The following is a 113175-nucleotide window of genomic DNA, read 5'->3' as shown; positions in this document are numbered from 1 at the left end:
GAAATTCTAGAAGTGAAAAAAAATTGACATACTGAAGAATGTGCCAGAGTCTTCTAAGAGCAGAACTGATCAAGCAGAAGAAAGAATAGTGAGTTTCAAGACAGGCTATTTGAAAATATATGGTCAGAGAAGACAAAAGAAAAAATAATAAGAAGCAATGAAGCATGCCTACAGGATCTAGAAAATAGCCACAGACAGACAAATCTAAGAGTTAGTGGCCCTAAAAAGGAGATGGAGAAAGAGGTAAGGATAGAAATTTTAATCAAAGGGATAATAAAAGAGAACTTCCCAAACAGAGAGAAAGATATCAATATTCAGATACAAGAAGGTGATAGAACACCAAAAAGATTTTACCTAAAAAGACGGCCTTGAGCCATTTAATAATCAAACTCCCGAAGGTCAAGGATAAAGAAAAAATCCTAAAAGCAGCAAGAGAAGAGAAAAAAATAACAGACAAGGAGTCTCCAATACCTCTGTCAGCAGACTTTTCAGTGGAAACCTTAAAGGCCAAGAGTGTGTGGCATGACGTATTTAAAATGCTGAAGGAAAAAATGCTTTTACCCTAGAATAGTATATACAGAGAAAATATCCTTCAAACATGAAGGAGAAATAGTTACCCAGACAAACAAGAACTGAGGAATTTCATAAATGCCAGATATGTCCTACAAGAAATGCTAAAGGGAGTACTTGAATCAGAAAGAAAAGGACATTACTGAGCAATAAATAATCACCTGAAGGTACAAAACTTACTGGTAATAGTAAATACATAGAAAGACACAAAATATTGTAACACCATAACAGTGGCGTGTAAACCACTCTTAACTCTAATTAGACAGACTAAATGATGACCCAATCAAAACTACTAACTACAACAACTTTTCAAGACATAGTCTGTACAATAAGATATACATAGACACAACAAAGAAATAAAAAGCAGGAGGATTAAGTTAAAGCACTGAGTTTTTATTAGTTTTCTTTTTGTTTGTTAGTGCAAACAGTGTTAAGTTGTTATCAGCTTAAAATAGTGAGTTATGAGATAGTATTTACAAGCCTCATGGTAACCTCAAAACAAAATCATACAAAGGATACACAGAAAACAAAAAAGTAAGAAACTAAACCATATCACCAAAGAAAACCTTTGCTAAAAGGAAGACAGGAAGGAAAAAAAGAAGGAAGAGCAGCCCACAAAAAATAGGAAAACCAGCAACAAAATGGCAGAAGTAAGTCCTTACTTATCAATAATAACACAGAATATAAATGGGCTAAATTCTCCAATCAAAAGACAAAGAGTGGTGGAATGGATTAAAAAAAAAAAAGACCCATCGATCTGTTGCCTACAATTAACACACTTCACCTATAAAGACACATGTAGACTGCAAATAAAGGGATGGAAGAAGATATTCCATGCCAGTGGAAACTAAAAAAGAGAAGGAGGGCTATACTGAGACAAAATCTGTAAGAAGAAACAAAGAAGGCAAAAATATAATGATAAAGGCGTCAATTTGGCAAGAGGATATAACAATTGTGAAAATATGTGTACCCATCACTGGAGTACCAAGATATATAAAGCAAATATTATTAAAGCTAAAGAGAGAGGTAGACTACAGTATAATAATCACTAGAGACTTCAACACCACACATTCTGCACTGGATATCTTCCAGACAAAAAATCAACAAGGAAACATTGGACTTCATCTGCACTATAGAACAAATAAACCTAACAGATATTTACAGAACAATTCATCCAATGGCTACAGAGTACACATTCTTTTCTTCAGCACATGGTTCATTCTCAAAGATAGACCATATGTTAGGTCACAAAACAAGTCTGAAAACATTCAAAACCATTGAAATACCATCAAGCATCTTCTCTGATCACAGTGGAATAATACTAGAAATCAAAAACAAGAGGAACTTTGGAAACTACAGAAATCCATAGAATATGCTCCTAAATGAACAGTGGGTCAATAAAGAATATGCCCCTAAATGAACAGTGGGTCAATGAAGAAATTCTGAAAGAAACTGAAAATTTTCTCAAAACAGATGATAATGGAAACACAATATACCAAAACCTATGGGATACAGTAAGAGTGGGATTCACAGGGAACTTTACAGCTATAAGTGCTTACATCAAATAAGAAGAAAAACATAAACAACATAATGATGCATCTTAAGGAACTAGAAAAGCAAGAGCAAACCAAACCCTAAATTAGTAGAAGAAAAAAATAATAAAGGTTAGAGCACAAATAAAGAAATTAAAATGAAGAAAACAATAAAAAAGATCAAGGAAAAAGGGTTTTTTTTTTTTTGAAAACAAAAAAGGTCAACAAAATTGACAAACCTTTACCCAGAGTAAGAAAAAAGAGAGAAGAACTAAATAAATAAAATCAGAATAAAAAAGGAGACATTGCAAAATGATACTGCAGAAATTCAAAGGATCATTAGTGGCTACTGTGAGCAACTATATGCCAATAAATTAGAAAATCTAGACGACAGCTCCCTCTCCCTCTCCCTCTCCCTCTTCCTCTCCCTCTCCCCACGGTCTCCCTCTCCCTCTCTTTCCACCGTCTCCCTCTGATGCCGAGCCGAAGCTGGACGGTACTGCTGCCATCTCGGCTCACTGCAACCTCCCTGCCTGATTCTCCTGCCTCAGCCTGCTGAGTGCCTGCGATTGCAGGCGCGTGCCGCCACGCCTGACTGGTTTTCGTATTTTTTTGGTGGAGATGGGGTTTCGCTGTGTCAGCGGGGCTGGTCTCCAGCTCCTAACCGCGAGTGATCTGCCAGCCTCGGCCTCCCGAGGAGCCGGGATTGCAGACAGAGTCTCGTTAACTCAGTGCTCAATGGCGCCCAGGCTGGAGTGCAGTGGCGTGATCTCGGCTGGCTACAACCACCTCCCAGCCGCCTGCCTTGGCCTCCCAAAGTGCCCTGATTGCAGCCTCTGCCCGGCCGCCACCCCGTCTGGGATGTGAGGAGCCCCTCTGCCTGGCTGCCCAGTCTGGAAAGTGAGGAGCGTCTCTGCCCGGCCACCATCCCAACTAGGAAGTGAGGAGCGCCTCTTCCTGGCCGCCATCACATCCTGGAAGTGAGGAACGTCTCTGCCCGGCCGCCCATCGTCTGAGATGTGGGGAGCACCTCTGCCCTGCCGCCCCGTCCGGGATGTGAGGAGCGTCTCTGCCCGGCCGCCCCGTCTGAGAAGTGAGGAGACCCTCTGCCTGGCAACCGCCCCATCTGAGAAGTGTGCAGCCACCCCGTCTGGGAAGTGAGGAGCCCCTCCGCCCGGCAGCCACCCCGTCTGGGAAGTGAGGAGTGTCTCCGCCAGGCAGCCACCTCGTCCGGGAGGGAGGTGGGGGGTCAGCCCCCCGCCCGGCCAGCCGCCCCGTCCGGAAGGGAGGTGGGGGGGTCAGCCCGCCACCCGGCCAGCCGCCCCGTCCGGGAGGGAGGTGGGGGGGTTAGCCCCCCGCCTGGCCAGCCGCCCAGTCCGGGAGGTGAGGGGCGCCTCTGCCTGGCCGCCCCTACTGGGAAGTGAGGAGCCCCTCTGCCTGGCCAGCTGCCCCGTCCGGGAGGGAGGTGGGGGGGTCAGCCCCCCCGCCCGGCCAGCTGCCCCGTCCGGGAGGGAGGTGGGGGGGTCAGCCCCCCGCCCGGCCAGCCGCCCCGTCCGGAAGGGAGGTGGAGGGTCAGCCCCCCACCCGGCCAGCCGCCCCGTCCGGGAGGGAGGTGGGGGGGTTAGCCCCCCACCTGGCCAGCCGCCCGGTCCGGGAGGTGAGGGGCGCATCTGCCCAGCCGCCCCTACTGGGAAGTGAGGAGCCCCTCTGCCCGGCCAGCCGCCCCGTCCGGGAGGGAGGTGGGGGGTCAGCCCCCCGCCCAGCCAGCCGCCCTGTCCGGGAGGTGAGGGGCGCCTCTGCCCGGCCGCCGCTACTGGGAAGTGAGGAGCCCCTCTGCCCGGCCACCACCCCGTCTGGGAGGTGTACCCAGCAGCTCATTGAGAACGGGCCATGATGACAATGGCGGTTTTGTGGAATAGAAAGGGGGGAAAGGTGGGGAAAAGATTGAGAAATCGGATGGTTGCCGTGTCTGTGTAGAAGGAGGTGGACATGGGAGACTTTTCATTTTGTTCTGTACTAAGAAAAATTCTTCTGCCTTGGGATCCTGTTGATCTGTGACCTTACCCCCAACCCTGTGCTCTCTGAAACATGTGCTGTATCCACTCAGGGTTGAATGGATTAAGGGCGGTGCAAGATGTGCTTTGTTAAACAGATGCTTGAAGGCAGCATGCTCGTTAAGAGTCATCACCACTCCCTAATCTCAAGTACCCAGGGACACAAACACTGCGGAAGGCCGCAGGGCCCTCTGCCTAGGAAAACCAGAGACCTTTGTTCACTTGTTTGTCTGCTGACCTTCCCTCCACTATTGTCCTATGACCCTGCCAAATCCCCCTCTGCAAGAAACACCCAAGAATGATCAATAAAAAAATAAATTAAAAAATAAATAAATAAAATAAAAAAAATAGACGACAATAGAGAACCCATAAATAAGGCCACACACCTACAACTATCTGATCTTCAACAAACCTGACAAAAACAAGCAGTGGGGAAAGGATTCCCTATTCAATAAATGGTGCTGGGATAACTTGCAAGCCATTTGCAGAAAACTGAAACTAGAATCCTTCCTCATACCATATACAAAAATTAACTCAAGATGGTTTAAAGACTTAAATGTAAAACCCAAAACTATAAAAACCCTGGAAGACAACCTAGGCAATACAATTCTGGACATAGGAACGGACAAATATTTCATGATGAAGACACCAAAAGCAGTTGCAACAATAGCAAAAATGGACAAATGCAATCCAATTAAACTAATGAGCTTCTACATAGCAAAGGAAACTATTAACAGAGTGAACAGACATGAGAAAATGTTTGCAAACTATGCATCTGAAAAGGCCTAGCATCTATAAGAAACTTAAACAAATTTTCAAGAAAAAAACAAACAGCCACATCAAAAAGTAAGCAAAGGGCATAAACAGACACTTCTCAAAAGAAGACATACATGTGGCTAACAATCATATGGAAAAAAGCTCAACATCACTGATCATTAGAGAAACACGAATCAAAACCACAATGAGATACCATTTCACACCAGTTAGAATGGCTACTATTAAAAAGTGCAAAAACAACAGATGCCAGCAAGATTGTGGAAAAACAGGGAACGCTTTTATACACTATTGGTGAGAGTGTAAATTAGTTCAACCACTATGGAAGACACTGTGGCGATTCCTCAAAGACCTAAAACACAAATACCATTTGACCCAGCAATCCCATTACTTGGTATATACCCAAAGGAATACAAATTTTTCTATTAGAAAGACACATGGATACATATGTCCATTGCAGCACTATTTACAATAGCACAGACATGGAATCAAACTAAATGCCCATCAATGATAGACTGAATAAAGAAAACATGGTGCATATACACCATGGAATAGTATGCAACCATTAAAACAATGAGATTATGTTTTTTACAGGAACAGAGAAGCTGGAAGCTATTATCATTAGCAAACTAACACAGAAACAGAAAACCAAACACTACCTGTCCTCACTTATGAATGAGAGCTAAATGATGAGAACATATGGAAGCATAGAGGCAAATGACACACACTGTGGCTGGTCAGAGGTGGACTGCGGAAGAGAGAGAGAATCATGAAAAATAACTAATGGGTAATAGGCTTAATACCAGGGTGACAAAATAATCTGTACAACAAACCGCCATGACACAAATGTACCTATGTAGCAAACCTGAACGTGTACTCTTGAGCTTAAAAGTTAAATTAACAGAAAGAAAACCTAGAAGAAATGGACAAATTCCTAGACACATACAAGCTACCAAGACTGAAGCATGAAGAAGTTCAAAATCAAGGCCAAGCCTGGTGGCTCATGCCTGTAATCCCAGCACTTTTGAAGGCCTAGGCAGGCGGATTACCTGAGATCAGGAGTTGGAGAGCAGCCTGGCCAACATAGTGAAACCCCATCTCTACTAAAAAAACAAAAATTGGACTGGTGTGGTGGTGGACACCTGTAATTCCAGCTACATGAGAAGCTGAGGTGGGAGAATTGCTTGAGCCCAGGAGGCAGAGATTACAGGGAGCCGAGACCATGCCACTGTACTCCAGCCTGAACAACAGAACAAGACTCTGTCTCAAAAAAAAAAAAAGAAGAAAAGAAAAGAAATTCAAAACCTGAACAGGCCAACAAAAAGTAACAAGATCAAAGCCATGACTAAAAGCCTCTTAGTAAAGAAAGGCTCAGGACCTGATGGCTTCATCTCTGAATTCTACAAAACAGTTAAAAAAGAACTAATACCAGTCCTACTCAAATTCTTCCAAAAAATGGAAGAGGACAGAATACTTCAAAATTCATTCTACATGGCCAGTATTGCCCTGATACCAAAACCAGACAAAGACACATCAAAAAATGACAACTATAGGCCAATGACTCTGATGAATATGGATGCACACATTCTCAACAAAATACTAAGAAACTGAACTCAATAACACACTTAAAAGATCATCATGACCAAGTGGGATTTATCCCTGAGATGCAAGGATGGTTCAACATGTGCAAAGCAATCAGTGTGATACAGTATACCAACTGAATGAAGAACAAAAACCGTATGATCATTTCAATTGATGCTGAAAAAGCATTTAATAAAACTCAACATTTCTTCATGACAAAACACTCAAAACACTGGGGATAAAAGGAACATACCTCAACATAACAAAAGCCATATATGACAGAGCCACACCTAGTATCATACTGAAGAGAAAAACTGAAAGCCTTTCCGCTAAGGTCTGGAGCATGACACAGATGCTCGCTTTCACCACTGTTATTCCACAAAGTACTGGAAGGCCTACCTAGAACAATCAGACAAGAGAAAGAAATAAAGGGCATCCGAATTGGAAAGGAATAAGTCAAATTATCCTTGTTTGCAGATGATATGATCTTATACTAGGAAAACCCTAAAGACCCCACAAAAAATATTAGAACTGATAACAAATGCAGGAAAGTTGCAGGATACAAAATCAGCAAAACAAAATCAGTAGTATTTCTATATGCCAACAGTGAACAATCTGAAAAAGACATTTAAAAAGAAACCCCATTTACAGTAGCCATGAATAAAATTAAATGCTAGGAATTAACCAAAGAAGTGAAACATCTTTATAATGAAAAGTGCAAAACACTGTTAAAAGAAATTGAAGAGGACATTTTTATATCTAAAAAATGGAAAGATATTCCATGTTCATGGATTGGAAGAATCAATATTGTTAAAACATTCATACTACCCAAAGCAATCTACAGATTCAATGCAATCCCTATCAAAATCGCAATGACATTCTTCACAGATTGAAAAAAAAATCCTACAATTTATATAGAACCACGAAAGACCCAGAATAACCAAAGCTATCCTAAGCCAAAAGAACAAAAGTGAAGGAATCACATTACCTGATTTCAAATTATGCTGCAGAGCTATAGCAACAAAAACAGATTGGTAATGAGACAGAAACAGACACATAGACCGATGGAAAAGAATAAAAAACCCAGAAACAAACATATTCACCTATGGTGAACTGATTTTTAACACAGGTGCCAACAACAAACACTGGGGAAAGAACAGTCTCTTCAGTAAAAGGTGCTGGGAAAACTGGATACCCATATGCAGAATAATGAAACTAGACCTCTCTCTCTCACCATATACAAAAATCAAATCAAAATGAATTAAAGACTTAAATCTCAGACCTCAAACTATGATACTATTAATACTACAAGAAAATCTTGGGAAAATCTCCAGAGCATTGGTCTGAGCAAAAATTTCTTGAATAATGCCCGATAAGCACAAGCAACCATAGTAAAAGTGGACAAATGGGATCACATCAAGTTAAAAAGCTTCTACACTGCAAGGGAAATGATAAACAAAGTGAAGAGACAACCCACAGAATGGGACAAAATATTTGCAAACTACCCATCTCACAAGGGTATAATAACCAGATTATACAAGGAGCTCAAACAACTCCATAGGAAAAAAATCTAAGAATCCTATTGAAAAAGGGCAAAAGATTTGAATAGATATTTCTCAAAAGAAGACATACAAATGGCAAACAGATATATGAAAAGGTGCTCAACATCACTATCATCAGAAATGTGAAAATCAAACTACAATGAGATATCATCTCAACCCAACTAAAATGGCTTCTAACCCAGAGACAGGCAATAAGAAATGCTGGCGAGGATGTGGAGAAAAGGGACCCCCATACGCTGTTGGTGGGAATGTGAATTAGTAGAACCATATGGAGAACAGTTTGGAGGCTCCTCAATAAACTAAAAATTAGAGCTTCATCATACAATCCAACCATCCCACTTCTGGGTATATACCCAAAAGAAAGAAAATCAGTGTATCCAAGAGATATCTGCACCCTCCTTTTTGTTGCAGCGCTGTTCACAACGGCCAAGACTTGGAAACAACATAAGTGTCCATCAACAGATGAATGGATAAAGAAAACATGGTACATATACACAATGGAGTACTAATCAGCCATAAAAAAGAATGGGATCTTGCCATTTGCAACAACATGAATGGAACTGGAGATCATTATGTTACATGAAATAAGTCAGGCACAGAAAGACAAATCTCACATGTTGTCACTCATTAGTGGGATCTAAAAAATGAAAGCAGTTGAACTCATGGAGATAGAGAGTAGAAGAGTGGTTACCAGAGGCTGAGGGAGGAAGGGCAGCAGGCAGTGGGGAGATAGGTGGGAGGCAGGGGTTAAAGGGTACAAAGAAAAGTGAGAAATAATGAATAAGACTTAGTATTTGATAGCACGACAGGGTAACTATAGTCAATAATAATTTAATTGTACATTTAAAAATAAGTAAAAGAGTATAAATGGATTGTTTGTAACACAGGGATAAATGCTTGAGGGAATGGGTACCCCGTGATGCGATTATTACAGATTGCATGCCTGTACCAAAACATCTCACTTATCCCATAAATATATACACCTACTGTGTACCCTCAAAAATTAAACAGAGGAACTTTACTAAAACAAACAAACCCAATGTCTGTATTTTGAGTCTTTTGGGACTGCCTTCCCCACCAATGTACGTCACAGTTGAACACGGGTGACTTCTGCGGTCTTCAAAAGTCGTTTTCCCAATTCTGTGAAGAAAGTCATTGGTAGCTTGATGGGGATGGCATTGAATCTATAAATTACCTTGGGCAGTATGGCCATTTTCACGATATTGATTCTTCCTACCCATGAGCATGGAATGCTCTTCCATTTGTTTATATCCTCTTTTATTTCATTGAGCAGTGGTTTGTAGTTCTCCTTGAAGAGGTCCTTCACAGCGCTTGTAAGTTGGATTCCTAGGTATTTTATTCTCTTTGAAGCAATTGTGAATGGGAGTTCACTCAGGATTTGGCTCTCTGTTTGTCTGTTATTGGTGTATAAGAATGCTTGTGATTTTTGTACATTGATTTTGTATCCTGAGACTTTGCTGAATTTGCTTATCAGCTTAAGGAGATTTTGGGCTGAGACAACGGGGTTTTCTAGATATACAATCATGTCATCTGCAAACAGGGACAATTTGACTTCCTCTTTTCCTAACTGAATACCCTTTATTTCCTTCTCCTGCCTAACTGCCCTGGCCAGAACTTCCAACACTATGTTGAGTAGGAGTGGTGAGAGAGGGCATCCCTGTCTTGTGCCCGTTTTCAAAGGGAATGCTTCCAGTTTTTGCCCATTCAGTATGATATTGGCTGTGGGTTTGTCATAGATAGCTCTTATTATTTTGAGATACGTCCCATCAATACCTAATTTATTGAGAGTTTTTAGCATGAAGCATTGTTGAATTTTGTCAAAGGCCCTTTCTGCATCTATTGAGATAATCATGTGGTTTTTGTCTTTGGTTCTGTTTATATGCTGGATTACATTTATTGATTTGCATATATTGAACCAGCCTTGCATCCCAGGGATGAAGCCCACTTGATCATGGTGGATAAGTTTTTTGATGTGCTGCTGGATTCAGTTTGCCAGTATTTTACTGAGGATTTTTGCATCAATGTTCATCAAGGATATGGGTCTAAAATTCTCTTTTTTGGTTGTGTCTCTGCCCGGCTTTGGTATCAGAATGATGCTGGCCTCATAAAATGAGTTAGGGAGGATTCCCTCTTTTTCTATTGATTGGCAGAGTTTCAGAAGGAATGGTACCAGTTCCTCCTTGTACCTCTGGTAGAATTCGGCTGTGAATCCATCTGGTCCTGGACTCTTTTTGGTTGGTAAGCTATTGATTATTGCCACAATTTCAGAGCCTGTTATTGGTCTATTCGGAGATTCAACTTCTTCCTGGTTTAGTCTTGGGAGAGTGTATGTGTTGAGGAATTTATCCATTTCTTCTAGATTTTCTAGTTTATTTGCGTAGAGGTGTTTGTAGTATTCTCTGATGGTAGTTTGTATTTCTGTGGGATCGGTGGTGATATCCCCTTTATCATTTTTTATTGCGTCTATTTGATTCTTCTTTTTTTTCTTTATTAGTCTTGCTAGCGGTCTATCAATTTTGTTGATCCTTTCAAAAAACCAGCTCTGGATTCATTAATTTTTTGAAGGGTTTTTTGTGTCTCTATTTCCTTCAGTTCTGCTCTGATTTTAGTTATTTCTTGCCTTCTGCTAGCTTTGGAATGTGTTTGCTCTTGCTTTTCCAGTTCTTTTAATTGTGATGTTAGGGTGTCAATTTTGGATCTTTCCTGCTTTCTCTTTAAAGTTCATAGGGAACCAAAAAAGAGCCCGCATTGCCAAGTCAATCCTAAGCCAAAAGAACAAAGCTGGAGGCATCACACTACCTGACTTCAAACTATACTACAAGGCTACAGTAACCAAAACAGCATGGTACTGGTACCAAAACAGAGATATAGATCAATGGAACAGAACAGAGCCCTCAGAAATAACGCCGCATATCTACAACTATCTGATCTTTGACAAACCTGAGAAAAACAAGCAATGGGGAAAGGATTCCCTATTTAATAAATGGTGCTGGGAAAACTGGCTAGCCATATGTAGAAAGCTGAAACTGGATCCCTTCCTTACACCATATACAAAAATTAATTCAAGATGGATTAAAGACTTAAACGTTAGACCTAAAACCATAAAAACCCTAGAAGAAAACCTAGGCATTACCATTCAGGACATAGGCATGGGCAAGGACTTCATGTCTAAAACACCAAAAGCAATGGCAACAAAAGACAAAATTGACAAATGGAATCTAATTAAACTCAAGAGCTTCTGCACAGCAAAAGAAACTACCATCAGAGTGAACAGGCAACCTACAAAATGGGAGAAAATTTTCTCAACCTACTCATCTGACAAAGGGCTAATATCCAGAATCTACAAAGAACTCAAACAAATTTACAAGAAAAAAACAAACAACCCCATCAAAAAGTGGGCGAAGGACATGAACAGACACTTCTCAAAAGAAGACATTTATGCAGCCAAAAAACACATGAAAAAATACTCATCATCACTGGCCTTCAGAGAAATGCAAATCAAAACCACAATGAGATACCATCTCACACCAGTTAGAATGGCAATCATTAAAAAGTCAGGAAACAACAGGTGCTGGAGAGGATGTGGAGAAATAGGAACACTTTTACACTGTTGGTGGGACTGGAAACTAGTTCAACCATTGTGGAAGTCAGTGTGGCGATTCCTCAGGGATCTAGAACTAGAAATACCATTTGACCCAGCCATCCCATTACTGGGTATATACCCAAAGGACTATAAATCATGCTGTTATAAAGACACATGCACACGTATGTTTATTGCGGCATTATTCACAATAGCAAAGACTTGGAACCAACCTGAATGTCCAACAATGATAGACTGGATTAAGAAAATGTGGCACATATACACCATGGAATACTATGCAGCCATAAAAAACGATGAGTTCATGTCCTTTGTAGAGACATGGATGAAATTGGAAATCATCATTCTCAGTAAACTATCGCAAGAACAAAAAACCAAACACCGCATATTCTCACTCATAGGTGGGAACTGAACAATGAGAACACATGGACACAGGAAGGGGAACATCACACTCCGGGGACTGTTGTGGGGTGGGGGGAGGGGGGAGGGATAGCATTGGGAGATATACCTAATGCTAGATGATGAGTTAGTGGGTGCAGCACACCAGCATGGCACATGTATACATATGTAACTAACCTGCACAATGTGCACATGTACCCTAAAACTTAAAGTATAATAAAAAATAAAATTAAATTTAAAAAAAAAGTCGTTTTCCCTGCAATCTGCTACAGTGAACTCTCCTTATTCTCCTACCACTTCTGTCTGCCCACTCCCTTCGCAGTGTTTCCCAATATTTCTCAGGTCAAAGAAAATAATTATGCTGGTGCAGCTCAATGGAGTGAACTGTTGGGGACTGGGGCTCTGGGCAGGCTGTGCGCAGTTGATGGGGTGGCTGAAGGGATCCATAGCTGCTGGATTGGGCCACTCCACCTTAGCTGCTGCCTTGAAGGATCTTCCCTTCTGGCTCCACACATGCTCCCTAGGTGACCTCCCTCTGTCACTTGGTTTCCACCACAGAAGCCCTACCTGTCACTCTGAATCTCTTCTCCCATCTAGGGCTCCCACAATTGCCCCCTTACCAGTGGGTACAGACTCACTGTTGGACATCTGCCCCGGAATGTTTCAAGAAGCCTCCAATGCATCCTGCCCAAACAGTGAATTCGTTGTCCTGCCCCTACTTGGCCCTTTATGCCTTCGCAGTCAGGGGCACCATCATCCACATGGTCACTCTGGAGACAAATCTGAGTGTTGCCTTCAATATTCAGGTGGCCCCCATTCCCTGCAGCCAATCAACTTCCAATTCTTATTGCTTTTCTCTGCTGGATGCTTCTCCGGGCCACCCTCCTCTTCATCCCTAACTGACCAAGCCCAAGCTTAGGCCTCATTTTTCTCAGTTTCCCTCTTCTACTGCAGCCTCTCCCATCCATGCTGCTCAGAGGCAGCCGCTGAGACCCTGTAAACATTACCTCACATGTCATTTTATCTCATGGCTCCCTGTTCAACTACAGGACAAATCCCATATTCCTTGTGTTGCCCTGCAGGACCCTCCAGCCTTCTATGTGGCTCTTCGGGTTTTTCATCTCAAATCTCTGCTCCAGAACTCCAAGCTCTTTGCAATTCCCTACACATACTTGGTAAGTTTTTGCCTGTTTCTTTTCTCAGGCAGCCACTACATTGCTGGAATGCCTTTCCCTCCCACAGGCCCTTGCCTATGGCCCATTTTTATTAATTCCTTAACAGACAGGTCAGCCTTGGTCTCCTCCTGGGAACCTTCTGGAACTGCCTTTCCTCTTCATTATGGCTTCCATCCTACCTTGTGTGTCATGGAAAGGGCAATTCTACCCTAGTGCCAATATTGGGTTTCTGTGTCTCGCCCATAGACAATAGGTAGGCGGTGTGTGTGATACCCTTTGGGGTTCCCAACGTCAGCCAACACCAGGTATGACACAGATGAGGTGCTCAGTGAGCCCCAGCGGGGTGGATGATCTGATGATGTGCTGGGCTTTCAAAGAGGAGCACACTCAAATAGGAAGTGGGAGATGACCTGAGTGTTCCTGGCAGGGTGTCAGAGGGGGTCAGGGCTCACGGTGCTTGGGAGTTCCTGGTTGTACTAGTTAATGCTTAATCCCATGCCTCCATCCATCCTTATTTCAACTGCAGGCAGCTGTGGTGATGGTAAAGCATGAACCAGCAGAGGAATACCTCCATGAACTAAACACACCCACAAGACATAACACCAGGTTAAAGCCCCTGCTGCCACCTGCTGGCAAGGTACCCTTGGCTCCTATCCTGGCAGGAGAGTAACTTTTACTCCCCCTACACAACAGACTGAGCCACACCTCTGTGCCTCTGCACATGCTGTTCCTTCTCACTGCATGCCTTTCCCTTCACCTTCTCGACCAACTTGCAGATATATCTGATTCGTTTTTCCCATGCTTACTTAAATTCCAACTCCTTTAGGATGACGGCCCTGAAACCCTCCTCCACTGGCACCACGACAGAACCCATGACACACTTAAACACAACACCTAGAGCACTTGATGACTGTCAAGGCTCTGTGTATCTGGGTGCTTCAGGATGGGGTGATGGCAGAGGGAGATGAGTGGCTGTGTCCGACTCACTTCTGAGTTGTCAGAGTCAATGAGTGCAAGACTGGCCTAGTCCACTTATTCATTCAACATGTGAATGAATGAATGATGCATGAGAAGAGGTTTAACCATGGGACACTTTTAGTCCAGGGCAGGCAAACGAATTGTTGGTGGACTGGAGTCATCAAGGAGGAGGTGTTTCGGCAGTGTTTCAGGAACACGAGGATGCTGAGCAGTGGAGCAAGGAGGAAGAAGTCATTCTCAGGGCAGTGGCCACCATGAGCAAATGCTCACACAGATGAGAGGCAGGCTCAGGTGTTTTGGAGAAAGGTGTGGTGTGGTGTGGTGTGGTGTGGTTTGGGGCAGCTGGAGGGTGGTTTGTGTGCTGGGGTTGAGAGTTCTGTGGCGGGAGAGGCAGAGTGGAACCAGATGTCTCAGGCTGCCCCGCCATCCTTGTGCTCAAGCCGGGGCCCTGGGATCAGTGCTCTGTCCTTTCCCATCTGGGACAGTGTGGGACCTTGTGGGACCTCTGCTCTTTCTTCATGAATGTGGAAACTCAGAATTGAAGGGCTACCTGTTTAGGCAGATGGCTCCACTGAAGCAATAAGGATTGCTAAAGGCCGAGAGAGAGCAAGGAAGCCCAAGAGAACACAGGAGAGTATAAGAGCTATAGAATGCATGAGAGCCCATGAGCATGAGTGCCCAGTTAGTGGCCAAGGGTTTACTTTGCAGAAGGACTGTTTTCGAGCAGGCTATGACTTGATTTAGTTAGGGATGGGTCCTTTGGGCACTTGATTCACTGGAGACAGTTCCAGGTCTCCAACCCTTTGGGGGATTCGATGTGCCTCCCAAGGTTGAAGCCATGTGTCTTTTCACGTCAGCCTATCCTTGTTCGCTAGCTCTCGCTTATCCCTAGGGAAACTGGAGTGAACAGCTGGAGAGACCCGAGCAGTGCTCAGGCCTGTCTGACTCCAGAGCCCATCCTCTCTCCTCTTCCCCAGGCCCCCTCACCTGCACAGCTCTAATGATGTCCTCCATGACCACATCGTACTGAACCAGGAAGTCAGCCATGATGCCTGAGCCAACTGGTCTTGCAATGTCGGGCAGTAGGTGGTGTGGTGTGGGGCTGCTGAGGGGTGGTTTGTGTGCTGGGGTTGAGAGTCCTGTAGCAGGAGATGCACGATGGGACCAGATGTCTCAGGCTGCCCTCTCGATCCTGATGGATGGGGGCAAATCAGCCTCACCTGTATGAGTGGGGACGATTGGGACGGGGTGGTACAGAGGGCTCACAAGACAGAAGAACCACAGAAAGGGCAGCACAAGGGGTGCTATCTGGGGAGGGTGAGAAGTCTAACCCCTCCCCAAACTTCCAGTGACTCCTGCCTACAACACCCTTCCAACTGCCCCACACTCCTCTCCCAGTCCCACAGCCAGCTCCTCTCTGCATCCTCCACTGAGCCCAGCCGGACAGACCCAGCTTGGCCCTCAGCTCCCAGGCCCTAGCAGTGTGACCCTCACTGGCAACCTCACCCTACCTCATTGCCCATGCAACCTGGGGCCCAGTCTTTGGAGGCGTGGCATGTCTGGAGGTACACCAGCAGCCTGCGTCTCCTCCCAGAGAGGCAGTGCAGTCAGTGTGTGTCCAGGACACGGACAGACACACAGACAAGGTCTAGGTCTCCTCCCATCCCCCCACTGCTGTGGGAAACAGCAGCCTAGCAAGGTTGCCCTCTGGATCAGATTTCATATTTCTTCTTCCCTCTCTGCCTTCTGACTCTGGGCATCACGTGTGTGAACAAGCCTTTTAGAGTCTCATGAAATCACAGATGACTCTCTAGTCCCGGATGTTTGCTGAGCTGGCCACAAGATCAACTCCTCTGGAATCCAAGACAAATGTCCATTTAGAAATGTCACTCTGCCTCCTTTTTTTCCAGAAAATAGACACTTGGGAATTCTGCTCCCCCTCCTTCCTGCCACAGCTGTCAGGAAGCTCAGGGGCACACTGAGCCCCATACTCTCTGAGGCGCCTGCTCACATACATTCCCTTGGCTTCCTTCCTCTCAGAGCTCTTTGTTCTGTTTTCTTCCCCACAGGATTGGTTCTACCCTCTGTTTTAACCTTTAAGGAGAATGGGGGAGGGACCTGCCATTTATAGCTTAGGGCTGAAGAGTGCAGGCTGCAGGGACTCAGATGGCCTGTGGGCCCAGGTCCCCGCTGCTGCTGTGTGTCCCTGGACAAGAGACTCATTCTCTCTAAGCCTCTGGCTCCTCATCTACAGCACAGGCATGACCACAGCTCCTACTTCATAGGCAGTGCTTGTGGGAAATAAATGAGGCCATTCATGTACAGTGTTTGGAGCCATACCTGCAACTCAGTGAGTGCCACCTAATGCTAACGAGTAGAATGATCGTGCAATCTTCTCTGCACCACGTAGTTGGGAGGGAGGAATTCTCTCAAAGTCTCACAGTGGTCCTGAGCTGTAGATGGCATCTCGTCCATTTTACAGATGGGAAAAGTGAAGTTGAGCAATGGAGTGACTGGCTTTGATCGTCCCACATTAGGGGAGTGTCAGCACTGGGATTTGGATCCAGTCTGTGTGTCTGTCTGTGTCTGTTACATCCACTGTCCACCCCAGTGCCTCTCTGGGTCAACAGAGTCGAATGAGTTGGGACCTCCAATGCTAAACAGCTTTGGACGGGCTGCCACATGAGCCAGGGATTTCTCTGCACCTGTCCTCTCATCTCTCGGATGAGGTGAGCAGGCCAGCTCCGTGGTTATCCAACCTGGCTGTACGTCAACGTCACCTGAGACTGGTTGACGACACAGCTTCCTGGGCCCCACCCCCATGCTACTGAACCAGACCCTGAAGGCTGGGCTCCAGGAATCTGCATTTCTAGGAGCCCATGTTGTGATTCTGATGTAGCCAGTCTGGCCTTCCAAAACCTCTACGTGAGATTTGAAGCAAGCCTGTGAGGCAGGATGCTCCTCTTCCCTCCAGGGTGTGAGACGGTGTCCTCCAAAGAGCCTGCACTTGCTGTGCGCTCACTGACCTGCCATTCTCAGTGGGGATCCAGGGAAAAGCACGATTTGGCCAGTGTGGCTTCTACAACCTCAGCAAAATAAACAAGGAAAGTTTCACACAAAAATTCCTCATTCACACTTGTTTTCTCATTCATTCATGCATTTACTTTCACCCACTCTCCTTCGCTCACATTTATTCATTCCTTTTTACACTCACATTCACTCTCTGTGTCAGGCAAAATGCTGTCCCAAAACACATGGCAAACTCCGTGGGCAAACTGATGGTAAACTCATGAGGACATAATTTACAAAGGTAGGTGGCATTAGAGGACCCACAAGGGATGGGCAGAGACGGAGGAACTGAATCTGCCAAAAGCCATTACCACCTCAAGCCCTGAAGGGTCAAGGTGCAAGGGCAGTTAAAAGAAAGTGACAAGAGTCACAGCCACGGAAGAAGAGCGGCCCATGGGAACTGATGGCCCGAGTTAGGGGAGCCTCGCGACAGCTAAAGCACAACCCAGCAGATAGGGAGGCATAGGGATAAATACCTCTCTCACTGTGACCTCCGCGCATCGGGTGCCATTGTCTCTCACTTGCAGGACAAGGAGCCCAGATGATACAATCAGCAAGGTTCTGTCTCCTGAAGCACAGAGTGGGACAGGCATAGATGGGGAGTGGATTTAGAAGGGCAAGTGGGGAGTAATGAAGAGAGCCCCCACCATTAGCCCCTGAACTGCCCTTGCTCCTGCTTGGGTCTGGCCCAGCCACCTGTCCCACCTCAAGATCTTCATCGTGGACACACGCTACATGGTAACTGAGTGCAAGAGCACATCCAGCCGCACAGAATACTACCTCATGAATATCCCATCACGCCCCACTCTATCTACCTATGCCAGCATGGTGGGAGCAAACTCAACCTCAGAGGCCACATTGGAGGCGACTCTTGCCTCTCAGCTTGCGGCCAGCAGGTAGGGAGGGCCACACACACAGATGGGTTGGCTGGGCTGTCCCAGGTGGGCTAGGGGTGTAGGGGTGGCCACTGCCTGGGTCCTGAGGTGGAAGACAGATTCTGTCACTCTTGCTGTTCCACCCATCAGCCACTCAGTCTTGCCCCAGCCACCAAATGACTCCCAATGCCACCTGCTCTGCAGGTCTGAGAGCTTGGCCCCGGCACCCAAGCCCTACCCAAAGCCAGCTGCTTCATGACAGTGACCCCCTTGACTCTGCCTGACTGGTCCCCTCATCTTTCTCACGACTCCATGCCTTTGCTGGTGCACCTCCCCCACCTAGACGGCCCTCCTCTGTCCCCTCTGTCAGCAGGTGACCATCACTGGTCACACAGACAGCTGCCCTGAGACACCCACCCTTGAACCACTCTTCTCCCCTCCTCACCCCAACATAGGTGTCACACTGGCAGCCCTGTCCCCACCCATGACTGTGTCCTTCTTGCCCTCCCCACTCCCTTCCAAGGCCCAACACTGGCTCCATGGTGTGGTCCAGGAAGCCCTCTTCATCTTCTCCTCCCTCCCAGGCAGGTTGCTGTGCCCTGGGCTTCAGTTCTCCCAGTTCTGGCCCATGTGTGGCTTTCCTGGCCCGAGTCTCTTCTCCCCAGCCCAGGACAGTGACCTGCACATTCTGGGTGCTGGCTGAATAAAGGGATCCATTTCCACAGCATTTACCCCTGCATCTGGGCTTCTTAGCACAGGTATTGTTCCTGCTGGCAGGACTGGTTGGGGGTGGGACAAGTGGGAAAATTAGTGCAGGAAGGACAGTTGTTGTCACAATTGTCTTTTATTGGACACCTATGCACAATCATGGTGCCATCTGCTTCCACATATGTGGCTCATTTCACCTTCACCACGAGTCTATGGGGTGGGCATTCCTGCCACTGGTTTATGGATGAGGAAGCAGAGAGTGGCCCCAGGGCAGGCAGCTAGGATGAGACAGAGCCAGGACTGAAAGCTGGCCTACCCGCCTGCCCTCAGCTCCCCCATTGGAGAGGTGGGGGTGCCCCAGGCAAGTCGCTGCCCTGATGGATGGCTGCATCCTCGTGGCTCCCTTTCTGTTATCTCTGGACTGACAGCCTCCCCTCAAGGTAGACTCTGACCTGTGACTCCCTCATGGCCCACTTCTCAGAGCAGAGTCAGAGGCTGCTAGAGGCGTGACCCTGGCCCATGGCAGCCCCTGCAGCCAGGGCCATCTTGGTTGGAGCCAGCCTGGCCTTGCCAACACAGCTTGGAGCCCAGCTAGACACGTGGCTGTCTCCACAGGGCATGCCTCCCTGCACACAAACCTGTGTGTGCATGCATACAGCCGGCGCCACCTTCACGTTCATCACAGAGCACCAGGCCCAGTTTACAAAGCACCTCCCCGTGGAGGTAGCTCTCACTTGCGCAGCACCCACCGTGTACCAGGCCATGGTCTGGGTGCTCCCCACCCACTGTCTAAAGTGCGGCCCCCAGAGAGCAGGCCGGGTGAGGCAATGCTCTTTGGATATGAGGCCAGAGAGGGGCAGGGACGTGTCCGAGGGCACAAGGGACCATGTAAGGGAGCTGGGAGAGTTTAAGCTACCGCTCCTTCCTCCCAGTCAAGGGCTCCTTCCACCAGAGCACGCTGACTGCTGACTCATGTCCATAATGAAACGTATGTATGAAACGCCTATAGCCGCATATAGAAATGTGTGCCTGGACCTATGCACCTGTGCAGATGTTCCTAACACATGCCATCAGCGGTTAACAACACGCCTATACACAGAGGAGGAAATCACTAGCTCCTCTGGGCTCCCACAGCCCTTTATGGTTCCCCTCGGTGCTGCCAGTGTTTCCCTCACTGGATTGGCCGTCTTGAGAACAGGAACACCCCAGCACCCAGCACAGGGTGCTCACTAAATGGAACCCTGCAGTCACTATACATGGCAGTTGAAGGAACAAATAAATGTCTGACAGATTGGGATGCTGTGTGGAGCCTGTGACAAGCCCCATCTGGAGAATCAAAGCGCGAGCTTCTAGCATTTTGGAGCAAAAGCCATGCTCTCTTCATCAAATAAAAGTGGCACCTGGCACCTGATGATTAATTCAACAAGGTTGAACTACTGGCTCCTGGTAGAGTATGAGCACTTAACCACGGGACCCCAAGTGACCATGCACCTGAGCTGCTCACCCTAGGCCCATGTCATCTTATCCACCAAACCATAAAGTCAGGCAGGCAATGACAATGCTTCATCACCAAAGGGCAGTGGTCACAGGAGATCAGACCGGAGCAGGTCCTGCAGGCACAAGTGAGTTACGGGAGGCTCACCCTCCCCATAACACCTTCTCCTGCCACATTGCTTGCCCTCCCTCAGCTCACACTGAGGGCCTTGTACGGAGTTCCCAACAACCAGCTTCCCAAAGAAGGAAAAAAGCCCAGGAGCATGGTTTGCAAATGACACACATGGTAAGCAGGAACTAGCTGGAGGCTGAGCTAAGGTGCAACAGCCGCACTCAGGTGTGACCCTGACGGGAAGTAAAAAAAGGAAATCCTCTTCAGAGTCAAAACTCAACAGCCATGCATGTGGTTGGTCTCTGTCCAGAAAGCGACCTGGCCAGGAGCACTGATCAATACAGATTGCGTCTGCCAGATAGAGACTGGGAAGGAATGAGATTGGAGAATTGATAGCAATAATGACCACATAATAAAATACTTAAGAGTACTCATTATGTGCAAGGCACAGTTCTAATTGCTTTGCCTGCATATATATGAGGAGCAAGTGGACAGATCTCTCAGGATGGGTTGTGTGGGGATATCTGTGTCCCATGTGAGTGCTCACCAAAAGGTGCATGATTACCCAGCCCGTGGAAGTCTGTCAACCTCTTCTCCAGACACCCAGTGCTTGTTCAATGAGCCAATGAACAAAATTATCATAGTAGAAGGGATGGATGTTATGCACCAGTTCAACATTGATTTACCTTCACATTTAACTTTTTACTTAAATATTTTATTCATTATTAACCCTGTATTGAATGAAAAGAGTAAGGTTTATTTTTTATGTATAAAGCACAAATATACATAGTTATTAAATAGATATCTACAGTATATCTGTGTAAATAAAACTACATGGGGAAGGACAATTAGGATAAAAATGTCTAAAAAGGCTTCTTAGAGGGTGATAATAAAAAAAAAAATGGGTGGAGCAGCTGCTAAAGGGGCTCTGGCCACCACTAGCCAAGGGGAAGATACATGATACAATCTATAATTATTTGGAATTTACTTAATAACATACTGAAGAAAAAACTGAAAATTGTGGGAGTTCATTCGTCACAGTAACGGCCTCCAGGCTGATAAAGATGGCAAAAACATGAACAAGGGTCTGTCCTCATTTCCCCTGCCACTCCTTCCCCCTGCTCCGAACACTCCCCTGCTTGCCTGGGACCAGACCTGCTCTCTCCTTCCCTGTCCCACCTGCCTTCAGTCTGACACTTGAGGAGCGGGGAGTGAGGAGTGAGGAAGAACCAACCCCTTCTCCTGTCAAATTCTAGGCTTTGTGGGAAGGGAAGAAGAGGTGGGTGCTCTGCAAGCCCAGTGTCCTGTGGAAGGAAGGCAAGAGGAAAGAAGAGTTCTGCATTACTATGGGTCACACTTAACTCTATCAAACACTTGGAACTCATTTTTGTTAGCATCACAGTCCCTGAGTTCCTCACCACCTCATCATCGCCCACCCCTTCCATTTTCAGATGGACATCACCAGAGAATCTGAGGGGGCCCTAGACACAGTACCCACTGAGAGTCCTTCCTAGGAGGCCAAAGCTGCCTGTGATTTTGTCTACCTGTCCTGGGTACTACCCAGGCCCTGAGGAGACCATATCCTAATCTTCAATGGAAGAGCCTCTGTTTCTAGTGAAGATCACTTCAGCAGGTCTCAATTCACAGCCACAGGTAAGGAGCTGTCTTGCTGCACATGGAGCTGTGTTTCTCTTTTTAAAATTCTGTTCCCTAAGCAATAAACATCCTTCCTTTATTGCTTATAGATTCTACAGGAGAGGAGAGGTGGCCATTACCGGGGCCTCATTGTCCACAAGATCGTCCCAGTGATTAGAAGCCCAGTAATGTTGGGATTGGAGATGGTGAGGGCTTCGTGGGGAGAAAGGTGGTCCAGGGCAGTACCCCCACAAAACAGGGAGGTGGATCTCTTAATAGCCTGAGGGCCCTGTCCCTTAGTGAGCAGTGTAGCTGAGAGGACACCACATGTGGGTACTTTGGCACCTGGCTCATAATGCTCCCCTCTCTCCCACCTCCTGCCACCATCTGGGTGATTTCACTGTCCACATGGATAACCCAACGAATACCCTGGCCTCCCAGACCACTGACTCCACATCCGCAGGAAGCATCTCTACCCTTCGACTACCCATTCCTTGAACCTCCCCATCACCCAGAGCTCTCTGTGCTGTGACTTCCTAAATACAATCATCCCACTGTCTGACTAGTCCCCCAGATCACACTTCTTATTCTCTCAATACCCCTTTCCAGATACCTGGAATGCTGCCAGACATATAGCAGGCACTCCTAATGAGGACTTCACTGAGACTTCTGCACTGTCAGATGCACATCACTCACACAGATATCCATCCACAGACTCCTGCACTGTCCCCAAATCTATCACACACTCTCCTCATCCCTCCTCCCCAAGCCTGCCTGGGTCCCATGGTCCATTTCTTCCACCACTCTGTGTACAACTACTACATGTCAGGTACCATGGACACAGTGGTGAAGGTACAGACTCATCCAGTCACTGCCCTGGTCCTGTGTTCTTATTCCAGATCCAAACAGCAGAACCCAAACCTTGGAATAAACCAACACTCATCTTCATGGTTCCTATACCAAGATTACTGAGCACCTTGCTATGTTCCCCCAAAAATCATGGGCTCCATCCTCTACTGGGGCCTCCCTACTGCTCAACATCCTCTCACAGTCCCCCTGAGTCCTATCCGAGTAGTCCCTTCTCCCAGGCCTTCCCACAACCCAACTCCTCTCACCTCCTCCAGGACTGGGCTGCAAAAGTCAACATTCAACTTCTCCCTCTCCGTTGACTCCTCCCTACTCAAGTCTCTCTCTCCTTCCCCAAGAAAATGCTCCCTTGTTCCTGTATCTCCATTTAGCTCTGTACCCCTCTCTCTCCTCATTCAAATTTCTCAAAAAGGGATTCTATATTTGATGTCCAGTCTCCTCTACTTACACTTTCTGCTCTAGACTTGCCGACCTCAAGCCTCTCCTTCAAAGTGTGTCCTCTGTAACTACAATCTCTTGAACTCCACCCCACTAAAATCCCACCACCCTGAAGGCTAGACGTGATGCCCAATCTATCCCAGAAAGGTGTGTTAATCTCGCTCCTGGGAATCCAACAATTAAGACGTGAGGCCCAATCTATCCCAGAAAGGTGTATTAATCTCGCTCCTGGGAATCCAACAATTAGACGTGAGGCCCAATCTATCCCAGAAAGGTGTATTAATCTCGCTCCTGGGAATCCAACAATTAGACGTGAGGCCCAATCTATCCCAGAAAGGTGTGTTAATCTCGCTCCTGGGAATCCAACAATATCACCTCAAACTAAACACAGACTGAGGTGGAAACTTTCCCAACTCACTGATTTTTAAATGTGATACCAAAATGTGACAGCCCGCCAAAAAAAGCAATAAACTCAGAAATGGCAAATAGATTTAATGCAGAGTGTCAACTTCAATTGATTGATAGTGGCTGCCTAGAGTGCTGTGTTGAGTAGGTTTCTGAGGATGCACCCTGGCTTGAAGAGAAAGACTGGCAGGATTAACAATATCTGAAAACACAAGTAAGAGAAAATAAAAGGGTCAATTGACATCCAGCAAACAGAAAGGAATAAAATGCCAAAAGCAGTGTCTTGGCACACTCTCCACATCATTCTCCAACTTGGGCCTTCCTAGAATCATCCAGCTCCTCATCCCAGCCCCATAAGCCCCAGATGTCCCCACTGAAACCAAGGCAGATACCTAAAATCTCACTTGTAGGAGAAACCACAGGCACCAGAGCTGCCACTGGTGCTGGCACCAGCTCCACCAAGGCCAGCAAAGAGCCCAAATGTGAGAGTGGCGGTCAGGCTGGCACCAGCACTGAAGCCACCACTGGTGCTGGCACTGGCACTGGCACTGTTATTGGTACTGGTACTGGCACCAGTGCTGGCACTGCCACTCTCTTGGGCTTTGGCTTTAGCTTCTGCTCCCGCCTGGATCCGGGCTTTGGCCCAGGGTCCGATATCAGCTTCGTCCCAGTTGCAGGGCCCGGCAGCATTCTCCGAGCCGAGCCCAATGCCCATTCGAGCTCTAATCTCGGCCCTAGCCTTGGCTTCAGCCGCAGCCTCAGCTGCAGCCTTCAAATCCGCTTCCATCGCCTCTCGGTACTGAGCTGCCCATTCCTTGGGATCCTTCTTTTGTACCTGAAACAAAAATAACCATCAGAAGGAGCATAGAGGGATTAAGCCATAGTAATAATACAGTATTACTATGTAAATAACCATCAGAAGGAGCATAAGAGGATTAAGCATCTACTCTTTATGCTAGGCACTATGCTACATGCTTAGTATAAAAAGATAATAGTAATAATACAGTATTACCAGTAATTATGCACCTAATATTCCATCCCTGCTCTGACACTTACTAGCTCCATGACTTTGGACATGTCACCTACCAACCTTTCTGGGCCTCGGTTTTCTCATCTGTAACAGGGCAATGACATATCAGGTTGTAAGGCTTAAATGATTCAGATAAAGTGCCTGTTACAGTGTTTTGACAATTAACAGAAGCACCAAAACATTCAGATTTGAACTGCAGGCTGCTCTGCACACAGCCTGCCCCAGCCAGGGGCACCCCATGCTCTTGACTTGCCAAGCTCAAGCAGCTCTCCAATTACCTTGCAGGCAAACTTGAGGACTTTCATCTTGCTGGTCTCATAGTAAGAGCGCAGGCCCCAGAAGAACTCATATTCAGGAGGATTGCTATTGGGGACTCTGGCATAGTCCAGGTACCTTGGAAAGAGAGGTTCAAAGCCTTTATTTCTAAGACCATTCATGGCCTACCCATGCATAGACTGGACAGGCTCCAGATGGCAACATTATCCACTAATTACTACAGTCTTTCTTCCAATATTGAGCCCTGTCCCACTCGTCTTGCCCAGAAGCCACATAGAGGTGTTGGGGGACATTTGTTCATAGGGAAGCCACAAGTTTGACGCCCTCATCACAATGACCCCAGATTCCTGTTGGGTGTGTTGTAAACAGAGGAGCCATTCTTTGGGCCCCCTGCTCTGAGCACACCCCACCGCAAGTATCTTGGCCTCAGCCTGGCCAAGCCCAGAAAGGTCCACCACAGAAAATGACCAGAAAGACTACAGAGGAAGAACAGCCAATAGCAGCATGCTTCACATATGCTGAATTCCTGACCCTTTGTGTGTGTTTCTGTGTGCACATGCATGTGACTGTGTGAGTGTTCGCATGTCCTCCAAGGACCAAGGATAGGTGAGCCTTGGCCAGAAATTCAAGATGACTGGGCTCCAGGCCCATACCAGCTGTGGGCCATGCTCAGATCTCCCTTCTCGGAGCCCCAGGTCCCTCAACTGTAAAACGGGGATGGGATGACAGCTGCAGGGTAGTTATGAAAATGAAATGAGATGTACAAGTCAACTCCCCAGCATGGTACCTGGTTGCCTGAAGCTACCATTCTATGTCATTTCTTTATGGAAATTAATTTCTATGAAGCTCTAGTTAGCAGAATAAAAAGAACTAAGGCTTTGGAGCCAAGTTCTAAACATAACTCTTCTACTTGCTACCTGTGTAAGCCTGACCAAATGACTTCACCTCTCTAAACCTCAGTTTCTGCATACGTACAATGATGGTAATGATAATCCCTCCCTTGCAGAACTGGTCTCAAGACAAATGTTGAGGTATATGTAACAGATCAGGAAACATGTGCTGCTCCTGTTTCCCATCACCGCCCAAGGAATAATCCCACCTGCATACATGCAAATATGCAAATACATACACACATAGACACATGCATCCATGCACCACGGCTTTATCACTCAGTTCTGAAATAGGCCAAATGCATGGAACACATGAACATCAGACAGAGATACTTACTTCTGCTTCACAAACTCATCAGTGATGAGCTTCTTCACGTCCCCAAAGAGTGAATGATGTATCCTGAGAGAAGAAAAAGAAAAATAAATAAACAAATAAATTCACTCAAGGCTATGGCACTTCCCAGATGTGGGCAGAGGCATTTCCAAGATGGAAAAGAGGTTTCCAGCACAAGAGGGAAGCTCCATAGAAGCCCAAGAGACACTGAGAGAGGGAGCAGAGAGTTCAGGACCATTCGCCCATCATCCACCCAGGTCAGAACCCTGGGCCCTCTACCCAGTCCAGCACCCCACCCGCTCCACCAGACCACCAGACTGAGGCAATCCTAGGACCGTCCTCTCTTGCCAAAGGACAACACGGACAGCAAGCGCTGAGAGAGCCCAATCATACCCAGGGCGCAGCCCCAACTTGCGCAGCACCTCCCAGATGACAGCTGCGAGGGGAGGCAAGAGGAGACAGGGACAGAAATTGAACACATGGAATCTAGACCACAGCCACCCATTCAGCTGCAAGCCCAGCCACTCACCCTCACTGGACCGATTTCCATTCATGAAGATGATGCTAAGAAGCACCATGAGCAGACCCAGCTTGGGTGAGTCCTTAGTCCTAGAGAAATAACAGGACAGAGAGGTTTATGTTCAGCAGCCATCTGCAACAGACACACCAGCCAACTCACTAGGCTAGCCTCTCCCTGATTCCTCAGATACAGAATTCTACCCAGTCTCTGCTTCCAGCTCTATGCCACCCTTGGCAAGGCACTTAGACTTGCAAGCCTCAGTCTACTCTTCAGTAAAATAGAAAAATCATATTTTCCCTTCCCTGGGTTTCCAAGAAGATGGAAGAATGGCTGCCAACCTGGTACAACACAAGCACTCAGTCAATGTGAGTCCCTTCTTTCTGTCCCAGAACCTTCAGCCCCACTGACACTCCTGCGCTTCATGCATCCTGATCCACCCACACCAGGAAGCCCTCCTTGAGAACCACTCTGCCAAAGCCAGGCCAGGCACCCAGTAGGAAGAGGCAAGCAACGACAGGCCTGCTTTCCTGGGAAGCTTCTACAGAGACAGCAAACCTGACAGCAGGAATGTCCCACTCCAGGCTCCTACACCCTTCAGTCAATCATAATCAGGTGCCACTACTGTAAGCAGGGCTCCAACTATGCATAGGAACTGGGACGGGGCTTTTGAGACCCTGTCTTTCCTGACTCTCTAAGAGGATGGGGGAAGTAGGACAAAGAAGGGGTAGCAGCACATGGCCAAAGCAGAAGCCCCCCACACCTCAGCCCTTTCCCAGCTTACGTTCCCAGTATGCCTGCATCAGTGGGCTCTAAGGTGCTGAGAAGAATGTACAAGTGGTCATTCTTATCAATTTCCTTCAATTGAATCCCAAATACCTGTGGATGGGGAGAACAGCTTGTGAGATGACAAAATTCAGCTTCCGGGGCATGCTGCAGCTCCCTATGTACCTAGGAGTTTTGCATGTGTGAGAAATCAGTGAGATAATGTGCACAAAGTACATAGCTAAGTGCCTGGCACCCGGTAAACACGCTGCAAATGTACTATTGTCATCATCATCTTTGTGGTGAGTGGGACTCTAGGGAGACAGAGAATGGGGAATGAAAGGGAGAGCTGAAATCTCAAATACATGGCAGGAACTGCCATGGACGGACAGAAGCCAGGACTAAGTTGGGTGTCTTGGGTCCTAGCTGCACTTTTACCATTGACTTGCTGTGTGACCCATCGCTAATCTACACCCCTCCATAGGCCACTGTCTGCCCCTCAGCATAGCGATGGAGCTGGATTAGCAGGTCTCTTTGGTTCCCGAGAAGGGACTTGTACATTTTTGTTCAATTCAAGGCTTCCCCACTGTGCCCATCCCCCAGGGCTGCCCCTTCACCTTCTCCAAGGAATAGCCTGCTCGTTCAATGATTTCGGGGTACACATCAGTGTATTCTTTGATGATGTCCTTCAGCATGTCTGCAAGGGGAGAGTGTTGTGAGCACCTGACTGAAGAGATGCCAGGTGGCCCTGATGCCCAAGCTATAGACTCTACCAACCACACCAAGGGTGGCATAACCCGGTTCTGTGCTTATCAACAGAGATGCTAGCACTGCCAAATTAGAACTTTGGGAGGACAGAGATATAAGCATAAGAGCAGGGGATATCCCCAGCACAATGGTGTAAGGGCAATGGAGGGCAGAGCTCAGGGCAGAGGGAGGATTGGTAGGACTTTACCCGAGCGCTTGATGGGAATCTTCGTCTGGTCTTTAGCCAAAAGGTACTTCACCAAATCATTTGCCTGGCAGAGTAGAAAAAGATGGAAAGACCAAAACAAGTTTGCAGAAAACTTGAGACGATGGCAAAGAAAAGGGCAGCCAAGGCAGTAGAAAAGGCAGAATAAAAACAACAGAGTTCTTACCCTCCCTTGCAAAAGGGCCACATCCCGAGGTGGTGGTGCTTCAGGCTCTTGGGATGACTGGAGCTTGGCAGCTCTACGGCGAGCCTTGCCCCTACGGGCTTTAGGTGATCTCAGGGAGAGCAAGGCTCTCCGGGCCCAAGCAGCCAACCGAGTCCTTGATGCCCTGCGGGCCCAAAAGGCTATGGGACCCCTTGAAGCCCTGCGGGCCATTGAGGCCATTAGGGCCTTTGAGACCCTTCGGCCACCTGTGGTTCCAGAAGCCTGACTCTGATCACTGCTGCCATCCTCTTCCCCATCCAGATGCTTCACCTGCATCAACAGAGAGGAAGCTCAATGTCACCAGATGAAGCAAGTGGTCCTTTTCCTCTCCCTATCTCTTCCAGGAAGCACCCGCTAACCCCACCCCTGTAGTAACAGCCTGACTCAATAGATGTTGGCCATGCTGAACCCTGGCTTTGTTTCTCACTGACTTCCAAGCAGGTGTTTCATCTGCCTAGCAGGCCAGGAGCAAACCAAGGGTGGGTGGAGGCTGAGTCTTCTTCTCTTTCTGTGCCCACTACTGGCTCTGCTTGAACCATCCTAGACAAGCTGCTTCACCTCTCTGGAACTCAGCTTCCTTCTCCATAAAATTGGGGCTATGAGAATTACTTTCAAGATTTAATGAGATAACCTGCATAAATGTGCTTAGCTCAAGGCCTAATACAGGGCAGCTACTATGTAAACATAAACTGCATTACATTCAGATTGCACCTCCCCATCAGTCTGCAAGCTCTCTGAAGACAGGAATTACATCACATTACTCTCAGTGCCCCCCACAGCCCTGATGAGCACAGGGATCTTTCTAAATGTTTGTAGAACAAATGAACCAACTGAGAGAGGAGTAGAAAACCAAGGGTGGTGACTGCAGAGGTCTTACCTTTCGGGCTTTCTTGGCTTTGACCTTGGGCCGAGTATCCTGATTCTCCTGAGACTGGGCAGCTGCACTCTCAGGCTCAGGTTCATCTGCTGGGGCCTGAGAGGGTGCAGCCTCAGTCTCCTGGGCCTTTGTATTGACCTTCGTATCAGCCACATGGCTGACCTTTTTGGTCTCAGTGGCAGGCATTGTCACAGCCTGCGGGTCAGCATTCTGTTTCTTGGTGTCAGCTGCTAGACTCTTGTTTTCAGCTGCCAGAACCTGGGTATCAGTCAGCTGAGTAGTAGATGAGGCCTGGGTGGCAGGTGCCTCCTGAGCCTCTGGGGTCTTTGAGACCTCTGTGGCCTTTGAGACCCCAGAGGCTTTTGAGACCTTCACATCCTCTGAGACCTCCAGTGCCTTTGAGGCCTTCGGTGTCTCTGGGACCTCCACATTCTGGGTCACTGTCAACAGAGTCTGCATCATCGAGCTACTGTCCTTTTCTGAAGCTTCAGCCTGCAAGAGGAAGCAGGGAAGTTCATAGACCTTCTCCCCACCCCCAACTAAGCAAATGGCTCCAAAATTCCGAGGCCACACTTCTCTGACCTGTACTGACTCCTACCTGCGGTGTGCTCTGACCACCTAAGCCCAACAAGGCCTCCCTTTCCTCTGAGCAAGAACTGATGGCAGAAGAGGGGCCCGCCCACCTTCTCTCCCTCCCTCCACTGGGCAGGGGGACACCCAGGCAGGAAAGTAGGTGGAGAAGGACAAGGATGGGAGGGGAAGAGCCAAGGGACTTGGGGGCAGCAACAAGGGCTGGAGAGGAAAAGCAGCTGGGGAAAGAACAGAAAAAGGCCTTACCTGGAAGCGAGTTAGACCTGCACCACTCTCGCTTGTGTCAGACATGTCTCAATTTGGCCTGGCAAGAGCTGAGCCTGAAGGGGAGAAGGCCTGGGTCAAGTTGAAGCCCACTGAACGTCCTCTCCCCTGTTGTGCCTGGAGGCTGATCCTCACCTTCCGTAGGTCCCCAATTCCAACCCCCTCCACCACCCCCAACGACTCCGTTCTCAGATACAGGAATTCAAAGCTTCTAAGTCTCAATTCTCTGCAGCCGCACCCTCCCCTTCTCCAGGAAGATGTGCCAGCGCGGCAGCTCTGAGGACCCCGCCCCTTTTCCCAGTGCACCCCCCACCCAGCCGCAGGTCGATAGAGCGCATGCGCGTCGGCTGCAGGGCCGCTCTCAGCCCCGCCCGCTTTCCCAGCACGAGCCCTTTCTTTGATGTCCACCGTGCACATGCGCATTCAGCAGCTGGCTCTTCTCAGTGCTGGCCCTTCTCAACACGCCCCTTTCTAGCGAAACATAGTGCGCATGCGCAATGGTCGTGGTCTCAGTCTGGCACTCTGCCCCGACACACGCCCCTCTCCAGGTCCGCAGTACCATTCGGTCCCGCCCCCTGCCCAACAAGCCTTCCTCCAAAATTGTCGCAGTGTCTGGTGGACCCGGCCCCTCCCCTACTCACGCCCTACAGAGTCCAGTGTCTCTTGGCCCCGCCCTTCTTCCTAACACGCCCCCCTCCAAACAGGCGCATCTTGGTTCCGCCCCTTCCCTATTACACCCCCTCCTCAAATAAATACTGAGCTAGTGATTCCATCTTGGGCCCGGCCAAACCGGGTCCAGTCCCCTCCCTTCCCAGCCGGATGGATCCGGTACGATCCGGTCCTTAAGGCAGGTTTTCTCCAGATCCCAGAGGGTGGGGCCGACCCCTAGCGGGGCTCTCATCCAAAAGCCGACCCGGCTGCTCACCTCGTCCTCCTACAAATCCCGAGTGCGTCCACTCACTCCAAGCCCCTCCGAAACTCGGAGACTGCCCTCCCCTCTCTAGGCCGGAAGTGGTCCCGCCCCTTTCCGCCTCCCCAGGGGGCCTCCGTCCCAGCCTGTCTGCCCCTCCCCCGCTCCCTGCTCCTCATTCCTTATGCCCCCCTCCGTATTCCCTTAGCCTGGCTCCCTACTCCCTATTCCTACCTCACATTTCCTATTTACTCCAGAATTCCTTCTTCCCATTTCTTACATCCTCCTCCGTGTTACGTTTGCACACCCTGCCCCTCAGTATTCCTTAATCCCTCTCTGCATCCCCGATTCTCTTCTCTGGATCTTCACTCCCCCTCAGTGTTCCCCTCCCTCCTTGTATTCCTCGTCCCCCTCCCAACATTCCTGGTTCCCCGTTTTTATCCCCTCCTCCCTCCGCTAGTCTCTGCTCCCAGTCTGTACAGCCTACTACTTTCTCAGTCGTCCTCATTGCCTACACCCCACTCCAGGTCACCTCTGCTTCAGCTGCAGTGGTGCAGTAAGAATTGCTCATCTGCCTGGCTATGGGTTCGAGGGGTCTGGAACCACTGTCTGACCTCCATAAAACCCCAATATCAACGCCCCTCACCTTGTCCTCCAGCGAGTTCGGGATGCGTCTGCCTTCTCTAAGTCCCTCTCGAAGTCTCAGCCTCCTGGACTAGAGCTGCAGACAGCCCAACCCAGCCCAGCCCCTTTCCGCAGCCCCCTGCCACCCCCCCTCGCCTTCCTCGGGGGTGGGGCAATGGGGCCCCGCTCAGGGCTGTCTGACGCCAAAGCCCATGTTTATGCCACTGTACCAGGCTCAGTCTGAAGCTCTTCCAACCCAAACCGCCCCCTGAAAGCAAGTCGTTCATTGAATTTATTTTTATATCTTCATTTTTTCTTATTACAAAGGTAATATGTTGTTCTTTTGTTGTTGTTGTTGTAAAAATTCAAACAATGCAGTAATATATAACACACCAATGAAAGGCCACTCATCTCCCAGAAATAACCACTATTAACATTTTGCTATCCAGATTTTTTTTCTATTCGTATACTAATTATTCAGGTTCTCTCTCCGACAAATGGTACACTATACATACCTTCTGTTCTGCGACGTGTTTTTTTCCAGTTATATATAAAACATCTTTCCGTTAGTGCACATTTTTCTAAACAGCTGCATGATCTTTTCTTGCATAGATGTCCCATAATTTATTGAACCAGTCCGGTACACATGTACATTTAGATTGCTTGGTGCACTTTTTTTTGTTATTTATGGTATTTTTTGCTAGCTCAAATGCTACAAAAAAGTCTTCCATTTTGATGCAAAATTTGTCAACTTACTCCTAAAAAGTAAATGGAATAACATTCCCGCCAGCAATGTCTCTCCTGTACATGTCACATATTACAAATATTTTTCATGTTATTTATGATAATTTTTGCCAAACAAAAATGTTTAATTATTATGTAGTCAAATATATCCATTTTTCCTTCATGACAACTGGATTCTGCTGCTTGCTTAAAGATGCTTTTCACACTCCTATAACAAACCCCGTTTTTTTTTCAAGCACTTTTGTGGCTTTATTATTTACATTTAGATGTTTGATCATTTCAAAATTTATTTTCTATACGGATTCAGCTTGATTACTCTTCAAAATCATAGTCTCTTACCCCTACATCATGTGCAAACTAATCCATCTTTTCCCTCTCTGCTTTGAAATGGCACCTCTATCACATAATAAATTCACATAAGCAATTGGATCTATTCAAGAGAGCAAAATAAGATGTAAAATAATACGAAATAGACAAATCATCATTAATTACTGAATATATAAATGCAGACCTGGAAAACCCAAGAGCATCAACTAAAAAGTTATTAGAAACCATAATAAAATTCAGCACAACTGTTAGTTGCAGAAATAATATTCAGTGCCTTTCCACATATAAATGTAATTCAAATGGACACAAGTCTTCTGCTTTATGTGGTCACCTTTTACTATGTAAATAACATATAATGAATCCCTGTGTTCCATGGATAATTCAAGATAGACAAACACACAAATTTCTTGCATATTCAAGGCAGGCTTCTGTTTTCCTGTCTTTTCTCTTTCTCTGAATTATTGCTTTCTCCAAGTGTGTGATATCAGTTCACCAGGTTCTTGCCTCCTAGATTTTCTCCCTTATCCACACTAGACATAGCCCCTCCTTTTCTTCTACTTCTGGCATCTCAAATTCCCCACCCCTTCCAAATCATGGCAAGTTGGCAAGTTTTGAATGCCAAGATGAGGACTTTGGTGTTGATCCTGAGAGCACCCAGGAGTTACTAAAGAATTCTAGGCAAGGATACAGCATAGATTTGTGTTTTAGAAAGAACACCTAGCTGCTATATGGAGTATGGATTAGGTGTTGTCTTGGAAACAGGGAGAGTACTTATGACTTTTGTAGTCATCTAGGTAAGCAATGATTGTGCTTTGGCCTAGAGTGGTGGCAGATAGTGAGAAGTGATTGAATCGAGGAGATAGTAAAGAAGTAAAAAGTAACTGGACTTGAGTAACTGGATTGTGAAGAGAAGGGCAAGGAGGAGGGGAGTGTCAAAGGGAACTCTTGGCGATCTGATTTGAGAGATTGTTTGAATGGTAACCCCTTTCACTGAGATCAGGAATACTGAAGGAAGAGCGGGTTTGAGGAGCAGGTTAGACGAGAACTGAACATTGCTTTTGGGGCACCTGTGGCATGTCCAGGTAGAAATGTACCACAGGCAGTTGAATATACATATCTGAAGCTCAGAGAAGTGGTCTAGGCTGAGGTTATAGATCTAGGAGTCATCAGTACATAAATAGTTCTTGAATTCATGAGAAAGGGTAACACCACCCCGGTGAATGCGTAGTGCTAGAAGAGACATGGGCCCACGGAAGAGCCCTGCAGTCCAACAGCATCTTTGGTATAGGTGGAGGAAAAGAAACTCATGAAAGAGGCTGATAAGGAGTGACCAAAGAGGCAGAGAGAAAAACAGGAGAGGGCCGGGCATGGTGGCTCACACCTGTAATCCCAGCACTTTGGGAGGCCGAGGTGGGCAGATCACCTGAGGTCAGGAGTTCAGGACCAGCCTGGTCAACACGGTGAAACCCCATCTCTACTAAAAATACAAAAATTTAGCTGGGTGTGGTGGACCACACCTGTAGTCTCAGCTACTCGGGAAGCTGAGGCAGGAGAATCGCTTGAACCTGGGAGATAGAGGTTACAGTGAGCCAAGATTGTGCCACTGCACTCCAGCCTGGGTGATAGAGTGAGACACCATCAAAACAAACAAACAAACAAACAAACAAAAACAGGAGAAAGGAGTGTCACAAAAGTAAGGGAAGAGATTGTTTCAAAAGGAGGGAGGAGTCAAGGTCAATAGTGATGAATGGTGCCAAGAATCAAGAAAAGTAAGACCTGAAAAAATGTCTGGGGATTTTGACGATCAAGTGGTGGTCTCTGGTGACCTTGGAAGGAATAGTTTCAGTGCACGTTTGTGGCATAGCTTGCTAATTGCTTACCCTGGTATTCATCCTCCTCTTCTTCCTTAGTAATAAGTCACCTGATTTTTAGCTAGATACATAGCCTCCCAGAATAAAGGCCATGAGGACTAGGGTAACACTCTAAGGATACTGGATTAGTAAACTAAAAAGAACCTGGATCCGTAACAATTTCATGAAGCCAATGTGAACTGCCTACCTCTGGATTTCTTTTAGGTGAGGCAAATAGATGTATGTCTTATTTAAGCTATTGTTATTTCAGAGTCTATTCCATGCAGCAGTTTCCTGATTGCAGTGAGTTGAGATATGAATAGCAGGTGAGGTATACATGACAATGGGTATGGAATGCTTTCCCAAGAAACGCCTGAGCTTGATTTCAAGGCTCTCCCAAAATCCAGCCCTGACTGCTTTTCCAGCCCTTTTCCTGCTGTTTTTCTGAGAGTACTAGATATAGTTGCCTATATTCCACCTAAACAGAACACTTCACTATTACCAGATATGCCCTGCCTTCTCTTGCCTAGGAGCCTTTGTTATGCAATTTTGTCCCCATGGGGAACACCCTCTGCTACAACTACCCTTCTGGTATATCTATGCTCGGTTACAACCTCCAACATTTTAAGTTTCACAATGTTTTAGGTCCCAGTTGTGGTCTTTGGGATCCTGGGGTAATTTAAAGGAATACAGAGTCAGAACATTAGGAGATATTGGATTCAGGAAGTCAGAAAAAATCTCAGTCCAAATCCATCAGAGAGGCATTCCCAAAGATTGTCAAACCCAAACTTCCCCAGACCCCTCTCAATTCCACCACCTTCATAACATAATACCATTAACACCCTTATCTTATGACCTGGGGATCAGAGGATAGGAGGCAGCCTTATCGGGGGAGAAAAGACAAATTAGTTCATAATCTTTACTCTTTGACCAGAGAGATTTCCTCCCACCTTCTCCTTGTGAACTCTTGGAATCTTGATCTTCAGCATTCACCCATAAACTCTGAAGAACCTAGGTCACTGGGTCTCAGGCCCATTTCTAGCACCCATAAATCAGTAGAGAAACATCTGAGACCATATAGATCCTACATATCAACTAAGAGGAAAGATGAAAAGCTGTTATCATCAGGCAGCTCTGTTCTGAAGATAAGGAAAGGCAGGCTAAGGATTGCTTAGTGCAGAATGTCGAGACGTAACTGTCTAGTCCCACAGGCATCCAAGACTCCAGACTCCTGAAGCTCAAATGGAAAGCCCAGAATATCCCCACCACCAATCCTATCCTAGCACATTTACTTTCTCCCAAACTATACAGAATCCGTATCTCTGAATTTTGGAAAATTTGGGAGAGGGTAGCAAAGATTTCCTTTTAAGGCTGCCTGTCACTTCTTTAGTCATTTAAACCATGCAGCTCAGCATAGAAATCAACTTTAAATTGGACATCAGACTTTCTTGTTCTTCAGATTTCCATAACCATTCCCACCATTGGGAAAGGCCTAATAATTGTTCCTTCTCCTAGGCCCCATACCCCACCCCTGTTGGACCCTTTCTGTCCCCCAACATGCTGGCAACTTCTCTCCTTTCCATTTCCAGGCTTCTATATCCTCTCTCTCTCTCTCTCTCTCTCTCTCTCTCTCTCTTCCCCCCACTTCCCCCAGGGTCTCACTCCGTCACTCTGGTTGAAGTGCAGTGGTGTGATCCCAGCTCACTGCAACCTCCACCTCCTGGGCTCAAGCGATCCTCCCACCTCAGCCTCCAGAAGTAGCTGGGACTACAGGCACATGCCACCACGCCCTACTAATTTTGGGGGTTTTGTTTGTTTGTATTTTTGGTAGAGATGGGGTTTCACCATGTTGCCCAGGCTGGTCCAAAATTCTTGGACTCAAGCTATTCACCCGCCTCAGCCTCCCAAATTGTTGGGATTACAGGCATGAGCCACCGTACCTGGCCTATGTCTTCTTTCTTGAGCCGCTGGTGAAATCTCATTTTTTCCCCTTTTATATGTAGGGCAATTTAGTTAACTTTGTTTCACTCTAAGCCCTAAGGGTTACCTTTCCACAGCAAAAATGACATTTTGTCAAACAAAAGACAAATTTCCCATAGATGAGGAAACCTGCTACCCACTTTTGGACTAACCCTCATTCTCCCCTGTTCTCTGTATATTGAGTCCTTCCTCAGCACAAGCTTGTGAGCTATGATTAGGCCATTCAACAGAAAATGAGCACCAACTATGTATTAGACACCTCTCCAGAGGTGGCCCTTGCTCTTAAGGGGTTTATTTTTATACTGTGTGAACATTAGCCTCATTTCACAGATGGCAATATTAAAAGTGAGAGGGGTAACTTGCCCAAGGCAAGGCGACCAATGAGTGGCACAGAGAGGACTTGAACCCGAGTCAGTGGAATATCAAATACCAAAGACTTAACCACTACACTATACTTTGTCCGATGATTTAAGTCCCAGAATATCCTTTCCAACAGTCTTCACAGACATATGCTAGGCACATTACAGTATGTTTTTCATCTATGGAGGCACGTCTAACTGGATATCCATATGCCCATTTAGATATTGTCATAAGCGTCATAGGAAATATAATTATTTCATTGTTTTGAGATCAACATGCAGTTTTTAACATTTGATTTTTATGAATTTCATGCTTGTACATGACAACAAATGAAATAGTACAGAAGATCATATGATAAAAATGAATAGTCCCCTGCCTCAACCCTCCCCATCTCCATCCCACCCCCTCAAAGCCAACTTTTAACAGTTTTTAGTTTTAGCTCTACTGTTGGTTCCCTTTACAACTCTAGATAATATGTATGTAATGTTTCTTTTTTTAAAAAAATTAGACAATATCCTATTGACTCCCAGAGATGGCAGTAAGGATTTTATGTACTGTGCCTCACTTTTCCCTCTACCCCCCTGCAATGGTTAACACTGATGTTCCTTTTTTGTTTTTGGTTAATTTTATAACTTGAAAAAAATATACTCAGACCTCTATTTTGTATTCCATCCATTTTGACAGATAATTTGACTCCCCATTTTTTAAGACAAGGATATTATGGCTACAACCCTCCCCCTGCCCATTCAATGTCCCACATTGTCAGTTTTATCTTTCCTTTTACATTGCCCTGGTTATTAACATTTACATTCTGTTCTGCAGCCACAATCAGATCTTCCCTGCTTTGTCTCCCCAGGTTGACTCTATGACCTGAAACCCAATAAACAACATTCACATTATCATGGCTATGTAAATATTTTTCAAAATCTAGCCAAGTAGTGAGCCTGGAATACGCTTCCTTCTCTTCAAGTTCAATGTCACAATCTTTGGGCCTCTCAGAGGAGAATGTTTCTAGCATCAAGGTCAAATGGAATCTTTCTTATACTCTTAACAGCTGCTCATAATCATATTACATTTTATTTTGCTTTGTATTTGGCCAAGACTTTCTTGAATAATTACACACACACACACACACACACACACATACACACACACAGAGTTTCTAAAAGCCTTTCTTTTTTCCTTGAATTATATGCTTTTATTGTATTCACTCATTCAACAAGTATTTTTTGAGTGTCTACTACGTGTCAGGTACTGTTCTAGGAGATTAGGCTAGGCAGTGAAGAAGACAGATAGCAATCCTTGGCCCCCATGGAGCTGATTCTAGTAAGGGAGAGAGAAAAGATAATAAGATAAATCAGTAAAATGTATCCAAATTAAAATGTGTGATAAGTGCTATGGAGAAAAATTTCAGTTTTAAATAGGCTTGTCATAACAATGTGTTGTATATTTCAAAATAGCTAGAAAAGATAAGTTGAAATGTTCCCAACACATAGAAATGATAAATACCCAAGGCAATGGATACCATAAATACCCTGACTTGATTATTACACATTCTATGCATGTAACAAAATATCAATGTATCCCATAAATTTATACAAATATTATGTATCAATAACAAAAAGTTAAAAAATAAGTAAATAGGTTGGTCAGGGAAACACTCACTGAAAAGGTAGCATGTGGGCAAAGACTAGCATAAGGTGAGAGAACTAGTCAAGTGGATACTTGGTGAGAAAACATTCCAAGCAGAAAGAACAGTCATTGCAAAGGCCATGGGACAGGATCATGCCTGGCATTTTTTCCCCATGCCTGGCACTTTTGAAGAACACAATGGCCAGAGTTGCTAGAGTGATGGAGGAAGGCAGGAAGGGAGGTAATAGGAAATGGGGTCAGATGGGTAATGAGGGCTTGCCTCACTGACCCCTCTCACATAGGGCCATGTAAGCCACAAGCAGGATCCACAGGAGAGTTTTGAGCAAAAAGGGGACAGGATCTGACTTGGGTTTCAAAAGGATCCCTCTGGTTGTTGTAAAAATATACTGGTGGGAGGCAGAAAAGGGGATGATGAAGGCTGAAGCAGGAGGAGCAGTAAGGAGGCTGCTGCAGTTATTGCTTGAATTGGATTCACTGTTTCCAGGATTCACTGTTCTGGGCACCTGTCTGGAGATCCTTCTTCAGGTGTAGGGAATTATTATAACTTCTAATATATCTATTTTTTTGAGACAGGGTCTCACTCTGTCTCCCAAGCTGGAGTACAGTGGCACAATCATGGCTCGCTGTAACCTCGAACTCCTGGGCTCAAGCAATCCTCCCGCCTCTGCTTCCCAAGTAGCTGGGATTTACAGATGAGAGCCATCATGATTGGCTATTTCTTTTTACTTTTTTTTGTAGAGTCAGGGTCTCACTATGTTAGCCAGGCTGATCTCAAACTCCTGGCCTCAAGCGATCCTCCAGCCTCAACCCCCCAAAGTGCTGGGATTACAGATGTGAGCCACCACATCTGGCCTAATATGTTTTCAATAAAGTTTCCTTCATTGTTTTGTTTTCTCTATCTAGAACTGCTATTATTTGAATGTCTAATTTGCTAGATTAATCCATCTCTCTTAAATTTTCTCTCACATTTTCTGTTGCCTTGGCTTTTTTGCCCTACATTCTGGGAGATTTCCTCATTTCCTGGTCCTGGGAAATTTATTATTTCAGTAACTTATTTTTAATTTCTAAGGAATCTCTGTTTTCTCTGATTGTTCCTGTTTTATGGCATCTAGTTCTTGTTTTATGCATATTATATCTTCTTGAATCTTATTCAGAATAGTATCAATTTTTCCCCTGAAGTTCTCTTTTGTTTCCCAGATCCTCAAATTGCTCTAGGGTCAGTTGTTCTATTTGTTTCTTTTAGTATTTTGCTTTCATGCTACAGGCTTCCTTAATTTGCTTGAGGCTCCTTGGCTACTCATTCATATTTAAGAGAAAAGGACTGGGTAGCCGATGGGAGTTTTCTCTGTTGCTGTATAAGCAGAGCTGTTCTCTAGCTAGGACTCTCCCTCGTGAGGAAATCCTGAGAGGAAACTTGGTGCGGACTTGTGGGAGGTGGCAACTGACAGGTTTTGGGACCCACAGATGCCAGAATGAGAAGACTTTGTTGGGATGCCAAATGCCCTAGGACAAATCTGAGTGTTCCTGGGGCAGTTTGTAAAATGTCATCAGAGATTTTGCCCCTGAGAGTAAGTACTGGAGCTGTCTATGCTCCCTGTGTGGATGGGTAGAGGCCGGAGGGCCAGGGTCGGCAGGATTCTGACTGAGGCTGATAGTCCTTGTGCAGACCTTCAAGTACTTTCCTTTTTCTCAGCCCCATTCCTCACCCCCACCCTCCACAGGACCTGCAGATCCTGAGTCCAGAGCACCTCAGCTCCTCCCTTCTCCCTCCACTCAGGTCTCTGAGGACAGGGAGCTTTCCAGACTTTTGATCTCTGTCATGCCTCATCCTGCCCTCCTCCTAGCAGCTATTTACTGATCACTTACCATGTGCCAAGCATTCTAAAAGTACAAACTCACTTAATCTTCATAAGAACTTTATGAAGTAGGTGCTATTACTATTCTTATTTTATAGATGAAGAAACTGAGGCTACAGAGAGGTTAATTAACTTGCTCAATATTATACAGTCAGTAAGTGGCAGAACTGAGATTCAAACCCATGTGGTCTGGGTCTGGAGCTTGTATTTTGAAACCACTGTGTTATATTCTTTCTCAGTCCTGCCCCAGCCTGTCTTGGCCTCTGGCTATTCTAGAGACTGTAAGTCTTATTATGTCTATGGGACCCCTAAATTGTTATAGGATCCTGAGTAAGTCCCTCCTGGCACTAGGCTAAAGTCAATACCAGGGAAGACCAGTATTGGGGGCTTGCCTTGCCAATCCCTCTCTCATCGCCACTACCTTTTTAAGATGATCAATGCTAAGTGACCTTTCTCTGGCCCCAGTTACTGGGCTCCTGTGGATGTTTATAGGAAAGAAAAACCCCACCCTGAGCCAACACAGCAAACAGACAGACCCAGCACTCTGGTATGTTTAGTTTCCATTCATCTTACAGCTGGATGAGGGGAAAAAAGGAAGCGTAGAACTGGCCCTTCTCCAGGCAAGATGCCAGCCCCAGCTCTTGGACAATCCTGGCTTGTGTGAGCCTCAATGCCACATTCAGAGCTTTCCCCACCCTTCAGGATGGTCCCTCCCTCTCAAGAGAAGGGATACCTGGAGGTTTAAAAGAGCAAGGGTTTGGAGATCGGGCTCAGATCTTCTGGATGTGAACAACAGATCCAGGCAAGAGGTGGCATCATGTCTGGGTGGAGGTACCTCATCTGTGTCAGCTTTTTGCTGACCATTCTTCTTGAACTGACATACCAGGGACCCCCTGTCCCCGCTTCATCAAGCACAAAGGTCAGTTCTGGGATGAGGGAACAAAGCTTGGGGATTTGTGATAAAATTAGCTTCTTGGGGGAAATTTGGGAAGGTTATTCAATGTGTTTCTTCAGTCCTATGACTGAGAAACTAGAGCCGGAGAAAAGAGGTACTATTTGCTGAGCACATGTCAGGTGCTGCACCAGGGGTCCCAGAATTATTATTTCATTTAGTCCTCACAGCATCTCTGTGAGCTGGGCTATATTATTATCCCCATTATAGAGAAGAGAAAACAGAGGTTCCAAGGTTAAGACACAGTTAGGAAGTGGCAGAACCGTCTGATCTCAAATCATCCTCATTTCCCACTGCCCCACACTGGGAAGGAACTAGCTCTGAATCACGTGTGGGTAGATAGAGGGACCATTGCCTCAAGAAAGGAGAGGAAGAAGATAGATATTGTACTTGCTGTGTGCCCTCATCATGGATGCCAGATACTTACCATGCTTGCAGTGCATGATTGTGCTTATAAGTGCAACTCTTTACACCTGAGATCCTAAAGAAGAAAAAAATCAGTATTTATCACAGTGCCTTGGACAGAGTAGGATTCAATGAATGGCGGATGCTCTGCTATATTCTAAAGCCTTGCTACTCAAAGTGAAATCTGTGGACTAGCAGCAGCATCATTCCACGTGAGTTTTTTAGAAAGATAAAATCTCAGCCCTCACCCTAGTCTTGCTGAATCAGAATCTTCATTTTAACAAGCTTTCCAGGAGATTCATGTGCACATCAAAGTTAGAGAAGTGCTTGTCCAGAGAGGTCCCTTGATCTCTAATCTTCTGTGAGTCTTGGGTTCTGAGACTTGATAACAAGCTTGCTGAAGTAATCAGGCAGATCCACCAAATGGATGACAGAGGTTGTTTTCCCTCTCTAGGCCTTAGTTTATCCACCTGTATACTTTGAGGCCTGTGTAGGAATCTTGGGTTCCCAAAGACTAGCCCATCTAGGCTGAGGACATAGTCTACCTAAAACACCTCCTCCTGTCTTCTCTCTCAGTTGTTAATGACAAGCTATTCTATGCGCTCCACGGTGGTGTCTCGCTATGCCCACACCTTGGTCACCTCTGTCCTGTTTAATCCACATGCTGAAGCCCATGAAGCCATCTTTGACCTGGATCTGCCTCATCTTGCCTTTATCTCCAATTTCACTATGTAAGTCTGCTTCCAAAGTCACCACTTCATTCATTTGTGCATATATTTGTTCATTCTTGTGCTTATTCTGTCAGCAGAGCATAGTGATTAAGACAATGCACTCTGAGATCAGACTTCTTGAGTCTGAATCCTGGCTCTGCCAGTTTGGGACCCAGGGCAAGTTACTTCATTTCTGGGAGTCTCATTTTACATATCTACGAAATGGGGATAAAATTAGAACCCACTTTCTTTTTTTCTTTCTTTCTTTTTTTTTTTTTGACATGGAGTCTCGCTCTGTTGCCCAGACTGGAGTGCAGTGGCACAATCTCAGCTCACTGCAACCTCCACCTCCCAGGTTCAAGCGATTCTCCTGCCTCAGCCTCCCAAGTAGCTGGGACTACAGGCGCATGCCACCACGCCCAGCTAATTTTTTGTACTTTTAGTAGAGACGGGGTTTCACCGTGTTAGCCAGGATGGTCTCAATCTCTGACCTCATGATCTGCCCACCTCGGCCTCCCAAAGTGCTGGGATTACAGGCATGAGCCACCACACCCGGCCAGAACTCACTTTCAAGGATTAAATGAACTAATATACATGGAAACATATGCTAAAATTAGCTCCAGGCACATATTAAGTAGTTGATAATATTAGCTTTATTGCTTTTTAAACAAACATTTCCTGGTGCTGAGTGTGTGACTTACACTGTGCTGAGTCCAACAGAAAGAGGAAGGTGAACTGCATATAGTCCCTAGTCTCAGAGAGTTCACAATTTAAGGGGGGATATAAAAAAGGAAACTGGCCCAGCACAGTGACTCACACCTGTAATCCCAGAGCTTCAGGAGGCTGAAGTAGGAGGATTGCTTGAGGCCAGGAGATCAAGACTAGCCTGGGCAATATAGGGAGAACCCATCTCTAGAAAAAAAATAAAAATTAGCAGGGTGTGGTGGTGCATGCCTATAGTCTCAGCTACTCAGAAGGCTGAGGCAGGAGGATTGCTTGAACATGGGAAGTTGAGGCTGCACTGTGCTATGATCTCTGCACTCCAGCCTGGGTGACAGAGTGAGACTGTCTCTAAAAAAGAGCATTGGGTTGGGGAGCAGTGAGTAGATTACTTTAATAAAGTATGCTGGGGAAAAAGAGAAGTCTGAATGTGGAATGGTTGGAATGGTGAGGTGGACCAGAAGACAATGGTGGGTTTCCTATTCCCAGGCTGGTGGAGAAAACCTCAGAGAGATAACACCTAAACTGAGGCTTGAAATAGGACATCTTCACCAGGCAACCAGGGTGAGGGCAGGACTGGAAGAATCCAGGAAAAAGGAATAAAGGCACAAATGTTCCCTTAATTAGGGGAACTGCAAGTCCTTCTGTGTCACTGTACTGTCAGGGACAGACAAGAGGTAGAAGAGTGGTGAAAAAAAATGAGATGTGAGAGGCAGAGAAAGACTAGGCTGTGGAGGACTTCCAATGTTAGAGCACCTCCTTGGGTCTCACTTAATGGTCTCCAAACCATCTTATGTGTTTGCACACCTATCAGGAAAAACTTGATCCTATACTCCCGAAACATATATACTTATTCATTTATGCATTATATAAATATACTGCTGAGCAAATATATTAGGTACATTGTGAAGCATATAAATATTAATCCCTAAAGGATAAGGAAAAAGCCCTAAAATAGAGTATGAATATTATTTTTCCACTCCCTTTCGATTTGTCTCCAGCATCCCCTGGGACATGTGCACCCCTCTTTAGAAATAAGTGTGGGCCATAATAAGGAGACATGGCAAGGTTTTAAGCAAGGAGAGGTGATTGTGAAGTGGTAGCAGACTGGAGGGGCCGGCTAGGTGGCCAGGAGCTGAGTAGGCAAACAGGGGCAGAATCCACGTAGGGGTTGCTGAAGGTGGGAGCAGGACAGTGGTGGTGGATCTGAGAGACTATCGAGAGAGAAACAACCTGACTGTAGTGGAGAGTAAGTAAATATAGATGGTGTTTACCTTTTTTTCGGCTTGTTAGACCTGGTAGATGACAGTACCCTGTTGAGGTGATAAACAAGGGAGCTGGAGCAGATAAAGGGAAAGCTTAGTGGGGCCTCAGTAGCCAGTATCACACTTTAGTGTGAATTACAAAAAGGCCCCTGGATTTGGGTAGAGGGACTATCAGATTTACCAGATAAGTGAGCCCAGCACAAGCAGAATATCCACCCTTGTTCAGCCCCGCTTGTCCCTGTTAGTTGGGAGGAGGTTCTTGTGCCATCAATAATCTGTACAACCTCAAACAGCAGCCCTGGGGTGGGCCTAGGCTGTGCCATCAAGAACCTCCTGGCACTTCCCCTGGAGAAGGATTGGGTTAGAGGAGGGGATTGGTATGGAGTCAGAGCCAGGGAGTTTGGGGGAGAAGTGCTGAGGCAGTCAAGGAGGGCTCCCTGAAAGCAGGATTTCCATATGGGTAAGATTTGAAGGGACCAAGATCATTGCATGTTGGGACCCAGGGGAATCAAGGACCAAAAAGAGCAGGCGTGGGTTTGGACTATGGGGGGCCAACCAGAGAAGCTGGCAGTCAAATGATGTAAGGGCCAAGTAGTCAGGCAGAATTTGGATTTTTGCTTCAGTTGAAAAAAACACCAACAGATTTTTTTTAAAAAAATTAAGCAAAGCAGGCTGGAGGAAATGTTCTTGGGCAGACTCTGTGGAAAGTATGCTGGCTGGAGGCAGCACACACACAGAGGCCCCAGTGTCCTGCTGCCAGACCAGCTCCACCCTACCCCCCTCACCCCCCAGGAGACCTTGGGGAGGTGCCAACTCGGCCCACCCCCACACTAGCCCAGCCACAGCAATACTCTGTTTCAACTGCCTAGAAACACTTCTTCCCTGAGTGGTCTCTTCTGCCACCAGCCTATCCTCCCCCAGTGCTCCTGGAAGCTGCTGCCTTGGTCAAGCAACTTTCCTGATACCTGTGCCTCAGTTACTCCACTTGTAAAATGGAAACTGTTATACTTGCGTCCTACAGAGTTGCACTAACTTTCTCTAGGACACCCAACTATCACTCCTCAAAGGCCAGCTCTGATCCATCCTTCCCCTTTTCAAGATTTGTCCAAGACTCTCCACTCTCCATGGCAAAAAGTCTTTGCTGCTGTATGAGCTCATTGAGTCTTGTGTTCAAAGCCCCCTATTCTCTAGGCCCACTCAACCACTCCAACTTTCTCTCCATACCTCCCTTCCCTGCCCCTCCACTCCAGTCAAATTTAACTACTTGCTGTCCCCTGAAACACATTCTGTGTTTTCCTGCTGTCTGTCCAGGATGTCCACTCCACAAATAATTGTTGAGCACCTCCTCTGTGCCAAGCCATATTCCAGACACCAGGGGTACAGCAGCAAATAAAGTGGTAAGAAGTCAGTCAGATTGTGGATGTCTTCTAAAGATGGAGCTGAAAATCCCTGATGGATTGGATGTGGATTGTGAAACAAAGAGGAGAATCCAACATGACTCTAAGATTTTTAGCTGAGCAACTATGTCCTGAAACAAAGATACCAGAGGAGGAGCAGATTTGGGAGGAGAGAGTTGTCAGGAGCTCAGTTTTGGATATGTTCAGCTTGAGGTGTCTATGGAACATCCTAGTGGAGATGTCAAGTAAGAAATTGTTTTTTTGTTCCTGTGACAGTTTACTGAGAATGATGATTTCCAATTTCATCCATGTCCCTACAAAGGACATGAACTCATCATTTTTTATGGCTGCATAGTATTCCATGATGTATATGTGCCACCATATGTAACTAACCTGCACATTGTGCACATGTACCCTAAAACTTAAAGTATAATAATAATAAAATTTAAAAAAAAAGAAATTGGATGGGTCTGGAGTTCAGGGCACAAGTCCACACTGGAGATACATATTTGGGAGGCATCTGTATATAAATGGTATTTAAGGCCATGATGCTAAATGACATCACCTAGAGAGCCAATGTAGAAAGAATAGAGGACAGAAGGGGAGAGGGAGGGAGGGGAGAGGATAAAAGGTTGACAACAGAGCCTTGGAGTGTTCCAAAGATTTAGAGGTTAGGAAGAGAAAGAGCCAACAGAAGAAACTGAGAAGGCATGGCCAGTGAGGATTATTTATCCATATCCTCCCTGTCTTTCAGGCTTAGCTTCAAGACTACCTTCTCTAGGACCCTTTCCTGAAGACTTGGGCAAAAGTGTTCTCTCCCTTCTTTGAGCTTCTTTTCACTTTATTACCTTCCTTAGAGAAATGGGGAGAATGGGGGTAAGCAAGTCTGCTTGTAACTCATCAGTCTCTGAGCTCCCTGAGGACAAGGCCTCCTCCCCAGTCAGGCCCAGAAGACTTTGCAACAATTTGCACACTTCTTTCACAATTTTTACCACTTATACCACCCACAGTATTTACTTAATATATTTTTATATTAATATGGCCATATTATTTACCCAATATATTTTTTCAATAGATATACTTTCTGAGATGATCTGAGTTAGTTTTATTCTGAGCAACAATATCTGTGAGATCATGGGTTTAATGTGCTAGTTGTAATTTAAGAAACATTACTGTAAATACATAACAATTATAATAAAAATATTCGGTTATATCGTACCTAAAATTATGCTGTGTGCCAAAAGGTAGAATTCATTCAACACTTTGGGAAACACAAAACTCTAACAACCAGATCCACCATATGCTGTGTGGCCTCTATTTCCCCATCTGACAAATGGAGATAATGATAACTACTTCACTCTGTTATCTCCCTCTCCTTTCCTCTTCTTCTCTTCTTGCCGCTCACACTGGGGCTTTATGGCACTGTGTTGTTCTTTCTCTTTCCCTATCTCTACCCTCCTCTTTCTACCTCATGTGTCTCTTTCTCTGTCTCTGACCAACTCTTTATTTTCTCTGTCTCTACTGTCCCTCCTCTTTCCTGCCCCATTAGGACCATCAACAATAAAGTCTACATTGCAGAAGTCAAAGAGAAGCACCAGGCAAAGAAAATCTATGAAGAAGCCCATCAGCAGGGAAAGACAGCTGCTCATGTAGGCATCAGGTAAGGCCCCATCCAGTCCAAAACATGACTTAATCATCTTAGCTGTGTGATCAGGGGAGATGCACGTTCTCTCTGGTCCTCAGTCTCCATCTCTGCAGAGTGGGGACATGACCTCTACTTCATAGGATCATGTGAAGACGATGTGAGTTGATGAATATCAAAGCCTGTAACAGGGTGGGTGTTCAATAAATGGAAATTTACTTCCCCATTTCTACTTTTCTACTGTCAGCAGATTGTGGCTTATTTAAGAATTGGCACCTTCCAGGAAGGTTATATGCAAGTGAGATTTTTCTAAATTGAATTTTGTTTCCTGAGTTCCATTCAGCGGGCAGAAATGTATTGTCTTCCTTCAGTGTTTCCTCCCAGCTTCCAAGAGAGTTTCATGGAGCGAACACTTTAGCTTTGGCTCCGGCAAACTGAGTTACTGCCATATAAACAAGCTCCTTCAAAAGCATAGGGGAGAGGATAGTGGGAGGGTCTATTTGAAGGGGCTGAGGCATTGTATGTAAATTGAAAACTTTTTTGTAAAATGAATCATTAGACCCTAGTTGGTCTCTTCTATATTCAGATTTTGATGGACTAAGTTCCCTTAAGGGTGGACCACCTGTGAGATAATTTCTCAAGCAGAATATTTAGGAGGCTGAATGAGGGAGGCAGGGAGAGAGAGACTGATAAGTGGATGCATGGATGACGGACCATGGGCCAGTGACTCAGTTGAACCAGAAGCCTAGTCAGGTCGGCTGGGACCAGGGTTGGGGGGAGCAAAACTAGGTCATCTAACAGCCCCTGTACTCCTCTGAAGGTCCCTTTCTCTTCCCACCATCCTCCCTTTCCAGCCCAGGGACCGGGAATCAGAGAAGTTCCGCATCTCCACCAGCCTGGCAGCAGGCACAGAGGTGACTTTTTCCCTGGCCTATGAGGAACTGCTTCAGCGGCACCAGGGCCAGTACCAGCTGGTGGTGAGCCTGAGGCCCGGCCAATTGGTGAAGAGGCTGAGCATAGAGGTTACAGTGTCAGAAAGGACAGGCATCTCCTACGTGCACATACCACCCCTGAGGACCAGCCGTCTGCGCACCAATGCCCATGCAAGTATGTGGGCAGCACTATGGGTCACCCATCAGACTGGCCTTCACTGAATGAAAACCTTATCGATTCCACTGGGTTTCCCTCTAGTGCCACTTCTGCTCTGTACTCACTGCCAAGTTCCTTCCTGATTCAGTGAGAAGAGGGCATGTTTGAAGGTGAAAATATTTGGATTTTAACCTTGGCCTGGTCCTTACAGGCTGTATGACCTGGCACATTAGAAACTTCCCAGACTCTTGATTTCCCTAAAAAAAAAAAAAAAATCAGTGATAAGGGAGGGTTTGTTGGGTGGGCTAATGAAATTAAATCATATGTTAACCATGTTGAAGGCTGTAGAAGCCACACTGGCCAAATCACGCTTTTCCCTGGATCCCCACTGAGAATGGCAGGACAGTGAGTGCACAGCAAGTGCAGGCTTCCTGGAGGACACCATCTCAGGCCCTGGAGGGAAGAGAAGCATCCTGCCTCAGAGGTTTGCTTCAAATATCACCTAGAGGTTTTGGAAGGCCAGACTGGCTACATCAGAATCACAACATGGGCTCCTAGAAATGCAGATTCCTGGAGCCCAGCCTTCAGGGTCTGGTTCAGTAGCATGGGGGTGGGGACCAGGAAGCTGTGTCATCAACCAGTCTCAAGTGACGTTGACGTACAGCCAGGTTGGAGAATCACGGAGCTGGCCTGCTCACCTCATCTGAGAGATGAGAGGACAGGTGCAGAGAAATCCCTGGCTCATGTGGCAGCCCCTCCAAAGCTGTTTAGCATTGGAGGTCCCAACTCATTCGACTCTGTTGACCCAGAGAGGCACTGGGTGGACAGTGGATGTAACAGACACAGACAGACACACAGACTGGATCCAAATCCCAGTGCTAACACTCCCCTAATGTGGGACGATCAAAGCCAGTCACTCCATTGCTCGACTCCACTTTTCCCATCTGTAAAATGGACGAGATGCCATCTACAGCTCAGGACCACTGTGAGACTTTGAGAGAATTCCTCCCTCCCAATTATATGCTGCAGAGAAGATTGCACGATCATTCTACTCGTTAGCATTAGGTGGCACTCACTGAGTTGCAGGTATGGCTCCAAACGCTTTACATGAATGGCCTCATTTATTTCCCACAAGCACTGCCTATGAAGTAGGAGCTGTGGTCATGCCTGTGCTGTAGATGAGGAGCCAGAGGCTTAGACAGAATGAGTCGCTTGTCCAGGGACACACAGCAGCAGCTGGAACCTGGACCCACAGGCCATTTGAGTCCGGGCAGGCCGCACTCTTCAGCCCTAAGCTATAAATGGCAGGTCCCTCCCCCATTCTTCTTAAAGGTTAAAACAGAGGGTAGGACCAATCCTGTGGGGGAGAAAACAGAACAAAGAGCTCTGAGAGGAAGGAAGCCAAGGGAATGTATGTAAGCAGGCGCCTCAGAGAGTATGGGGCTCAGTGTGCCCCTGAGCTTCCTGACAGCTGTGGCAGGAAGGAGGGGGAGCAGAATTCCCAAGTTTCCATTTTCTGGAAAAAAAGGAGGCAGAGTGACATTTCTAAATGGACATTTGTCTTGGATTCCAGAGGAGTTGATCTTGTGGCCAGCTCAGCAAACATCCGGGACTAGAGAGTCATCTGTGATTTCATGAGACTCTAAAAGGCTTGTTCACACACGTGATGCCCAAAGTCAGAAGGCAGAGAGGGAAGAAGAAATATGAAATCCGACCCAGAGGACAACCTTGCTAGGCTGCTGTTTCCCACAGCAGTGGGGGGATGGGAGGAGACCTAGACCTTGTCTGTGTGTCTGTCTATCTCCTGGACACACACTGACTGCACTGCCTCTCTGGGAGGAGGCGAGGGCTGCTGGTGTACCTCCGGACATGCCACGCCTCCAAAGACTTGGCCCCAGGTTGCACGGAAAATGAGGCAGGGTGAGGTTGCCAGTGAGGGCCACATTGCCAGGGCCTGGGAGCTGATGGCCAGGTTGGGTCTGTCCGGCTGGGCTCAATGGAGGATGCAGAGAGGAGCTGGCTGTGGGACTGGGAGAGGAGCATGGAGCAGGTGGAAAGATGTAGGCAGGAGGCACCAGAGGTTTGGGGAGGAGTTAGACTTATCACCCTCCCCAGATAGCACCCTTTGTGCTGCCCTATCCCTGGTTCTTCTGTCTTGCGAGTCCTCTGTACCACCCCGCCCCGATCCTCCCCACCCATACAGGTGAGGTGGATTCACCCCCATCCACCAGGATTGAGAGGGGAGAGACCTGTGTCCGAATCACCTACTGCCCGACATTGCAAGACCAGTCATCCATCTCTGGGTCAGGCATCATGGCTGACTTCCTGGTTCAGTACGATGTGGTCATGGAGGACATCATTGGAGACTTGCAGGTGAGGGGGCCTGGGGAAGAGGAGAGAGGATGGGCTCTGGAGTCAGACAGGCCTGAGCAATGCTCAGGCCTCTCCAGCTGTTCACACCAGTTTCCCTAGAGATAAGCAAGGGCTAGTGAACAAGGATAGGCTGATGTGAAAAGACACATGGCTTCAACCTTGGGAGGCACATCGAATCCCCCAAAGGGTTGGAGACCTCTAACTGTCTCCAGTGAATCAAGTGCCCAAAGGACCCATCCCTAACTGAATCAAGTCATAGCCTGCTCGAAAACAGTCCTTCTGCAAAGTAAACCCTTGGCCACTAATTGGGCACCTAAGCTTATGGATTCTCACGCGTTCTGCAGCTCCTATACTCTCCTGTGTTCTCTTGGGCTTCCTTGCTCTCCCTCGGCTTTTAACAATCCTTATTGCTTCAGTGGAGCCATCTGCCTAAACAGAGAGTCCTTCAATTCTGAGTTTCCACATTCATGAAGAAAGAGCAGAGGTCCCACACTGTCCCGGATGGGAAAGCACAGAGCACTGATCCCAGGGCCCTGGCTTGAGCACAAGGATGGCGGGGCAGCCTGAGACATCTGGTTCCACTCTGCCTCTCCCACCACAGGACTCTCAACCCCAGCACACAAAGCACCCTCCAGCTGCCCCACACCATATCACACCTTTCTCCAAAACACCCGAGCCTACCTCTCCTCTGTGTGAGCATTTGTTCATAGTGGCCGCTGCCCTGAGAATGACTTCTTCCTCCTTGCTCCACTGCTCAGCATCCTCGTGTTCCTGAAACACTGCCGAAACACCTCCTCCTTGATGACTCCAGTCCACCAACAATTCGTTTGTCTGCTCTGGACTAAAAATGACCTATGGTTAAACCTTTTCTCATGCAACATTCATTCATTCATATGTTGAATGAATATGTGAACTAGGCCAGTCCTGTACTCATTGACTCTGACAACTCAGAAGTGAGTCGGACACAGCCACTCATCTCCCTCTGCCATCACCCCATCCTGAAGCACCCAGATACACAGAGCCTTGTCGGTCATCAAATGTTCTAGGTGCTGTGTTTAAGTGTGTCATGGATTCTGCAGGGGTGCCAGTGGAGGAGGGTTTCAGGGCGGTCATCCTAAAGGAGTTGGAATTTAAGTAAGCATGGGAAAAATGAATTGGATATATCTGCAAGTCAGTCGATCAGGTGAAGGGAAAGACATGGAGAGAGAAGGAACAGCATGTGCAGAGGCACAGAGGTGTGGCTCAGTCTGTTGTGCAGGAGGAATAAAAGTTATTCTCCTGCCAGGATAGGAGCCAAGGGTACCTTGCCAGCAGGTGGCAGCAGGGGCTTTAACCTGGTGTTCTGTCATGTGGGTGTGTTTAGCTCATGGAGGTATGCCTCTGCAGGTTTATTCTTTACCATTAACACAGCTGCCTGCAGTTGAAATACAGATGGAAGGCATTGACCAGTACAACCAGGAACTCCCATGCACCGTGAGCCCTTACCCCTCCTGACACCCTGCCAGGAACACTCAGTTCATCCCCCACTTCCTACTTGAGTGTGCCCTTCGTTCAAAGCCCAGCACATCATCAGATCATCCACCCCGCTGGGGCTCACTGGGCACCTAATCTGTGTCATACCTTGAGTTGGCCAACGTTGGGAACCCGGAAGGGTATCACACACACAGCCTACTTATCGTCTCTGAGTGAGATGCAGAAACCCAATACTGACACTAAGGTAGAAGTGCCCTTTCCATGACACACAAGGTAAGACGGAAGCCATAATGAAGAGGAAAGCCAGTTCCAGAAGGCTCCCTGAAGGCAACCAAGGCTGACCTGTGTGTTACGGAATGAATAAAAGTGGGCCATGGGAGGGGGCCTGTGGGAGGGAAAGGCATTCCGGCAAAGTGGGGGCTGCACGAAAAAAGAAACAGGCTAAAACTTACCAAACGTGTGTATGGAATTGCAAATAGCTTGGCGTTCTGGAGCAGAGATTTGAGATGAAAAACCCAAAGAGCCACATAGAAGGCTGGAGAGTCCTGCAGGGCAACGAAAGGAACATGGGATTTGTCCTGTAGGTGACCAGGGAGCCATGAGATAAAACGACATTGTGAGGTCGTGTTTACAGGGTCCCAGCCACTGCCTCCAAGCAGCATGGATGGGAGAGGTCGCAGTAGAAGAAGGAAACCTGAGATGAATGAGGCCTGAGCTTGGGCTTTGTCAGTTAGGGATGAAGAGGAGGGTGGCCTGGAGAAGTATCCAGCAGAGAAAAGCAACAGGAGGCTGATTTGCTGCGGGGAATGGGGGCCACCCGAGGATTGAAGGCAACACTCAGATTTGTCTCCAGAGTGACCATGTGGATGATGGTGCCCCTGACCAGGAAGGCATAAAAGGGCCACGTGGGGGCAGTACAACGAATTCACTGCTTGGGCAGGATGCATCAGAGGCTTCTTGAAACATCCTGGGGCACATGTCCAACAGTGAGTGTGCACCCACTGGTGAGGGGCAACTGTGGGAGCCCTAGACGGGAGAAGAAATGCAGAGTGATTGATAGGGGTTCTGTGGTGGAAGCCAAGTGACAAAGGGAGGTCACCCAGGGAGCATGTGTGGAGCCAGAAGGGAAAATCCCTGAAGGCAAAGCTAAGGTGAAGCAGCCCAATCCAGCAGCTATGGATACCCTCAGCTGCCCCATCAACTGCACACAGCCTGCCCAGAGCCCCAGTCCCCAGCAGTTCACTCCACAGAGCTGCACCAGCATAATCATTTTCTTTTCATGCTTTGACCTGACAAATAATGGGAAGCACTGCGAAGGGAGTGGGCAGACAGAGGCGGTAGGAGAATAAGGAGAGTTCACTGTCACAGATCGCAGGGGAAACGACTTTTGAAGACAGCAGAAGTCATCCATGTTCAACTGTGACATTCATGGGCCGGGAAGGCAGTCCCAAGAGACTCAAAATACAGACATTGGGTTTGTTTTTTAGTAAAGTTGTTACTTTTAATTTTTGAGGGTACACAGTAGGTGTATACATTTATCGGTTAAGTGAGATGTTTTGGTACAGGCATGCAATCCGTAATAATCACATCACACGGTACCGATTCCCTCAAGCATGTATCCCTGTGTTACAAACAATCCATTTATACTCTTTTACTTATTTTTAAATGTACAATTATTATTGACTATAGTCACCCTGTCTTGCTATCAAATACTAAGTCTTATCCATTATTTCTCACTTTTCTTTGTACCCATTAACCATCCCTGCCTTCCCCCCGCCATCTCCCCACTACCTCACTCCCCGCAGCCTCTGGTAACCACTCTTCTACTCTCTATCTCCATGAGTTCAACAGCTTTCATTTTTTAGATCCCACTGATGAGTGATCTAAAAAATGCGAGATTTGTCTTTCTGTGCCTGGCTTATTTCATGTCACATAATGATCTCCAGTTCCATTCATGTTGTTGCAAATGACAGGATCTCATTCTTTTTTGTGGCTGAATAGTACTCCATTGTGTATATGTACCACGTTTTCTTTATCCATTCATCTGTTGATGAACACTTAGGTTGTCTCCAAGTCTTGGCTATTGTGAACAGCACTGTAAGAAAAAGAAGGGTACAGACATCTCTTGGATACACTGATTTTCTTTATTTGGGGTATATACCCAGAAGTGGAATGGCCGGATTGTATGATGAAGCTCTAATTTTTAGTTTATTGAGGGGCCTCCAAACTGTTCTCCATATGGTTCTACTAATTTACATTCCCGCCAACTGTGTATGGGGGTCCCTTTTCTCCACATCCTCGCCAGCATTTCTTATTGCCTGTCTCTGGGATAGAAGCCATTTTAGCTGAGGTGAGATGATATCTCATTGTAGTTTTTGACTTTCACTTCTCTGATGATCACCGATGTTGAGCACCTTTTCATATGTCTGTTTGCCATTTGTATGTCTTCTTTTGAGAAATATCTATTCAAATCTTTTGCCCTTTTTTGATTGGATTTTTAGATTTTTTTCCTGTGGAGTTGTTTGAGCGCCTTATATATTCTGGTTATTAATCCCTTGTGAAATGGGTAGTTTGCAAATATTTTGTCCCATTCTGTGGGTTGTCTCTTCACTTTGTTTATCATTTCCCTTGCAGTGTAGAAGCTTTTTAACTTGATGTGATCCCATTTGTCCACTTTTACTATGGTTGCTTGTGCTTACTGGGCATTATTCAAGAAATTTTTGCCCAAACCAATGCCCTGGCGATTTTCCCAAGGTTTTCTTGTAGTATTAATAGTATCATAGTTTGAGGTCTGAGATTGAAGTCTTTAATCAATTTTGATTTGATTTTTGTATATGGTGAGAGAGAGGTCTAGTTTCATTATTCTGCATATGGATATCCAGTTTTCCCAGCACCATTTATTGAGGAGACTGTTCTTTCCCCAATGTATGTTCTTGGCACCTGTGTTGAAAATCAGTTCACTATAGATTAGTGTATTTGTTTCTGGGGTCTCTATTCCTTTCCATCGGTCTATGTGTCTGTTTCTATCCCAGTACCAATCTGTTTTTGTTGCTATAGCTCTGCCGTATAATTTGAAGTCAGATAATGTGATTCCTCCAGTTTTGTTCTTCTGGCTTAGGATAGCTTTGGTTATTCTGGGTCTTTTCTGGTTCCATTTAGATTTTAGGATTGTTTTTTCAATGTCTGTGAAGAATGTCATTGCGATTTTGATAGGGATTGCTTTGAATCTGTAGATTGCTTTGGTTAGTATGGGCATTTTAACAATATTGATTCTTCCAATCCATGAACATGGAATATCTTTCCATTTTTTAGTGTCCTCTTTGATTTCCTTTAACAGTGTTTCATACTTTTCATTATAGAGATGTTTCACTTCTTTGGTTAAGTTAATTCCTGGTGTTTAATTTTGTTCGTGGCTATTATAAATAGGGTTTCTTTTTAATTTTCTTTTTCAGATTGTTCACTGTTGGCATATAGAAATGCTACTGATTTTATTTTGTTGATTTTGTATCCTGCAACTTTCCTGCATTTGTTTATCAGTTCTAATATATTTTGTGGGATCTTTAGGGTTTTCCAAGTATAAGATCATATCATCTGCAAACAAGGATAATTTGACTTATTCCTTTCCAATTCAGATGCCCTTTATTTCTTTCTCTTGTCTGATTGCTCTAGGTAGGCCTTCCAGTACTTTGTGGAATAACAGTGGTGGAAGTGAGCATCCGTGTCGTGCTCCAGTCCTTAGGGGAAAGGCTTTCAGTTTTTCCCCATTCAGTATGATACTAGCTGTGGGTCTGTCATATATGGCTTTTATTATATTGAGGTATGTTCCTTCTATCCCCAGTGTTTTGAAGGTTTTTGTCATGAAGAAATGTTGAGTTTTATTAAATGCTTTTTCAGCATCAATTGAAATGATCATATGGTTTCTGTCCTTCATTCAGTTGATATAATGTATCACATTGATTGCTTTGCATATGTTGACCCATCCTTGCATCCCAGGGATAAATCCCACTTGGTCATGATGATCTTTTGAGTGTGTTATTGAGTTAAGTTTGTTAGTATTTTGTTGAGGACATGCACATCCATATTCATCAGAGTCGTTGGCCTATAGTTTTCATTTTTTGATGTGTCTTTGTCTGGTTTTGGTATCAGGGCAACACTGACCATGTAGAATGAGTTTGGAAGTATTCCATCATCCTCTATTTTTTGTAATAATTTGAGTAGGATTTGTATTAGTTATTCTTTAACTGTTTGGTAGAATTCAGTGGTGAAGTCATCAGGTCCTGGGCCTTTCTTTACTGGGAGATTTTTTTATCATGGCTTTGTTCTTGTTGCGTGTTATTGTTCTGTTCGTGTTTGAATTTCTTCATGCTGCAGTGATGGTTAGGTTGTATGTGTCTAGGAATTTGTCCATTTCTTCTAGATTTTCTTTTTGTTAATTTAACTTTTAAGTTCAAAGGTACACATAAAGGTTTGTTATATAGGTAAATGTGGGTCATGGGGGTTTGTTTTACAGACACCCCATGTTGTCACCCCAGTATTAAGCCTAGTACCCATTAGTTATTTTTATTTATTATTATTATTATTTTGAGACAGAGTTTCGCTCTTGTTGCCCAGGCTGGAGTGCAATGGCGCAATCTTGGCTCACCACAACCTCGGTCTCCTGCGTTCAAGCGATTCTCCTGCCTCAGCCTCTTGAGTAGCTGGGATTACAGGCATGCACCACCACGCCCTGCTAATTTTGTATTTTTAGTAGAGATGGGGTTTCTCCATGTTGGTCAGGCTGATCTCGAACTCCTTACCTCAGGTGATCTGCCCGCCTCAGTTTCTGAAAGTGCTGAGATTACAGGCATGAGCCACTGTGTCCAACCCCATTAGTTATTTTTCCTGATTCTCACTCTCCTACCACCCTCCAGAGGGTGCTCTGACAGGCCCCAGTGTGTGTTATTCCCCTCTATGTGTCCATGTATTCTCATTATTTAGCTCCCACTCATAATTGAGGACATGCAGTATTTGGTTTTCTGTTCCTGTGTTAGTTTGCTAAGGATAATGGCCTCCAGCTTCTTCTCTGTTCCTGTTAAAAACATAATCTCATTGTTTTGAATGGTTGCATACTATTTCATGGTGTATATGTACCATATTTTCTTATCCAGTCTATCATTGATGGACATTTAGGTTGATTCCAAGTCTTTGCTATTGTATATAGTGCTGCAATGGACATACATATGCATGTGTCTTTATAATAGAAAAACTTACAATCCTTTGATTATATACCCAGTAATGGGATTGCTGGGTCAAATGCTATTTCTGATTTTAGGTTTTTGAGGAATTGCAACACTGTCTTCCATAGTGGTTGAACCAACTTATGCTCTCACCAACAGTGTTTAAGCATTCCCTTTTCTCTGCAATCTTGCCTGCATCTGTTGTTTTTGGACTTTTTAATAGTAGCCATTCTGACTGGTTGTGAGATGGTGTCTCATTGTGGTTTTGATTTGTGTTTCTCTAATGATCAACGATGTTGAGCTTTTTTTCATATGGTTGTTAGCCGCATGTATGTCTTCTTTTGAGAAGTGTCTGTTCATGCCTTTCCTTACTTTTTAATGTGGCTGCTTGTTTTTTTTCTTGTAAATTTGTTTAAGTTCCTTATAGATGCTGCATATTAGACCTTTGCCAGATGCATAGTTTGCAAACATTTTCTTATGTCTGTTCACTCTGTTGATGGTTTTCTTTGCTATGTAGAAGCTGTTTAGTTTAATTGGATCCCACTTGTCTATTTTTGCTTTTGTTGCAACTGCTTTTGGCGTCTTCATCATGAAATCTTTGTCCTTTCCTATGTCCAGAATGCTATTGCCTAGGTTGTCTTCCAGGGTTTTTATAGTTTTGGGGTTTTACGTTTAAGTTTTTAAACCATCTTGAGTTAATTTTTGTATATGGTATGAGGAAGGGGTCCAGTTTCATTTTTCTGCAAATGGCTTGCCTGTTATCCCACCACCATTTACTGAATAGGAAACTCTTTCCTCATTGCTTGTTTTTGTCAGGTTTGTTGAAAATCAGATAGTTGTAGGTGTGTGGCCTTATTTCTGGGTTCTCTAGCCTCTTCTAGATTTTCTAACTTATTGGCATATAATTGCTCATAGTAGGCATTAATGATCCTTTGAATTTCTGCAGTATCATTTCGTAATGTCTACTTTCTCATCTCTGATTTTATTTATTTGGATCTTCTCTTTTTTTAACTAGTAGGGGTAAAGGTTTGTCAATTTTGTTAAACTTAAAAAAAAACTCTTTTTGTTTCCTTGATCTTTTTATTGTTTCGTCATTTCGATTTCTTTATTTGTGCTCTAATCTTTATTATTTGTTTCCTTCTACTAATTTAGGGTTTGGTTTGCTCTTGCTTTTCTAGTTCCTTAAGATGCATCATTATGTTGTTTACATTTTTCTTCTTATTTGATGTAGGCACTTACAGCTATAAAGTTCCCTCTGAGAACTGCTTTTGCTGTATCTCATAGGTTTTGGTATGTTGTCTTTACATTGTCATCTGTTTCGAGAAATTTTTTAATTTCTTTCTGAATTTCTTCATTGACCCACTGTTCATTCAGGACCATGTTGTTTAATTTCCATGTATTTCTATATCTTCCAAAGTTCCTTTTGTTATTGATTTTTAGTGTTATTCCATTGTGGTCAGAGAAGATGCTTGACGGTATTTCAATTGTTTTGAATTTTGAGTCTTGCTTTGTGACCTGATATATGATCTATCTTTGAGAATGAACCATGTGCTGAAGAAAAGAATGCATATTCTGCAGCCATTGGATGAAATGTTCTGTAAATATCTATTAGGTTTCTGATCTATAGTGCAGATTAAGTCTGATGTTTCCTTGTTGATTTTCTGCCTGGAAGATGTCCAGTGCCAAATGTGGGGTCTTGAGGACTCTAGCGATTATCATGTTGGAGTCTCTCTCTCCCTTTAGCTCTAATAATATTTACTTTATATATCTTGGTTCTCCAGTGTTGGGTACATATATTTTCACAATTGTTACATCCTCTTGCTAAATCAACCCCTTTATCATTATATTGCTACCTTGTCTCTTCTTATAGATTTTTTCTCTGTATGGCTCCTCCTCATCTTTTTTGTTTGTTTCCACTGGCATGGAATATCATCTTCCATCTCTTTATTTGTAGTCTATGTGTGTCTTATAGATGAAATGTTTTTCTTATAGGCAACAGATCAGTGGGTCTTATTTTTTTTAATCCATTCAGTCACTCTATGTCTTTTGATTGGAGAGTTAAGCCCATTTACATTGGATGTGATTATTGACAAGTAAGGACTTACTCCTGCCATTTTGTTATTGGTTTTCCTACTTTTTGTGGTCTGCTCGTCCTTTTTTTTCCTTCCTGTCTTCCTTTTAGCAAGATTATTTTCTTTGGTAATATGATTTAGTTTCTTACTTTTTTATTTTCTGTGTATCTGTTGTATGTTTTTTGTTTTGAGGTTACCATGAGGCCTGTAAATACTATCTTATTAATCATTATTTTAAGCTGATAACAACTTAACACTGTTTGCACTAACAAACAAAAAGAAAACTAATAAAAACTCTATGCCTTAACTTCATCCTCTTGCTTTTTATTTCTTTGTTGTTTCTATTTGTAGCTTCTTGTACTATGTCTTGAAAAGTTGTTTAGTTAGTACTTTTGATTAGGTCATCATTCAGTATTTCTACTTAAGCATGAGAGTGGTTTATACACCACTGTTACAGTGTTATAATATTTTGTGTTTTTCTGTGTACTTACTATTACCAGTAAGTTTTGTACCTTCAGATGATTATTTATTGCTCAATAACATCCTTTACTGTCTAATTCAAGTACTCCCTTTAGCATTTCTTGTAGGACAGGTCTAGCAATGATGAAATCCCTCAGCTCTTTTTTTGTCTGGGAAACTCTTTATTTCTCTTTCACGTTTGAGGGATATTTTCTCCAGATATACTATTCTAGGGTAAAAGTAGTTTTTTCCTTCAGCATTTTAAATACGTCATGACACTCTCTCAGCCTTAAAGGTTTCCACTGAAAAGTCTGCTGACAGAAATATTGGAGATGTATTGTCTGTTATTTGTTTCTCTTCTCTTGCTGCTTTTAGGATCCTTTCTTTATCCTTGACCTTTGGGAGTTTGATTATAAAATTCCTCAAAGTAGTCTTTTTTGGGTAAAATCTGCTTGGTGTTCTGGTAGCTTCTTGTATCTGGATATTGATATCTTTCTCTCAGGTTGGAAAGTTCTCTGTTATTATCCCTCTGAATAAACTTTCTACCCCTATCTCTTTCTCTATCTCCTCATTAGGGCCACTAACTCTTAGATTTGCCTATCTGTGGCTATTTTCTAGATCATGTAGGCATGCTTCATTGCTTCTTATTCTTTTTACTTTTGTCTCTTCTGACTGTTTATTTTCAAATAGCCTATCTTGTAATTCACTAATTGTTTTTTCTGCTTGAACAATTCTGCTTTTAAAAAACTCAGGTGCATGCCGGGTGCAGTGGCTCATGCCTTTAAACCCAGCACTTTGGGATGCTGAGACAGGTGGATCACTTGAAGTCAGGACTTTGAGACCAGCCTGGACAACATAGTGAAACCTTGTCTCTACTAAAAATACAAAAATTAGCCGGGCATGGTGGTGCATGCCTGTAATCCCAGCTACTCGGGAGGCTGAGGCGGGAGAATCACTTGAACCCAGGAGGCAGAGGTTGTAGTGAGCCAACATCGTGCCACTGCACTCCAGCCTGGGTGACGGAGGGAGAATCTGTCAAAAAAAAAAAAAAAAGACTCTGGTGCATTCTTCAGTATGTCAATTGCATTTTCCAGAATTTCTGCTTGATTCTTTTAAATTATTGCAATCTCATTGCAATCTCTTTGTTACTTTCATCTGATAGAATTCTGAATGCCTTCTCTGTGTTATCTCAAATTTCTTTCAGTTTCCTCAACACAGCTATTTTGAATTCTGTGTCTGAAAGGTCACATATCTCTATTTCTTCAGAATTGGTCCCTGGTGACTTATTTAGTTTATTTGGTAATGTCATATATTTTCCTGGATTGTCATGATACTTTTAGATGTTCTTCTGTGTCTGGACATTGAAGAGTTAAGTATTTATTATAGTCTTCACAGTCTGAGCTTGCTTGTACCTGTCCTTCTTGGGAAGACTTTCCAGATATTCAAATGTACATACATGTTGTGATCTAAGCTGCATCTGCTTTAGGGGGCACCCCAAGCCTCGTAATGCTGTGGTTCTTGCAGACTCATAGAAGTATTGTCTTGATGGTCTTGGACAATATCTGGGAGAATTCTTTCCATTACCAGGCAGACTAATTCGCTTTCCTTACTTTCTCCCAAACAGAGTCTCTCTCTCTCTCTCTCTCTGTTGTGAGCCACCTGAAGCAGGGGGTGTATTGACACAAGCACTCCTGTGGCCACCACCTATGACTGCGTTGGGTCAGACTTGAAGCCAGCACAGTACTGGGTCTCACCCAAGGCCTGCTGTAACCACATCCTGGCTTCCGCCTATGTTCACTCAAGACCCTGGGGCTGTACAATCAGAAAGTGTCAAAAACAACCAGGCCTGTGTCCTTCACTTTGGGATAATGAGTTCCTTCAGGCCCTAGGTGGATCCAGAGGTGCCATCCAGGAGCCAGAGACTAGAGTCAAACTCCTTAGAATTCTACCTGGTGTTCTATTGTCCTGCTGGTAAACTGGCAGTCAAACCACAAAATACACTTCCTCTCACTCTGCCTTTCCCTTTTCAAAGGCAGAAGAGCCTCACCTCATGGCCATTGCCACCACAGGCTCACAAGGAGTACTGACAGACAACCACCGATTTTCCCTTAAGGCCCAAAGTTTCTTCAGTCAGCTTGTGGTATACGCTGCCTATCCTTAGCCTCACCTTTCAGGGCAGTAGGCTCTTCTCTGGCCTAGGGCAGGCCCGGAAGTTGGATTCTAGGCCATCCAAGAGCCCATGCCTAGAATCTAGGACCTCAAGAGCCTGCTTGGTGCTCTATACCCTTGTGGCCAAGCTGGTACTTAAGCTTCAAGACAGTGTCCAATTTACTTTCTCCTCTACTTTCGTAAAACATAAGCACTCTCCCAATAGCCGCCGCAGCTTGGAATGTGCATCACCTAAAGCCAGCAAGTCTCAGAGTCTCACCCAAGGCCCTCAATGTAGTACCTGGGCATTACTGCTGGTTATTCAGGGCCCAAGGGCTCTTCATTTAGCGGGTGAAGAATGCAGCAAGAACTGGGTCCTTCCCTTCAAGGCAGCAGGTTTCCTTCTGGCCCAGGGTGTGTCTAGAAATGTGGTTTCGGAGTTAGGGCCTGGAAAGGGGGCCTCACGACTCTTACTGGTGCCCTATCCTGCTGCAGCTGAGCTGGTATACAAGATGCAAGACAAAGTCTTTTCCACTCTTCCCTCTCCTGTCTTCAAGCAGAATGAAGGGGTCTCTTTTGGAGCCACAAGCTGTGGAGCCTGGGGTTAGAGGAGGGGTGATGCTAGCACTCACTTAGCTGCCCTAGCTGCTATCTCGGTAGGTTGCGTGCCCCCTAAGTCCACTGTCTCTGGGCCCAGTTCAGCACTAGGCCCCTACTAGGACTTGCAGTCCTTGTGTCTAGGCTGTCTTTCAAGTTTATTTAGAGCCCTAGAGCACTTTAGTCCATGGTGGTGAGGCTTGCAGGAACTCAAGTGCCAACTGCTGACATGGGTAATTCATGTGTAGCTAGGGCTGTTTTGAATGCTCCCTCCATATGCAGGCATCAGCCGAGTTTGGTTCAGTTTTTTTTTTTACTGCTCTAAGAGGGCAACACTGAGGTCAATGCCTCACAATAGCTGCGCTCTCCCTCCCCTAACACACAGAAATGCTCTTGCCCACCGTGCCTCCGCTGCTGGGGGCAGAGTTGGAGGGTGGGGTAGGCGTGGTGTTGGCAATTCAAGACTGTTCTTTCTACCACTTCAGTGCCTCTTTCATTGATATGAAGTTAAAACCAGGTACTGAGCTTTTGGTTCTTTTGAAGGTGCTTATTTGTGTGTAGATGGTTGTTAAATTGGTGTCCTTCCTAGGGGGATGACGATCAGTGGAGCTTTTATTCCACCATCTTGCTTCACCCCTCTTCCAGCCATTGAGTTTGGAGGCAAGTTAGTCACAGTTGCCTTTAGCGAGGGAAGTGTCTATGCGGGGTGGGCACAGTAGCCAGTCTGTGGTGGTCCCCAGGAGTGACCTGCACTTGAGCCCATTGAGGGTGCCCACTTTCTCAGCCTGTGATGCTTCAGGGAAAAAAGAGGCTAGAGAGAAGTTTGGGAGTGGACTGGGGACAAGAGCTAGTCTTAGTGCATGGAAAAGACAATAAAATTCTATATTTCAAGAAGACCCAGTGGGGTACATGTTAAATGGAGTTGGAGAGAGGGGACCTGAGGAGTACTGGAGGGGCTGGGCACTTGGAGTGCATGGGGTCCAAGGCAGGACCTCCTTTCCTTAGGCTGAGGGAGGAGGTTTATGGTGATGTGGACCCTGTAGAAGGGTGGGGTGGGCAATCAAAGTGTCCCTGGCTCCGTGCTCTTAATTCTTTTCCTGAGTCAGGTGGGTAGGATGGAATGACTGCTAAAGTGACTGGGAGAGGTTGGTGAGCAAGGTCCTGCTCTTGAGTTATGTGATAGGAAGTGGGGGCCCTGGTGGACATGGGGTCGGGGAAAGGTAGGCATGATTTTCCCAGGAGAGCTCACCGGCCCAGGTATGGGAGGTGTGCAGAGGCCACTGGGTTCTGCTGTTGGCTTGGGCAGTTGTAGTGTGGGTGACACAGGCCTTTTTGAACTGTACCAGAGTGCCAGGATTAGCAGAGACAGAGGCTGCCATTGCACTTGTGAATTAATTCAAAGGCCGGGGTGGAGGGGGAAGAGCAGATGTCTTCCCGTCTCCTCTTTCCTCTTCAGAGGGAAGAGGTAGTGTACAGCCTAATGGTCGGAGAGTGCCTGAAGGGCAGAGAGGAGCAAAAGCCTGTGGCCCTGGGCAGAGCCTGCTTCAGCTTCAGGGTAGCACAGACCCTCAGCCAGCGCAGACATCCCTGAGCTGAGCTGAGACTGGTCCTGAGGGGCCCTCCCAGCCCCCCTCCCCTCCCCTCCCCTCCCCTCCCCTCCCCTTCCCTCAGCTGTCCCAGCCCCGAGGCTCTGCAGAGGGAAGAATGGAGTGGGGGAGGGGAGTCAGCAGCCAATCACATCCAGGACAGCCCAAGGCATCTGTACCTGGTATAACCAATCCCCTCTGAATAAACAGCTCACTCTGCTTAGGTTCCCTCCTCCTCTCCCTGCTCTGCCTAGCAACAGCAGAAAGGAGGTTTTAGGAGGAGAGGGAGGCCCTGCAACTCCCAGCCTCTGGCAGCAAAGAGCTGGGCCCCAGGCTCACTCTATACAGGGAGGTTAAAACAATACTTGGAGTTCCTGCAGCCCAGGCAAAATATCCCTAGGGACCCTCAAGGCTGTGCAAGCCCAACTCTCTCACAGACAGGAACTCACATATTACAGAGATCCTGATCCTTGGAGTCCTGGGCTACAAGCCAGTCTCATTCCCTCCACAGCTCTGGGGCAGGCCCCGGGATGAAGGTCTGAATAGCTGAGACACGGTTCTGGTGAAGGAGATGGACAGTGAGCAAACAGTCACACACATGCCTGTTTAGAAACAGTGAGAAGTCCTGGGGAACAAAGCACAGTGTTATGCAGGAAAATAAGAGGGGACCTGATTTAGATTGGCTTTCACTGTCCTTCTTGGTTCTACTTTTTTTTTTTTTTTGGTCCAGATTTACAATGACTATTTCATTCACTACTTTGCCCCCAGAGGCCTTCCACCTATGAAGAAGAATGTGGTTTTTGTTATTGACGTAAGCAGCTCCATGTTTGGTACCAAGATGGAACAGGTAACAAGGATCCTGGAAACCTTTCTTAGTCCTAGTATCAGAAGACCCAGAAGGCAGAGAGCGTGGTAACAATGGGGCCCTGGGAGAAGAGATTCCACCATCCCATGACCCTTGAGTCTTACAGGCTTGGGCCTACCCTAGGGTCCTGGTATCTTACCTAACAGGAGCCTGTGGACCTGGAGCCACAGAGTCCTAAGAACATTGACACATTGGTCACTGTGAAACCATTGAGACCCTCAACCACGAAAGCCCAGGGTCATATAGGACCCTCAAGCTAGAGCACCCTGGGATCCTAGAATCCAAAAGCAAGAAAACCTTAGGTGAGAAAGACTCTGAATCTCCCTGAGGCCACAAGGTTTTGGGTCTTTGTTATTTTTTTTTTTTTTTTTTTTACTTTAAAGGCCTAATAGTATAGAGTACTAGCATTATAGAATTAGAAACCATAGAGTCAGGAGTCACATCGATTTTAATCTTGTTGCACTTCTACCACTGTGCCCATGGGTCAGAGTTCTGAGGCCGTAGACCAAGCAGGCTTTGACTTTAGCCCCTGAATCCATAAAGTTCTGCAGGCAGCATTTCATACCATAATACCCTGGAGCTTTTTGTACCGGTGTCTTGCAATTGTATAGCTTTGCTCCTTAATCTTTCAATCACAGAGCCTTTGGGACCTAAGGCTGAGTTTGTTTTACCAGAGTTGAGCAACCTGGGGAAAAATGGGTAATACCCCAAGCCAGCTCCCTAGCCCCAGTGTAGGGGGAGGGATCTCCCCAAATCCAGCCCTTTCTAGCCTTCTTGTCTCACTGAGGAGGGGTAAAATCTCAGAAGTCCTTGTGAAGTTTCTATCTCAGGGACACCAATTCACTAAAAGACTGAGACCTCCTCATAAGAGTATAGAACGCTTCCTCTCACTCCACACATTATCACCACATCAACTGGGCTCCTCGGCAATAACGGAAAGTTACAGCTGATAGAACTACAAGCCCAAACCCTATTTAAGAAAATGTTCCTAGGGAAAACCAAAGACAACAGAAGCAACAAAAATACAGACACTAGAAGGGAAGCTGAGGTAGGTGGATCACTTGAGCCCAGGAGTTTGAGACCAGCCTGGGCAACATGGCAAAACCCTGTCTCTACTAAAAATACAAAAATTAGCCAGGTGTGGTGGTGCGCACCTGTAGTCCCAGCTACTCATTTGGAAAATGGCTTGAGGCTGCATTTGGAAAATGGCTTGAGCCCAGCGAGTGGAGCTTGCAGTGAACCAAGATCACACCACTGCTCTAAGGCTGGGGCAACAGAGCAAGACCCTGTCAAAAAAAATAGTAGTTTTAGCCTCTGACAACTAAAACTGCCCCAAACAGGAAACATTACCTAACTCATAGCCAGATAAACTTAAAACCCCACACTAAATGCCTTTTAGTTTATTTCCTTTTACCTGATACATCACGTCTGGCTTTCAACCTAAAATGAGAAGGCATGCTAAAAGGAGAAAAACACTGTCTGAAGAGAGTAAACAAACATCACAGCCAGACTTCAATATGTCAGATATGTCGAAATTATCAAACAGTTTTATTTTTGATTGAAATTTTTTTTCCAACTTTTATTTTAGGTTCAGTGGATACATGAGCAGGTTTGTTACATGGGTAAATTTAGTATTGCAGGTTTTTGGTGTACAGATTATTTTGTCACCCAGGTAATAAGCACAGTATGTAATACATCATTTTTCAGTATTCACTCTTCTCCGAACTTCCACCCTCAAGTAGGCCCCAGTGTCTCTTGTCCCCTTCTTTGTGTACATGTGTGTTCAATGTTTAGCTCCCACTGATAAGTGAGAATATGTAGCATTGGTTTTCTGCTCTTGCATTAATTCACTTAGGATGATTGCCTCCAGTTCCCATCCCTCTTCCTGCAAAGGACAGGATTTCATTCTTTTTTATGGCTGCATAGTATTTCATGGTGTATATGTACCACATTTTCTTTATCCAGTCCACTATTGATGGGCATTTAGGTTGATTCCATGTCTTTGCTATTGTGAATTGTGCTGCAATGAACATACATGTGCATGAGTCTTTATGGTAGAACGACTTACATTCCTTTGGGTATATACCCAGTAATGAGTTTGCTGGGTCAAACGGTATTTCTGTTTTTAGATCTTTGAGGAATTGCCACACTGTCTTCCACAATGGTTGTACTAATTTACACTCCCACCAACAGTGTATAAGCGTTCCCTTTTCTCCACAACCTTGCCAGCATCTGTTGTTGTTGTTTTTTTTTAACTATTTAATAATAGCCATTCTGACTGGTGTGAGATGGTATCTCATTGTGGTTTTGATTTCCATTTCTCTAATGATCAGTGATGTTAAGCACTTTTTTCATATGCTTGTTGTCCACATGTATGTCTTCTTTTCAGAAGTATCTGTTCATGTCCTTTGCCAATTTTTTAATGGGTCAAACCAAGAATTTTAAAACCCATGATTAATATGCTGTGGGCACTAATGGATAGAGTGCACCACATATAAGGACAACACATGGTAATGTAAGCAGAGACATGAAAACCCTAGGAAAATAAAAAGGAAATGCTGGATATCAGAAATACTGCAACAGGAATGAAGAATCCCTTTGATTCACTCATCAGTAGACTGGACATGGTTGGGTAAAGAACCAATGAGCTTGAAGATACGTTCATAGAAATTCCTGAAGCTAAAAAACAAAAATAAAAAGAATTTTAAGAAACACCCTAGAATATCCAAGAATTGTGGAACAATTTTAAAAGTGTTACATATGCATCATGGAAATAATAGAAGGAGAAGAAAGAGAGAAAGGAACAGAAGAAATACTTGAAGTAATAATAGATACAAATTTTCCAAAATAAATTATGCACACCAAACCTCAGGTCTAAGAAGCTTAGGAGAACACAAAGCAGGATAAATACTAAACAATCTACACCTAGGCATATCATATTCAGACAGCAGAAAAATCTTTTAAAAAGCCAGAGGAAAATGTACCTTACCTATAGAGGATCAAGGATATAAACTATATCAGACTTTTCTTCAGAAACCATGGGAGCAAGAAGAAAGTGGAGTGAAATATTACAAGTGTTAAAGGAAAAAACCCACCAGCCTAGAATTCTGTATACATCAAAATTATTCTTCCAAAGTGAAAAAAAAATAAAGACTTTCTCAAACAGACAAAAATTTGGGGGATTGTCACCAATAAACCTGCTTTGCAAGAAACGTTAAAAGAAGTTCTACATAGAGGAAGAAAATGGTATATCTCAGATACTTGGATCTACATAAAGAAAGGAAAAGTGTTGGAGAAGGAATAAATGAAGGTAAAATAAAATAGTTTTCTTATTAACTGACCTAACAGATAATATTTTTTCAAAATAACAATGTATTTAGTGAATGTAGCTTAGGAATAAGTGAAATTAATGAGAGTAATATTGTATAGGATGGGAGGGAATAATTGGGAATACTCTGTTACAAGGTACTTGCACTATGCATAAAGCTGTATAGTGTTATTTGAAAGTGGATTTGGATTGGTTGTAAATGTATACTGCAAACTCTAAGGGAACTGCTAAAATTTTTTAAGTCTAATGCGTATGCTAAGAGATAAGATAAAATGGGATCATGTAAAATGCCCAGTTAAAACTAGAGAAGCCAAAAAATAAGTGGAAGACATAAGAATAAAGAATTTTAAAAGAATAGAAAATATTTACAACTATGGCAAATATTAATCCAACTATGTCAGTAATGACTGCAATCATAAATGGTTTAAATATACCAATTAAAAGACAGAGACTCTCAGTGTGGATAATAAAATAAGACCCAATTGTAGGTTGTTTATAAGAAAACCACTTTAAATATAAAGATGCAGATAAATCAAAAGCAAAGGGATAGAGAAAGATATACCATGCTAACACAAATTAAAGAAAGCTGGCTGGGGTAGCTTATTAGTTTTGGACAAAATAGACTTCAAAGCAAGGAAATTTTCAGCAATAAATAGTTGCATTATATGATATAACAATAAAATAAATATAATGGTAAAGGGGAAATTCTCCAAGAAGACAAACAATCCTTAATGTGCATGCAACGAACAACAACATACCAAAATATATGAAGTAAAAACTGACGAAACTGGAAGGTAAAAATACATGAATCCACTATTATAATTAGAGACTTCATCATCACTTTATCAGTAATTGACAGATTCAGCAGGCAGAAAATCAGTAAGGACATAGTTGAACTGAACAGCACCATCAATTAACTGGATCGAATTGACATTTCTAGAATACTTTATTCAACAACATTACACATTCTGCTCAAGCAGATTACACATTCTTCTCAAGCTCACATGGAACATTTACCAAGATGGACCATATCCCTGGCCTTAAAACATACCTTAACAAATTTAAAATAATATAAATTGTACCAAGTATGCTCTCAAATCAAATGGAATTAAACTAGAATTCAATTACAGAAAGATAGCTGGGAAATCTCAAAGTAATTGGAGATTAAACAGCACACTTCTACTAACAGTCTATTCCTGGTCAACAAGAGGTTCTGACTTCTAGGACCTCATAGGCTCTCACTTTTCTACAGCTCTTCTCAGGAAAGGCAATCCTATTAAGTCTCTTCCCTCTCAATGGAAACAAGAGTATGGTGCTTAGCTCCCCGTCCCAGAATATACGACCTATCCCCAGAGCTCTCCCTATGGCAGGAAAGACTCTAATCCACTTAGAAGCATTCAAGATATTTCCTATCAGTTTAAGGTATAGAGAAAGGTGGGTCTCAAGTGTCCTTCCTGTGGTCTCTGAAATCCATATCTATATAAAGGATTGAAAGCATAATATTGTGCTTAGGGTCACTGGATTTAAAACCTCCCAAATGTGGATTTGAATCCCTTGTCCATCAATGACTAGCTGTATGACCTTAAGCAAGCACCCACCTCTCTGAGTCTCAGTGTCATCACCTGTAAAATGAGGATAGTATTAGTACCTTCTTCATTGTGTTGCTGTGATAATTAAGTGAGCTGATGCATCGAAAGGGTTTAGCACAGTGCCTGGAACATAGCAAGTGTCCTGTAAATGATACCTAATAGTAGATCCTACACACTCTATTCCCTGAACCTCCTATGGGCCTAGCCCTATGCTAGTATTGCCATGGAGAAGGGAGACAAGAAGCAGCAACATTATAAGCCCTTCTCTCAAAGGGTTCAATATTTGGATAGAAAGTAAAAATATTTCATGTAAAACAGTCAGTTAACAGACTGGGACAGGGAATATCTAAGTGAGAAGGGCAGGGGTCAGGGTTGGCAACTTAAGGAAGAACTTTCCAGAGAAGGAGCAACTGAAAGAACAGTAAAGATGTGAATAAATAAAGGGAAGTTGGAAAGTATGCTATCTAAAGAGCATAAAAGAGCAAGGTTTATGGAGTTAAACTGGAACCTGAGTTTTCTAGGGGCTGGTGAGACTAGCCTGGAAGAAATGGAGGGTGAGGCAGAAGAGCAGATTACAGCAGAACCAAAGCATGCAAAGTCATTGAAAGGCAGCTATAAAGACCTGGGATCCTGTTTGCAGATGACATGATTGTATATCTAGAAAACCCCATTGTCTTAGCCCAAAATCTCCTTAAGCTGATAAGCAACTTCAGCAAAGTCTCAGGATACAAAATCAATGTGCAAAAATCACAAGCATTCTTATACACCAATAATAGACAAACACAGAGCCAAATCATGAGTGAACTCCCAGTCACAATTGCTTCAAAGAGAATAAAATACCTAGGAATCCAACTTACAAGGGATGTGAAGGACTTCTTCAAGGAGAACTACAAACCACTGTTCAATGAAATAAAACAGGACACAAATAAATGGAAGAACATTCCATGCTCATGGATAGGAAGAATCAATGTCGTGAAAATGGCCATACTACCCAAGGTAATTTACAGATTCAATGCCATCCCCATCAAGCTACCAAGGACTTTCTTCACAGAACTGGAAAAAACTACTTTAAAGTTCATATGGAACCAAAAAAGAGCCCACATTGCCAAGTCAGTCTTAAGCCAAAAGAACAAAGCTGAAGACATCACACTACCTGACTTCAAACTATACTACAAGGCTACAGTAACCAAAACAGCATGGTACTGGTACCAAAACAGAGATATAGACAAATGGAACAGAACAGAGCCCTCAGAAATAATACCACACATCTACAACCATCTGATCTTTGACAAACCTGACAAAAACAAGAAATGGGGAAAGGATTCCCTATTTAATAAATGGTGCTGGGAAAACTGGCTAGCCATATGTAGAAAGATGAAACTGGATCCCTTCCTTACACCTTATACAAAAATTAATTCAAGACGGATTAAAGACTTACATGTTAGACCTAAAACCATAAAAACCCTAGAAGAAAACCTAGGCAATACCATTCAGGACATAGGCATGGGCAAGGACTTCATGGCTAAAACACCAAAAGCAATGGCAACAAAAGCCAAAATTGACAAATGGGATCTAATTAAACTCAAGAGCTTCTGCACAGCAAAAGAAACTACCATCAGAGTGAACAGGCAACCTACAGAATGGGAGAAAATTTTTGCAATCTATTCATCTGACAAAGGGCTAATATCCAGAATCTACAATGAACTCAAACAAATTGACAAGAAAAAAAATGAACAACCCCATCAAAAAGTGGGTGAAGGATATGAACAGACACTTCTCAAAAGAAGACATTTATGCAGCCAAAAGACACATGAAAAAATGCTCATCATCACTGGCCATCAGAGAAATGCAAATCAAAATCACAATGAGATACCATCTCACACCAGTTAGAATGGCAATCATTAAAAAGTCAGGAAACAACAGGTGCTGGAGAGGATGTGGAGAAATAGGAACACTTTTACACTGTTGGTGGGACTGAAAACTAGTTCTACCATTGTGGAAGACAGTGTGGCGATTCCTCAGGGATCTAGAACTAGAAATACCATTTGACCCAGCCATCCCATTACTGGCTATATACCCAAAGGATTATAAATCATGCTGCTATAAAGACATATGCATATGTATGTTTATTGCGGCACTATTCACAATAGCAAAGACTTGGAACCAAGCCAAATGTCCAACAATGATAGACTGGATTAAGAAAATGTGGCACATATACACCATGAAATACTATGCAGCCATAAAAAAGGATGAGTTCATGTCCTTTGTTGGGACATGGATGAAGCTGGAAACCATCATTCTCAGCTAACTATCTCAAGGACAAAAAGCCAAACACATGTTCTCACTCATAGGTGGGAATTGAACAATGAGAACACTTGGACACAGGAAGGGGAACATCACACACTGGGGCCTGTTGTAGCATGGGGTGGGGGGAAGGATAGCATTAGGACATATACCTAATGTAAATGACGAGTTAATGGGTGCAGCACACCAACATGGCACATGTGTACATATGTAACAAACCTGCACGTTGTGTACATGTACCCTAGAGCTTAAAGTATAATAATAAAAAAGAGACCTGGGATCATAAAGGTCCTAAACATCATTGAATCCTGGGTCATGGAGCCCAGGAACCATATAGCAAATGAATTCTAGAGCTCTAAAAACATGGAGCTAAACTATCGCAAGAACAAAAAACCAAACACTGCATGTTCTCTCTCATAGGTGGGAATTGAACAATGAGAACACATGGACACAGGAAGGCGAACATCACACTCTGGGGACTGTTGTGGGGTGGGGGGAGGGGGGAGGGATAGCATTAGGAGATATACCTAATGCTAGATGACGAGTTAGTGGGTGCAGCGCACCAGCATGGCACATGTATACATATGTAACTAACCTGCACAATGTGCACATGTACCCTAAAACTTAAAGTATAATAAAAAAAAAAAACATGGAGCTTGAACCTTTTAGATGACCAGTGTCCAATATGACTTTCGTGATGATGGAAATGATCTAAAATTCTGTGCTATCTAATATAGTAGCCAGTGGCAACATGTGGCTATTGAACACTTGAAATGTGGCTACTGCAAATAAAGAATTAAATGTTTGAATTTTTCTTTAATTTTAGCTAGTTTATATTCAAATGTAAGTAGCTACATGTGACTATTAGTTCCCATATTAAACAGTGCAGTTCTATGCCTTGGAACCCATAGAGTCTTTTCACCTGAGAATCCTAGATTCACAGAGTCCTGCAGTCAGAGAGTCTTAAAACCATATAACACTTAGATGTTAATGCCTTGTGTAGAAAAAGCCTTTCAATCTCATAGACCTCAAGTCTTGTCCCATTCTCTTCATTTCATCCATATCCCACAGACTAAAATGGCCATGAATGTGATCCTCAGTGACCTTCAAGCCAATGACTACTTCAACATCATCTCCTTTTCTGACACAGTTAATGTTTGGAAAGCTGGAGGCTCAATCCAGGCCACCATCCAGAATGTCCACAGTGCCAAGGACTACCTGCATTGCATGGAAGCCGATGGCTGTAAGTGTTAGATCTACCCACCCAAATGGGCAGGCTGTGGTGATATGGGAAATTCCTGAAACCCTCTCTTCATTCCCCCATCCTCCTCAACTCTCACAGTGCCTGAAATATCAAGACCACATTTCACACAAATATGGTCCTTTGTCCTCTGTGTTCTCCCATCACCCTTTCCTTGTAGAAAGAGCGCAGCCGATTCTCCATGTATCTTAGGGCACATTTCTTTTTGGCCTCAGTTTCCTCTTCTTTAAAGCAAACACTTGAAAGAATTTGCTAAACTTTCTTTAAATCAATAATCTAGATATTTATTTCCAAGCATTTGAGGAAGCTGCTGCCCTGATTCTAGCTTTTAAGCAATCGTCTCTGACAATTACTGAAGTCTCCTCTACCCACTGCCTCCTGTCAACTCTGTCCTTTCTTCCCCTGTAGCAAGAAGGTTGGAGGGGGGTTGCTAGCCTTGGGAGCCTGCCAGTCTGGCTCAGGAATGAGACATCTCCCCCCTCGACCCTGCACCACCAAGGAAACAGACAAAGAACAGTGTGAGACAGAGAGTGATAAAAGCCAAGGACATGTGGGCCCCAATGTCAGATCTCAGCAAGTCTGGGTGGGAGTGGAGAAGTTGGGAAGGAGAAACAATGGATACAGCCTGAGCAAAGATAAGGAGCTGTGAGCCTGGGAAGTTGATGAGGTGCCCAGTGTGTCTGCAATGGGGGTAGAAGTGACCAGAGAAGATGGTCTCACAATCTATTCCCCAATTAGGGACAGACATCAACTCAGCTCTGCTGGCAGCTGCTTCAGTGCTGAACCATAGCAACCAGGAGCCTGGGAGGGGCCCCAGTGTGGGGAGGATCCCTCTTATCATCTTCCTGACGGATGGGGAACCCACGGCTGGCGTGACGACCCCCAGTGTGATCCTCTCCAATGTCCGTCAGGCGCTAGGCCACAGGGTATCCCTTTTCAGCTTGGCCTTTGGGGATGATGCTGACTTTACACTGCTGCTCTGCCTGTCCCTGGAAAACCGGGGAATAGCCCGGCGCATATATGAGGACACTGATGCGGCCCTACAGCTGAAGGGCCTCTATGAGGAGATCTCCATGCCTCTGCTGGCAGATGTGCATCTGAACTACCTGGGTGGCTTGGTTGGGGCCTCCCCTTGGGCCGTTTTCCCCAACTACTTTGGTGGCTCTGAGCTGGTGGTGGCAGGACAGGTGCAGCCAGGCAAACAGGAACTGGGCATCCACCTGGCAGCCCGTGGCCCCAAGGATCAGCTTCTTGTGGCCCACCACAGTGAAGGGGCCACCAACAACAGCCAGAAGGCCTTTGGTTGCCCAGGGGAGCCAGCCCCCAATGTGGCCCACTTCATCCACCGCCTCTGGGCCTATGTCACCATTGGAGAACTGCTGGATGCACGCTTCCAAGCTCGTGACACCACCACTCGCCACCTGCTGGCTGCCAAAGTCCTCAAGCTGTCCCTTGAATACAACTTTGTCACACCTCTGACTTCACTGGTCATGGTGCAACCCAAAGAGGCCAGTGAGGAGACCAGGAGACAGACTTCCACCTCTGCTGGGCCAGACACCATCATGCCCTCATCCAGCAGCAGGCATGGCCTAGGGGTAAGCACAGCTCAGCCAGCCTTGGTGCCCAAGGTCATCTCCCCCAAATCAAGGCCTGTGAAACCAAAGTTCTACTTATCCTCAACTACTACTGCCTCTACCAAGAAGATGTTAAGTTCCAAAGAGCTGGAGCCATTCGGAGAGAGCCCTCATACCCTGTCGATGCCCACATACCCAAAGGCCAAAATTCCAGCACAACAGGATTCTGGCACCTTGGCCCAGCCAACTCTCAGGACAAAACCTACCATTCTTGTGCCCTCAAATTCTGGTACTCTGTTGCCTCTGAAGCCCGGCTCTCTATCAGACCAGAATCCTGATATATTACCCATGAACTCCAGGACACAAGTCCCACCTGTGAAACCTGGCATCCCAGCCTCGCCCAAAGCTGACACTGTGAAATGTGTTACTCCACTGCATTCCAAACCTGGTGCTCCATCGCACCCCCAACTTGGGGCACTCACATCACAGGCACCTAAAGGCCTGCCACAGTCAAGACCTGGAGTCTCTACACTTCAGGTTCCCAAGTACCCACCACACACCAGACCTAGGGTTCCTGCTCCCAAGACCCTAAACAACATGCCACACCTGGGGCCTGGAATCCTCTTGTCCAAGACCCCTAAAATCTTATTATCTCTTAAACCGAGTGCCCCACCACACCAAATTTCCACAAGCATATCACTTTCCAAGCCTGAGACCCCAAACCCCCATATGCCTCAAACCCCACTACCTCCTAGACCTGACAGACCAAGGCCCCCACTTCCTGAGAGCCTAAGCACATTCCCAAATACAATCTCAAGTTCCACAGGTCCCAGCAGTACCACAACCACCTCTGTCCTTGGAGAACCCCTCCCCATGCCCTTTACTCCCACTCTGCCCCCTGGAAGTTTCTGGCATCAGTATGACCTCCTCCCGGGTCCCCAGAGGACCAGGCAAGTTCTGGGACCATCTAGGCCAGGAGTTCCAACAATGAGCCTACTCAACAGCTCCAGGCCTACACCAGAAGGCAGCCTTCCAAACCTGCCAATCTTGCTGCCTTCTAGCATCCTCCCTGAGGCCATCAGTCTGCTCCTTCTCCATGAGGAGCTAGAGCTGCTGTCTGAATCAATGGTGGAATCCAAGTTCGTGGAGTCCTTGAACCCACCAGCTTTCTATACCTTCCTCACTCCTGATGAAGATGGTGAGTGCCATGGGTAAGAGGTCGAGCCATGAGGGTGAGGTATGAATGGACAGTACCAGGAGCTGGGAATCTACAAGGCTTATGCAGACTCCAGTGATGGGACAGCTGCTTCCTTGCTTGCTTGCTTGCTTGCTTGCTTTGGGACTTTGGACAAGTTACTTAACTTCTCTGGGCCTCAGTATACATGCATGGAATTAGAGGCCTTGGGAGAGGAGGAGTGTTGAGACTGGGAAGGCTGAACAGAAACAAATTGGCCAAGGGTTAGCTTTGACATTTGTTTTGTTGGACAAAAGAATTGCTGATGCTTCCTAAGCAGGGGAGGAATGCATCATTGGATGAGGCGGGTCTTATTGGTTTTTCTGTGCTCTGTGAATAGTCCTGCTTAATGACAGGGGTAGAAGAATTGGGGAAGATAATTAAAATTATCTTTAATTTCCAAAAAAAGTATGAAATAATAAGTTAACATTTGTGAGCTCTTCCTATGCACAAGTACTGCTCTACATACTGTACTTGTCCCTCATTTAATCCTCACAAGAAACATCTTTCTTTCTTGACATCGTCATTTTACACATGAGGAGAATGAAGCACAGAGAGGTAAAATAAGTTTCTCAATGTCACACAGCTAGTCAGAGAGTTGAACTCATACAATCTGGTCACAGAATGAATGTGATTCACCACTCCAGTATCCTGCCTTCCTAAGAGAAGGAGTGACATTTCCTAGGTGACCTTATAGGGCAGGATTAGAACCCACTGAGAGTGCCTAAGTCACAGGGATGCAAATTTGGGTATGACATCCTCTACATGCCTCTCTCCTCAGACACCCCTCCAATATCCTATCCATCCTCAGTTATTGACAATGCTACCTCTAATATATTTACCAAATCCATCCACTTCCCACCACCCCAAGTGTCACTGTGCTACAGCAGACCACCATTGTGTCTCACCTAGAAAACTGTTCCAGGCTCCTCACTCGTTTCCCTGCTTCCTCTCCTGTCCTGTTATAGGCCAGTCTCTCCCAGCAGCCAAAGGGATCCTTTAAAGACACAAATCACTTCATGCCCCTTCCCTACTTAAAATCCCTCAAGGGTTTCCCATCGTACTTAGAATGAAGTTAAAAGTCCTCTTCATGGCCAGCAGGCTCTGCATGATCTGCTCCCTACCCCCATTCCTCTACGACCTCACCCTCTCCCACCCATTCTCTGAACTCCAGCCCCACTGGTCTCTATTTTGCCCCTCCAATGAACACCCTACCCCATCTCCACTCAGGGACTTTTTTCAAGCTACTGTCTCTGCTTCATAATCATCTGACCAGCTTTGTCCTACCCCTTCCTGCTGCCCTTATCCCTTCCATTGCCCTTCAAACTCCAGCTCATGCCTTAGATCTCAGCTCAGATCTCCTTACCCACCCTCCCCCAAGCAGGCTACTTCAGGTCTCTGTTTAACTCCCATAGTCACCTCATTATTTTTTTCCAATAGCATTTATCACCATTTGTGATAAATTATGATTTCATTCATGTCTGCCACCCCCTACTAAACTATGAGCTTCACCAGGTCAGAAACTATGTCTTTATTTTTCACCACCATATACCTAATACCTAAGCAATGCCTGAATGAATGAATGAATGAATGAACAAATGAATGTATAAATGCTATAAGGAAGAACTTTGAACATATCTGAGCTTGAGAGATTAAGAGGCTGTGGAGAGCATAAGGTCCCAGTCCTGGAGATGGGCAGGCCAACCTGCAGAGCCAGTGAGGGCTCTCCTTGTCAGAAGGATTTTGAGACTTTGCCCCTGGAATTTGAAGGGTTTTCTTATTTCTTTTGTGCTTGGCAGGAAGTCCAAACTGGGATGGCAATTCTGAGGAGATCCTGGGAGGAGCTGGAGGCAGCATGGAATCTCAAGGAAGTTCTGTGGGGTTAGCAAAAGGTGAGCAAGGAGCTCCCCTGACAAAGATCCCCTGGGTCTTCATTTCCATTCCATTAGAATTCTTATTGACATTGTGGGAGACCAGAGGGAGGTAATGTATTAGTTTTCTATTGTTATGTAACATTTATCACAAATTTAGTAGCTTAAAACAACACCAATTAATAATCTCACAGTTCTGTAAGTCAGTAGTCTAGAAATAGCTTAGTTAGATTCTCTGCTCAGGGTCTCACAAGATTGAAATCAAGGTGTCTGTCACACTGAGCTCTCATCCTCTTCCACACTCATTCACGTTGTTAGCAGAATTTAGTTATTTGTGTTGCTGGGACTGAGGTTCCCATTTTCTTTCTGGCTGTTGGCTGGAGGATCGCTCTCAGCTGCAAGAGGTTACCTGGGGCCACTCTCAGTACCTAGAAATCTCCTGCATTCCTTGCCATGTGGTCCCCCTCCATCTTCAAAGGCAGCTATGGAGCATTCCGCTAACGCCAAACCCTTCTCACACTTTAAATTTCTCTGACTCCTCTGTCTGTGACCTCTAGATGCAAATATTAAGGGCTTACGTGATTAGGTCAGGCCCCACCTGGATAATATACCCTTCATAAGTTCAATAGGGTCACATGAAATAACCTATTTCTGGGAGGATATTCCATCATATTCACAGCTCTGGAGATTTTACAGAGTGTGTACACCAAGAGATCCTGTGGGCCATCTTAGAATTCTACCTACCACAGGCAGAGAGCAAGAGAAAAGAGCATTTGGGCTGGCCTTGAAGGATAACTAGAAATTCATCCTTGGTAGTTAAGGGAAAGGAAAACATTCCAGGTGGCAGGAAAAACAGGAGTAAAGGGTCACTAGGAAGAGAAGGTAGGACACTCATAACAATAGTTTGGTTGGGCTAGAGCACAAAGACTGGAGAGCTAGGCAGGGACTAGATTTCAGAAAAGCCTTAAATGCTGAACACAGGAATTTGGCCCTTATCTGGGAGTATGTCCCAGAATTCCTAGAAATGTGATAGATTAGTCCCTTCCCAACACAGTCTCTCTCTCCTTTGCAGGCACATTGCCTAGCATCTTCACCTTCTCCTCCTCAGGTAAGCCAGTCACCCCCATGGCTCCCCTGTTTGAGTACAGGGCAGCTTGTGCACTGGGACTGGGGCTGGGGAAACAGACATAACCTCTTCCCTTTCCCTCCTCTCTCTTTCCCTCTCCCTTCCACTTATTCCTTTAACTTTAGAGTTGTATCTTCTGCCTTGCAGTGGACGGGGACCCCCACTTTGTGATCCAAATCCCACACTCAGAAGAGAAGATCTGCTTCACACTGAATGGGCACCCTGGGGACTTGCTGCAGCTCATAGAGGACCCAAAGGCAGGTAAGAGCCCCAAGAACTCCATCACCATACACCAAAGCTGGATATATCCATGTCAATACCCCTAGACATTTGTGGGTTAATACCCCAGACACATAGCAATGCACCTCACTAACACACGGTAACACACAAGAACACACCAAGACACACACAAAAACACACATGAATACACTCAAATACCAAGATACTCACAGATACACGCACAAAAGGGCATAGAGTAAACTCACACAAATATGATGGAACTTCAAAAAGTTTGTGGTAAAATGGAATTAAACGATAAAAAATTAAAAACATAAACATTGTTTCTCAACATAAGCTCCATCAAGTACAAGATAAGCAATGATAGCAGCCATTTAGTCCATCCCTAAAGAACTGAGGGTCCTGGGAATTTAACCCATTAAAATGCAGTATTTTATACATTACTTAAAAATGAAGAAAACTGGGTGCCATTTAAAGATTTTTTAAGATTAGGAAACAAAAATAAGTCAGAAGGAGCCAAATCAGGACTGTAAGGTCAATGCCTAATGATTTCTCATCAAAACTCTTGAAAAATTGCCCTTGTTTGATGAGAGAAATGAGCAGAAGCATTGTCATGGTGGAGAATTCTCTGGTGAGGCTTTCCCAGGCATTTTTCTACTAAAGTTTTGGCTAACTTTCTCAAAACATTCTCGTAATAAGCAGATATTATCATGCTTTGGCCCTCCAGAACGTCAGCTAGTAAAATGTCTTGAGCATCTCCCAAAACCAGTTGCCATGACCTTTGCTCTTGACAAGTCTGCTTTTGCTTTGAATGAACCACTTCTACCTCTTGGTAGCCATTGCTTTGATTGTGCTTTTGTCTTCAGGATCATACTGATAAAGCCATGTTTCATTTTCTGTTATACTTCTTTGAGGGAATGCTTTAGGATCTTGATCCCACTTGTTTAAAGTTTTCATTGAAAGCTCTGCTCTTGTCTGCAGGTGATCTGGGTGCAATGGTTTTGGCACCTGTCAAGTTGAAAGTTTACTCAACTTTAATTTTTCCGTCAGAATTGTGTAAGCTGAACCAATTGAGATGTCTATGGTGTTGGCTATTGTTTCTGCTGTTAATTGCCAGTTCTCTTCAATTAGAGCATGAACAAGATGAATTTTTCCTCGAAAACTGATGTAGATGGTCTGCCACTGCAGCCTTCTTCATCTTCAACATTGTCTCATCCCTTCTTAAAATGAGTTATCCATTTGTAAACTTCTGCTTTCTTTAGGACATTGTCCTTATAAACTTTTCATAAAATGCCAATAATTTTACCATTCTTGCACCCAAGCTTCACCATAAATTGTTCTTCCTTCAATTTTAGCAGAGTTCATGCTGCTCTGATAGGGGCTCTTTTCAAACTGATGTCTTGTCCTTCTTAATGCTTCAAACTAGATCTGGTTCATCCGTGTTGTAACAAATTAGTATGAGTTTATTTTGGTGTAAAAAATTTTGAAATCCATGCATAGTTTTTCATAAAATGCATTTTCCATGAACTTTTTGAAGACTCCTCATACACACCATGGTGTACATATTTTGACACTCCTTTCACCCACAAATATGCAAATATGCACCTAGACACATGGTGACACACAACACATGCCCAGATATACACAATGGCATGCACATCAACACACTCGGGCATACAAGTACTGAATACCCCAAGGTTAATCCCAATTTCCAAGTATTCAACACATACAGGCAGCAAACATACTCTGCTACACTAGTTATATGAAATACACTGATGCATGGAAATACCTGCCAAGCCAAACAATGACACTAATCCAGATGCACACACTGACACTCCAGATACACATCAGTACAGACCAACACATAACCAGGTACACACAACATACACTATTGCACCAAGACATATAACACCAACATATCCAGAGGCGCATACATAAATATACAAGCAAAAATACGCACTCTAACATAACACCTTCTCCAAACATGCAGATGTACTGATATGCCCAGACTTACTCATATGAACATAACCAAACACACATATTACACACTCAGAGGCAAACACACATATATATGCAAACAACCACACTGGGGTAAGCATGTGCACACATACTACATGCCCCCACTCCACACACTGCTCAAGAAGGAGCAGCCAGGTGGACCATGGTAGAAGTAGTTCTCTCAGGAGTTGGCCCTCCAGCCACAAATCTGCACTACTTCATCTGCCCATGCTGTGGGTGACCATGTAAATGACCATGCAAAAGCCCCCGCTCCAGGCCCACACTCCCCTCCCTCCAGGGCTGCATGTGAGTGGGAAGCTGCTTGGCGCACCACCAAGGCCGGGCCACAAGGACCAGACTCGCACCTACTTCCAGATCATCACAGTCACTACAGACAAACCCCGGGCCTATACTATCACCATCAGCCGCAGCTCTATATCTTTGCGAGGCGAGGATACCTTGCGCCTGTCCTGGGACCGACCTGCCCTGCTGAAGAGGCCCCAGCTGGAGCTCTATGTGGCTGCTGCAGCCCACCTTACCCTCCGCCTTGGGCCCTACCTTGAGTTCCTAGTCCTCCGACACCGCTACAGACATCCCAGTACCCTGCAACTACCCCACCTGGGGTTCTACGTGGCCAATGGCTCAGGCCTCAGCCCCTCAGCCCGTGGCCTGATAGGTAAGTGCAGCTGAGGCTGAGAGGGGCCAGGGAGCACCAGCCACCAAAAAGACCCTGCCAGGGTGAAAGGCACGTATATCCCCAACCAGGAAGAGGAATCAGCAACAGACTCTTCCCTTGGGGAAGCTCCTCATCTTGGGAGAGGACAGACCCAGATATGGATAGTGAACACAGGAGGGGATCATTCCTGGACAGAAAGCTGCCCAGGGAGCTAGAGAAAACCAGAGTAGGGGAACTTGCCCAGCCTCAGAGCTCAAGAAAGACTTCCTGGAGGAGGTAGACACACCCACGCTGAGTCTGAAAGGCTAAACAAGAGTGTGGAGGAAAGGAATGGAAGTTGGAGGAAATAGAGTTGAGTGGTCAGAGTTGAATGCCAGGATGAGGAATTGGGCTTTATCCTGAAAGCAATGAGGAGCCATGAAGGGTTATAAGCAGAGGAGAGACACAGTCATATCTGGGTGTTACGAAGATCCCTCTGGAGACTGCTATGAAGGGAGGTTGTAGGAAGCCAGGCTGTAGGTCAGGAGACACTGGCAGAACCTGAGGCAGAGGCTCACATCAAAGAGTGACAGTGGGTTAAACAGATATTTTTACCTCCTCTGGGCCTCCTCCCTCCTCTTGTCTCCTTCTTTCTAATCTTCCCTGTCTTCTCCAAACCTGGCTGTCCCCCTTTCTCTGCCATCTCATGTACTTTGGCTCCCTACTTCCATATTACACTCCAGCCCCATCTGGCTCCTGTACAGTTCTCACAATGCCCAGCCTCTTCCCTCTGGTCTTTTGCTGCCCCTCCTTCTTCCTCCTTTAAATCCCTCTGGATTTCCTGCTGGGCCTCCTTGCAGATCTCTGAGCAGGGACTCAGGCCACCTCCCTGACCAGCACTGCATCTCTCTCCCTCAGGGCAGTTCCAGCACGCAGACATCCGACTGGTGACAGGACCTATGGGGCCATGCTTACGAAGGCACCATGGCCCAGATGTGCCTGTGATTCTAGGCAAGAGGCTGCTGAAGGACTCACCAAGGCTGCTGCCCCGCTGGGCTTCCTGCTGGCTGGTGAAGCGCTCTCATGTAGAGCTGCTTCTGGGCCACCCCTACCTCTCCTATGTCCTGTGATGGCTTCTGAATTCCAGAGCCAGGAGACCTGAATTTGGGAGATCCAGAAACCAGGGCATGGGGTGAGCCAGGGACAGAGACCCAAGGACATGGAAGCACACACAGGGACACACAGACTCACGCATGTTCTAAGGAACACATATACAAGGGTATACAAACACATAGGCATGCAGAGACATAGAGTCAGGGACTCCTGCATCTTCATGGTCCTTCACGTCTCCAGTCTCACCCTCTCCAAATCCATGCTCCACACCAGCCCTACAAGCCACTTTTGTAAAATGAAAAAATGATCAGTAGTTCTGCTCACAGCTTTCCCTAACTCCTACAGCATATTCAAGGCTCTCAGAGTTTCCTTAACAAACCATGCTCACTCCTACCACTGGACCATTGCATGTGCTTTTCCTTCTGCATGAAACACTCTTCCTTTGTTCCTGTAGGTGAGTATAATTCTTCCTTCAAATCCTAGTTGTTACCTCTTCTAGGAGGCCTTTCCTGATGCCTGCCCTAGATTGAGTTTGGTCCTGTCCTCTGGGTTCCTATAGCCCACCCCCAACCCTCCACGCTCACAGTATTTATACTGTGTAGTAATCATCTGTTTACTTGTCTGGATCCCTGACTTAGACTGTGAGATCTTTGAGGGCAAGGACCTTTTCTGAATCATCTATGTATCCCCAGTGCCTCTCACATAATAGGTGCTTAGTAAATATTTGTTAAAAGAATGAATTAATTAATTAACAAAAAAGGATCCCATAACATAGCAATAGACACACATATATACATACTCACAACCAAAGACACAGGATCACACCCGGAAAAACATTGACAAGGGCACAGATATGGATGGATAGAGGGACAGACATTTATGGAAACACAGGAATCACAAAACAAACATGGACATAGGGGTATAGAGACATAAAAAGATGGGGACAGGGAGCCAGAGTGGCAGAATCAGGGACATAAACTCAGAGAAAAAGGAACAGATGCTCTCTGGCTGCACCTCTGTGTCTTCGTGGTTTTCAGTTACTGTCCCTGTCACAAAGAGGCAAAGAGTAAAAAAGGTCACTTAGGTACAGACACATAATGAGTAATGTAAAGACACTGATACATAACGATATACAAACTAAGACATAGATAAACATAGAGATTCAGACACAGGAGCAGAGGTATTAAGACACACAGAGACATGGGGACATAGGTAACCAAGGAGACACTGACCAGGACCACAGTCCAAGACACCAAGGTCAGAGGGGTAGAAACTCAGAGATACACTGACATGCTGATTTGCAGACATGAGGCAGAGAATAGGAGAAGAACAGAGAAACACAGGGCCAGAGACATATAAAGATGTAGAAACAGAGATGTTACACAGACTGAGGCTTGGTGACAAAGATAGGGATATAGGCAAAAGAATACACTAAGAGTGAGACAGGAGCACAGACTCATATGTTCACAGCTCCACAGATAAAGACATGGAGACTCAGACACTTGAACAGTTACAAGAAAAGAGATAAGGTTCAGGCCAGAGACATAAGGAGAGGCAAGATGCAGACCCAGGTAAAATGGGGACATTGTGACACAGTGAGAGGGACATTGGGAATTCAGAGACAGAGAACCCAGAACAAGTAGACATAGGGATGTGAACCCACAAACACAGTCATATGGACACAGGCTAGACACAGAGACAGAAACACAGGGACATGTCTGGTAAGATAGAAACAGGAACAAGGAAACCTAAACACATAGATCAGACAGACAGAATATAAGCAAATGGGCATAAACATGTGACAAAGAAGTATATCCAGAGAAGCAAGGATGCAAAGACACCGAACCAACATGCACCTGGCAACACCAGAAAAAGTTACACACAGACAGACAACCAAGGCCACAACAGAAGGCATGGGAACAGGGAATCAGACCCAGGTACACAGAGATAGTGGCTTAAAGATAAAAAGATATGGAACCAGACACCAGACGCAAACAGAGAGGCAGGAACACAGAGGAGGTGAGCCAGACCAAAACAAAACCAGGGGCAGAGTGACACAGAAAGAGAAACAGATGCAGAAAGACACCCTGACAAACAGACTCATAGAAATGTCAACAGTCATGGGAACCCAGAGAAAAAGACACAGGAACTGAAAAAGAGAGGGACTGAATCACAGAACAACTTAAAACACAACCACAGTAACATAAAGAAACAATAATACAGAGATATCGACAAAAGCTGGGGAAAATAGATGGAGAAGAGGATAAATACAGAAACACAGAGACACAAACATGGAAAGCAAAGTTCCAGAAATGCACAGACTCGGGGACTCACTAACACAGGGCATATGGAAAGAGGCATATGCAGATTTATGAACATGCAGACCCTGGAACACAGAGCCTCAGAGACACCCAGACAGAAGAACACAGAGGGAGGCAGTGTAAGATGGCAGAATAGAAGGCTCCACCTATCATCCCCTGCCTTCCCCGCAAGGACACCAATTAAACAACTATCTACACAAAAAAAGCAACTTCTTAAGAACAAAAAATCAGGTAAGCACTCACAGTACCTGGTTTTAACTTCATATCACTGAAAGAGGCACTGAAGAGGTAGGAAAAACAGTCTTGACTCACCAACACCACCTCCCCATCCCCTAGCAGTGGCTGAGGGGTGTGGAGAGAGAATCTGACTACTTGGGAGAGGGAAAGCACAGCAATTGAAGTGAGGCATTGAACTCAGTGCTGCCCTGTCATAGCAGAAAGCAAAATAACGAACTCAGCTGACGCCTGCACACAGAGGGAACATTTAAATTAGCCCTAGCCAGAGGGGAATTGCCCATCCCAGCAGTTGAAATTTGAGTTCCCACAAGCCACACCACCTTGGGCCAAAGTGTTTTGGGGCCCCAAATAAACATGAAAGGCAGTCTAGGACACAAGGACTGCAACTCCTAAGCAAGTCCTAGTGCTAAACTGGGCTCTGAAACAGTGGACTGGGGAGGGGAGGGCACTCAACCGACAGAGACATTAGGCAGGGTGGCAAAGGGAGTACTGGCACAACACCTCCCCTAACCCCAGGCTGCATAGCTGGAAGCTCCAAAAGAGACTTCTTTCTTCCACTTGAGGAGAGAAGAGGGAAGAATGGGGAGGACTTTGTCTTGCATCTTGGATACCACCTAAGCTACAATGGGACAGGGTACTGGTCAGAGTTGTGAGGCCCCCTTTCTAGGCCCCAGTTCCCAGACAACATTTCTAGACACACCCTGGGCCAGAAGGGAACCTGCTGCATTGAAGGGAAGGACCCAGTTGTGGCAGGATTCCTTGCCTGCTAACTGAAGAGCCCTTGGTCCCTGAATAACTAACAGTGATACCCAGGTACTACGTCAAGAGCCTTGGGTGAGACTCTCAGACTTGCTGGCTTCAGATGAGACTTAACACATTCCCAGCTGTAATGGCTATGGGGCAAGACTCTTTCCACTAAAGTGGAAGGAAAAGTAAAGGGGACTTTGTCTCGCACCTTAGGTACCAGCTCAACCTTGCAGGGTAGAGCATGAAGAGGGCTCTTAGGGTTACCAATTCCAGGTATTGGATCTTGGATGGCATTTCTGGACCTGCCTTAGGCCAGAGGGGAGCCCACTGCCCTAAATGGTGAGTCCCAGGCCAGGCAACATCTAACACACGCTGATTGAAGAGCCCTTGATTCTTAAGGGAACATCAGTGGTAGCCTGGCAGTACTCCCTGTGAGTCTGTGGTGGCAGTGGGCATGGGGTGAGGCTCCTCTGCCTTTAGAAAAGTGAGGGAAGATTGGGAAGGACTGTGTCTTGTGGATTGAGTTTCATCTCAGCCACAGTACAGTAGAACATCAGGTAGATTTCTAAGGTTTTTGACTCCAGTACCTGGTACCTGGGTGGCATCTCTGGACCTATTCGGGGCCTGAGGGAACTCACTGCCCTGAAGGGAAGGACATAAGCCTGACTGACTTTGCGACCTGCTGATTATAGAGCCCCAGGGCCTTGAGCAAACATAGGTGGTAGCCAAAGAGTGGTTATGCCAAGACTTGGGTGAGGCCCAGTGCTGTGCTGACTTCAAGTCTGACACAGTGCAGTTTTAATAGTGGTGGCCACAAAGGTGCTTGTTTCACTCCACCCAGAACTCCAGGTGGCTCATAACAGAAAGACTTGTTTGGGAGAAAGAGAGAGAAGAGAAAAAAGAGTCTCTGCCTGGAAATCCAAAGTATTCTTCCAGATCTTGTCCAAGACCATCAAGACAATACCTCTATAAGTCTGCAAGAACCACAGCATTACTGGGCTTTGGTTGCCCCTAATGCAGATACAGCTTAGATCACAACACCTAAGTCTTTTCTAATATCTGGAAAGCCTTCCCAAGAAGGATGGGTACAAACAGGCCCAGACTGTGAAGACTAGACTAAATACCTAACTCTTCAATGCCCAAACACAGGTGAACATCCACAAGTCTCAAGACCATCGAGAAAAGCATGACCTCACCAAATGAACTAAATAAGGCACCAGGGACCAATCCTGGAGAAATAGAGATATGTGACCTTTCACATATTAAAGAAATGTGATATCAAAGATAATTCAAAATAGCTGTGTTAAGGAAACTCAAAGAAATTCAAGCTAATGCAGAGAAGGAATTCAGAATTCGAAGAGATTGAAATAATTTAAAAGAATGAAACAAATTCTGGGGTTGAAAAATGCGATTGATATACTGAAGAATGCATTGGAGTCTTTTAATAGCAGAAATGATCAAGCAGAAGACAGAATTAATGAGCTTCAAGACAAGCTATTTGAAAATTCACAGTCGGAGACAAAAGAAAAAAGAATAAAAAACAATGAAGCATGCCTGCAGGATCTAGAAAATAGCTTCAATAGAGCAAATCTAAGAGTTATTAGCCTTAAAGAGGAGGTAGAGAAAGAGATAGGGGTAGAAAGTTTATTCAAAGGGATAATAACAGAGAACTTCCCAAACCTAGAGAAAGATATCAATATTCAAGTACAAAAAGATTATAGAACACCAAGCAGATTTCACCCAAAGAAGACTACCTCAAGGTATTTAATAATCAAACTCCCAAAGGTTAAAGAAAGCATCCTAAAAGCAGTGAAACAAATAACAGATGATGAATCTCCAATGTGTCTGACAACAGACTTTTCAGTGGAAATCATAAAGGCCAAGAGAGAGTGGCATGGCATATTAAAATGCAAAAGGAAAAATACTTTTACCCTAGAAAAGTGAATCTCATGAAAATGTCCTTCAAACATGTAGGAGAAATAAAGACTTTCCCAGACAAACAAAAGCTGAAGGATTTCATCAATAACAGACTCATCCTATAAGAAGTGCTAAAGGGAGTACTTCAATCAGAAAGACAAGGATATGACTGAGCAATAAATAATCACCTGAAGATACACAGAAAAACACAGAATATAACACTGTAACTGTGGTGTGTAAACTACTCTTATCCTAAGTAGAAAGACTAAATGATGAGCCAATCAAAACTACTAACTACAACAACTTTCCAAGACATAGTACTATAAGACCTAAATAGTAACAACAAAAAATTAGAAAATGAGGAGATGAAGTCAAGGCATAAAGTCTTTAATAATTTTCTTTATGTCTGTTTGTTTGTGCAAACAGGGTTGTTATCAGCTTAAAATAATGGATTATAAGAAAGTATTTGAAAGCCTCATGGTAAACTCAAACTGAAAAACATGCAACAGACACACAAAACATAAAAAAGCAAGAGACTAAATCATATCTTTTTTTTTTTTTTTTGATACTGAGTCTCGCTCTGTCGCCCAGGCTGGAGTTCAGTGGTGCGATCTCAGCTAGCTGCAAGCTCTGCCTCCTGGGTTGATGCCATTCCCCTGCCTCAGCCTCCCAAGTAGCTGGGACCACAGGCACCCGCCACCACACTTGGCTAAATTTTTGTATTTTTAGTAGAGACGGGGTTTCACTGTGTTAACCAGGATGGTCTCAATCTCCTGACCTCACGATCCACTCACTTCGGCCTCCCAAAGTGCTGGGATTACAGGCATGAGCCACTGCACCTGGCAAAATCATATCATTATAGAAAATCATCTTCACTAAAAGGAAGACAGGAAGGAGAAAGAAGAGAAGACCACACACACACAAAAAAAACCCAGGGTTACAAGATAGTATTTACAAGCTTCATGGTAACCTCAAAGCAAAAAACGCATGACAGATACACAAAAAAAAAAACAAGAAAATAAGAAACTAAATCATATCACCAAAGAAAATCACCTTTGCTAAAAGAAAGACAGAATGGAAAAAAGAAGGAAAAGCAGACCACAAAAAAATAGGAAAACCAATAACAAAATGCCAGGAGTAAGTCTTTACTTATCAATAATAACGTTGAATGCAAATGGGCTAAATGTTCCAATCAAAAGACATAGAGTGGCTGAATAGACTAAAAAAAAAAAAACAAGATCCATTGATCTGGTGCCTACAAGAAACACGCTTCACCTATTAAGACACACATAGACTGCAAATAAAGGGATGGAAAAAGATATTCCATGACAATGGAAACCAAAAAAGAGTAGGAGTAGTTGTACTTGTATCAGAAGAAAATAGATTCCAAGGCAAAAACTGTAAGAAGAGACTATATAATGATAAAAGGGTCAATAAGCAAGAGGATATGACAATTTTAAATATATATGCACCCAACAATGGAATACCCAGATATATAAAGTAAATATTATTACAAGCAAAGAGAGAGATAGACCCCAATAGAATAAAAAGTGGAGACTTCAACATCCCACTTTTAATATTGGACAGATCTTCCAGACAGAAAATTAACAAACTCAGACTTAATTTGCACTATAGAGTAAGTGGACCTGATACATATTTACAGAATATTTCATCCAATGGTTGCAGAGTACACATTATTTTCCTTAGCACTTGGATCATTTTCAAGGAAAGACCATATGTTAGGTCACAAAACAAGTCTTAAAACATTAAAAAAACTGAAATAACATCAAGGTTCTTATTTCACCACAATGAAGTAAAACTATTCATTTCTAAATCAATAAGAGAAATTTTGGCAACTATAGAAATACATGGAAATTAAACAATATGCTCCTGAATGACCAATAGGTCAATGAAGAAATTAAGAAGGAAATTAAAAATTTTCTTGAAAGAAAAGACAATGGGAACACAACATCCCAAAACTTATGGGATACAGCAAAAGCAGTACTCAGAGGGAACTTTATAGTTATAAATGCCCACATTAAAGATGAAGAAAAGCTTAAACAACCTAATGATGCATCTGAAGGAACTAGAAAAGCAAGAGCAAACCAAACCCAAAATTAGCAAAAGAAAAGAAATAATGAAGATCAGAGAAGAAATAAAGGAAATTGAAATGAAGAAAACAATACAAAAGATCAATTAAACAAAAAGTTTTCTTTGAAAAGTTCAACAAAATTAACAAACCTTTAGCCAGACTAAGAAAAAAGAGAGGTGATCCAAATAAATAAAATAAGAGGAGAAAAAAGAGACATTACAAAATGATACTGCAGAAATTCAAAGGATCATTAGTGGCTACTATGAGCAGCTATATGCCAATAAATTGGAAAATCTAGAAGAAATGGACAAATTCCTAGACACATACGACCTACCAAGATTGAACCATGAAGAAATCCAAACGTGAACAAACCAGTAACTATTAATAGGATCAAACAAAAAGTCTCCCAATAAAGAAAAGTCCGGCCAGGCGTGGTGGCTCACGCCTATAATCCCAGCACTTTGGGAGGCCGAGGCAGGCGGATCACAAGGTCAGGAGATCGAGACCATCCTGGCTAACAAGGTGAAACCCTGTCTCTACTAAAAATACAAAAATTAGCCTACGCAAATTATTCCAAAAAAATAGAGGAGGAGGGAATACTTCCAAACTCATTCTATGAGGCCAGTATTGCCCTGATATCAAAACCAGACAAAAACACATCAAAAAAAAAAAAAAGAAAGAAAAGAAAAGAAAACTATAGGCCAACAACTCTGATGAGTGTGGATGCAAAAATCCTCAACAAAATATTAGCAAACTGCCAGGTGCGGTGGCTTACACCTGTAATCCCAGCACTTTGGGAGGCCAAGGTGGGCGGATCATGAAGTCAGTAGATCGAGACCATCCTGGCTAACACAGTGAAACCCTGTCTCTACTAAAAATACAAAAAATTAGCCGGGCATCGTGGCAGGCACCTGTAGTCCCAGCTACTCAGGAGGCTGAGGCAGGAGAATGGCATGAACCCAGCAGGCGGAGCTTGCAGTGAGCTGAGATTGCGCCACTGCACTCCAGCCTGAGCAACAGAGCAAGACTCCATCTCAAAAAAAAAATAGTAAACTGAATTCAACAACACATTGAAAAGATCATTCATCATCACCAAGTAGAATTTATCCCAGGGATGCAAGTATGGTTCAACGTATGCAAATCAATCAATGTGATGCATCATTATCAACCAAATGAAGGACAAAACCACATAATCGTTTCAATTGATGTTGAAAAAGCACGTGATAAAATTCAACATTCCTTCATGATAAAAACCCTCCAAAAACTGGTTATAGAAGGAACATACCTCAACATAATAAAAACTATATATGGCAGACCCACAGCTAGTATCATACTAAATGGGGAAAAACTGAAAGCCTTTCCTCTAAATTCTGAAACACAACAAGTATGCCCACTTTCACCACTGTTACACAATAGAGTACAGGAAGTCCCAGCTAGAGCAATTAGACAGGAGAGAGAAATAAAAAGTATCCAAATGGGAAAGGAAGAAGTCAAATTACCCTTGTTTGCAGATGATTGAATTTTATATTTGGAGAAACCTAAAGACTCCACAAGAAAAGTATTAGAAATGATAAATTCAGTAAACTTTCAGAATACAAAGCCAACATACAAAAATTAGTAGCATTTTTATATGGCAATTGCAAACAATCTGAAAAAGAAATTAGGATAGTAATCCCATTTACAGTAGCTACAAATAAAATACCTAAGAATTAAGTTAACTAAAGAAGTGAAAGATCTCTGCAATGAAAACTGTAAAACATTGATGTAAGATATTGAAGAAGTTATTTAAAAATGGAAAGATATTCCATGTTAACAGGTTGGAAGACTCAATATTTTTAAAATGTCCATACTACTCAAAGCAATCTACAGATTTAATGCAATCCCTATCAAAATCCCAATGACATTCTTCATGGAAATAGAAAAAAAAATTCTAAAACTTGCAAGGAACCACAGAAGACCCAGAAAAGCCAAAGTTATCCTAAGCCAGAAGAACAAAACTGGAGGAATCACATTACCTGACTTCTAATTATACCACAAGGGTATAGTAACCAAAACAGCATGGTACTTGTGTAAAACATACATATAGACCAATGGAACAAAACAGAGAACCCAGAAAAAAATCCACACAACTACAGTGAGCTCCTTTTCAACAAAGGTGCCAAGAACATACATTGGGGAAAGGAAAGTCTCTTCAATAAGTGGTGCTGGGAAAACTGGATATCCATATGCAGAAGAATAAAACTAGACCTCAATCTCTCACCACATATAAAATCAAATCAAAATGGATTAAAGACTTAAATCTAAGACTTCACACTATGAAACTACTATAAGAAAACATTGGGGAAAATCTTCAGGTCATTGGTCTGGTCAAAAATTGCTTGAGCAATATCCCACAAGCACAGGCAACCAAAGCAAAAATGGACAAATGGGATCAAAGCAAGTTAAAAAGCTTCTGCACAGCAAAAGGTACAATCAGCAAAGTGAAGAGACAACCCACAGAATGGGACAAAATATTTGCAAACTACCCATCTGACAAGGGATTAATAACCAGAATGTATAAAGAGCTCAAACAATTCACCTGAGGTCAGGATTTCGAGACCAGCCTGGCCAACATGTGAAAACCCCGTATCTACTAAAAAATATATAAAAATTAGCTGGGCGTAATGGCAGGCACCTGTAATCCCAACTACTCAGGAGGCTGAGGCAGAATTGCTTGAACCCAGAAGGCGGAGGTTGCAGTGAGTGAAGATCACGCCATTGCACTCCAGCCTGGGCAACAAGAGCAAGACTCTGTCTCAAAAAAAAAAAAAAGATGCATACAGCCATTGGAAAACATAGACACCCACTAAAACACATAGAGGCACTGGCATGCACTAATACTTGACACACATAGACATTAGAACAGATCTCAGAACACACAGGGACACTGACACATGAAGATAATGGGACCAGACACTAGTACACAGGTACTGGTATACACAGACACTGCAAAACACAGAGAGAGAAACATACAGAACCTAGGACATACATGCCACTGGGACACCAGAAACTGAGGTACAGAGACTGAAGCACACAAAAACTGGAACTCAGAGACACAACAACATGCTGACGCAGAGACACACAGAACCTCAGTCCCACAGTGACAAGGACATGAAAAAAAACACTGAGATACACAGACACTGGGGCTCACAAAGAGTGGAAGAAGCAAATACTGGGATATACATAAAGTGAGATACACTGGTGCTGGGGCACACAGAAACTGGGACATACATTCATTGAGGCATATGCAAAGAGTTATGCATGCAGACTTGGGACTACATAGAAATGGGCCACACAGAGGTGGAGCCAAGATGGCCGAATAGGAAGAGCTCCAGTCTACAGCTCCCAGCATGAGTGATGCAGAAGAGGGGTGATTTCTGCATTTCCAACTGAGGTACTGGGTTCATCTCACAGGGGAGTGCCAGACAGTGGGTGCAGGACAGTGGGTGCAGCACACCGTGGGTGAGCTGAAGCAGGGCGAGGCATTGCCTCACCCGGGAAGCACAAGAGGTCAGGGAATTCCCATTCCTAGTCAAAGAAAGGGGTGACAGACAGCACCTGGAAAATCAGGTCACTTCCACCCTAATCCTGCACTTTTCCAATGGGCTTTAAAAACGGCACACCAGGAGATTATATCCTGCACATGGCTTGGAGGGTCCTACGACCATGGAGCCTTGCTCATTGCTAGCACAGCAGCAGTCTGAGATCAAACTGCAAGGTGGCAGTGAGGCTGGGGGAGGGGTGCCCGCCATTGCCGAGGCTTGAGTAGGTAAACAAAGCAGCCCGGAAGCTTGAACTGGGTGGAGCCCACCACAGCGCAAGGAGTCCTGCCTGCCTCTGTAGGCTCCACCTCTGGGTGCAGGGCACAGACAAACAAAAGGCAGCAGTAACCTCTGCAGACTTAAATGTCCCTGTCTGACAGCTTGGAAGACAGTAGTGGTTCTCCCAGCATGCAGCTTGAGATCTGAGAATGGGCAGACTGCCTCCTCAAGTGGGTCCCTGACCCCCGAGCAGGCTAACTGGGAGGCACCCCCCAGTAGGGGCAGACTGACACCTCACACAGCTGGGTACTCCTCTGAGGCAAAACTTCCAGAGGAACGATAAGGCAGCAGCATTTGTGGTTCACCAATATCCGCTGTTCTGCAGACACCACCGCTGATACCCCGGAAAACAGGGTCTGGAGTGGACCTCCAGCAAACTCCAAAAGACCTGCAGCTGAGGGTCCTGACTGTTAGAAGGAAAACTAACAAACAGAAAGGACATCCACACCAAAAACCCATCTGTACGTCACCATCATCAAAGACCAAAGGTAGACAAAACCACAAAGATGGGGAAAAAACAGAGCAGAAAAACTGGAAATTCTAAAAATCAGAGCGCCTCTCCTCCTCCAAAGGAACACAGCTCCTCACCAGCAATGGAACAAAGCTGGATGGAGAATAACTTTGACGAGTTGAGAGGAGAAGGCTTCAGATGGTCAAACTTCTCTGAGCTAGAGGAGGAAGTTCGAACCCATGGCAAAGAAGTTAAAAACCTTGAAAAAAGATCAGACGAATGGCTAACTAGAATAACCAATGCAGAGAAGTCCTTAAAGGACCTGATGGAGCTGAAAACCATGGCACAAGAACTACGTGATGAATGCACAAGCCTCAGTAGCCGATTCGATCAACTGGAAGAAAGGGTATCAGTGATGGAAGATGAAATGAATGAAATGAAGCGAGAAGAGAAGTTTAGAGAAAAAAGAATAAAAAGAAATGAACAAAGCCTCCAAGAAATACGGGACTATGTGAAAAGACCAAATCTACGTCTGATTGGTGTACCTGAAAGTGAGGGGGAGAATGGAACCAAGCTGGAAAACACAATGCAGGATATTATCCAGGAGAACTTCCCCAATCTAGCAAGGCAGGCCAACATTCACGTTCAGGAAATACAGAGAATGCCACAAAGATACTCCTCCAGAAGAGCACCTCCAAGACCCATAATTGTCAGATTCACCAAAGTTGAAATGAAGGGAAAAATATTAAGGGCAGCCAGAGAGAAAGGTCAGGTTACCCACAAAGGGAAGCCCATCAGACTAACAGCTGATCTCTCGGCAGAAACTCTACAAGCCAGAAGAGAGTGGGGGCCAATATTCAACATTCTTTTTTTTTTTTAATTTTTTTAGTATTTATTGATCATTCTTGGATGTTTCTCAGAGAGGGGGATTTGGCAGGGTCATAGGACAATAGTGGAGGGAAGGTCAGCAGATAAACGTGAACAAAGGTCTCTGGTTTTCCTAGGCAGAGGTCCCTGCCGCCTTCCGCAGTGTTTGTGTCCCTGGGTACTTGAGATTAGGGAGTGGTGATGACTCTTAACGAGTATGCTGCCTTCAAACATCTGTTTAACAAAGCACATCTTGCACCGTCCTTAATCCATTTAACCCTTAGTGGACACGGCATGTGTTTCAGAGAGCACGGGGTTGGGGGTAAGGTTATAGATTAACAGCATCCCAAGGCAGAAGAATTTTTCTTAGTACAGAACAAAATGGAGTCTCCTGTGTCTACTTCTTTCTACACAGACACAGTAACAATCTGATCTCTCTTTCTTTTCCCCACATTTCCCCCTTTTCTATTCGACAAAACCGCCATCATCATCATGGCCTGTTCTCAATGAGCTGTTGGGTACACCTCCCAGACGGGGTGGCAGTCGGGCAGACGGGCTCCTCACTTCCCAGACAGGGCAGCTGGGCAGAGGCACCCCCCACCTCCCAGACGGGGCAGCAGCCGGGCGGGGGCTGCCCCCACCTCCAGGACGGGGTGGCTGGCCAGGCAGGGGCTGCCCCCCACCTCCCGGACGGGGAGGCTGGCCGGGCGGGGGCTGCCCCCCACCTCCCAGACGGGGTGGCTGGCTGGGCAGGGGCTGCCCCCCACCTCCCAGACGGGGCGGCTGCCAGGCAGAGACGCTCCTCACTTCCCAGATGGGGCGGCTGCTGGGCAGAGGGGCTCCTCACTTCCCAGACAGTGTGGCTGCCGGGCGGAAGGGCTCCTCACTTCTCAGACAGGGCGGCCAGTCAGAGATGCTCCTCACCTCCCAGATGGGGTGGCGGCGGGGCAGAGACACTCCTCAGTTCCCAGACTGGGTCGCAGCCGGGCAGAGGCGCCCTTCACATTTCAGATGGGGCAGCGGGGCAGATGCGCTCCCCATATCCCAGATGATGGGCAGCCGGGCAGAGACGCTCCTCACTTCCTAGATGGGATGACGGCCGGGAAGAGGCGCTCATCACTTCCCAGACTGGGCAGCCAGGCAGAGGGGCTCCTCACATCCCAGATGATGGGTGGCCAGGCAGAGACACTCCTCACTTCCTAGATGGGGTGGCAGCCAGGCAAAGGCTGCAATCTCAGCACTTTGGGAGGCCAAGGCAGGTGGCTGGGAGGTGGAGGTTGTAGCGAGCCGAGATCACGCCACTGCACTCCAGCCTGGGCAACATTGAGCAATGAGTGAGCGAGACTCCGTCTGCAATCCCGGCACCTAGGGAGGCCGAGGCCGGCAGATCACTCGTGGTCAGGAGCTGGAGACCAGCCTGGCCAACATGGCAAAACCCCGTCTCCACCAAAAAATATGAAAACCAGTCAGGCATGGTGGCACGCGCCTGCAATTCCAGGCACTCGGCAGGCTGAGGCAGGAGAATCAGGCAGGGAGGTTGCAGTGAGTCGAGATGGCGGCAGTACAGTACAGCCTTGGCTCGGCATCAGAGGGAGACCGTGCAAAGAGGGAGGAGAGGGAGAGGGAGAGGGAGAGGGAGAGCTCAACATTCTTAAAGAAAAGAATTTTCAACCCAGAATTTCATATTCAGTCAAACTAAGCTTCATAAGTGAAGGAGAAATAAAATACTTTACAGACAAGCAAATGCTGAGAGATTTTGTCACCATCAGGCCTGCCGTAAAAGAGCTACTGAAGGAGGAACTAAACATGGAAAGGAACAACCAGTACCAGCCACTGCAAAAACATGCCAAATTGCAAAGACCATCGAGGCTAGGAAAAAACTGCATCAACTAATGAGCAAAATAACCAACTAATATCATAATGACAGGATCAAATTCACACATAACAATATGAACCTTAAATGTAAATGGGTTAAATGCTCCAATTAAAAGACACAGGCTGGTAAATTGGATAAAGAGTCAAGACCCATCAGTGTGCTGTATTCAGGAAACCCATCTCACCTGCAGAGACACACATAGGCTCAAAATAAAGGGATGGAGGAAGATCTACCAAGCAAATGGAAAACAAAAAAAGGCAGGGGTTGCAATCCTAGTCTCTGATACAACAGACTTTAAACCTACAAAGTTAAAAAGAGACAAAGAAGGCCATTACATAATTGTAAAGGGATCAATTCAACAAGAAGAGCTAAATATCCTAAATATATATGCACCCAATACATGAGCACCAAGATTCAGATTCAGAAAGCAAGTCCTTAGAGATCTACAAAGAGACTTAGACTCCCACACAATAAAAATGGGAGACTTTAACACCCCACTGTCAACATTAGACAGATCAACGAGACAGAAAGTTAACAAGGATATCCAGGAATTGAACTCAGCTCTGCACCAAGTGGATCTAATAGACATCTATAGAACTCTCCACCCCAAATCAACAGAATATACATTCTTTTCAGCACCACACCACACCTATTCCAAAATTGACCACATAGTTGGAAGTAAAGCACTCCTCAGCAAATGTAAAAGAATAGAAATTGTAACAAACTGTCTCTCAGACCGCAGTGCAATCAAACTAGAAGAACTCAGGATTAAGAAACTCACTCAAAACTGCTCAACTACATGGAAACTGAACAACCTGCTCCTGAATGACTACTGAGTACATAAAGAAATGAAGGCAGAAATAAAGATGTTCTTTGAAACCAATGAGAACAAAGACAGAAATACCAGAATCGCTGGGACACATTCAAAGCAGTGTGTAGAGGGAAATTTATAGCACTAAATGCCCACAAGAGAAAGCAGGAAATATCCAAAATTGACACACTAACATCACAATTAAAAGAACTAGAGAAGCAAGAGCAAACACATTCAAATGCTAGCAGAAGGCAAGAAATAACAAAGATCAGAGCAGAACTGAAGGAGATAGAGACACAAAAAACCCTTCAAAAAATCAAGGAATCCAGGAGCTGGTTTTATGAAAAGATCAACAAAACTGATAGACCGCTAGCAAGACTGATAAAGAAGAAAAGAAAGAAGAATCAAATAGACGTAATAACAAATGACAAAGGGGATATCACCACCGATCCCACAGAAATACAAACTACCTTCAGAGAATACTATAAACACCTCTATGCAAATAAACTAGAAAATCCAGAAGAAATGGATAAATTCCTTGACACATACACCCTCCCAAGAATAAACCAGGAAGAAGTTGAATCTCTGAGTAGACCAATAACAGGCTCTGAAATTGAGGCAATAATTAATAGCTTACCAACCAAAAAAAGTCCAGGACCAGACGGATTCACAGCCGAATTCTACCAGAGGTACAAGGAGGAGCTGGTACCATTCCTTCTGAAACTATTCCAATCAATAGAAAAAGAGGGAATCCTTCCTAACTCATTTTATGAGGCCAGCATCATCCTGATACCAAAGCCTGGCAGAGACATAACAAAAAAAGAGAATTTTAGACCAATATCCTTGATGAACATTGATGCAAAAATCCTCAGTAAAATACTGGCAAACTGAATCCAGCAGCACATCAAAAAGCTCATCCACCATGATCAAGTGGGCTTCATCCCTGGGATGCAAAGCTGGTTCAACATATGCAAATCAATAAACGCAATCCAGCATATAAACAGAACCAAAGACAAAAAACACATGATTATCTCAATAGATGCAGAAAAGGCCTTTGACAAAATTCAACAATGCTTCATGCTAAAAACTCTCAATAAATTAGGTATTGATGGGACATATCTCAAAATAATAAGAGCTGTTTATGACAAACCCACAGCCAATATCATACTGAATGGGCAAAAACTGGAAGCATTCCCTTTGAAAACTGGCACAAGACAGGGATGCCCTCTCTCACCACTCCTATGCAACATAGTGTTGGAAGTTCTGGCCAGGGCAATCAGGCAAAAGAAGGAAGTAAAGGGCATTCAATTAGGAAAAGAGGGAGTCAAATTGTCCTTGTTTGCAGATGACATGATTGTATATCTGGAAAACCCCCTTGTCTCAGCCCAAAATCTCTTTAAGCTGATAAGCAACTTCAGGAAAGTCTCAGGATACAAAATCAATGTGCAAAAATCACAAGCATTTTTATACACCAATAACAGACAAACAGAGAGCCAAATCCTGAGTGAACTCCCAGTCACAATTGCTTCAAAGAGAATAAAATACCTAGGAATCCAACTTACAAGGGATGTGAAGGACTTCTTCAAGGAGAACTACAAACCACTGTTCAATGAAATAAAACAGGACACAAATAAATGGAAGAACATTCCATGCTCATGGATAGGAAGAATCAATGTCGTGAAAATGGCCATACTACCCAAGGTAATTTACAGATTCAATGCCATCCCCATCAAGCTACCAATGACTTTCTTCACAAAATTGGAAAAAACTACTTTAGAGTTCATATGGAACCAAAAGAAGCCTGCATTGCCAAGTCAATCCTAAGCCAAAAGAACAAAGCTGAAGGCATCACGCTACCTGACTTCAAACTATACTACAAGGCTACAGTAACGAAAACAGCATGGCACTCATACCAAAACAGAGATATAGACCAATGGAACAGAACAGAGCCCTCAGAAATAGTGCCATGCATCTACAACTATCTGATCTTTGACAAACCTGAGAAAAAGAAGCAATGGGGAAAGGATTCCCTATTTAATAAATGGTGCTAGGAAAACTGGCTAGCCATATGTAGAAAGCTGAAACTGGATCTCTTCCTTACACCTTATACAAAAATTAATTCAAGATGGATGGAAGACCTAAATGTTAGACCTAAAACCATAAAAACCCTAGAAGAAAACCTAGGCAATACCATTCAGGACATAGGCATGGGCAAGGACTTCATGGCTAAAACACCAAAAGCAATGGCAACAAAAGCCAAAATTGACAAATGGGATCTAATTAAACTAAAGAGCTTCTGCACAGCAAAAGAAACTACCATCAGAGTGAACAGGCAACCCACAAAATGGGAGAAAATTTTCACAACCTACTCATCTGACAAAGGGCTAATATCCAGAATCTACAATGAACTCAAACAAATTGACAAGAAAAAAACAAACAACCCCATCAAAAAATGGGCAAAAAATATGAACAGACACTTCTCAAAAGAAGACATTTATGCAGCCAAAAAACACATGAAAAAATGCTCATCATCACTGGCCATCAGAGAAATGCAAATCAAAATCACAATCAGATACCATCTCACACCAGTTAGAATGGCGATCATTAAAAAGTCAGGAAACAACAGGTGATGGAGAGGATGAGGAGAAATAAGAACACTTTTACACTGTTGGTGGGACTGGAAACTGGTTCAACCATTGTGGAAGTCAGTGTGGCGATTCCTCAGGGATCTAGAACTAGAAATACCATGTGACCCAGCCATCCCATTATGGGGTATATACCCAAAGGATTATAAATCATGCTGCTATAAAGACACATGCACACGTATGTTTATTGCAGCACTATTCACAATAGCAAAGACTTGGAACCAACCCAAATGTCCAACAATGATAGACTGGATTAAGAAAATGTGGCACATATACACCATGGAATACTATGCAGCATAAAAAATGATGAGTTCATGTCCTTTGTAGGGACATGGATGAAACTGGAAACCATCATTCTCAGCAAACTATGGCAAGGACAGAAAACCAAACACCCCATGTTCTCACTCATAGGTGGGAATTGAACAATGAGAACACATGGACACAGGAAGGGGAACATGACACTCTGGAGACTGTTGTGGGGTGGGGGGAGGGGGGAGGGATAGTATTAGGAGATATACCTAATGCTAAATGACGAGTTAATGGGTGCAGCACAGCAGCATGGCACATGTATACATATGTAACAAACCTGCACGTTGTGCACATGTACCCTAAAACTTAAAGTGTAATAATAATAAAATTTTAAAAAAAAAGAAAAGTTGATGTTCACTCTAATTTGGGTGCATGTCCATTTCAGAACCAATCATTGTGTCCTAGGATATGAGTTTGTGCTAACTGGCTTAGGCCAAATATGGGCCCATTCTTGGATATAAAATTATGTCAACCCCACCTAACTGCATAGCTGCTGTATATTGGATGAGGGGTAAAACTGATGCTGGATAGACCACCAAGCATGTCACTACATTAGAATAAATGGTTTCGCTATAATAAACACTGTAAACCAGTTCAAAGGTATAAGTACCCACTAATAATAGAGTAGCACTTGTACCAGAAGATCAAGTCAAGATAAAGCTATTGCAATGCAGCCAAAAATCCTGACCTTCATAGAAGCCATGGCACAAAATGACAACATAGAGATGAGCTCTGACAGATCCTCATGTAGCTGTTTCTTCATGGCAGAACCAGGACTAGAATCCCCAATGTGTCAGTTCTTGGTTATAAGCAATAGGAATAAGCTCTGGCTGATTTAAGTAGAAAGGAATTTGCTAAACAGGTATTAGATAGTTCACAGAGTCTGAAGGAGCTGGAGAACCAGGTACAGAAGCAACACAGCCAGGAATGATGCCCAAAATCTCACCTCGGAAGTTTCCAAGAGGAAACACCGTTCACAACACCACTAGAAACTGGATGCCACCATTTGTAGTGGTGGACTGGACACTTCCATTGCCTCTGGAAACCAGATTGTCTCATCTTCAGCTGCATTCACCCATCACCAGAATAGATTCCATGCATTCCCTGCTTCCTTAAGCATTAACTCCTGATGCCAAGGGATATACTAATGTAACTGGTGGAGTCTGGTCGTGTGCCCAAGCCCTAGTTTCAAAGAAGTTTGGGTAGTGAGTAGGTGGCTTTTTCAGCTTCTCTAGTGGCAGATAGGCTCTGCCTCATAAGATAGTGTATTATCAAGCACAAGAAAAGAATTGGTGACCAAAAATAGAAGTAAAATACCCACTATATCTGGCCTTACTGTCACTCTACCCAGGGTTTCTACAGTGGAACCACATACTCTACGACCAGTTGCTCAATAAGCATTTCCCAAGTACGGTAAACTAGCAACACTAGGAGAAAAATGTGGAGATTGTGAGAGAGATGTCCTCCCTGTCCTCCTTCAAGGCTGATTGGAGTGAGTGCTTCACCCACATAGGAGGAACGCTTAGGAAAATAGCACCAAATCCTCTGGAACAAGGTTTAAGACTGGGAGGGCTTCTCGAGGAAGTGAAGCTTCTGGACCTTCAGAGATGGATAGACTTCAAAAAAGCAAGAGAAGAGGAAGAGAGCATTGCATTCGGTCTCTACCCTTAATCCTCTTCTTTCTTATCTGGTCCCTACCTAGTCACTAACTGTCTGCTCACATTAGAGTCAGAAGATCCTTAGGATGCATAGGGGATGGTTAAACCTGTGTCTCCAGGATTCCAGGGCTAGAGCTCAAGGACCACTAGGGCTAAGAGCAAACAGACATATGGTACAAAAGGCTGATGGTACAGAACAGAGTGTCCAGTCTCCTCTACTGTCATCCACTCGAGTAGATGTGGGCACACATCATTTCCTTCTCCCCTGCTATGTGACTACAGGTCAGTCAGCTCTCCCCTGTAAGTCTGTCTCTGCTTTGTAAAATGGAGAGAATCAGTCCTATTTTGCAGGGTTTTAAGGATGAAATATATGTATTTATATGCACATATATGTATTCATAGTACCCAGTGCAAGTTCCAATACATAAATGGTATTTAATGTTATTATTCCTTACAGACAAGCAGAGGTAGGAGGTACCTTAAAGACTCTCCACTCCAATACTTTCCTTTCTCAGATGCAGTAGCTGAGACCTAGAGAGGGAAAAGACTTTGCCTGGGATCTCACAGTAAGTTAGTGGCAGAGAAACTTGCCAAGTCCTTCTCCAAGGCTGTTTTTCATCCTGTCTAGCTGAGTCATGCTGGGAATAATCCACACTGTGGGGATAATGTCAGTGGGTCACACCTCCAATGGGTCTCTTCCCCAGTTGGTGGATTCATTCATCTTAACATTTACAGAAAACTTCTCTGTGCTAGGCTATTGCTGAAGAAGTTTGGGAATCAGAGAGCACTCAGACCTCATCCCTAGGCCTGAGACATTCCAAGACCTAAGAGGAGATAGATATAAACAGACAATAGCAAACAAAAAAGAGAGATTTGTGTGTATACCAGGTAATACAGAGGCTTAGGGGTGGCTTTGTGGAATATTAGCCTTTCCCAGTATAAGCTCCATCAACTGCTCTTCCATCCCACATAAATCGAATGATAATTAATTAAATTCTTCAATATAGATAACTGCAGTTTCTCAATTTTATGTAGTGTGACTAAAATAATCCTGAGAGATTTCCTGCTATGGCTAAATAAGGAGATCAGCAAATCCTGCTACCAAAAAAAAGTAACCATAAAGCTAGACAAAATTGATGAAACACAACTCTTTCAGAGCCCAAAGGCATACAACAATCTAAGAAGTGTTTATACTTTAAAAACTGCTGAACTTGGAATGAGAACAGTGGAAATCTATGGCATTCTGGCCTTGGGTTACTCCCATCCCCATCCCTTAGCTAGACAAGCGAAGAAGTTCTGCAAGGGTGGTGCAGGCAATGAGCACCTGCAGTTTCCCTACCACTGTCAATGGGAGCTCACTTGACTTGGAGCAGTAGACAATGCCCATGACAAGACTCATTGTCAGTGGAAGTGACTGCTTGACAGTGGGCAAGTGGGTGAGAACCTAACAATTCAGGCTCTACTATCCTGAGGCTGTCGTCATGGTTGGGACAAGCATATTCCTGGGTGGAGACTGAAAGGTCACAGGCATACTGCCCTGTCCTGAGGCTGTGTGCATGCACCTAGGTGACTCAAAAGATAAATTAAAACGTGGGGCGGCTTTGGAAACAGTCTGAACTTTGCTTTATTTAATTAGTTTTTAAATGTATAATTGACACATAATAATTGTACATATTTCTGGGGTACAGTGTGATGTTCCAATGCATGTATACATTGTATAATGATCAAATGGGAGTAATTATTGGGGTAATTCCTATATCCATGACTTTGAACATATATCATTTCTTTGTGGTGACAACATTCAAAATCTTCTCTTCCAGCTATCTTGAAATACATACTACATTGTTATTTGCTATAGTCACCCTACTGTGTTATAGAACACCAGAACTTATTCTTCCTGTCTAACCATAAATTTGTACCCATTGATCAACTTCTCCCGGCGCCCCTCTCTACACTTCCCAGCGTTTGTTAATCACTAGTCTACTCCCTACTTCTATGAAGTCAACTGTTTTAGGTTTCACATATGAGAGAAATCATGCAGGGTTTGTCTTCCCGTGCCTGGCTTATTTCACTTAACATAGTGTCCTCCAAGCTCATCCATGTTGCTGCACATGACAGGATTTCATTCTGCTTTATGGCTTAATAGTATTCCATTGTGTGTGTGTGTGTGTGTGTGTGTGTGAGAGAGAGAGAGAGAGTGTGTGTGTGTGACATTTTCTTTATCCATTCATTTCTAGATGGGGATTTGGGTTGATTTCTTATCTTGGCTATTGCGAATAGTGCTGCAATAAACATGAGAGTACAAATGTCTCTTTGATATACTGATTTCATTTCCTTTGGATACACGCCCAGTAATGGGACTACTGGGTCAAATGGTGGTTCTATTTTTAATTTTTTGAGAAACCTACATACTGCTTTCCATAATGGTTGTACAAATTTACATTCCTACCAACAGCGTGTAAGAGTTCCATTTTCTCTGCATCCTCACCAGCATTTGTTATTTTTTGTCTTTTTGATAATAACCATTCTAATGAAGGTAAGGTAATATCTCATTGTGGTTTTGATTTGCATTTCCCTGATGATTAGAGATGTTGAACATTTTTCACATAGCTCTTGGTAATTTGCATGTTTTCTTTAGAGAAATGTATATTCAGGTCTTTTGACCATTTTTTATTTAACTTTTAAGTTCAAGGGTACATGTGCAGGTTTGTTACATAGGTAAATGTGTGTCCCGGAGGTGTGTTGTACAGATTATTTTATCACCCAGGTACTAAGCTTAGTACCTAATAGCTATTTTCCGCTCCTCTATCTCCTCCCACCCTCAAGTAGACCCCAGTGTCTGTTGTTACCTTCTTTGTGTTCATGAGTTCTCATTATTTAGCTCCCACTTATAAGTGAGAACATGCCATATTTGGTTTTCTGTTCTTACATTAGTTTGCTAAGGATAATGACTTCCAGCTTCATCCATGTCCCTACAAATAACATAATCTCATTCTTTTTTATGGCTGCATAGTATTCCATGGTATATATGTACCATAGTTTCTTTATCCAGTCTATCACCAATGGGCATTTAGGTTGATTCCATGTCTTTGCTATTGTAAAAAGTGCTGCAATGGACATACATATGCATGTGTCTTTATAATAGAAAAATCTATATTCCTTTGGGTATATACCCAGTAATGGGATTGCTGGGTCAAATGGTATTTCTGTTTTTAGGTCTTTGAGGAACGGCCACACTATCTTCCATAGTGGTTGAACTAATTTACACGCTCACCAACAGTGTATAAGTGTTCCTTTTTCTCTGCAAACTTGCAAGCATCTGTTGTTTTTGGACTTTTTAATAGTAGCCATTCTGATTGGTGTGAGACGGTATCTCATTGTGGTTTTGATTTGTTTCTCTAATGATCAGTGATGTTGAGCTTTTTTTCCATATAATTGTTGGCTGCGTGTATGTCTTCTTTTGAAAAATGTTGGTTCATGTCCTTTGCCCACTATTTAATGGGGTTGTTTATTTTTTCTTGTAAATTTGTTTAAGTTCCTTATAAATTCTGGATACTAGACATTTGTCAAATGGGTAGATTGCAAAAATTTACTCCCATTCTGTAGGTTGTCTGTTTACTCTGTTGATAGTTTCTTTTGCTGTGCAGAAGCTCTTTATTTTAATTAGATCCAATTTATCAATTTTTGCTTTTGTTGCAATTTCTTTTGGCATCTTCGTCACGAAATCTTTGCCCGTGCCTATGTCCTGAATGGTATTGCCTAGGTTTTCTTCTAGAGTTTTTATAGTTTTGGGTTTTACATTTAAGTCTTTAATTCATCTTGGGTTAAATTTTGTATATGGTATAAGGAAGGGGTCCAGTGTCAATTTTCTGCATAAGGCTAGCCAGTGATCCCAGCATCACTTATTGAATAGGGAATCCTTTCCCCATTGCTTGTTTTTGTCAGGTTTGTTGAAGATCAGATAGTTGTAGGTGTGAGGTGTGAGGTCTTATTTCTGCGTTCTCTATTCTGTTCCATTGGTCTCTGTTTGACCACTTTAAATTGGATTATTTGGGTTTTTTTGCTATTGAAATGAGTTTCTTATATGTTCTGGATATTAACTCCTTGTCAGAGGCATAGTTTGCAAATACTTTCTCTCATTCTGTAGGTTGTCTCTTCACTTTATTGATTGTTTTCTTAGCTGTGCAGAAGTTTTCAGCTTGATGTAATCACATTTGCCCATTTGTCTATTTTTGTGTTTTCATTGCTTGTGCTTTTGAGATCTTACTCAAAAAATCCTTGCCCAGTACAGCAATTCCACTGCTTGATATACTGAAAAGAAGCTAAAGCAGGCTATTGGAAAGATATTTGACAGCCATGTTCACAGCAGCATTATTCACAACAGCCAAAAGATGAAAGTAACCCAAGTGTTCACTGACAAATGAATGGATTAACAAAATGTGATATATACATACAATGAAATACTATTCAGTGGCTAGTCATATGCAGGAGAATGAAACTGGACTCCTACTTTTCACCATATACAAAAATTAAGTCAAGATGAATTAAAGACTGAAATGTAAGGCCTCAAACTGTGAAAATCCTAGAAGAAAACCTAAGAAATACCCTTCTTGACCTCAAGCTTGGCAAGGAATTTTTGGCTAAGTTCCCAAAAGCAATTGCAACAAAACCAAAAATTGACAAGTGGGACCTAATTAAATTGAAGAGCTTCTGCACAGCAACAGAGTAAACAGACAACCTACAGAATCAGGGGAAAATATTCACAAACTATGCACCCAACAAAGGTCGAATATCCAGAATCTATAAGCAATGTAAACAAATCACCAAGCAAAAAACAAATAACCCCATTAAAAAATGGGCAAAGGACATGAAAAGACACTTCTCAAAAGAAGGCATACAGGTGGCCAACAAATGTATGAAAAAATATTCATCATCTTCATGTCCTTTGCAGGGACATGGATGAAGCCGGAAACCATCATTCTCAGCAAAATATCACAAGGACAGAAAACCAAACACCACATGTTCTCACTCATAAGCGGGAGTTGAACAATGAGAACACATGGACACAGGGAGGGGAACATCACATACCAGGGCCTGTTGTGGGGTGGGGGGCTGGGGGAGCGACAACGTTAGGAGAAATACCCAATGTAAATGACGAGTTGATGGGTGCAGCAAACCAACATGACACATGCATACCTATGTAACAAAACTGCACATTGTGCACAAGTACCCTAGAACTTAAAGTATAATAATTAAATAAGTAAATAAATACTCATCATCACTAATAATTAGTGAAATGCAAATGAAAACACAGTGAGATACCATCTCACAGCAGTCAGAATGGCTATTATGAAAAAGTTAAAAAATAACAGATGCTTCTGAGGCTGTGGCAAAAAAGGAACACTTATACACTGTTGGTGGGAATGTAAATTAGTTCAGCCAATGTGGAAAGCAGTTTGGAGATTTCTCAAAGAACTTAAAACAGAGCTACGTTTAGACCCAGCAATTCTGTTACTGGGTATATATCCAAAAGAAAATAAATCATCCTACAAAGCAGACATATGCACTCATATGTTCACTGCAGCTCTATTCACAATAGCAACATGGAATCAACCTAGGTGTTCACCAATCATGGACTGGAAAAAGAAAATGTGATACATATATACCATGGAATACTATGCAGCCATAAAAAAGAATAAAATCATGTCCTTTGCAGCAACATGGATGGAGCTGGAGGCCATCATCCTAAGTGAATTAAAAGAGGAACAGGAAACCAAATACCACATATTCCCACTTATAAGTAAGAGCTAAACATTAGGCACTCATGGACATAAATATAGCAGCAATAGACACTGGGGACTACTGGAGCAGGGAGGGAGGGAGAGGGGTAAAGGTTGAAAAACTGACTATTGGGTATCATACTCATTACCTGGGTGATGGGATCATTCACATCCCAAACCTCAGGATCAGACAATACACCCATGTGACAAGCCTACACATGTACCCGCTGAATCTAAAATAAAAATTGAAATTATAAAAAAGAAATACTATTCATCAATAAAAGAAATGAAGTACTGATACACACAAAAGATTACATATTATATGATTTATACACAATTCAGAGAAAGGGCAAATTTATAGAGATGAAAATCAGATCAATCGTTGCCTTGGGCTGGAGGTGGGAGTTCAGATTAAATGTAAACAGACAGGAGGGAATTTTTGCAGGTGATGAAAATGTTCTAAAACTGGATTGCAGTAATAATTACACAACCCTATAAATTTACTAAAATTTTTGCATTGTATACTTATAACGTGAATTTTATGGCATGTAAATTATACCTCAATATAGCTACTTCTAAAAAGTCATCCTAAAAGACTTGGCTGAATTTTCAAGTCAGTAATATCCCAGATGAGTAAATCCATTGGCTTTGGTGTACATATACAACTATAAGAAAGTCTTAACACACTCCTCCTTCCAACTAGATTGCTGTTCATAAACCACACTGTTCTCTTCACTCAGGAAGGAGTAGGGATTTTCTCAGTGCCAAGGCAAAGTAATGGTATCCCAGGCAATGGAAACAACATGAATGAAAGTATGTGGGCTTTCAAAAGCCTGGAGGATTCAAGAACTGTACACAGTTTAGTACGTCTGAATTAGAGGGTTCAAGTTGGGGAGAGGGGAAGGGAAGCCAAAAACAAGCTGTGGACTGTCCATGCCCACAGTTCCTGGAAAGCCTTGAACACTGGACTGAGAAGCTTTGACTTTATCCCAGGGACAGTAAGAGAGCCTGTAAAGATTTTAGGCAGAAGGTTGACATCGGATTTGCAGATTAGGAACAGCCCTTTAGAGGCTGCTGTAGAAGGTGGATTGGAGGGGACTAGCCTGGAAGTTCCTATTATGTTCTGTGCATTGTGCTGGCCTCTGGCATTAGAATAGTGAACTAGACAGACAAAAGTCCTGTGTTCATGAAGTTAGTAGCAGATAGAACAGTAAATAGCCACATAAGAAAAATAAAGATAATTAATTTCAGAAAGTAATAGGTGTTATGGAGAAAATGAAATAGGATAAAAGAAGAGTGACTGCTGGGGCTTATTTGGATAGGTAAGTCAGGGAAAGTCTCCCTGAGGAGGTGACATTTCAGTTGAGACCCGAATGAAACAATGGGCCCACCCACAACTAGATCTGGGGACAGAATGTTCTAAGCAAGAGGGAATAAATAACTAAAGCAAAGCCCTGAAGCTAGAACCAAATTGTAGCGTGATGAGTTTGATCTGTTTTAAGAGTCAGTGCTTTAGAGGTATTAAGGCCTAATCTAGAGCAAGGACAATGGGGTTTAAAGAAGAGAGGAATACAAGAGGTATTAAGGAGGTCGGATTGCCAGGATAAACAGCTCAAAATTACAGAGTGGAACCTAAGCCATATTTACATTTAAATGACAGGTCAAACCCTGTTAGTAGGGCACCTGGCAGAGTAAATGATCGCCAGTAGCCATGACAGGTAGTAAGTCCTCCTAGCCTTGGAGTTCAGCAATTTTTTAAAAAACGAAAATATCTCGAGCTTTCTAGAAGCAAACTGGATGAATGTCAGGCAACAGTAGGTATCGATTGCTTGTTATGTATCAGGTACTGTTCTATGTGTTAAGGATATATTAGTGACAAGATAGAAGAAAATTCCACCTTCATAGAGCTTACACTGCAGCCAGGGAGACTGAAAATAAGCAAACAAACAGAGCTGAAACGGAAAAATAAAGTAAGGTAAAACAAAAGAGATTGTGGGGAAGGGAGTGTGCATTATTTTAGACAGAGTGGCTGGTCAGGGGAAGCTCTCCATTAACTAGACAATTAAGCAACTGGAGTGATCAACCATCTGGTTTTCCTAGCACTGTCTTGGTTTTGGCACTGAGAATCTCATGCCCTGGGCAATCCCTTGGTTATAGGCAAACCAGGGCAGTCACTCACTCTAGGAAAGAAAGGAGCTAAGGAAGGGAACCATTCAATTATCTGAGAAAAAAGTGACCCAGATAAAAGGAATAGCCCCATTCCACCTCACTCTTTCCCTCTTCCACTGCAGCAGGATGGGGAGGTAGCTTTTCCCTCACAGCACTTGTACCTACATACAACTCAGCTAAAAGGGAAGGAAACTGGAAGGAGTGAGTCTGAAAACATTGGGGAACACAAATGGTGCCTAGGCTGAACGTAATGTGTTTGTGCCCTCTCTCCTTACACTAGTGCTAGAATAGCTCAGAATTGAATAAACAGATAGCAAAACAAGAGTGCATTCATACACCTGATGTTTAGCAAATCTATAGACAGTTACTCAATGCAACGTTGAAATAAATTATTGGCTGGCATCTTTGTGGCACTTTCATAAACTTGCATCCATGGACCTATGCCCTCTCTTCGCTATGCCCTTGCATGAATGCCAGGCTAAAGAATGCGGATATTGCTCTGTCAGCAATGAGTCACCACTAAACGGTTCTGAACAGGGGCAGGATATGATGGCAGAGAAGAGTTTTCAAGGGAATCAGGTGGTATTGTGGATGACAGGATAAGGAGTTTAAAGCTCAAAGAAGACAGATCAATCAGGAAAAACCACAGGAGGGAGTTCTCAGTTGGCAGTCTGTATTACTGGATATAACCGAACACAAATCTGGAAGCCAATTCCAGGTCAGCCTAAGGCCCTGACCCCTGGAATGATGGTTTCCATCCCTGGAGCTATATAGGAGTGTGGATTATTCCTTGACTGGAACCTTGGGGGAGGAGTGGAAGGCAGTCCTTCTTTGGGTAGGCAGTTGGTTTCACATAAATTCCAAGGTCTTTTCCAGTCTTGAGATGCTGGGCTGATGATGTTATCAATTGGTCTTTCCTCCTGTCTGCCTCTAAAAAAACACTGGAAGCTCTATTATTGGTCTTGATGGGGTCTGTTAACCTACAGGACCTGGCAGAGGTTTTGAGTTGTTACTCGCACTGGACTATACCCTACCTGGGACCTGGGCTCATCTTACCACACCATCTGCTACCCTTCTAACCTCTGATGCCATTCAACTTCCTTGAGGAGCCCCGGGAGCAAGAGAGAGAATTGCAACTGCATGACTGCTGAATACCCAAAAGATGCTCTATGATGCATGACTCAGACATGGGGAATGGGGTAGGGCAGGTCAAGGAATGGAGGATTAATATATTTGGAGCTTACTTTCCCTGGTACCTAAGTTGCAAGAGACCTCAATAAGTAACTGAATATTCTCATTATCC

General features: G+C 44.4%; 2 protein-coding genes and 1 non-coding gene across 5 annotated transcripts; 1 reads left to right on the top strand and 2 right to left on the bottom strand.

Moving 5' to 3' along the window:
• Positions 1–23914: 23914 nt before the first annotated feature.
• On the bottom strand, positions 23915–32332 carry LOC101137992 (melanoma-associated antigen D2). 3 transcript variants are annotated; one of them, XM_004064227.4, is made up of 13 exons: positions 32126–32332; positions 30552–30625; positions 29715–30206; positions 28799–29107; positions 28615–28678; positions 28277–28356; positions 27679–27773; positions 26907–26986; positions 26771–26813; positions 26381–26443; positions 25156–25270; positions 24240–24682; positions 23915–24049 (listed from the first exon to the last, which is right to left on the bottom strand). In XM_004064227.4, exons 2-12 carry the CDS (start codon positions 30594–30596, stop codon positions 24248–24250), a joined length of 1821 nt encoding a protein of 606 aa, XP_004064275.2. In that variant the 5' UTR covers positions 30597–30625; positions 32126–32332; the 3' UTR covers positions 23915–24049; positions 24240–24247. The 3 variants fall into 3 exon arrangements, with proteins under 3 accessions (XP_004064275.2, XP_004064276.2, XP_004064277.2); XM_004064228.4 differs by lacking the exon at positions 32126–32332 and adding an exon at positions 31495–31598; XM_004064229.3 differs by lacking the exon at positions 32126–32332 and adding an exon at positions 30705–30925.
• Positions 25434–25561, bottom strand: LOC115932557 (small nucleolar RNA SNORA11). Its single transcript, XR_004068821.1, has one exon. It is a non-coding gene; the product is annotated as a small nucleolar RNA SNORA11 (small nucleolar RNA).
• Positions 32333–41645: 9313 nt separating the features above from the next.
• ITIH6 (inter-alpha-trypsin inhibitor heavy chain family member 6) lies at positions 41646–85126 on the top strand. Its single transcript, XM_031006044.2, has 13 exons — positions 41646–41792; positions 42807–42961; positions 47872–47982; positions 48824–49071; positions 51257–51426; positions 65708–65824; positions 74135–74306; positions 75063–77096; positions 78932–79024; positions 80076–80111; positions 80277–80390; positions 82663–83040; positions 83938–85126. Exons 1-13 carry the CDS (start codon positions 41691–41693, stop codon positions 84147–84149), a joined length of 3942 nt encoding a protein of 1313 aa, XP_030861904.2. The 5' UTR covers positions 41646–41690; the 3' UTR covers positions 84150–85126.
• Positions 85127–113175: the final 28049 nt, after the last annotated feature.

This window comes from Gorilla gorilla, chromosome X, assembly GCF_029281585.2.
Source record: "Gorilla gorilla gorilla isolate KB3781 chromosome X, NHGRI_mGorGor1-v2.1_pri, whole genome shotgun sequence".
Classification (NCBI taxonomy): domain Eukaryota; kingdom Metazoa; phylum Chordata; class Mammalia; order Primates; family Hominidae; genus Gorilla; species Gorilla gorilla.
The sequence above is the reverse complement of the archived record's forward strand: the minus strand, read 5'-3'. Positions and strand labels throughout refer to the sequence as shown.

What these genes read in the sequence shown, in the direction of transcription:
- ITIH6 (XM_031006044.2), top strand. Translation starts at nt 41,691, where the DNA reads ATGTCTGGGTGGAGGTACCTCATCTGTGTCAGCTTTTTGCTGACCATT. An exon ending in GCGCACCAATGCCCATGCAA is followed by an intron (nt 49,072 to 51,256) that starts GTATGTGGGCAG and finishes CCACCCATACAG; the next exon opens with GTGAGGTGGATTCACCCCCA. An exon ending in CTTCACCTTCTCCTCCTCAG is followed by an intron (nt 80,112 to 80,276) that starts GTAAGCCAGTCA and finishes TCTGCCTTGCAG; the next exon opens with TGGACGGGGACCCCCACTTT.
- LOC101137992 (XM_004064227.4), bottom strand. Translation starts at nt 30,596, where the DNA reads ATGTCTGACACAAGCGAGAGTGGTGCAGGTCTAACTCGCTTCCAG. An exon ending in GATGCAGGCATACTGGGAAC is followed by an intron (nt 26,987 to 27,678) that starts GTAAGCTGGGAA and finishes TTATTTCTCTAG; the next exon opens with GACTAAGGACTCACCCAAGC. An exon ending in TGGAAATCGGTCCAGTGAGG is followed by an intron (nt 26,814 to 26,906) that starts GTGAGTGGCTGG and finishes CTCCCCTCGCAG; the next exon opens with CTGTCATCTGGGAGGTGCTG.